This window comes from Mustela nigripes, chromosome 2 (genome assembly GCF_022355385.1).
Source record: "Mustela nigripes isolate SB6536 chromosome 2, MUSNIG.SB6536, whole genome shotgun sequence".
NCBI classification, from domain to species: domain Eukaryota; kingdom Metazoa; phylum Chordata; class Mammalia; order Carnivora; family Mustelidae; genus Mustela; species Mustela nigripes.
The window spans coordinates 95,510,153-95,654,331 of NC_081558.1; the positions used below are offsets into that span (position 1 = coordinate 95,510,153).

Genomic DNA, 144,179 nt, shown 5'->3' on the forward strand with positions numbered 1-144,179 from the left:
AAAAATCATGGTCTGTGTGGTTTACAGGCCTTGCTAGCCTTCCACAGGTAGAATCCACAGTCACCTGGGAGGCGAAGTTGGCGGGGAGCTGAGCAAATCTAGTTCCCGTAGCTGCCTCCATATGTCACATTCCATCATTAGAGATTTATCAGTCTGACCCCAAATAGTTTTTGAGTGCTTGCTAAACATTAGGCACCAACACAGGGGTTCAGCATCGACCCTTCAGGGTCCTTATTGGAAATGTGCTTTTCTCTGGGAGAGGTCCTAGAGCAGAGCGAGAGACGACTGGATTTGAATTCAGATCAGAGGCTAAAACCTAGTCCTGGTCTTTATTAGCTGTGTGACTTTGGGCAAGTTGCTTAACCTCTCTGAGCCTTTATATCCCATTTATGAAACGGAAGTGATCATATGTCACAAGATTATTGTCAGGCTTGAGTAAAAGAAATGGATGAAAATTCTCAGTATGGTTCCTGGAACAGAGTGGAGGTTTCACTTCCCTTCTCAAGGAAGAGCCAGGCAGCATCCTGGGGAGCTTAGAGTTTCGATGGGCAGTTTCGATGGGGACTGAGGATGGGTCCCTGGAGGCATAGGCCTTGAGCTGGGGCTGGTAGCCTGTGGAAAGAAGAGTGGGCCTTTCAGTCAGGCAGAGCCCAGCAAGTACAGGTGCACTGGGAACCCTGAAGGCATGTTGGAGGTGGCCGGTTGAGGCAGCCGGTCTGGTGGAAGCATATGGTTCAGTGAATAACTGGTGGGAATTAGGGATGTGAGGTACAGATTGAGAAGGGCTTTGAATGCCAAGCTTGGCATTTTCTGAAGCAGCCCAGACCACTGTGGCTCTTTGAACTAATGGACACTAATAACATTTATATTCCAAGATGTGTCTAGTTCATGAATAGGTGAAACCTGGCACACTCTCCTCTGTCCTGTGTTCATAGCAGACATTGCTAATCAATCTCAGCCCAGAGGCCAGGAGACAATTTGGGAGCTGATGTAATTGTCTGTGGCTGTGGGGATGGAGGTGTACGATGGGTGGATTTGTTCAGTTTCTTGAGAACATGGGGAGAAAGGGCTCGCTGTGAGTGTGATGGTCTTCATCTCTGCTGCTCCTGGGACGGACTCTGGCTCTGGAACCTTCTCAGCAGTCTCCTGGCTGCACCTCATTCACTGTGCTGAGCAGTCTCTGGTGCCCCCTGTTGGATCCCCAGCTCGGAGTCCGACAACTGCCGCTGCAGCTGGCGCCCAGCCACAGAGCCGGGGCCGCAGCGAGAGGGGCTGGGGCTGGCAGCCTGGCCCAGGCACCCTGGGTCCGAGGTTCAGCAGTAATTGGTGAGTTGTGGTTTCCCTTCTGCGCCCTCTTTGGCAAAGACCCACATATGAAATGTCTGACTGTTTGGGTAGGAGCTTGGCAGGCTTGGCCCCACTTCGGAAGGGGGGTGGAATTTTCCCAATGACAAACCATTTAAGTCTTTCAGGACTTTCTACAGTTACTGAGGTGCCAGAAATAGAAGGCAAGTCTGCTTCACATTGTTGTAATTTCCTTCTTGATTTGCATTTCGAGCCAATTTTGATCTACGGAGATGGCAGCTCCCAGAGCTGAGTCCTGCCTCGGCAGGAACGGGAGAAGTGTGGAGGCCGCTGGAGAGGAGAGGCCACCCTTCAGCCAGCCAGCGCCCCCCCCACCCCCAGCATCTGTGTGGGCCCGCTGCATCCCACCCGGCCCCTTCTGAAGGGGAGGGCAGCTGCCTTCTGCTACCTGGAGAAGCCTGAGCAGCCTGGGGAGTGGGAATGGCTGTTTTCAGTCCTCCCTGAGCATGGCAGCTCTGGCCACACTGCAGCCACTCTCTTCACCTCTGTGGTCACTGTCATGTCTCCTGGAAGACGAGAATGGTCTCCTCCATGGTCTCTCTGCCTCCTCTCTTGGTCTTCTGCCTCCCTGCGCTGCCATATCAGACAGCAGCCATGGTGGTCTATTTAAGAGAGATGCTAGTAATAGCAGAGACTGATTGGATGGTCCTCTAGGTGCTTTGTACACAGCAACCTGGGGGGTGGGGTGGGCGGGTGGCATTATCACTTTCCTCATGCCCATTTCATGGAGAAGGAAACTGAGGCACGGGTGTTTAATAGACTACACAGCAGTGGAAGAGCCAGGACCGAAACCCAGCTTCTCTGGTTCTGGAGTCCATGCACCGTGTCCTCCTGGCTCTGCTGATTCCTCAGCTCTGCTTAAAGCTGATCTCTGGCTTCCTGTTGCACTTAGAATAACAGCTGCCCCTTGCCAGCCCCTGCAGGATCTGACTGGAGGCCCACCTTTGATCTCTCTCAGGCCATTTCGTCTTGCTCCTTCAGCTCAAGTGAGCCTGGAAGAAGGTTCCTAGATAAAATAGAGAATGCCCAGTTAAATCCGGACTTCAGAGAAACCATGAATACTTTTTCAGTAGCTGTATGTCTCATGCAAGGTTTGGGATCTACTTATACTAAAGAAGTATTTATTGCTCTCTGAAATTCAGATTTAGCTTTTGTGGGTGTGTGCGCGCATGTGTGTGTGTATGAGTGTATGTGCACATGCCGTTAAATCTCGCAGCTCTGGCTTATTTTCCATTCCTCCAGTTGCTGAGTGTGTGTCCCCTCCAGGTCCTTTTCTACACTTTCCCTCCTGCCTGTAGGGCTCTTCCCTCACTTTGCCTAGCTGGCTCCTCTGTGTCCTTCACATGTCAGACTGGGTGTCAACCTCCTCTAGGACGCCTTCCCTGACCACCGGTCTAAAGCAGGACTCCCTCATCTTCCACTACAGAGTATCTTCTCTCCCCACGATTTGGAGTTACATGGATAACCTGCATTAAGCCTGCCTTCCCACCTGGGCTGTGAGCTCCCCAAGGAAGGGCTGATGCCCAGTGCCAGTGGCAGCCAGGGCCATGACACTTGCTATGTCAATACATAGCTCTGCTTGTACCCATGCCAGTCCCTCCTCTGGAAGCCCTCTCCTCTCTCCTCACCCCACTCTCTATGTATTCGTACTGTTCTTTTAATTTGGTTGATTCATTGTTACTGGTGCGCCTAGGTGTGTCTGGAGCCAAACTTGATAGGTCCTCAGGAGCTCAGTTCTTGTCCACAGGGAGTTCTTGTGAGTAAAGGGGATACATGGGGACAGTGAGCCTGGTGCATTGTGCTAAGTGCAGAGCTGAAGGCCTGGGTGATGTGTCGTCAGGGGCGTGCCCTCCTGGCAGGCTCCTGTGCCGTCTGCCTTCACCCTCATGCTGGGAAGTGCCAGTCCTCCTGGCCCTGTCTCAGGAGAGCTTTGTATAGACCTCAGGGGGTGGAGGGCATCCTGCTGACTCCCCTGCCCCTGCCTGCTGAAGGGTGGAGTTCCTGCTCTCTCTGCTTCCTCCCTCCAGCTTCTGGTAATAGCCCAAACCACCACAGGTTGATTTATAGGTTAGAATGCTTTGGGCTGCAAGTGACAGAATGTATGACTCAGACTACTTAAGTCAGTAAGAAAATGCTGTGTTTCACACTACGAGGAAGCCCAGAGGCAGGGCACACACACCCAACAGCTCGATGATGGCTGCAGGCACCCGGCTCTCCCTGTCCCTTGGCTCTGTTGTCCTCAGCAAGGTGCCACACTGGGGGCAGTTCCCTGAGATCAAGGTGGCCCTCAGGTCTGCGCGCCACTCTGTGGTCAGCCAGCAGGAGAGTGAGACAGTCAACCAACCATTGCATGTCTGTGCCTAAACTCAGTTTCACAGGGACAGTGGCACACTGGGGTCCACGGACAGGTATCAGGAAAGTTCCTTGTTCTTATTTGCTTAGGGTGAAGGTTTCCAAACTACCTCAGTGAAGGCACCCTTAGTGCCTCAGGAATTTTCATGGCATCCTAGGCCAAAAAAAATATCATAACAGTTCTCTTTATTAAGTACTTAGGTACAAACTAATTAGGGGCAAAATTCATAGTAATTAAAAAATAATGCACATAAATTGAAAAAATCAGCTCTTTATAGCATTCTTAATTAACCATCATTCTTTACTAAAGGGATTCTCTGTCTTTAGGCCCTACACAACTTCTCCAACCTGGTAGACTGGACCCCACCATTCTTCTTTCCTATTTCCGTTGTTTTTTGTGCACTACTTGATTTTTATGATGGCAACTTTGAAACATGACTTTACCAAGATATGGGGTCATTAATGTTAAAATCACGAAGTACCTTGAGCACGTGGTTTTTGTGATTCTGATAGATGTCACTGTGCTTCTCTTGAAAAACCAAAATATCACTTAGTGCTACAGTGAATTCAGGGACGCACCTTGGGGCACCTCACTGTGTGGTTTGGGAACCACGGGCTTAGGATAATTACTGTGCCTCCCTGAAGCCGGCCTGAGAGAGATCAGTATCTGAACAAAATTAAGGTTGTGTTTTGAAAGAGACAGAGAGGGAGTGGGTGCTGGATGGGTAACAGAATCCACTGAGGTGGACATTACGACTGTCACCTGAATGTTGAATTTCAAGCCGTCAAGGAAAGGGAACTACCTTCTGGCAGCTACTTCCTGACACATCCACTGCTGTTTGATCATTCCTGTTACATGGCGTCATTTCACCTGGTTTCGGTGGGTGACTCTGTTCAACACATCAGTAATGGGCTTGGGGATTCTTCATCTCTTTTGTGAGGGGCTGGGGAAGCCTCTGAGCCCTTCCCAGAAAAATGAGAAGGAGTAGACTTATGTTCACATGCTGCTTAACCTTTAACGCACTTTGTCATTTTAGGCACATTTTCTGACCACTCTCAACCTCGATTTCTGGTTGAGATCTATGAAATGCCGATGGGCTATCCCACGTGGTCTCCTCCAGGACAACATCCTGCCCTGGCATCAGGGGCTAGCTGGGGTGCTGAGGACACCTGTTCACTAGAGCCGTGACCCCACCTTCCCGAAAGCTGAAGTGTCCCCTGTGCCAGCCACCCATTCATTCTGCGTGGTTCTGGCTTGGCCCAGTGGCTGGCATCTGGTCACAGGGCCACATATCTGATCATGGCCTCTTCTCTCCAACCTTGGCTCCGAGAGAGATTCTGTCCTGATCTCACTGCCAGGCTCCACCACCTGCAGCCAGGGATTGGGCTCTGGGCTCACCAGCGCCCCGGAGGAAATGTCTGCACGCTGAGTCAGCGAGGCCCGCAGGTATAGTTTCTCTTGGCTGCTACACAGGCTTATCAGAGTGCAGTGTCCTTGTTCCCCAGCGAGTGAGTTCAGACAATCTTTTTCCGGAGATTATGTTCCCAAGCCTCTGTGCAGCCCAGGGCTTTGATAGCCACCTGGTGAAGCGGCCTTCAACTCCCCTCCTGGGGAAGCTTCGTGTCATGTTTCGGAGCTGCCTGCCTGAAGGGCGCTGTGGGGCCAGAGCTGGGGGTCAGATGTCAGATGAGCGAGGGATGGTTACCGCCTGGGCCAGACAGAGACAGGGTAAGGCTGCGGCCAGATGACTGGTACCCCCGTGGGCCAGGAGCATCTGCTTTCTCCTTGCAGTTGTGTCTGCCTTCTAGGCTGTCCTCTGCTTGTGATGGTGTTTATGCTCTACAGCAAGGAAAAGTGACCCATCCATCAGATCTTCTGTGTCAGGCAACCTTTTTCAAATGTTTCAATGTGTAATTACATTTAATCCTCATCATAACTTGATAGAGGTAACTTAATTTCCTTCTTTCCCAATTTGTAGATTACAGCATCTAGGCGAGCCAGTTAGATAACTTCCCAGGAGCATACTATTGGCAAGTGGGAAGTCTGGGATAGGTGCTGACGTGATTGGACACACTGGTCCGGATCCCTGCCTTCTATACTGCCAGCCTCTGTCCTGGGCTGGGGGCCTTTGTATACAGATCCAGTGCCCTGCCTGACCAGTGAAGACCTGAGTTCACCCCACTCACTGACGGCAGAGATTCTGAGACCTGCACTTCTAATCTCCTGAGCCCAGAGCTCTTTCCAAAGATGTTTAAAGTTTGTTTTTGTTTTTTTTTTTTTTAATTTTGTGGGGAAGATGGCCTTTGAGGGGTGGGGGAGACAGGGGAATGTTTGGTGCTTGGAAACCCCAGAACTGATAGTGGTGGCAAGATAACTGGATTCAGAGCAGCGAGGTCTGTGGTTGAGGGCTCCTCTCTCACTCGTCCCGAGCACAGTGTGGTGAATTCTCTGTTTATCAAGTGTAAACTGGTTCTGTCCTCCCAGAGAAGATTGGGTAACAGAGACCAAGAACCCTAAAAATGTTCCTACACTTTACTCAACAGGGCCATTTCTAGGAATCTGTCCCAGGGAAGTCTTTTGAAATACAGACAAAGCTTTTCAGGTCATTACTTTTGCAATACCACAAGACAAACAAACTCAGTGGAATGCTCACATAAATCCTGGTTCAGTCGAGGGAAGGAAGACCATGCAGCCTTAAAAAATGGTGTTTAGGAAGGATGGAAGGAGAGAAATCCTGCTGATTTGAGATTAAGCGAAAGGTGGGGGCAGGGTAAGGTGGGCACAGAATGACAGTGTTAAATACTTTAGCATCTCAGTTATTTGGGAAGAAAAAAAATGAACAAAGGGAAACAAAACTGGAAGGAAAAGCCTATAATATTGATTGCTTCTCTCAGCAATTTACTGTTTGTATGGTTTTCTACAGATTTAGCTCTACTCGTGTAGCTGGAAAAAATAACCGACCAACCAGCCACAACAATAAATAGAAATGAACATTCTGGGGGGTTGGTGCCTTTCTGGATCTGGAGGGCAAGGGCAGCCCCAGCCTTCTCTGCTCCTATAGCGCCCAAGGGAGGGCAGGGCTCAGGGACCATCAGAAGCACCATGCTGAAATGGCCTAGAAGCCTCACTGCCCCAGTGTTGGGGGGAAGGGGTCGTGCTCCAGCTCACCCTCACTGGAGGGAGGAATGTGCGCACCTGGGTGGGTTGGGGTGGCTCCTTCATACAGCCCAGTGAGCCGACTTTGCCTGTTGCTTGGGGAGGGCCCAGGAAGGAACAGGCCCACTGAGGGGAGCCCCAGATGGCTGGCCAAGAGTTGATCTGTAGTTCGGCTTCCTTTCATCCCTTCTGCAAAGCCAAACAAAATCTGTGTTGCCATGGAAAGTGCTGCACATTGAATGGGTGGGAAGAAGCAGAGCCTCTAGGCCAGAAGCGGTCTGAGTTCGGGTCTGGTTGAAGGTCCAGAGAGATGGCTGAGAGTCAGGGGAAACCTCCTGCATGGTCCAGGACACCCAGCAGAGTCCAAAGCTCTGGGCTGGGGTGGGTCCACCAAAACCAAACCACAGCTCCCCCTGCACACCCACCTCCTGTGGAACTGAGGGTCCAAATGCCTTGCCCCCTAGGCAGGCCACTGGCTTGGGGAGTGAGTGGATAGAGCCTACACACAGGAGACTATGGCTCTCAGCAGAATGTATTCCAAAAGATCCCGCTGCCTCATTAATAACCCTGTCACCCATCTTTCAAGTGCTTGTTTTGCCGTGGTGTGCCCTGCCCCGGCTACTCAGATGTGTACCCAGGCGTCAGTTGGATGAAAGCTGGAGCAGCCTAGGGACCTGCCCCAACCCTTGGTCTGCTGCCTTGGGGAATCAGCCATGAAGAGCAGGCCAGGGTGGGGAGGAGGAGGTGGCCTCCAGAAGAGCCACTGGGTGCTGAGGAAGGCCCTAATAGGCCAGTGGAGTGACTCTCCACGTGGCAGCGTTGACAGTGAGGCTCCCCCGGGTGGAAGCCTGAGCTCTCCCTGGCTCTCCCCTGTTCATGTGATTCCTGTGTTCTGCTCATTCCTGAGCCTTTTCTCCCCCCACCAACAGACTCATGGCCAGAGTTGTGTCTCCGGCCCATGCGCTGCGCAGATGTGCACATGGGCCCCACGCTGCCCCCTGCTGGCCCTGGCTGCCTCGGTCTCCACTCTGGAGTCTGACTGACCCCCCACCCCCACCCCACACCCCAGAAGTCGGCTCAGGTTTCCTTTGCTGGATCTTGTCGGGACGTCTCTCTTCGTGGTGGCTAGACTGGCCCGCTCAGCTATGCCTGGCATGTGTGTGGTCACAGGACAGTCACAGAGAAACTTTGTGCTGGTTATTTTGGTTTTGTGTTTTGTTTGTTACTGTTTCTTAATAGTGCTTAGAGGAGACAGATATGTGGTTATGTAAGAAGAGTAGGGACTTCTGGCTGTTGGTGGCAAGGAAATTCACAGTGCAGGGCTTCAGTCCTCCCACCTACTTTGTCATAGTAGCTGCTGTTTGTTGAGTGCTTACTGTGTACTCCGTACACCCTCATCATATTTCCCCTAATTCTCGAAACAATCCCACAAAATAGATGTTTTGGGATCACTCATTCACACCGCAACTCTTGGACTAGTCTTCACTGTCCGCTAGGCATTCTTACCACCCCTGTTGTAAGATGCAGTGACTTAGGCTGAGCCTCTGGTTCAGTGACTCTCCGAAGCACTCAGGGCAAGGAATGAAGGGAGGTGAGGGAGGCCTGGTGGGAGTGGACCCCCCTCCCTCCCAGCTCTAGGGAGGCTTGTGTGTGCATCAGACTGGTGAGTTTGGGGATTGCTGCTGAGAATGGGACCCTCAGGAACATGACTTAGAACCAGCAGGTGTGTGTGTGTGTGTGTGAGAGACAGAGAGAGACAGAGAGAGATGATTTATTGAGAAGGAGTGTGGCTCCGGAAGACGACACAAGCACTGATTGATGAGCTTGGGGTCTGCTGGAGATGAGCCCACTTCATTTAACAGGGTCCCCAGACTTTCATTGAACAGAACGAACACCAAAGGAAGAGATGAGAACACAGGAACAACTGAGACTGAATTTGCAGTCATGACATTTGTTTTATTAGATTTGACTTTCTTAAAAGCTCCCTGTAAGGCTCAGATTACTCCCAGCTCCCACTTCCATTCAAAGGTCTTAGTGGACACTTACCAGGTGCTTGGGTCTCTGCCTGCTGCTTTGGGGAGGGAGGGAGAGATTGAGTGAGCAAGTGTGGAGCCTGCACACAGGGGGTTACAGCCTAGGCGAAGGTGACAAAACCAATGTGTGTTTCCATGCACCACGGGCTGGAGGGGCCATGGGCTGGAGGGGCCATGGAGGAGGTGGCCCCTGAGTTGGGCCTTAAAAGTAGGGTAGGAGTGGGTACCTGGGTGGCTCAGTTGCTTGAGCGACTGCCTTCAGCTCAGGTCATGATCCTGGAGTCCCTGGACTGAATCCCTCATCAGGCTCCCTACTCAACAAGGGATCTGCTTCTCCCTCTGACCTTCCCCCTTCCATGCTTGCTCTCTCTCATTCTCTTTCTCTTTGAAATAAATAAACAAAATCTTAAAAAAAAAAAAAAAGAGTAGGGCAGAAGGTAGATTGTTGAGACAGAGGTAAAGACACATGGGGAGAAACCACACCATGAGAAAGGAGGGGACCATTTTAAGCATGATCGTTGGGGGCCAGTGTCTAGCTTGAACAGAGTGGAGGAGGGTGTGTGTGCTTTTTATCTTTCCAGTAATTAAGATGTAATTGACATACAGCCCTGTGTAAGTTTCAGGTGTATAGTGTGATGACTTGGCTTACATATGTTGTGAAATTATTACAGTAAATTTAATGTTCATTGTGTCATACAGATGCAAAAAAAAAAAAAAGTAGAAGAAAAAAATTTTTTCTTTGTGACGAGAACTCTTAACAACTTTCCAGTATATCGTATAGCATATAGTCATCTGTAGTCATCTTGTGCATTACCACCGAGGGACTTACTTATCTTCCAACTAGGAGTTTCTCCATTTTGCCCTTCCTGCAATGCCCCGCCCAGTGCTCCTGTCTCGTTCCAAGTCTGATCTCCTTTTCTATGATTTTGATTTTTCCTTTTTTGAGATTGCACATGTGAGACTGTATAGTGTTTGTCTTTTTCTGTCTGTCTTATTTCAGTGAGCATAATGCCCTCAGAGTCCCTTCATGTTCTCGTTTATGGCTGAATAATATTCCATTGTATGTATCTACCTCAGCTTCGTCATCCATTTGTCCATGGGCATCTAGTGGTTTCCACAGCTTAGCTGTTGTAAATAATCCTGCTGTCAGCATGGGGATGCAGATATCTCCCTGACAGAGTGATTTCCTTTCCTTTCCTTTCCTTTGGATATATTTCCAGAAGTGGACTTGCTGGATCCTATGGTGGTTCTCTTTGTAAATTTTTGAGAAGCCACTATCCTGTTTCCCGTAGTGGCTGCACCAGTTTGCACTCCATCAGCAGTGCACGAGGGTTCCCTTTTTCCCTCACCGACACTTTTATCTCTTGTCTTTTTTGTGGAAGCCATTCTCACAGGCATGAGGTTTTGATTTACATTTTCCTGATAATTAGTGGTGTTGAGCGCCTTTTCATGTACAAGTTGCCCATTCATATATCCTTTTTTGAGGGGAAATATCTACTTAGTTCTTTCTCCTTTAAAAAATTTGATTATTTGGGTTCTGTGTTCTTTGAAAGCTTTAATCTAAGAAGTTCCCGCTGAGAAGGAAAAGCAGAGTCCTAGGTTTAATCCAAAGAGTAGGAAAAAACCTGTCTTGAATTTCTTGCCTCCTGTTCCCACCTGGAAAATCAGAGCTGAAATCCTTTCTGGTGAACAGCCCCTGCTCTTCCAATTACCTACAAAGTTTAAGAGGCATTATGACAGGGGCGACTGGGTGGCTCAATGGATTAAGCGTCTGCCTTCAGCTCATGTCATGATCTCAGGGTCCTGGGAGCAAGCCCCACATCGGGCTTCCTGCTCAGTGAGGCATTTGCTTCTCTCTCCCCCTCTGCCTGCTGCTCCCCCTGCTTGTGTTCTCTCTCTCAAATAAATTAATAAAATCTTTAAAACAAACAAAAAAGAGGTAGTATGACATAGTGGCTATGAGGTTAGCTTCCAGAGTAGAGACACTTGGGTTCTAGTCCTGGCTGAGCTACTTCTCAGTGCTGTGCCTTAGACATAAGATATTACATTGTTTAGACTCTCTGCATCTTATTTTACTCAGCTGTTTAAAGGAGATGATGAGAATGTCTGTTTCACCCAGTTGTTGTGAGAATCAGATGAGATATCATGCTAGAAGTTTCAGTGTTTCTGTGGCTCAGATTGTGCAGAGTCACATTCGAGGAAGCCCATTCTGAGAGCCAAAAGTAACTTAAAAATGTTTCAGTCCTCATGCATGTCCTGAAGAACCTCATAGGAGAGCCATTCTGCAACTCTCCAGAGCAATTCCCAAAGTCACTCTCCTTTTCCCTCAAATTTCCCGCACCTGCCACAAAAATCCTCACTCACCAAAAGGGCTTTTCTGTTCTTTTTCTAGTGATTAGCTGAATTGCCTCATGACATGGCAAGGGGAGGGAGCTTGTGAGTGCTCATACATAGTTTTGGTTTTTTGCGTCGTTACAGAAATAGTGCTTACAAAGCACTTAGCACAGAGCCTGGCTCTTTAAGACCTCAGTGCATTCTGTTATTAATAGGAAACACTGTGGGGGTGTGTGGGGGGGGGGTTCAGGTGGTTAAGCTTCTGCCTCTGCTCAGATCATGATCCCAGGGTCCGGGGTTAGAGCCCTGTGTGGGGCTCCCTGCTCAGTGGGGAGTCTGTTTCTCCCTCTCCCTCTGCCTGCTGCTCCCCCTGCTTGTGCACTCCTTCTCTCCCTCCTTATCTGCCCAATAAATAAATAAACAAATAAATAAATAAATTCTTTTTTTAAAAAAGGAAACAGTGTGAAAGCACATACTAATGGTTCAAACATTGGAGCTTAAAAATATAACCAACTAATACAAATAGTACTTTTTCTCCTAAAAATATTAAATAACTGAAAACTGTTATGTAAACTTTGAGAAGTTCTTGAAAGTAATTCCCCTAATGCTTTAGTTCCATTGATGTGCTTCCTGAATTGGGATCTGGATCAGTAAGGGAAATTCTCTCCCCCGGCCAGCTCCGGCAGCCTTTCCAGTTCCCTTTGCCACTCCTTGTCCCTAAACCACAGTGGTACCACTGAAACTCCAGGGCGAGTTCAGGGAGCTCTGAAGCTGGAAGGGATTTGGGGGCCTCTTGGCCTCCAGAACAGGAGGGACCACCAGAAAGGAATTCCAGGTGGGAGTGGGCAGGCAAGGAGTCCAAGTGATTTGCCGCTTGTATTTATTGGAGTTGGTTGAGGTCTTAACTGAGAAGAACTGTGTGAGGATGGAGGAGAGATGGACAATACAGAACAAGAGCCATTTGTTGCTTCATTCATTCACCAGCCCTTCTCTGAGTAGCTGCTCGTAACAGATTGCGGCAGACCATCTTTTCCAAAGATAGCGACACATCTATATCTATCCCACCCTACATGTTTTCCTTACAGTGTGACTGTCTCTCCTTCCACTGAGAAGTGGCCACCTGTTTCTTCAGTTTGGAAGAGTGTGTGTGGCTACCTTGATCGACAGAGTACAGCGGAGGTAATGTTGTATGACTTACAATTTTAGGTCATAAAATGATACTGATTCCTCTTGTGTTTGTCTGTCTGACTCTCTGTCTCTTCTTCGATGCACTCAACCACCCAGAGGAAGGCATGTGGAGGGGCCCAGCCAGTGCTTGGTCAGTAGGCAGCATCAACCCCCAGCCATGTCTGGTTCTATATGCCAGCAAAGGCTGGTTCTATATGCTATAGGTGCAATGTCCATGTGCTGGTAAATTAGTGATGTCTGGATCTAGACATCCAATGGCTTGAGACTCCAGCGAAGGCACTAGATGCTATGGGTGCAATGTCCCTGTGTTGGTAAATTAGTGATGTCTGGAAATGTTGGACAGAAGAAACAACTGTTGCTATTTTGAGTCCCTGATTTTTGGGGCAGTTTGTTTTGCGGCAATAGACTGCTAATACATAGGCTGTGTAGGGAGGCTGGGCCCACAGAATGGGAGCGCTGTCAGGGTCTCTGGGGAGATGGCTAAGTTAACAGACAGCAGTCCTCTTGCTTGATAAGGCAGGATAGACACGCTGAGGGTGTTTGTCAAACCCCACTGGGGCTGGGGGTCAGCGCTCAGGAAGGCTTTTAGGAAGAGGTGACACTTCAGCTTCATCTGGAAAGGCAGGTAAGAGTTAGCCAGGGGGAGGATGGGAAATGGGGGAAGAGTGTGGGGAGAAATTCCTGTCAGGGAGTTATCTGGCTTTTCTCAGTTAGTACATGCGTGACTGCTCTCTTGAAGAACTGACCATAGTGTGGGGCCTCGCACCAGGCACAGGGCCTGGCATCTGCCAGGGCACATCAGGGCGGCGGCTCCAAAACCCTGTCCTTAGACAGGCTCTGCACCCTGGCAAGGTGCCAGGCAGTGGTCCTGCTAACAACAGTGGGGACTCCTCCTGGATTCTGAAGGGCTAGCTTCTGAAGGGACTGGAAACCAGCATCACGGGGGAGGGTCAACAACCACAGCCAATGCGGTGGGCTAGCATTGGGAAATTTCGAAATGGTGCCCTGTTCCTAGGTTTGGGGGGGAGTTGTTTATGAATCACAGCAGGATGAATGACTGACTTCCTTCAGATGTTCCCGGCCACTCCTTGTGGTCCAGCCACACTGCATGAACTACCCTTCTCAGAACATCTCTTCTCCCCAATTTTCTTGGGTTTTGTCCCTCCTGCCATTTTCACCTCATCCTCACCTCAGGTGTCCCCTCCTCTGGGAGGACCTCGGAGATGCCCGCAGGCTCCTTAGGACTGCATGGCCCCCTCTGTTGCAGCCCTGAGATGTAATTCTCTAGCCTGCTTACTCATGGGCCTCCCTGACTAGGCTTAGGACAGTGGGGTATTAGAGTAGGTGGGCTTGGTGTGTCTGTTAGTGTTCTGTGGTTTGGGTCCGTGTGTCCTGTCTAGGTATGGGTGCTGGCAAATGTCTCTGAGTGTCCATGTGTGTCTAATCCTGGCCGTGTCTGTATGCATCTTCTGGGACTGCGTGCCTGTGTGTGTTGCGTGCCTGTGTGGGGATGCTCCCTCTGGGCTGAGAGCGGGGGGGTAGAGACAGTCACCAGTCAGGAGCCAGCCAGCTATGTCTTCACGGAGTCTTTTGCCTGCCAGCCTCCCAGGACAGCCAGCCCAGCCCAGCGAGACACTCTGTGCCCTCTCTTCCAAGTTAGGAGGACATGTGACACAGACACAGCCTTGGCCCTGCCCACCCTCCAACCCCCCCTCACCCCCGCTGGGTGGTGTGCGTGTAGACATGGCCAGCATCTCCCTGGTCTCCGTGCTGCTCAGTAAGGAACGGATTATAATTCCTGGGCAGGCTGCATCTGCAACCAACTTGAGGGAAATAATTGTTGAGCGAGTTGAAAGAAAAAAATCGTAGCAAGGAACTTCAATCCAGCCAGCCATCCGTGTCATTAAATTAGGCTAATCTAAATCCTCAGAGCCTAATTTAGCAGCCTCCAAGGCCAACTGAAGCCTTACCCTACATGGCTCTCTGGAGTTCCCACTGCACTGTCCCCAGCAGAGGGGAGCTCCAGGGGATGGGTGGGAAGTGACCTCACGGCCCCAGGACATGCAAAGCCATGATGGACACCAGCTGCTCCTCAGGGACCTGCTGTGCAGGAGGAGGCCTGGGCTGGGGGAGTGGGCGGGGTGCCTGTGCTGGCCCTGCTTCTGCGCCAGTGTCCAGGCGCCCCAGGACTCATCTGCACTTGCCCAGCTCACAGGGGCCACTAGCAACATGAACAGGGAGGGGTTGGCTTGGGGCTGAGGCCAAATTCCTCAAAGTTACCTTAGTGTTGCTTCTCTGAGCGGAGAGCCGGGTCTTGTCAACACCACCCAGTGGCTGAATGGAAGAGAGAATACAAGATGAATCTGTGCTATCCAACACAGCTTTTGTAATGACTGCTGTGAATCATTAATTCCTTCACCCATTCAGACATGTGGGGACTCATTAATTCAACCATTGCTCCCCTCCATTATTCATTTTTTCCTGGACCCTCTCCCCTCCTCATTCTCTCTGGTGTACTCATTCATTCACTGACTTCCTGTCCCCCCGCTTCCTTCTCTCCCTGTCTCCTTCCCTTCTTACTTCGCTCACTCCCTCCTTTTATTCCTACCTTTGAGGAATTGCCTGAGAGATGCTCATCCCAGTGGCTGGCCAGAAATGAAAAGCACTTGAGGTCTCTTGCCTCAAGGATCCACGTCTAGGCCAGGGTCCTGAACTTGCTCCTCTTCCTGGATCCTTTCCCGTGGCTCTCCACTGCCCCCTTACTGGCATTTCGGGGGAGGGGAGTGGTGGGAGCTGATGGTGGGCTGTTGGGTGCACCTTTGCCAGGGGCACTCAGGAGGAAAGGTGCCGAACTGACCCGATAAATGAACCAACAGGGATGTGTGGCCTGGCCCCCCTCACCCTTTGATCAAAAGCCTCTGAACCCCTGATGACATCCCATGGCGTATTCCTCTATTAATCAGAAAAGCCTTGACAGATGTAAGCAATTTGTCTTTGGAGAGGACTGAAAGGGGTGTGTGTGTGTGGGGAGGGAGCCCGCTCCAGCCCCGTAAGCGTGGAGAAGATGCTGAGGGTAAGTCTTGAAATGGGGGCTGAATTCATGCATACTAACAAGGCAGGAGAAGCAAGAGCCAGGCAGATCAGAAAGAGAAGAGTTTTCATTTCAAAGCATATTTCTTCCTTGATTGAATAGGGCCCCCCCCCACTACTACCACCAAACCAGGATGCTGGAATGAGGCTGGGATCCAGGGGTTAATCCCACCCAGACCCCTTCAGGACTCAGATGCTTCCAGTGACAGGGACTGGCAGGTGGGTTTCAGGTGTGGATTTTCTGACAGAGCAGCAGTCAGCGTTTTCCTGGTGTGCCATGGTTGCTCCAGTTCCTGCCTGCCGCTGCCAGCGAAGCACAGCCCCAAATCACCAGCAAACACCCGCCGAAGCCGCTGTGCGGCAGGTCCAGCGCTGGCACTGGAGATGCGGAGAGAAGTAATGTCCACGCTCCAAAACACCCAGCCTAGACCGCCAGACAGACACACGACCCAGGAAACGAGTCTTGAGATGCGGGTGGAGAAAGGAGGGAGTGAGTGTACCTGGTACAGTGTGGACGGAGAGGGGATCACCAACTCGACAAGGCGGCTCCACACTTCCCAGAGGAGGAAACATAAGCTAGGTCTTCAAGGATAAGGAGAGGTTCTCACATAAGGGCTTTCCCTTCTTTGTCAGGTTGGAGAACTTCTCATCCTTCAAGACCCAGCTGGGCCTCCATTTATCTTCTCCTCTTTTCCTAATTCTTGAGTTTGGAAACTATGTCTGACTTATCTCTATGTCCTAGTGCCCATCCCAGGGCCTGGCATAGAGTAGCCACAGATGATCTCTGAAGTGAGTGGAACAGAGTTGCAGGCAGTGGGAACAGCACGTACCAAGGCTCAGAAGGCAGGCAGGAGTCAACATGGGGGTATAAGAGAACTACAGCCTGTGTGTAATTGGTAGGGCTGTGTCCACACAGGGTTCTGTATCAGTAGGAAACTAAACACTGATTTGCATTTCTCAGTTTTTATTCGGATGTCTGGCACCCTACAAAGGCAGCCCAGATATTCGGCTGCAACTGAGGAGTATATACAATCTTATTTTCAAAGTGGTTTAAAAAAAAAAAAAAGAGTGCTCCATGAATCTGTTTAGATGCTTCAAACATAGATTTTAAAACTCGCTTTTGCAAATTTCAGAGACCAGAGCCACAGCCAGTGTTTTGATCATTTGCCTCCTTCCCTTTCCAATAAACACCTAACATACTTTGCCAAGCTTTCTGTGGTCAGGATTTACAGATCTGTGACTCACCCAAGTGAGCCAGGGAACATGAAAAGATGTCGCTGGGGAGAAATATGCGGGAAGGATGGGAGAGGTCAGCGCCTCCACCAAGCAGGACAGACTCCCACAGCTTTTCCTAATAAACAAGTTTCCAGGGCCCTTTGAATTCTTCCGGAGAGGAGAGGAACGTTAGCATTCACATGGAGGGGAGGAACATCATGGACAGTGACCACGTGGGCCTGGAGAGGACGTGTAAGCTTGGGTTGGGCCAGAAACCGAACTGGGAGGTGGGCCAGTACCGGAGTCATGGTAGCTGACAACTGTCATTGAGCACCCACTGTTTGCCCATCCCACAGAGAAGGTGGATCGTCTTGTCTGAGATCTTGTGGCCTGTAAGCAGAGAGCTGGGATCAAAGCTGGGTTTGTTGGTTCCAAAGACCCTGTTGTTCTGTATTCCACTGTGATCTGGGCAGTGTCAGGCCTCTCAATAGGGCTGGGACCTGGACTCTGGGCCTGAACTGCCTCACTGGCAGATTGCTGCTCACTGAAACAAGCCTGAGGACGCTCAGTGATGCTGAGGCTCTCAAGCGAGTTCCAAGGGAGCTTGGGGTAAGAGGATTTTAGTTAGGATTCACCCTAGGCTTAGGGTGTCTTCTGAATGCCCTCCAACCTGCAGGACTGGAACTGGAACTGTGCATGTGTACATTCTGTTCCCTATGCCCACGCTGTTCCCTCCAACAGCCTGACCCCCTCCGAGGCCAGTGCAGCATCGCCCACCCCGCCCCCCCAGCCCCGCACACAGCCCGCTTTGCCTCCTCTGGCCTCCATTTATGTCCTGGTCTCTAAGCACCTGACCGTGGTAATAAAAAGTTGTCTTGCTTACTCAGCGCCTCTGGTTTAACTCCCCAACCCTGCCAAGAGGTAGGTCCCGCTGTCTTTCTTTTTCTGATGAGATAGCGAAAACTCTGGAAGGTTAAGGAACTGGCCAGAGGCCATCCAGCTAGGAAGTTATAATAGCCACCTGAATGTCTCATCTGTGTGACTGGAGAGCCGGCGTCCCCAGTGCCAGTACTCTTCTGTCTGCAGGCTGCCTCACACACAGTCACTGCCCTCCTCTGGGCTGTCCCCGGCTCGGGCCCATCTCATCAACCTGGCTTCCCAGGTGAGGGGACTGGCCTCTTCCTCTCCTAGTGCCATTTAAACCCAGCTTTTCATTGTGTGTGTAAGGTGTCTTAGCATGGTCAGATCTTAGCACATGTTTTCTGGAGGATCATTCTTTGCATGGGTAGCTTGTGGTCATGTGCATCTGTGCACGTGTATGAGACCACGTGTACATGTGATTCTGTGTGTGAGCGTATGTGTGCGTGTGAGTGTGTTGGTGGGCAAAGATGGGAGATAAGAACAGAGAGGAGTGGGAAGGAACTTAGGACAGAACAGGTATCCAGGAGATGAGAGGAGCCTCGTCTTCCCAGGGCTCTCTGCTGCATGCTGCAGGGGACAAGAGCAGATTGAGTCTGGGGAGCCTAGCAGGGATGCAGAGTCTGGAGCCCTGGGATGCACAAGGCCTCTGTGAGGCAGGCACACTCCTTTATGATCTATGGCTTCTGCAGCCTGGCACAAACTTGTTTAGACCCATGGGGGAAACGACAAGCTTCCTACAAAAGATGACCTGCCTTAATGATGACGTATGAAGAAACAGAGTAGCAAATGTCATTGTCATTAGCTGAGCGCGTCTTGTGTGTGAAGTGTGTTATGTGCACGAATGTATGTACCTCATATCCTTGCAAGGGGTACATTATGAATGAAGAAACTGTCCCAGAGAGGTAAGGAGGCTCGACAAGGCCACATAGTGACTGATGAATATGGAAACATGAATCAGGACAAGGATGGGTCTGACTTCTAGTGACTGAAGCTGAGAGCCCTCCTGGGGGGCTGCCAGGTCTAAGCTGGTGGGGGAGCCTGGTGATCAAGGAGGACCCATGTGTTTCCCACCATTGGTGCAGAGCACGTGTCAGCAGTATGGACAGAACTTTGGAGAGCTTTGTTAACTGAGTCTCAAAGGTCAAGTAAGGCTCACCAGGGAGACCCCAGGGCAAGCACATGTTCTCACCAAGCTCATCCTGCCTCTGAGCCACTGAGCTGGCCTTTCCCTGCCTTTTCTCAGTTTGATTCTTAGGTACTTACTGGGGCTGAGTTCCAGGCCCACCTCCTCCAGGAAGCCTGGCTTATCCCCAGGGCTGCCCCACACTGGCCTGTGTGCAGGATGGCTATGAGCCAGTTGGATGCTCCAATATGGTGGAAAGACCACAGCCTGGAGGCCCCGCAGAAGGCTGGCTGGCCGAAATGGAGAGGGAAGGAAGGCAATGAGCCGTTGTCATCTGCTGAACAAACGCAGCGTTGGGGAGCTATCAATGGCCTCTGGTGTGGAAATAAATTCTAGTCAAAGAGCTGCGACCAAGAAAGTCCTTAAAGAGTATGCAGATGTGAATATAACCAGCATACTATTTTTAAAATGCCTCTGAACATACATTCTAAAATGAGTAAGCTGGCTTTTTTCTCTGAAATCCCACCTACCCACTGAGGCAAAACCATGGGGTTTCAGGGGAGGAGCCTAGAAGACGGTGTTCCCTAGGGCAGGGAAGGAGGAAATGCTGAGAGGAATCTTTCAGACCTCAAGGGTTGGGGGGTGGAGTGGAGGAAAACCTCTCATAGTCCTGGAAGGGAGAAGTAAAGAGAAAGAAGGCAGGGGATGTGGTCCTATGTCCTCCAGCTTTCCCCACTAGAAACAAGCCCTCCCCACCAAGAAACCTGAGAAATGTGGTATAAGAAGATGCTTGGAAGCCTGGGGCTATTTCTGATTTCAGGGCTTATTTTATGGTTCTCATGGAGGTAGACAGAACATTTTGGTTCCTGCATCCAACACGGTGCTGCTGCCCAGAGGACAGAGTCAGCAGTGGCTGGACAGGGAACTGTGCAAATAGTGGACAGTCTTCTTTGGTCTTCTAGAGGAATCTGGAGTTATTCACAGGTTCCCACTGGGAGATATAGGAAGAAGGGAGCAGAACATCTGGGTGACTGCCATGGTGAGGGTCAAGGGGTCCGAGACTAGAGACCAGGAGGGGGAGCCTGAGATACAGGACGTGCAAGTGTCACTGAGGATGGGGCTGGGTGCTGAGGTGGGGAGCCCAGTGGGCACAGGCCATGCTGAAGGAAAGACCATGCATTCCCAGCCCAGAGCTCTGTCAGAGGACATCAGGAGTGGGTTGAGAAAACAATTCCAAGGCTCATCTCACTTTCCCGAGACCCCTTTCCCACCACAAAGGGCCACATAAGCTTCCCTACTCTTAGAAGCTGTTTGGTAAAAAAAAAAAAAAAAAAAAAAAAAAAAAGAGGAAAGTGGGAGAAAGAATATTTACCTGAAAAGGACTGGGATTCTTCCATTGTTAAGCTCAGTGGACACTAGCTTGCCTCTGCTATTTTTTTTTTAAGATTTTATTTATTTACTTGACAGACACAGATCACAAGTAGGCAGAGAGGCAGGCAGAGAGAGGAGGAAGCAGGCTCCCCGCCAAGCAGAGAGCCCGATGCGGGGCTCGATCTCAGGACCCCGGGATCATGACCTGAGCCAAAGGCAGAGGCCTTAACCCACTGAGCCACCCAGGCACCCCTGCCTCTGCTATCCTGATAGAGGAGATAATTTATAGAAAATAAAAGGATGTCTCAGTTTGGGGCTTAGTCCAGTGTGTGAAATTTTTTTATCATGAAACAAGATGATTCTCAGGTTTGGCCATAACTTTATGCTGAGGGCACAGTATCTCACAGGTGAGCAATCTTTTCTCTCTCTTAGATAATTTACCATTATCATCTTGAGTATTATTATCATTTATTATTTGAAATACATAGAACCAGAGGCCTTGGAAGACAATTATACCCCATTTCTTCCTCCCTTCAAATGGGAAAGTTCTTGCTGTATTCCCTTCCTCTTCCATCCCAGTTCCTGTGTACCCTCCAGGGTGCATCACTTCTGTGGGGGAGATGAAGAAAGGTGGGTATGTGTTCTCCAGCTCCCCTGCTTCGCTGATATCCCACAGGGAGGGGGCCTGGCCAGCTGGAGTGCATATTGCCAGAAGGAGTGACAGATCTAAACTTTGTAGCCCGAAACTGCATTTACTATCAGCTTTTAGCTGCAAGTAGCAACTCAGCTAAGGGTGATTTAGAAAATACAGATACTTAACAGAAAGACTGAAGAGAGGTGGCTCCAGAGTTAGTTCAGTGGCTTGAAGATGTCATCAAATACCAAGGCTCTTTCCAGCTATTTTCCTATCCTTAGCACATCAGCATTTTGGCCCCCATGCATGTTGCCTCACAGTCACAATATAGCTGCCATAACTCCAGACATCACGTTCTCATATAGGTATACTCAAATTTAGCTCATATGCCTATCTTTTCTGGTCAGAGAACTTCCTAATCAGGGAAGGTAGCTCATGTGCCTACTCCTCAGACTAGACTCTATACCCACCTGCACTAGATTAAGACGTCTGTTATCAGATAATCAAGGGTCTCTTAGCAGAGAGAAAGGTTGGGATATGTTTAGGCCGGAAAGCTAACGGTGTCTGCTGGTGGTTCAAGTAAGGCCAGGCAAGGGGTAGAGCCAGGGCAGGAAACCTCATGAGGCAAAAGCTAAGAGGAGACAAAAAAGAGGATTTAGAGTGGGTCACGGCTGAGCTGCCATGTAGATGATGATGATTTGGTAGGGATGGAACTACAAGTTCTAGAGCCTTACCATGTGTCACACTTGCTCTGTACTGTGCAGTCCATGCTTAATCCTCACAGAAATGCTGTTGTTTTACTCAGAGGGGTACTGGGGTCCCCTGTGTGTGCTAGTGGTTGGGGGGAGATGTCATTACTGCACGCCACCATGGCTGCTGGTGTGGGACGCTGGGAGCATTTCAAAGTGGCTGCTGTGTGTATATATTCCTTCTTCCCTCTCCTAACATGTATTTAGAAATACCTCATGAGTCTCCTCCATTAGGCTCCTCAAAGGTCCTCACATTCTGGGATACACTGGAGAACAAGATTGACAAGGTCCCTGCTCTCACGGAGCTGCATTCCTGTGGGAAGCACGGGAGAGTGTCAATCAATCAGTCCATAAAAAAGATGCTGTGGTAAGGAAATTGTGACAAGTGGGTGCCACCAGGAGTGCCTGGAGAGAGAGCCATGTATATACTGGTAGTTTAGGAAGGGCTTTCTGAGAGAGAGGAGGAGGTGGTTGGGTTGAAACTTCAGTGTGAGATGGTGCAGCCGCCTGACAAGCCTGACAATCTGCGGGAAGGGAATTCTAGTCAAAGGAACAGCAAGGGACCAGGCTTGGGTGTTGTTGGTAGCATTTGAGGAACAAAAGCACATCACCCTGGCTGGAGCCTGGCTGGGCAGGGGTGAGAGTCGAGGGGAGTCTGGATTTTTTTCCCCAGGTAATAGGGGACACAGTAGAGCATCATCAGCGGGGGAATGCCTAATCTGAGCTACGCTTTTGGACATGTACTCCTGCGCACACAGCTCTCCCTTTCCTGTGGGGCACACTGACCCTCCTTCTCCCGTGGGCATTGGTCATGTCTCCCTCAGAGGGCTGCAAGCCCTTGGAGATGAGGACAGAACGGTGGCACCTCCTGCACCTGCATGAAGCCATCAGCAGTGAACTAGTGACAGAGAAGCCAATGTTCCTATCTTCATCTGAGGGGACCTGAAGTCAGCTGTCCTGGGTGGAGAGTGAGTAAGAAGGTCTCTGCTTCTCCGAAGTGTTGCGGTCCCCCCACTTCACCCAGCACAACAGGCTTGGCTGGGAATCTCTTTCCTCCCTGGGAGATGTTTCTTTAGGGTGCTGGGGGTTCTCCTTGATCTGGCCTTCCAACACAAGCTTGGAAGCAGCCCTGGGTCTCATTAAGAGGAGGCTGTCAGATGATCTCAGCGTCCGGCAGATCATTCCCACAATGAGATCTGATAGGTAGCAGACATGTGTGCTGGGCTGACCTGGTGAGCAGCTACCCCTCCGCCCACACCCGCCAACCGGGGGCCTCCCTGGCCCTTGCAAGGTGCTCTCAGAACTTGACTCTGAATACACGAAACATGAGGCCGTCCCCCTTAATCAGAGCTGACTTATGGGAAAATTAAACACAGAAGGACACGCCAGCTCCAGGGAAGGTTCCTTCCCTCCCTTCCTGGAGGCTCAGCCTGACTCTGAGCACCTTCAGGGGGAAAGGCTGACCCTGCTGTCAGCCAGAGAGCTGTGACCCCATGGTGGCAGTTGCATTGAGATGATGTGTTCCTATTGTGGGAACAGGGAGGCTAGTAACAAAAGATGAGTAAAACGCGTAAATCTTTTGTTCGGGATGTTCTGTCTACTCTCTAAGTCCTCGTGGCTGGATATCATTGATCTTTCAGAATTACTGAACTGAAGTCTCATTAAGGTTTTCCAGAAGTGTCAGGTACAAATTATCTAACTCCTTCTGCAGCCATAAGAAGGAATGCAGGTTCTGCATGAGGCAGTTCACAATAGAGAGCCAAGGGGCGAGGGTAGAGGGACCGTCGGTGGGCCAGAACTGGGAAACCTGGAGAAATGTTTCAGGATGCTGAGCTCTGTGGAGGGGAGACACATCTAGGCTGTGACTCAACTTTACTGTCACTGGATGGAAGGACAGGCTAAAAGTCTTCTCCTTTGAGCCACGTTGAACTTGCACACGGGGCAACAGGGTGATCCAGAGCCAGGGGTCTTCTTCATGCACCCTAATTTGTCCAGAGAGCCCTTTGAAGGCTGCTGTGGGCTCCCTCTCCACTTAAAAAGACCCTTTCTCATGAGGATTTAAAGCATATGCTTGCTTGGCCAAGGCTGTCAAAATGCATCACAGAGATGGTCCAAACCAACTGCTGAGCAACCCCCCTGTCCTGATCAAAGCAGAAAAGGCAGACGTCCCGCTGCCCGTGGATGCTGGAGCAGAGCGCAGGGAGAGCCAGCTGGGACTGCCGGCTAACAGCCCTGCTAGTCATGGGTTTGGGAGTGGGGGAGTTGCTGTCCATGTGCTGCTGACCAGTTAGGAAGCCGGACAGCCCCTGCACCCAAGTATCTGAGATGGATCAGTGGCTACTCGTGTCCAAAGCCAGATCAGGGCAGCTAGGGTTAGACCAGGGAATCAGAGCCTGGCAGGGCTGGATGGGGAGGGGCCAGCCCCTACAGGAGCTGGTAGGAAAAAAAAATACAGATGGTGCTTGTTCCCTGGAGGTGGGCGGAGGACCAGAGGAGATGCCCCAAATCTGAAGCTAACTCTACAACAGCCACCTTGCATGAGCACCCGCTGTGTACCTGGCATCATGCCATAGCTTTCACACTAATCCTCATGCAGTCCTCCTACAAGGCCTTGGGGGTGGGCATACTAGTGCCTCCCAGTTTGATAGATAACACAATGAAGGGTACAGAGACTCAGCTCTGTGACCAGCTTCACCCAGCTAGCTTGTGGCATAGTTAGGATTTGAACCCATGGCTGTGTGAACCCAAAGTTGGAGCTCCTAATCCCCAGCTGTATCACTGCCCAGAGATCAGACAGGACATAGCCTCATCACAGAGGAAAGGTGATGGTCAGGAGGCTGAGAGCTTGGGGGTACAAGGGCTTCTCAGTGGGAGGCTGGCACAGAGGAATTCCGTGGGTGGAGAACACCAGCTCAGCAGTTGTACACCAGGAGAAGATAGAAAGAGCAAGATAAGAGAGATTTGGGGGGGACTGGGGGCATGAGTCCCAGCCTAGATCTGCCTGGGGATGGCTGGGGTGCGGGGGTGGGGGTGGGAGGTTGCAGGGCCAGGTAAAAGCAGCCCATATTCTCCATCTCATCACTGTTCCTGACATCCTTGAGTCTGGGACGTGGCCCCATTCTCTGCAAACTTCTGAGAAAAGTGAACTCAGAGGTGAAGTAAGTGTTGCCTGGTTTATGGTCATTACAACAAAGAGGCTAGTTCAAAAGAAAGCTGCAAATCAGCCTGGGAATGAACCTTCTGGGATCCTAATGGCCTTGCCTTGGCAAGACTTTAGGTGAAGAAGAGGTAATGTGTGTAGGAGTGAGACAAGACTGCATGGCTTCCTAGACTCTGCTTTTCTGGTTCCCCGGCTCAGACAGCCCAGCCCGGATGTCTCAGGACATCAGGCCATTCTGGTCCTGTATTTTCTCAAATGGTCTATTGAAACCATTTGCTTATTTGAAAGAACTGAATTGCTTCCTTACTATTGAGTTGTAAGAGTTCTCTACATATTCTTGCTGTGACTACCTCTGTGGTATCGCAGGGCTCCCTTTTGTCTTTCCAGTTCTATAATTCCTGGTTAACAGTGCTTCTGTGAAACAGGCTCTGCCAAAAAGATTCTTTCCCTCTCCTGATGGAGACACCTGTTAATACCTGATGCCTCACGGGTCCAATGTGGAGAATGACTCCATGTCCAGGTCATTGCAAGTACTCAGTGAGGAGGTGCCCGTGAAAAGCGTTGTGGTCAGACACCCGGCACCCAGGGAGGACTCGGGCAGGGGGGGCCCCAGCCAGGGGCCCCCAGTGCAGTGCCTTGTATCTGTTTTAAGCTGAGGGAGAAGCAGAGTGGTTGAGTTTAAGAGGGCCTTAATGAGAAATCAAAAACTTCTACTCCCAAATGCATTGTTAAGAAGCAGAAAGGTGAACTGGGTGTTAGGGGCAACTAATGAATGGTTGAAGACTACATCAAAAATTAATGATGTGCTGTATGTTGGCTAACTGAACATATTAACAATAATAAAAAGAAGCAGAAAGGCAAGGTGTAGCCTGGCAGATACTATATTCAACAATAAGGATACTAACAACTAAAAAAGGGCAAAATATTTGAAGAGCTACTTCACAAAAGAAGACATCTGAATGACCAGCAGGCACATGAAAAAATGCTGAGTGTCATTTGTCATAGAGAAATTAAAATTAAACCACAGTGAGTTATCACTACACCCCCACTGGGTTGGCTAAAGTTAAAAAGACTGACAATACCAAGCGTTGGTGAGGATATGGAGTAAGCAGAGTGCAGCTGCTTGGCTGGTGGGCTGCAAAAACACAGAGGCACTTTAGAAAACAGTTTGTCAGGTCGTTCAAAGGGGAGACAACACCTGCACAATGATCCAGCCATGCCACCCACAGCTGTTTACCTGAAACAAAGGAAGACAGGCATCTCCACAAAGACTTGTGTGCAAATCCTCGTAGAAGCTTTATTCATAAGAGCAAAAGCCTAAAAACAACCTCAATGCCCATCAGCAAGTGAAGGAAGGAATACATTGTGACATTAGTGCAGTGGGATACTAACTCAGCAGTGAAATTAGCAAACACCTGGTGTGCACAGAGCATCGATAAAGGTCAAAATCGTGCAGAGGGAAAGAAATCAGGCACAAAAGAGCACCTACTGTATTTTTCCATGTGTATGAATCTCAGGAAAAGCCAAGTGGAATATATAATGATGGAAAACAGACTGGTGGTTGCTTAGAGCCAGAGGTGGAAAGGTCTCGACCAGGAAGGGGCTCGGAGTCCTTCAGAGAGATGAGAACCTTCTCTATGTTGATTGTGGCAGTGGCTACATGAGTATATACATTTCCAAGACTCATCAAAACATAGACTTAACATGGGTGTATTTTGCTGAGTGGTGTTATGCCTCAATAAAGTTGGCTTCAGGGATATCAGACATGAGGCAGAGAGTCTTGACAAGACCGACCCTCAGATATGAGGCAGGGACCCATCACCAGAGAGAACCCCCACGTGGATCCCCCTTCAGATTATACCCCTTTCACAGCCCCCTGTGCTGTGTATCTGAGTTTGCTCCCCCACCCTCCATCTTGCTCTGTGTCCAGGAGGCTGACTGGAGTGGACTGCATGGAGGGCGCCCCCAGTGGTCTTCCTGTTAGGTCTGCCAGGAGCAGACATCAGCAGGAGCTCCAAGGCCGGAGGACCGGGAGTTGCTGCAGGCCTCCTGTGCCCCTGGACTGAAGGACATAGCTCCCTCATCCGTGTCTGGATGGCTCTCCCTTCTGGGTTCTCATAACTTTCTCATGTTCCTACCCTTTCTAAGCCATCCATTGATCAAACTGACTTTAAGTTCTCCTAATTCGAATGTGCCATCTCTTGCTTGAGGATGGACAATCCAATGGACAGAGCGCATAATCTTTTTGGTAAAACAAAACAGAGGCTCTGAACCTGGCAGGAGAATTTGGGGGTGCAGGTGGAGCCAAGGGGCCCCACATTTCCCATGAATGTGCGAGCTTTCGCTCCCTCACCTATGGGAGCTGGCTGCGGGGACACTGTCCCCTTCCAAAGCCTTGGCCCAGGCCTGGACAGATGTTTTTCCCTTGGTTCCCTACAGGGGTTAAGACTTCTTCAAATTAGTCCATTCCAAGGGACTGTAGCAGGCACAGAGACAGAGGGGAGGATACAAGAGGCCTGCAGCACGCAAGTGGCACAGAGGGTCCCCAGCAACCCCCTGCGTGTGGTGCCTTGCACAGCTGAGTGTGGCCCGGTGGGCGGAGCTGCCGTGCGGACCACCACTCAGCCAGTGCTACTGCACGCTCTTAGCATGGCCGCCGTTCCCACCTAACCGCATCTTCTCATGCCAGCACTGGGTTGGAGACACTACCACTTCCATTTTTACATAAGATCAAATGGAGCTTCAACAAAACCAGATAATCCATTCAGGGTCTTACCAATTATATCTGGTAAGTCTGGCTTCGAACTCAGGGCTCCCTCCTTGGTCTGACTCCTAGGCCACCTTGCTGCTGCCTCTGTGGTGGCTCACAGATGGTAGCAGAGGCTCACAGCCTCTGTGGTGCTTCTCCCACCTGTAAACTCCAAGGACCAAAAGGATCAATATTCTGGCACCCTCCAACATGCCACAGCAAAGCCCAGGGCCCCAGGCCTTGCTGAGCAGAGAGGAGGAGAGGCAGGCCATCTCTCCATCTGCCCCCGCCCCACGCCAGGGCCCTGTCAGAACCCACAGTGGAACAGAGCCCAGGACTCACCTCACTGCACAGGGCCCTTGTCCTTGGCAGTGGGAGCTCCTCCATGTCCCGATGTCACGGAGGAGCGTTGATGGCATGTCTCTGAAATGCCTTGTGAGCCTGCCCCAGCCACTGCACTGGTCCCCGGGCTCTCTTTGTGGTGGAGGCCAAGGCTGACCTCGTCTGGTGGGCCTCCCCACTGAACCCTCAAACACCCAGCTGCACACTCTATGCTTATTTTTGGAGTTATAACACATGTATTTAGAGTTCACTAGATAGATAGATAGATAGATAGATAGATAGATAGATAGATATCACCCTGTACATTCCCCAAGAGCTGAGAAGCCCTATGTGAGCAGTCATCCTTCCTCCCTGGGACTAGGGTGTCTTAAGAGCAGCACTAGGACCCTTGGGAAAGATAATTCCCAGGGAATGTGTTGGGGGCTGTTTTGTGCATTGTGGGATGTTCAGCAGCATCGCTGGCCAGTAGCACACTCCTACCCCCCACATTTGTGACAATCTCATAGTTCTCTAGACATGTCAAATATCTTGGTGGGGGGCAAAATCACCCCAGTGGTGAAGCTCTCCCGTGGAGAAAACCACTGTGAGTTGGTGACAGTTGGGACTTTGATTTTTAGAGTTGTAACACCCATGCGCACATCCCTAAAGCAACATGGTTTTGTTTTGCTCATTCGAAACTTTGTTGGAAATGGAGTCACACGTAGGTGCTCTCAAGTCTGGCTGGGCTGCTTTCTGCCACTTCGCATAGGCGCCTGCCGTGTGTTTTCATCGCCGCGCAGTTTTGTCGTGTGAACATGCCACACTTGGCTCTTCTGTGTTCTAGCTCGGCCAGCCCTGGGCCGCTCCAGTCTGGGGCTGTGCTGGGCAGGGCCTCTGAGTGCGTGTACCTGCCGCTTTCCTGGTGCACACGTGTGTTGCTTCTCCAGAGCACATACCTGGGAGTGGGATTCTTTTGAGGGGTCACAGAGTGGACGTTGTGTTTTGCGTAGTTGTAGTCAATGAGCCTCCCACTGGCAGGGTGTGAACATTCCTATTGTTTCACATCACTGACAACAGTTGTGATGACCATTTTTAAAACATTCATTAACTGATGCACGTGTACATGTTACGTTCTTCTTTGCACCCCATTGGTCTGCACACCATTGGGAGCCTGCCCCTGCATGCTGTCCCAAGTGATCGAAGCCTTCCTCTGACTTAGCTCTCTGTCTGCATTGTCACTGCCTCATTTCAATCCCATTTCTCTAGCCTGGAAGCCCCACAAAAGCAGAGATGTCTTTCCCAACCCCCCCGCCCCCAGCAGACTGTGTGTTGGATGAATGAATGAATAATTCTGTTGCAGGGGGGATCCACATATGTGTTAGCCTCTCCTTCTGACAAGAGGGGAAACTGCAGCCCAGCCCCGTGGGGAGAGGCAGGGGCCAGGAACTCCATGGGGAGGCAAGCAGAGGATTTGGACTCTTAACCCCAGTGGGACCCATGTCCCAGCCCTCCACCACCCCCAGCTGCTACTTGGGCTGAAGGAACAAAAAGACCCTAGAGTCGCCCTTCTTCTTATTGTTCTCTACCCACCCCCATTCCCAAATATACTTTGTCCTGAAAGCCTCTTGGGGTCCCAGCAGGGAGGCAGCAGGCAGATTGGGGAGAACTGCCCTGCTTCCCTGAGGTGGCTGGATTTCTGGGAGGTGTTAGTTGGGGAGGGAGGGCATATGCCCATGGTATGACTGAGGCACTGCTATAGGCCAACCTGTGTTTGTCTGTTTCTCTACTGCATTTGGGGAACAATGACATTGACTGTCATTTCCCATCCAGGAAGGCTCAGGAGAGGCAGATGGATGGACACTAGGGAGACAGAAGCTTTTGAGGCCAGCAGCCTAAAATCCTGAGAGTGTGGGAACAAGGAGAGAGGCAGTCAGGGAGAGCCTTCCTGAAGACAGAATGAAGGATTGATGGCTGGGCCGGGCAGGGCTAGCAGACCTGGTGGAGGGTGTGGCCAGCAGATGGTAGCGGTAACTAGCAGGTGCACTTACTCAGTACCTACTGTATGCCTGGCTCCCTATTAGGTACTTTACTGGCATCGTCCTGTTTTCCTGTCTTAAAGCTAGGGTTGGCATCATGTCCGTTACACAGATGAGGACCCTGAGGCTTGGAGACTAGGAGCAGCTTGTCTGCAGGCTCTGCTTCTGCAACAGTTACACACTCCAGCCAGGGCTGTTGAGTGGACTTAAGACCCTCCCACTATGGCATGTTCCTTGGAGGCAAAGCCACAACAAACATAAGCCACGTGAACCACAGAGGGCAGGACCCAGAGCAGAGAATGACTTCAGCAGCTTCCAAGAACCAAGCAAACATCTCCAGAGTCTGGAGGTAGGTGGGTGGGGGGAGAAGGGCAGATGTGACAGAAGGCAGGGGTGGGGGTTGGTTAGAAGAGCAGAGAAGCCCTTGAGAGATGAGGAGATCTCACTGGATGGGGGGCATTCGGGGGTTCAAAGTGAAAGACCATTTTGGTTGCTAAGGTTACTGTCTACCATCTTTCTAGAGTACCTCCCAGTGTGCATTTTCAAAGTGCGGACAGTTTTGAAGCCCTTTCACCCAGATGACCCCTCATAAAGTCTGAGGGAGTAGAGTTGCCAGATAAAACACAAGATGCCCAGTTAAATTTGAATTTCAGATAAACATCAAATAATGTTTTAGTAGAAGTATGTCCCAAGTATTGCTTAGAATATACTTGTAGGAAAAGATTATTTGTTGATTATCTGAAACTCAAATAAATCTGGACATCTTATATTTTCATTTTGCCAAATTTGGCAACCCTAAGAAGGAGGCCTGGACTGGTGTCCCCATTTTACCTGGAAAGGAACAGAGGCACAGATAAGTTGTGTGGGGGCATGGCAGGCACTGGCACCGTGCACCCTGATCGCAAGCCTGGGCCCTTTTCACTCCACACAGCTGCCACCTCTGAGAGCTAATTGATGCACAGAGTTGCAACCTGACATCTGGGGCATGTGTCAGACCACAACAGAGCCCGTCTTCCCTTTCATCAGGCCCGGCCGGGGGAGCTGCCGGAGCCCTTGGAGGGAGGGAGAGCTGTAACTTCAAAGGCCGTGTCGCTGAGAATTCCAGCTACAGCCTTCCAGGTTTGCTTTTGGCTTCATTTCTTGGACTCACTTGGCTCTGGGGACTGAGGTTTTACTTGTATGTACTGAGAAGATATTGTTCCTTTTTTTCCACTGGGGGGAAAATACCACCTTCACTAAATGGTGCGTGGCCATTTTCCAAATTCTTTTACAGGGATCCATTCATTCTCACATCAACCCCATGAAATGCCTTCATGTACTGTTGTCCCCATATTGCAGATGGAATCGTGGAACCTGAAGCACTCGGGGCTGTCCAGGGAGCACAGAACAGGGCTGGCTCTGGTCTAAAGGTTTCCCCGGGCCGTCACAGTGAGGGGAAAATTATGTGATATGGGGAGTGTCTCCCAGTTCTCAGAACATAAATTTCACCAAGAAATTTATGAACAGACCTGAACAAACCAAGTCATCCCAGATTCTGCCTTCTTCCTCTGCCTTTTCTGTGAAGGAGGCAGTTTCAGGAGGCATGGAAATAAACTAAGATTTGAACTTCTCTTCCAAAGAAGTGGTCCCCACATACATCTTCAGGACAGGTCAACCCCTCCTGATGTCTTGCTCTTCTCCTCTTTCTGTGGGGTTCAGAGTTAACATTCAAAGCCACCAGCATTGATGTGAACTGTGTACACTGATACTTTAGAAAGATTATCAGCCATCTTTCAAAACTGAAAGCAATTTTGGGTGTGACTTTACTCCCTAACAGAAGAGCCCCTGCCCCAGCCCTCTAGTCAGCCCAAGTGTCCCAGTCGACAGTCTCAAGGCTTGTTGATAAGGTTGCTGTTGGGGTGGTTGCCATGCTGCATGGAACAGACCTCCCAGTGGCAGCACCTTCTCTTCTGCAGCAGAGGGGATCAACCCCGCCAGCACACCACATGACCAGTTTGTACCACTTTCCTTCAGAGCAGAGGTGGTCCTGGCCTCCCCACATTTCATTTCTTAAGTGTATCTGCGTGTGTTTGTGTATGTGTTGGGAGATGGTCCTGCCATGGATGCCCTAACCAGCTTCTCTCCTGTAGGCAGCTCAGACGGGCCTCGGCTGGGCTCCCTGCCTTGCTGGGAAGCAGGAGGTGAAGCCTCAGAAACACAATTTGTGGTATTGGTGCAGATGAGAACACATCTGTGTGTGTGTGTGTGTGTGTGTGTGTGTATGCATCCACATGTGCTGTGACCAGGACAGTCCTGTCCTCCTGAGACAGAAAGGACAAGTGAATCTCCACTCTCAAGCCCATTTCAACAGTCAGGACAAGTCAGAGAAAGAGCAGCCTTCCACAGTCAGGGTCAAGAACGGGGTGAACCACCACAATGACAAGGCTGCATGTAGGTGTGTTGATGGAAAGTTATGCCCAGCTGCCTGGCCATCACCTTCAAGGTTCCATCATGCTAAGTAAAGTCATCTTGTGTCCATCAGACCCAGCTTAAGCACCAGCTGAATACCACAAGGAATCTCAGCTGATGCCATACAGAATAGAAGAATCACCCAGCTGAACCCTAACTTACAAAATTGTGAGAAGCAATGAAATAGTTGCTGTTTAAACATCTTAAAAAAAAAACAAACAAAAAAACCAAGCTAAAATGCACACTGATTACAGAAACTTGTCGGCTGGCGTCTCACTTCCAGAGGGATCTCTCCAAGGGCTGCCCCTTGTGGGTGGAAGTTCCCTAACGGCTGGGGTTCTGGGTCTGGATGCAGCAGCCAGGCACTTAAGCACCACCGCTACCCTCCCACTCTCCCTTCCCCGACCCCAATCCCATCTGCCTCTGTCCTCTCCTTCCAGCCGGTGCCCCAGGCTCCACTCACCTCACACTTCCCAGTCCCTGTGCTCCTGTGAACCCACTCCCCCTCCACCCTTAACCCTGTGGGCCTAGCTCAAGGTCTGTCTCTCCCTTCCACCCTCCACTGGGCTCCCTGGCCCTGCCCACACCCGCCATTTTGTAGATGTCCCAAGGCTGTCCAAGTTCATTATCTTTTTGTGATAATCACATCTCACAGCTGCCTAGAACTTTCCAACAGACAAAGCACATTCAACAAGATACACTCGTGTATTCCTCATGGCATATAATCCTACAAAGCAGGGGTCACTCAGCCCTCTTCGCTGATGAGCCTTAGAGAAGTTACCTGTGGATTCTGATTCTAAAGCCCCCTGTTCGTGAAAGCTGGGCTTGCTTTCCAGGTCTGACGTTTCCTGAGTCAGGCTGTCTTCTCTACCCACATTGGAAATTCCACAGCAAAGGCTTGCAAGCAAGGGTGGGGTTCTTAAGCCCTTTTAGAAAAGCAAGTCTCCCCACAGACAGGGTATGCAGAGCTTTATCATCAATTCCAGAATTAGAAAGAGGGGTTTGCATGCCTGGATCTGGGCTGTTGGCTTTTAGGAGGTAAATGGGGTCTTTGCAGCAAGGTCACTATCTCTCTCCCTATTGTCTGCCGTCTGCTCCCCACTACCCCTGCGTCCTGGGAGATCCCCTGCCTCTTTAGCTTTCTGTCCAAGGGTCAGGTGGGGAAGGAACCAAAGGCTGCATGAGAGGGACACGTTGTGCCTTTCCAGAGATGCTGACCACAGAAAGGCTGACGAGGAAGGGGAAAGGCACCCCCTGGGCTGTGTCGCTGGGCTGGACCAGACACGCTGCGCTCTGGGTCCTGAGGCGATCCCACAGCGCCATCTTGTGGCAGTAGGAAGAACACGCGTGCCTTCACGTGGAGCGGCGGTCTGCGCAGGAACCCAGAGCACCTCCTAAGGACCAGAACCTGGGCCAGGAACTCCTGCACATTAAGTGGCTGGATCACCTCGTCAATCTTCCCACTAGCTCTGCCTGGCAGGATAAAGGGATCAGGCTCAGAGAGAGTAGGTAGCCCTAGAAGAACTTGGTTCCTTGCTGGGACAAGTCAGAGGGGCTTCCAGCAATGGTTCCTCACGTCCCTCTTCAGTGCCTTTAGCCCACAACCACCTGTGTCCTCTGCCACTTGCCTCCTGGATGATTATCTGCACTATTCTCCTGTCAGGTCATTTCAGGGACAAATATAAAATCCCTTATAAAAGTAATAAGTGTCACCCACTGGGTACCTGCTCTGTGCCTGAGGCTGCTTAGAACTTTTTGTGTATTCTCACTAAACTCCACAGTAACACTGAAAGGCAGGGGTTATCAACTCCATTTTATAGAAGAGAGACTGAGTCTCAAAGAGGTGGAGTAATGCATACAAATTCACCCAGCTGTACAGAACAGAACTGGGATTCACACCCTAAAGCCCCTAGGTCCCTGGTTTCCTGGGAAGACCTCTTGCTCTTATCATCATTGTCTTAGAGAAGCCTCTGCTGTGGTGGAAGAAAAAAATTTGCAACAAGAAAAAAAAAACAGTAAGTTTTCTACCAAATTCATAACCATTTTCTCTTCATGGCTTAAATGAAAATGGGCATCATTATTGTCACCATCATCAACATCACATATTCCACAAACATATAATGAACCCTGTCACTGTCACTGCAGGAGTCCAGCATGAATCATGGCCCCATCTGCCCTCAAGGTCATCATCACTGCCATTCTCTGGCTCTGATTAGGGTGGCCTCTTCTCATCTCTGCCTGGACATCCGGACTCTTCTAATTCTGCTTATTATATGTACCCATGTGTTTTTTTTACTCATATATTTAATGAGTGTTTATTGAGCTTCTATTATGTGTCAGGTACTGTGATGAATACTAAAAATACAGTGCCAAAAGGCCCTGCCCTCGCAGAGCCTATGGTCTGGAAGACAAACAGGTAATAACCAAGTAAACTAACGAATATTTGATGACAATCTTCATAAGCACTCTGAAAGCAGGTCTGGGATACTACAACAGCATGTCATGGGACCCTGCCTTAGTCTGGGGGCTCCCCTCTCTGCCTCACATCCTGCAGCCCACACTAACTGTGCCCTAGAGGAAATTATGCAGCCACAGGGCCCTCCATCTTGGATACTCAGTGACAATTCTGGTTTCCTGGGATTTCACCTGTTTTTTATTTTTTTTAAGTTGCCTCATACTTTGTATTAATTTGTGAGTCTTCATGAACTATAGTTTTAAATCAGAAGATAAACAACCCTTGACAGTCTAGGTTCAGAAAACTCATGTTCTACAATCTTGAATCACTCCCTAATGGTATCCTATAGGTGTTTGTGTCCTTCAGACTCCATTGAGAAGGACTCCACTTCCACTCAAGATAGAGGAACAGGGACTAGATTTACCTGAAAGAAAGAAACAAACAAAAAATACAAGAATATACAAAAAATATACAAAATAAACAAAAAATATATAATTTGTTTATATAAATAAACAAAAATATATAAAGAATACAAAAATATACAATATATACACAAAATATATAAAATGATGGTTTTCAAAATACTTAACACAAGAAGAGGTGAGTCCTACAATTTTCACATCTTACTGACTTGAAAAGTTCTCCGGGCTATGATGTAGAGAAGGGGAACCCAGCGAGAGCCCACAAAACTCCCTGAGTTCAGGAGATGGACCTGAGAGGCTAGGGAGACCAAAGTGGCCAAAGTTTGCCAAATATAGTACCAAACATGCAGAGAACACATAGAACTTTGAAGATCCACAAGCAGTTCCCTTCAAGTGTTCAGTCGAGTACTGGTATATGAAGTACATGTGTATGAAAATATTACCTGCAGTGGGGGCAGGCAGAGAGAGACATCAGAAAGGAATAGAGAACAGTGGGCAGTGCACTCAAAGGGCTGGAAATAGTAACTGTTCTGACCAGCAAAAAAAAGTCACACATTTGGGGGCATTGGGTAGAATATTTGCAAAGGTCTTGTCTGAGTAATGTGAAATAATTAGCCCCATGTGGAGCACTGTTCTAGACCCACCTAACAAATCATAAAAGAATATTCAAAAATATGAGATGTTTTCAATTCATTTAATTGAATCCCAAGCCAAGGTACAAGAATATGTATGGGAATACCGAAACATTCAGCTCCCAACAAGATGAAGTTCACAAAGTAGGGCAATCAAATTACGGGGCATAAAAAGAAGCATGAAAACATTATTAATAACAAAAATAATCACCTGTATTTCATCTATTCAGAAAGCTAAGACATTGAAGATACCAAAAAAGGCCTAAATCAAACTTTTGGAGATGAAGACAATGTCTGAGATTAAAAGTACACTGGGTTAGTTTAAAAGCAGATTCGACTCAGCAGAAGAAAAAAAAATTAGTGAACTTGAAGTCATAGCAATAGGAATTACAATGAAACACACACATAGAAAAAAAATTTTTTAAAGAATAGAGGATCAGTAAACTAAGCGACAACTTTAAGTGACCTTATATATATCTAATTGGAATCCCTGAAGGAGAATGAGGGTGGTGGTTAGGCAGTGGACAGAAAAACATTTGTTAAAGTAATGAACAAATATTTCCACATTCACTGAAAACTATACACCTTCTGATCCAAGAAGCTCAGCAGATCTAAAGCACAAGACACATGAATAAAGCTACACCAAGGTACATGATAATCAAAGCATTTAGAACCTAAGATAATGAGAAAAATCTTAGCTGCCAGAGGAAAAAAGATACATTATGTTCAGAGGAACAACAACAACAACAACAAAATAGGTACAACAGACTTCTTATCATTAAAACGTGAGCAAGAATACATATCTTTAAAGTACTGAAAGAAAAAATTGACAGTTTAGGATTTTACACCTAGCAAAAAAATATGTTCCAAAAAGTGAAGGTGAAATAAAGATATGTTTTTCAGACAAATAAAAGATGTAAAAATTTGGTATCAGAAGAAATGAAGAATGCCTTTGATGGGCTCCTTAGTAGTCTAGACATGACTAAGGAAATACTTTTTGAGCATAGGAAGACACACATATATTAAAAGTAAATGGATGGAGGAAAAATGCATCATGCTATCACCAATCAAAAGAAAGAGAGTCAGTATATTCTCCAGGAAGACATAACAATCCTTATGTGTATGTACCTATCAAGCATACCAAATATGTGAAGCAAAAACTCTTAGAACTACAGGAAGACTAGATGAATCCACAATTGTAGTTGGAGAATTCAGCAGCCTTCTATCAGAAATGGAGAGATATATCAGGCAAAAAATCAGTAAAGAGACAGTTGAACTCATTAGCACCATCAATCAACTGGATACCATTGACATCTGTCAACTACTTCATCCCACAACATCAGGATTATGTTCTTCTCAAGCTCACATGGAACATTCATCAAGATAGACCACACTCTGGGTCATAAACACACCTTAGCAAATTTAAAAGAGCAGGAATCATACAGTGTCTGCACTCAGATCACAGTGGAATTAAACTAGAAATCAATAACAGGAAGATGGCCAGGTACACACTGAACATTTACTAAGGGAGACTATATTTTGAGCCATAATACTAGTCTCAGTCAATTTTAAAAGCTTCAAGTCATACAAAACATATTCTCTGACTGCGATGGAATTAAATTAGAGATTTATAACAAAAGTATCTGATAAATCCTCAAATATGGAGAAAATAAGTAAGCCATGGGTTAAAAAAGGAGTAACAAAGAAAATGTAAAAGTATTTGATCTGAATGAAAATAAAAACAGAACACAACATATAAAATTTGTGGGATGCTGCTAAAACAATTTCAAGGGAAAATTTATAGCACTAAACACCGATATTGGAGGGAAAAAAGATCCCCAAACAATAACCTCCACTTCCACCTTAAGAAACTAGAAAAGTAAACAGAATAAAGGGAATAAATAATAAAGATCAAACAGAAATTAATAGAAAACACAAAAACAAAGCAAAATATGAAAACAAAAACTGGTCTTTGAGATGATAAATAGAATTGATAAACCTTTATCTAGACTCATCAGAAAGAAAAAAGAATATACAAGTTATTAATATCAGGAATAAGAGAAGTGCTATCTTTATAAAATCTACAGATTTAAAAGACTAATTAGTTAATACTATAAAAAGTGTTATGCCAGTAAATTTGACAACTTAGATGAAATGGACAAATTCCTTCACAGATACAAACTACCAGAACTCATTTAAAAAAATAAAAGTGAAAAGGTAATCGAAAATTGAACTTTAACTGAAAACGTTCCCACAGGGACGCCTGGGTGGCTCAGTCAGTTAAGCATCTGCCTTGGGTTTAGGTCATGATCCCAGAGTCCTGGAATCAGTCCCACATCGGACTTCCTGCTCAGCAGGGAGCCTGCTTCTCCCTCTGCCTGCTCTGCCTGCTGCTCCCTCTGCCTGTCCTCTCTCTCTAACAAATAATTAAATAAAATCTTAAAAAAATAAAAACCTTCCCACAGTGAAAACTCAAGGCTCAGATGGCTTGATGGGTGAATTCTTCCAAACATTTATGGGAGAAGCAATAGGAGTTCTACAAAAACTCTCTCAGAAAATCACACAGGATGAAGATTTCCCTACTGACTTTAGGTAGCCAGCAATACCTGATTGTAAAACCAGACAAAGATTACAAGAAAAAGTAACTACCAGCCCTTCATGAAAATAGAGTAAAAATTCTAAAAATGTTATCAAATAAATCCAACAATATATATTAAAAAGAAAGAAATCCTTATCAAATGTGGTTTATTCCGGGAATGTGGGGTTGGTTTAACATATATGAAAAGCAATCCGTGTAATCCCCCGTATTAATGCACTATTAAAAAAATGCTATCATCATCTCAACAGATTCTAAAAACATGTTTGATGAGAATTAAACATTCATTCCTGAGAGAAACTTTCAGCAAACTAGGAATAAAATGAATTTCTGCAACCTGACAAAGGACAGCTATGAAAAACAGCATTACACTTAATGTGCAAGACTGAATGCCTCTCCTCTAAGATCCAGAATAGACAAGTATGTCTATTCTCACCACTGCTCTCCAACATTGTCCTGGAGGTTCTAACAAGTATAATTAAGCAAAAAAAAAAAAAAAAAAAAAAAAAAAAGTTGGTGGGGAGTGGGGGGAAGTTATCCAGATTGAAGATTGAAGAAGTAAAAGCTATCTTTATTCACAATGTGATTGTTAATGTAAAACATCTGAGGGAATTTACAAAGAAGCTATTAGAACTAAAAAGTGAGTTTAGCAAGTTTTCAGGATACAAGAGCAATACAAAAAAATCAATTGTATCTCTAGACTAGCAATAATCATACATTGAAACTAAAATAACATTTACAATGGCATCAAACATATGAAACAGGGATAAATCAGACCAAACGTATGATCTGCACATTGAAAACTATCAAACATTGTTTAGAGAGACTAAAGAGGGCCTAAATAAATGGACAGATAAGTATCATTAATGAGTCAGAAGACTCAGGATTGTTAAGATCTCAGTTCTTTCCAAATGGATTTATTTGGAGAGAATACATTTGATTTTGTTGGAGATCTGAGATTTGATCTAAGATTTGATATAATTTTAATCAAAACTGCAACAGGAGTATTTTTAAAAGATTCATTTATTTGAGAGAGAGAGAGAGAGAGAGCGCATGCACACACCAGTGCAGGGAGGGGCAGAGGGAGAGAATCCCTGTGAGGGGGGAGCCCAACACCAGGCGGGTGGGGCCTCCACCGGCTGATCCCACAACTCATGAGATCATGACCTGAACCAAAAATCAAGAGTTTGATGATTAACCGATTGAGCCACCGAGGCACCCTTCCAGTAGGATTTTTGTAGAAACTGTAAACTGATTCTAAATTTTTAAAAAATATTTTATTTATTTAACAGAGAGAAACTAGGCAGAGAGGCAGGCAGAGAGAGAGGAGGAAGCAGGCTCCCTGCGGAGCAGAGAGCCCGATGCGGGGCTCGATCCCAGGACCCTGGGGATCATGACCCAAGCCGAAGGCAGAGGCTTTAACCCTCTGAGCCACCCAGACGTCCCCCGATTCTAAAATTTATGTGGAAATGCAAAGGACATAAAATAGCAAAAACAACTTTGGGGGGAAAAAAGGAGAGGAGAACAAAATTGGAGAACTAACATTATCCAATTTCAAGATTTATTATAAATCCACAGTAATAGTAGAATCATATATTGTTCACATGAATATATAAAAATAGGCCACTGGATGGGGCGTCTGGGTGGCTCAGTCAGTTAAGCGTCTGCCTTTGGCTCAGATCATGATCCCAGGGTCATGGGATTGAGTCCCACACTGGGGACTGGGATCAAGCCTGGAACTGGGCTCCCTGTTCCCTGGGAAGCCTGCTTCTCTCTCTCCTTCTGCCCCTCTCACCTACCTGTGTTCTCTCTCTCTCAAATAAATAAATAAAATCTTTAAAATAAATAAATAAAATCCAGTCACCAGGTTCCGGGGTGGCTTCGTGGGTTAAGCCTCTGCTTTCAGCTCAGGTCATGGTCAGGGTCCTGGGATCGAGCCCTGCATCAGGCTCTCTGCTTAGTGGTGAGCCTGCTTCCTCCCCTCCTCTGCCTGCTTCTCTGCCTACTTGTGATCTCTCTCTCTCTCTCTCTCTCTCTCTCTCTCTGTCAAATAAATAAAATCTTTAAAAAAAAAAAACACAGGTCACTGGAATAGAATAGAAACTTCAAAAGTATACCCACACAACACAGATAAAGATGGCTATTTTTTTTTAAAAGCTCCAAAGGCAATTCTGTGCAGAAAGGGTAGTCTTTCCAGGAAATGATTCAGAATAACTGGCATACATATGCAAAAATATACTTCAACCCATTCCTCACACTATATTTTTAAAAAATAACTCAAAATGTACCATACACTTAAATGTGCAATGTAAAACCTTTGAATCTTCTAAAAGAGAACATAGGCAAACGCTTTGTTATTTTGGAATAGGCAAAGCAAGCCCTATGAAAAAAACACGTTGATAAATTGAACTTCATCAAAATTAAAAACTTCTTTGTTAAAGATGTTGTTAGAAGAATACAAAGGCAAGCCAACTTTATGGAATAACAAGAATAACAAGAAAACAACCCAACTTTAAAAATAGGCAAAAGAGTCAACTATCATATGGTTTCACTTACTTGTGGGGCATAAGGAATAACATGTAGGGCACTGGGAGATGGAGAGGAGAAGTGAGTTGGGGGGAAATTGGAGGGGGAGAAGAACCATGAGAGACTGTGGACTCTGAGAAACAAACTGAGGGTTTTGGAGGGGAGGGTGGTTTGGGGTGGGGTGAGTCTGGTGGAGGGTATTGAGGAGGGCACATATTGCATGGAGCACTGGGTGTGGTGCATAAACAATGAATCTTGGAACACTGAAAAAATTAAATAAAGAAAGAAATTTAAAAATGGGCAAAAGATTTGAATAGACACATCACCAGAGAAGATCCATGAATGGCAAGTAAGCACATGAAAAGATGTTCAAAATCATTAGTCATTAAGCTAATGAAATTAAGAACCACAATGAGAAACACGCACATACTGGAATGACAAAAATTAAAAAGACTGATCAGCATCAAGAAGATACTGAGGAGATAAGTCTCATGTGCTGCTAGAGGAGATTTAAAATGGCACCATGACCTTGGAAAACACTCTGGAAGTTTCTTGAAAAGTTCAATGCACCTATCATGGGATTCAGCCATTCCATTCATATTTTCCCAAGAGAAATGGAAACGTAAGTTCAAAAACTTGTATGTAAATGCTAACTGGAGTTTTAATTTTAAGAACCAAGTACTGGAAACAATCCCAAAGTCCCTCATCAGGTGAATGGGTAACAAATTTTGGTACATCCATATAATGGAATATTAGTCAGCAATAAAACGGTACAGGCTATTGATACTCATGACAATATGGGTGAACCTTAAAATAATTACTCTGAGTGGAAGAAGCCAGACAGAAAAAGAATATGTACTTAGGATGCTTTTTTGCCAGACTCTAGGATATGCAAGGTGATGTGTAGGGGAGGAGAGCGGTGGTCTCACAGATTGAGGAGGGAAATCCCAAGGGGTATGAGGAAACTTTGGGGTGACGGGCACGTTTGTAATCTTGATCTGGTGATGGTTACATGGTGTGTACACAGGTTAAAACTTATATTATATGCTTTAAACATGTACCATTTATTGTATACCCATTATACCTGAATAAGCCTGTTTGTTTACTTGTTTATTTATTAAAAAAATCAACTGGGGATGCAGAAGGTGGCCAGCCACCTTTGGATTACTTTGATATCCATAAGACATACCAGCATAGAAAGAAAACTCATTGAGCAAAGCTGCTTACTCGTGTGATGTACCTGATGGGGAAATTGTGATTTACTGATGTAGCAGAAGTCCAGGGGAAGGAGGGGATTCGGTCTGGTCAGTCATGTCTCTGAACTGCTAGTTCAGGCTAGTTCATGTCCATCTGAAATGTTTCCCACCCTGGATGGGTTTTAAAGGAGACAGAAGGGGACGCCTGAATGGCTCAGTGGGTTAAGCCTCTGCCTTCAGCTCAAGTCATAATCAAAGGGTCCTGGGATGGAAACTCCCTTCACCCCGCATTGTGGGGGGGGGGTGTCTCTGCTCGGCAGGGCGCCTGCTTCCCCACCCCCCCACTCTGCCTGCCTCTCTGCCTACTTGTGATCTCTCTCTCTCTGTGTCAAATAAATAAATAAAATCTTAAAAAAATTAAAGGAGACAGAAGGAATCCTGCACAGCCATGGGACGAGATGAGATGAGACCAGAATGATGCTGATCATTATCAGTAAAGGCAATAATGCTCTCTACCACTGGGTGGACACTGACTGTGAGCCAGAGCTCAATTGCTTCATGTCTGTCAACCTTCACTCTCAACCTATGTAGAAGCTGCTATCATGTCACCTTAGAGAGGAGGAACTGAAGGTGGGGAATAGCAAGGGCAGAATATAAACATAGCAAGGGCTCAGACAGCTAATGAGTTGTGGAGCTAGAATTTTAACCCGTATCTTCTCTGATCCCCAAACTCTTACCTTGAAAGTGCCCCCATTCCCAGGCCAATATACACATGTGAACACATGCATGTTCACCTGTACACAGACAAGACCACGTGCGTGCACACACACACACATATGCTCACTTTATATATGTGTGTGTGTACATGCATACGTGGACTTACACGCATGTCCATACATATTTGGAACATATGCACATTCACATGCATACAAAATGGCCACCTATGCATAAACACATGCACACATGTATGTCCCCTGAAGCCACACACATATACACACACACATTTGCATGACACATACATATAGGCACACACGCTTAGAATGTCCTAAATGTTTATATTCTGCTCTTTTGGTTCAAGCTTCCCGTCGGCAGCAACCACTACATCCTACTGCCAGCCTCTACCAGTCCAGGCCCCAGGAATCTTCAGGATGATGCAGTCCTGAGTCTAAAGTGAAATTATGCTCAGGCCCCTCATCTGGGGACTGCATGCAAGTCAGTCAATCAGACGCATCTCATTTTCTCATGAATCAGATGCATCCCATTTTCTCATGAAAGAAATTTCTGACAGGCTTATTAACCTTTGAAAATACCAGCTCTCTGTCCAAAGGATTCCAGAGTCCAGATCGAACTGAAAAATAATCTTGTGACAGACCACCCAGTTCTGAGCTGAAGGGAATTACTTTCAACCCAGGCCAGCATGTCCCTCCGACAAAATGTTCCACATACCAAACCAGACAGCAGCCAGCTCTCAGGGAGCAAGGGAGCCAAGTGTCAGCTATTATAGCTCATATCCACGAAGCCTGTGACATAGGGTGATCGCTCTGGGCCTTCGTCATTGTGGGGGCATCTGGAATAGCAGGAAGGAGCTGGTCTAAGTGCCTTTGACATTTGTGTTCCTGTGCTATAGGACAGAGTGTCTGCCTGTCATCACAGACAGATGTAGCCTTGGTCTCTGACAATCGCTTTCTCTTTTGAGTGTTCAGTTTGGGGTAGAATTATAGTTCGGTGGGTGCTGTCAGAAGCATAGAGAAGTAAAGAGACAGAGTGTCATGTGGAAAATTGGAGATAAACAGATTAAAGTCAGGGTTGGAGGAAGTGACTCATCCATCCCCATTTTCTCATGGTGGAGGACAGTCTTCTTGCCTGCTCTTTTTGGGCCACCTTCTGGGCTCAGAAGACAGTCTGTCATTTTTGGAAACCTCAGTGTTTTTCCTTACCCATGAAGCACATGTGAAACAGCTTTTACACCATAATAGCTGCTAGGGACCCCAAAGTGTAGCTTTGTCTTTGCCTTGAATAAATTGGATGGCCTTGGGCAACACCCATAACTTTTGAGCTTCAGCTTACATGTATAGAAGATGCTCATATTGATGCCTGTATTGTCTACTTCACCAATTTGTCATGAAAACCAGTAGGACTGATGAAAAGAGTGCACTCCAGTGACAGGGACAGTGGCGGTGCTTTGTCACATCTTTCACCATCCTCATCATTGCTCAAGGTGTTTCTGCTCCAATGTAGACTTGCACAGGTTTCCAGGAAAAATGCTTTCTATCTTCCTCTAGAGCTATCTGGGGGACCCTGGAGCTTCCATCCTTCAAGACATTCCTGTGGCTTCCTGTGGCTTGGCTGTTCAGTTTTCCCTTGAACTCTGTGAGATATTCAACATCTTTCCCATCACTTCCATCTCTGTGTTAGACAAGAAAGATTTCTATTGCTCATTACCAGATAATCTTAACTGATGAACATGTAACTCTCTAAAACTTTCCCTCTGAAGATCTTCAGAAAGGCACTGACTTGCTGCCACCCAACTGCCTTGCACCCTACCCACTTAGGAAATACCAGGCATCAAGATAAAGTCCTTTATCTTCAAGGTCTGAAAGATAAGTGCTCTCATCACACCATTTTGCAGGTGAGGAACTGAGACTCTGAAAGATGTGGACATCAGTCCAAGGTTACAGGTAGAGCCAGGAATCTTGGTTGATACATGTCAGTAAAACTTAGTGTAGTCCCAAGTAAAGGTGATAATGAAAAGAACAGGGGAGGAGGATCTCTGGCCAAGAGAAAGTTCAACCTTTCCCCATCTATCTCTTTCTCAAAGCACATAGTATGCCATCTCTGCTTCTGCTCTGTCTTCCTGTCTTTTTCTGTAGACTGGGTTTCTCTGCTCAATCATCAGGGAGTATACTGCTGAGAAAGGGAGCTCCAAACCTAACTCTAAATAGTAATTAATTTCAAGGTTCTGCCTCCAACTATAGTTTTTGTGTTTCTTGGTTTGAATATTAAGAGAAAACCTGTTTGGTGCTTGTACAGTTGGGGTAGGCTGAAAAATAGCCTTCTTTCCCCAAAGATATCTACCTAATTCTTAGAACTTGTGCCTTACCTTACATAGAAACAGTCTTTACAGAAGTGATTAAATTAAGGATTTTTAAATGGGGAGATTATCCTGGATTATCAGGGTACGTTCTAAAGGGAATCATACATATCTTTATCAGGGTGAGGCAAAGGGAGATTAAGCACAGACAGAAGAGGTTATGTGATGATAGAGGCAGAGCTTGGAATGATGCAGCCATAAACCAAGCACTGCTTGCAGTTACCAGAAGCTGGAAGGGACAAGTAACAGATTCTCCCCTAGAGCCTTTGAAGGGAGTACAGCTCTGCTGATACTCTGCTTTTGGCAGTTATACTGATTTCAAATTCCTGGTACCCATGACTGTGAGAGAATAAATTCCTGTTGTTTTAAGCCACAGATTATTATAATTTGTTACAGTGGTTAAGGGGGCTAATACAGCAGCCAATGGATTCATTCTTCCTGCATAGGTGTCCATTCATTGTCCAAACAGTATTATCCAGGGGGATGTTAATATGAAAAACCTAGCCAGTGAAACCTATCCTCTCAGCAGTGCCTATGGGAAAGAAGTAGGTGGTGATCCTTAGAGAAAGGACATGGGCTGGGAGACACTTGCATGCATCTCACTACCACTCCCTGACACCTGCTATCATGTAGAGGTGAGAAGTAGCAGCCATGTCTAAATGCAGCACCAAGACAAGGGCTCTCTCCTTCCCCACCCAAACAGGGAGTGTGTTCAGAGTCAGCTCTTAACGGGCAGCGGTGGAAAGAGGAAAGGTTAGTGAGTCTACCTTCCAATTAATTCAAACGAATGTTAACATCCTCCTTTAGCTAGGCCTTGCGATGAGTTCTTAGCATAGGCACCAAACTATAGGGAAGAGAAAGACCTACACATCCTGGAGAGCTGGTAAGAAAATAACAGGATCATTAAATCTTTCGTTTAGTCATTTATGTCCTGTGCATAGAGATGTACCAGGTTAGGTGACACTACAGTAAAATATGTAGAGTGATCGTCTTCATGGGATAAGAAAAATAAGCAAAATAATCATAAATTGAGAAAAGGGCTATGAAGTAAAGAAGTAAGGTCCTGAGACAGAATGAGGTGTATGAGTGGGTGGGGATGAAGGCGGTTTTGATAATCAGGCTTTGGAATCAGGAGTTACATCTGTAGTGCGGGAGAGTCTGTGGCAAGTTTCAATGGATAAGTCGAATGAATAGGCCGTTGGATTTAAGCCTGGGGCTGGGAGAAAAAGTGTGGGCAGGAAATGGAAATTTGTTAGAGCCATGGAAACGAAGGAAAGGTCCAGGAAAAAGAGCATTTAAGGGAGATGATGTAAGTTTTACCTTTGTCTCTATGCATACAGAGGACACGAGCATCCTCCACGTGTAAAGAAGAGGTTTACAAAAAAAATTGTGACGTTTCGGAGCCCTGCCTCAACAAGACTACATTTCCCAGAATGCTGCGCGAACCTCGCGAGAATCGAAATACCTCAAGGCCGCTTCCGCCGCCGGTGGCTCCCGGAAAATCATGGCGACCGTCAGAGGGTCTGTGTTGTTGTGGAGCCTCCTGACAGGTTCCCGGAGCGCGGACCAGGTCTGTTTCCCGGCCCGAAGTCGGCCCCAGTTCCGCGCCTTGCTCCAGCCACTGCCCGGGCCCTGCGGGGAGGGACTGCCATGCCGTCGGTTTGCCTCTGAGGCGGGTAAGTGACCTGTCTGACGTCCACTGGTACGTTCTCCTGGGAGACCTAGAGCTTGCTTCTGGCTGGCGAGAACCACGAGGACCCCATCCTGCACCACCGTCCCCGGCTCTCACTAGGCCAGTGCGCCCTAGGCCAGCCGGCTCCCTTCTGTACCTTGTACCTGCAGGGTCAGTCATCGCCTGCCCTTGTCATTCCTTAACTCAATGAACCAGCAGCGCCTGAGCTCGGTTCCTTGCAAAGGACAGTGTTACATTTAGGGGATACGGCCAACTGAACTGGCTTGTCTTTGAGGAACTCTCGGCCCAGTGGGGAACTGACAATGCAGTGTGACTCAGGCCGCGATAGGGGAACACACATAAGAGTGGCACTCAAACTAGGTGGGAAGGACGGGAAGGGTTCCTGGAAATTAGGACCAGATCTGAGACCTGGCTAACCATGCTAGAGAGAAGAACATTTAAAGCACGAGAAATATACATACAAATACATCTATACAAATAATAAAATGCAATAATGTCTGAAAAAAAAATAAAGCACGAGAAACATTTAAAACAGAGGAAACAACATAAACAAAAGTTCAGCAATGAGACTGAACACTTGTGGCTTGAAAACACATGTTTGAGACAGGATTGATGGGCTTGGTTATGGCTTTGGCTTTAAGTTTAAAAGGAGAAATCAGTGTTGCTTCCCAGGTTTCTGGCTTGAGCGGTTGAGTGGAGGAGAGAAGTCCTATTTATACCAAGACAGAGATTAATTGTAGGAACAATTTGTTTTTGTTTGTTTGGTTTTTTGGGCGGGGGCGTGGAGGAGGGGAAGTGAGGGAAGAAAAGGCAGGAGTAGATGAGATTGGAAGGGAGGCAGAAGTAAAAGTCTATTTGTACACATTAAATTTGAGTGCTTTTGAAATTTGAGTATAGGTACCCAGTTCGCAGTCATATCTAAAGTGAGAAATATCTGATAAAAGTGGTAACCCAACCTGGGTGCCTGGGATGAGTATAAGAAGTAGAAGACTAGGGCGCCTGGGTGGCTCAGTGGCTAAGCCGCTGCCTTCGGCTCAGGTCATGATCTCAGGGTCCTGGGATCGAGTCCTGCATCGGACTCTCTGCTCAGCAGGGAGCCTGCTTCCTCCTCTCTCTCTCTCTCTGCCTGCCTCTCTACCTACTTGTGATTTCTCTCTGTCAAATAAATAAATAAATAAAGTCTTTAAAAAAAAAAGAAGTAGAAGACTAGTTTTGGCCTTTTGGGGTAGGACAGTGTTTAGTAGGAGACACGGTGAAGTAAGCAGACTACCTTAGTTTCTTTTCTAAATGAAGTTGGAAGTCATTGGTGAGTTTTAAGCATGACTCTTGAGTACATTTAAAATTTTTTTCAGTTTTATTGAGATATAATTAATATACGGTATTGAATAAATTTAAGGTGTGCAGCACAAAGATTTGACTTCATATGTCATGAGATTATTACTACAGTAAATTTAGTTTACATCTCTCCTCTCATGCAGGTACAAAGAAAAGAAAAAAAAAATTATTCCCTGTGATAGAACTCTTAGGATTTACTTTCTTAACAACCTTCATATATGCTATTCATCAGTGTTATATTATCCTGTAGTATATTATATCCCTAATTCTTTTATCTTTTAACTGTAAGTTTGTACCTTTTGACTACCTTCATCCAGTGCCCCTTCCTCTGGTAATCATAAGACCACAAGCCTGATCTCTTTTTCTGTGAGTTCTTGTTTGTTTAAGATTCCACATATAGTTGAGATCATACAGTATTTATCTTTCTCTGCTTGATTTATTTCACTTAACATAATGCCCTCATAGTCCATCCATGTTGTCCCAAATGACACAATTTCCTCCTTTTTTATTCCATTACACACACATACACACACCCCACAACTATATTATCCACTAATGGACACTTTGTTGTCTCCATGTCTTGGCTGTTATAAATAATGCTGCTGAGTTCCTTTTCCTCTACATCCCTGACAACACTTGTTTCTTATCTTTTTGAGTCTTGCCATTCTAATAGGTGTAAGGTGCTGTTTCTTGTCGTTTTGAGTCTTGCCATTCTGACAGGTGTAAGGTGTTATCTCCGTGTGGTTTTGATTTGCATTTCCCTGATGATTAGTGATATTGAGCACCTTATGTGTCTGTTTGCCATCTGTATGTCATCTTTGGAAGAATGTATGTTTAGATCTTTGACCCATTTTTAATCAGACTGGTTTTTTGGCATTGATTTCTATTAAGTTCTTTATGTATTCTTTAGATATTATTTGATACATCTGATACATCATACGATGTATCTTATCTGATACATCATATGCAAGTATCTTCTCCCATTTAGTAGGTTGCCTTTTTGTTTGTTGATGGTTTTCTTTGCTGTGCAAAAGCTTTTTATTTTTATGTAGTTCCAATGGTTTATGTTTGCTTTTGTTTTCCTTTCTTGAGGAGATACATCTAGACAAATATTACCATGACTGATGTCTGAGAAATTACTGCCTTTTTTTTTCCCCTAGGAGTTTTATGGCTTCAGATCTCACATTTAGGTCTTCAATCCATTTTGAGTTTATTTTTGTGTATTGTGTAAGAGAGTGGTCCACTTTCATTCTCTTGCCTGTAGGTGTCCAGTTTTCCCAGCACTATTTATTAAAGAGACTGTTTTTTGGGGCACCTGGGTGGCTTAGTGGGTTGAGCCTCTCTGTCTTCGTGGTCCTGGGGTCCTGGGATCGAACCCCGTGTTGGGCTCTCTGCTGGGCAGGGAGCCTGCTTCCTCCTCTCTCTCTCTGCCTGCCTCTCTCTCTCCCTTGTGATCTCTGTTAAATAAATAAATTTAAAAAAAAAAAGACTGTTTTTTTTCTTTGTGGTATATTCTTGCCTTCTTTGTCTTAGATTAATTGATCGTGTGAATGTGGCTTCATCAGGGATACTGGCCTGTGGTTGTTTTTTTTCTTTCCTTCTTTCTTTCTCTCTCTCTGTCTCTCTTTCTGGTTTTGGTATCAGTAATGCTGGCCTTACAGAATGTATTTGGAAGCTCCTTCCTTTTCTATTTTTTTGGAATAGTTTGAGGAGAACAGGTGTTAGCTCTTCTTTACATGTTTGGTGGAATTTATCTGTGAATCCATCTAGTCTTTTGTTTGTTGGGAAGTTTTTTTTTTTGTTTTTGTTTGGGGAGGGCAAGAAAAATGGCGCCACCAGCACTTTTATTTCCCGAGGAGTTTCCTGCAGATTCCGGTTCTCTGGCAAATGTCCTCAGATTAGTTATTAATCTCTTTAACATATGCCCAGGCACTTTTCCAACTGTTGCTTCTGTGCTGTGTCTGGGGTGAGTTATTTAGCATGCTGGGTCTTTATGGACAGTATCTCAGGTTTTTCACCTCTGGCTCTCCCAGAGTCTAAAATCAGTTCTATCCATTTTCAGAGCCAGACCTTATGGGAACTCCTTTTCCCAGTGTGGGTCCCAGGGCTGGAGGAATCTAGTCTCGGGGTCTGATTTTCTTGCTCCTTTCTGCTTGTGATGTCCTTCTTGTTTATGGTTAGTTGAGTCAGGGGTTTGGTTCCTGAATATGTTTCCACCCAGCCAACTCTTTTTGATATGGCCTCCATTCTATGGCTAGCTGCAGAAGATCTGTTCAGCTACTACATTTCATTTTCAGAGTTAGTGGCCGTATTTGTAATTGTTGCCTCAGTGTGCCCTGGGATGAGGTGAACTCAGAATCCTCCCACCCCACCATCCTCCCTTCATTCCTCTTCTTTGATTTCTTTCATAAGTGTGTTTTCGTTTTCAGTATAGGGATCTTTCACCTCTTCGACTAAATTTATTCCTAAGCATTTTATTGTTTTTGATGCTGTTTTCAGTGGGATTTCTTTCTTTCTTTTTCATATAATTTGTTAGTATAGAAATGCTACCAGTTTTTATTTTATTTATTTATTTTAAAAAAGATTTTTTTATTTATTTGACAGACAGAGATCACAAGTACGCAGAGAAGCAGGCAGAGAGAAAGGAGGAAGCATGCTCCCTGCCGAGCAGAGAGTCCAATGCGGGGCTTGATTCCAGGACCCTGGGATCATGACCTGAGCCGAAGGCAGAGGCTTTAACCCACTGAGCCACCCAGGTTCCCCGAAATGCTACCAGTTTTTAAAAGTTAATTTTGTATCCTGCAGCTTTACTAAATTTGCTCATTAGATCTAATAGTTTTTTGATGGATTTTTAAGGATTTTTTACATACAAAATCCGTGGTCTGCAACTAATAAGAAACAAGTTTACTTATTCCTTTCCAATTCTGGTACCTTCTTTTTCTTGCCTAATCGATTGGCTAGGACTTGCAGCATTATGTTGAATACAAGACAACCTTGTCTTATTCCTGAACTTAGAGGGAAGTCTTTTAGTCTTTTATGGTAGTGTGGGTATGGCATATATTATGTTGAGGTATATTCCTTCCATAACTCATTTCTTAATAACTTTTATCATAATGTTGAACTTTGTTAAATGCTTTCTGCATCTGTTGAAATGATTATATGATTTTTTTCTGTCAGTCTGTTAATTGTGATGTATCACATTGATTTGTGTATGTCAAACTATCCTTGCATCCTAGGGATAAATTCCACTTGATCGTGGTGAATGATCCTTTGATGTGCTGCTGAATTTACTTGCAAGTATTTTATTGAAATTTTTACATCTATGATTATCAGGTATATTGGCCTGTAGTTTCCTGGCAGTGTCCTTTTCTAGCTTTGGTAAGGGACTAGATTGGGTGCATTCAGAATGGTATGGTTGTAGAGTCTGGCTTTGGTATTAGGCAATGCTGGTCTAGTAAAATGAGTTTGGGAGTGTTCTCTCCTGTTTCTTGGAGGAGTTTAAGAAGGATTGTTTGGTAAAATTCACCTGTGAAGCCATCTGCTTCTGGGCTTTTCTTTGTTGGGAGATTTATTATTGCAGATTGACTCTCCTTAGTAGTAATTGGTGTGTTCCGATTTTCTGTTTCTTCCTCAGTCTTGGTAGGTTGCATGTTTTTAAGAATTTTCCCATTTCTTATAGGCTGTCCAGCTTGTTGCCACATAATTATTCACATTAGCCTCCTAGAATCCTTTGTATTTCTGTAGTGTGAGTTGCAATGACTTTTTTTCATTTATAATTTTGTTCATTTATGTCTTCTCTTTTCCTTGCTTAGTCTATTTAGCCAAAGGTTTGTCAATTTTATTATCTTTTCAAAGAACCATCTCTTAGTTTTGTTAATCTTTTCTGTGGTTTTGACTACATTTTTAAGAGATTCACTCTGGTTCTATGGAGAATGGTGTCAGAATAGACACCATTATAGTGGTGTCAGAATAGAGCCAGGGAGACTGGTAAGGAGGTTAAGGCAATAGATGAGGATGGCCTTGATCAGGGTAGTGGCAGTGGGAAATGGAGAATTAAAGAGAGATTTATGAGGTATAATAGACATATGCAGTGTTTTAGTGTCCTTTCTTTGTAAAATGGGGAATTATTGTATTTCTGGGGTGGTTGTAAGGATTAAGTGTGCTAAATATGTAAGGTACTTGGCTCAGTAAGTACTGGCATATAGTAAATATCTAACAAATATTAGTTGTTATTGTTGCTGTTATTGTTATAACTGCTGTTGGCTAGATGTGGAAGGTAAAGGAGAAGTCAAGAATGACTAAGAAGTTTCTGGTCCCCATGGCTTGTTGGATGCTACTAAGATAGGAAAAGCAGGTTTGAGACAGGAGAAAGTTAATGTGTTCTGGTTTGGCAATACTGAAGTGCATGTGAGATGTACATGGGATAGGTGGATAGAAGATGTTGACTGAAGATTCAGATTTTAGAGTCTCCAGCATATAAAAATAATTAAAGTCACAGGTTGGTAGGATATCATCTCAGAATGTAAGAAGGGAGAAAAGAAGGCTATAGTTCAGAATTTTTAGGGCCACTAGCATTTATAGGACTAGTAGAAGAAGAGGCGGCAGGGAAGGAATGGTACTTTTTTTTCTCCTCCCTTTCCTAATGGTAGTGGAAATAGAGGAAGTTAGGCAAAGGGATGGGCAAACTGTGTTAGGCAGAGGTGATATCTGGGTATCTTCACCTGTCCAAGGCTCTTCCATGACCCCACATGGCCTTTTTAGTCTCACATTATGATCCAAGCCTGTGTTTCCTAGTTGCAGCCCTGTAGCCTGGAATTTTCTTCCTTTTTCCCTCTGTCCTCTTCAGGCCCCATGGGAAGCCTTCCAGACCCTGCTGTTTTGGCCTTCTCTGCTCCAAGAGTAGTGTAGCTCTTGCACTGGGGAGGACCAGGAAAGATTAGAGTTGATCTAGTATCTAGAAACAAACTTTGGTTTGTTTATTTTTAAGATTTTATTTATTTATTTGACAGAGAGATAGAGATCACAAGTAGGCAGAAAGGCAAGCAGAGAGAGAGGAGGAAGCAGGCTCCCTGCTGAGCAGAGAGCCCAATGCGGGGCTCCATTCCAGGACACTGAGACCATGACCTGAGCTGAAGGCAGAGGCTTCTGCCTTCCCCTGCCACCCAGGTGCCCCTAGAAACAAACTTCGGTTTAAATGTTGACTGTCACTTAACAGCTAGTTGGTCTTTAGGCAGACTCCAGTATCCTCATTTATAAAATTGAGATATCAATATCTATTTTGTGGATTGTTATAAACATTCCTAAAAATGTATGTAATGTCTGGCATCTAAGAGACAACTCTGTAAATTATTATTATTATTATTAATACTATTATATTAGCTATTTATTTTAAAGGTCTATTTATTTGTGAGAGAGAGTACACAAGCATGTGTGCATGTGTGAGTAGGGTGAGGGGCAGAGGGAGATCAATAATCCTCAACAGACTCCCTGCCAAGATCAGAGCCCTGTGGCGGGGCTTGAGCCCATGACCCAGAGGGTCATTACCTGAGCTGAAATAAAGAGTCAGATGCTTGACCGACTGAACCACCCAGGCACCCTTATTTATTTTTAAGATTTTGTTTTTAAGTAATCTCTGTACCCAGCATGGGGCTCAAACTTACAACCTCGAGATCAAGAGTCACATGCTCTACTGACTGAGCCAGCCAGGCACTCCACATTAATTACTTAAAAAAAAAAATTATTTTAGAGAGGGAGAGAGCATGAGCAGGAGGGAAAGAGGGAGAGAGAGTCTCAAGCTGACTCTGTGTGGAGCGATTCAGGGCTTGATCTCACGACCCTGAGTTTGCCTCCTGAGCCAAAACCAAGAGTTGGACAGTTAACTGAGCCACTCAGGTGCCTCTTAATTACCTTTTTATTTTTATTTATTTATTTGAGAGAGAGAACGAGCAGGGAGAGGGACAGAGAGGGAGAAGCAGGCTCCCTACTGAGCGTGGAGCTGGGTGTGGGGCTCGATCCTAGCACCCTGAGATCATGACCTGAGCTGAAGGCAGACACTTAACCAACTGAGTCACCCAAACACTACTTAATTACTTTTTTAGAATTTAATTTTATTTTTTTAGTGTTCCAAGATTCATGGTTTATGCCCACACCCAGTGTGGTGCAGTATGTGCCCTCCTTAATACCCATGACCAGGCACACCCATCCGTCCACTCCCCCACCTCTCCAAAACTCTCAGTTTGTTTCTTAGAGTCCACAGTCTCTCATCGTTCATCTCCCCTTCTGATTTCCCCCAATTCACTTTTCCTTTGCTTTTCCTAATGTCCTCCATTGTTATTCCTTATGCTTCACAAGTGAGTGAAACCATATGATAATTGACTTTCTCTGCTTGACTTATTTTACTCAGCATAATCTCCTCCAGTCCTGTCCATGCTGATACAAAAGTTGGGTAGTCATTCTTTTTGATGGCTGCATAATATTCCATTGCATATATGGACTGTATCTTCTTTATCCATTCATCTATTGCAGGGTATCTTGATTCTTTACATAGTTTGGCGATTGTGGCCATTGCTGCTACAAACATTGGGGTACAGATGGCCCTTCTTTTCACTGCATCTATATCTTTGGGGTAAATACCCAGTAGTGTGATTGCAGGGTCATAGGGCAGCTCTGTTTTTAATTTCCTAAGGAATCTCTACACTGTTTTCCAAAGTGGCTGCACCAACTTGGATATCCACCAACAGTGTAAGAGGGTTCCCCTTTCTCCACATCCTCGCCAACATTTGTTGTTTACTGTCTTGTTAATTTTGGCCATTCTAACTGGTGTAAGGTGGTATCTCAATGTGGTTTTGATTTGAATCTCCCTGATGGCTAGTGATGATGAACGTTTTTTTCATGTGTCTATTAGCCATTTGTATGTCTTCATTGGAGAAGTGTCTGTTCATGTCTTCTACCCATTTTTTGACATGATTATCTGTTTTGTGTGTGTTGAGGAGTTCTTTATAGATACTGGATATCAGCCTTTTGTCTGTACTGTCATTTGTGAATATCTTCTCCCATTCCGTGAGTTGCCTCTTTGTTTTGTTGACTGTTTCCTTTGCTGTGCAGAAGCTTGTTATCTTGATGAAGTCCCTAAATTTTGCTTTTGTTTCCTTTGCCTTTGGAGACATGTCTTGAAAGAAGTTGCTGAGGCTCATGTTGAAGAGGTTACTGCCTATGTTCTCCTCTAGGATAAAATCCTCTAGGATTTTGATAGATTCCTGTCTCACATTGAAGTCTTTTATCCATTTTGAGTGTATCTTTGTGTATGGTGTAAGAGAATGGTCGAGGTTCATTCTTCCATACATAGCTGTCCAATTTTCCCAGCACCATTTATTGAAGAGACTGTCTTTTTCCCCACTGGGTATTTTTCCTGCTTTATCAAAGATTATTTGACCATAGAGTTAATGGTCCATATCTGGCCCCTCTTCTCTGTTCCATTCGTCTATGTGTCTGTTTTTGTGCCAGTACCATGTTGTTTTGGTGATCACAGCTTTGTAGTAAAGCTTGAAATCAAGCAACATGATGTCCCTAGCTTTGTTTTTCTTTTTCAACATTTCCTTAGCAATTTGGGGTCTCTTCTGATTCCATACAAACTTTAGGATTGTTTGCTCCAGCTCTTTGAAAAATGCCAGTGGAATTTTGATCAGAATGGCATTGAAAGTATAGATTGCCCTAGGCAGTATAGACATTTTAACAAAGTTTATTCTTCCAATCCATGAGCATGGAATGGTCTTCCATCTTTTTCTGTCTTCTTCAGTTTCCTGCATGAGTGTTCAGTAGTTCCTTGAGTACAGATCCTTTATCTCTTTGCTTAGGTTTGTTCCAGGGTATCTTATGGTTCTTGTTGCTATAGTAAATGGAATCGATTCTCTAATTGCCCTTTCTGTTGTTTCATTCTTAGTGTATAAGAAAGCAACTGATTTTTGTGCATTGATTTTGTATCCTGCCACATTACTGAATTGCTGTATGAGTGGAGTCTTTTGGGTTTTCCACATAAACTACTATCATGTCATCTGTGAAGAGAGAGTTTGACTTCTTCTTTGCCAATCTGAATACCTTTTATTTCTTTTTGTTGTCTGATTGCTATTGCTAGAACTTCTAGTACTATGTTGAACAACTGTGGCAAGAGTGGGCATCCTTGTCATGTTCCTGATCTCAAAGGGAAGGCTGTAAGCTTTTCCTCATTGAGAATGATATTCGCTGTGGGTTTTTCATAGATACATTTTATGAAGTTGAAGAATGTTCCCTCTATCCCTGTACTTTGAAGAGTTTCAATCTTGAAAGGATGCTGTATTTTGACAAATGCTTTCTGCATCAATTGAGAGGACCATATGGTTCTTCTCTCTCCTCTTACTAATGTGTTCTGTCACAATGATTGATTTGCAAATGTTGAACTTCCCTTGCATCCCAGGGTTAAGTTTATCTGATATGAGAATCGCTACCTCAGCTTTCTTTTGAGCCCATTGGCATGAAAGATGGTTCTCCATCCCCCTTCACTTTCAGTCTGGATGTATCTTTAGGTTCAAAATGTGTCTCTTGTAGATAGTGTATGGACAGGTCCTGTTGTTTTATCCAGTCTGCAACTCTGTGCCATTTTATGGGAGCATTTAAGCTGTTCATGTTGAGAGTGGTTATTGAATGATAAGTTTTTCTTGACATCATGTTTCCTGTGAAGTCCTTGTTTCCATAATTGTCTCTGTAAATTTCTGTTCTGTGTCACTCTTGGGTTCTTTCTTCTTTTATAGACCCCCCCCCCCCCGCTTAATATTTCTTATAGTGTCAGCTTGGTGGTCACATAATCTTTTAAACCTTGCCAGTCTTGGAAGCTCTTTATCTCTCCATCCATTCTGAATGTCATCCTTGCTGGATAAAGTATTCTTGCTGCATGTTCTTCTCATTTAGTGCCCTGAACATGTCTTGTCAGCCCTTTCTGGCTTGCCAGGTTTCTTTGGACAGGTCTGATGTTATTCTGATGGTCCTCCCTCTGTACGCAAGGAATCTCTTCCCCCTAGCTGTCCTTAAGACATCTTCTCTGAATTTATGAGTCGTGAATTTCACATTTATGTGCCTGGAGGTCTTTCTACCCTTGTTGATCCCTTGTTGATCTTGGGGGTTGTTCTTTCTGCCTCTAGAACACGAACACTTGTTCTATTCCCCAGATTAGGGAAATTTTCATCCAGGATTTGTTCAACTATATCTTCTAGTCTTCTCTCTCTTCACCCCCTCAGGAATCCCAATAATTCTGACATTGGAATGTTTCATGGCATCATTTATTTCCCTAATTCTGTTTTCATGGCTTCTGAGCTGTTTGTTCCAGGCCCCTTCCTGATCCTCCTTTTCTGTCAGTTTGTCTTCTAGATCACTAACTTGATCTTCTGCCTCATTTACTGTAGCTGTTGGAGTATTTAGATTAGATTGGATCTTATTGATAGCATTTTTAAGTTCTGCCCAGATCAGCTCTCACTTCCGCCCATAGAGATTTTATGTTGCCACTAATGGTCATCTCCCACCTGGCTATTGCCTGGATGATTGTTACCCTGAATTCTATTTCTGACATATTGTTTATGTCCATATCCACTAGTTCTGTGGCAGAGGTCACAGTCTCTGAATTTTTCCTCTGTTGGGTGTTCCTCCTCCTAGTCATTTTGGTGAGGGGTGGACAAGAGGATGTATAACTGAATATATCAACCATGATCCAGGCAAGGTGCATCTCTTCACTGATGATTCCCACCCCCCCCCAATCCAGAAGTGTATAGTCTTATATCTCAGGCTGATTTCATGGGTGTTCATAGTGTTCTGGTAGATATTTAGCTCAATTCAGGAGACTGGTTGAAACGGAGTCTCCTACTTCTCCACCATTTTGCCCCCCCGCCATTACTTTTTTATGTTTCTTTCTCTACTAGATTTTGAGTGCCCTTTTGGCAATAGTCTTATCATTGTAAATGCTCAGTAAATTTTATCAAGGAATGAATGAATGGATTTCATAGGTACTAACATTATACATTTTGAGGTAGATACTTTGTTAATTTCTATTGTTAATTCTTCTGTTTAGAGATCTTGTTGGCTTGTCATTTTTACCATCTTATTTACTGAAACCTATTTTAGCAGAATCTGGTAGCTCACAGAACAAGAAACCTACGTTCATGGATGAGGAGGTCCAAAACATACTCATCAAGATGACAGGCTTGGATTTGCAGAAGGTTTTTAAGCCATCTATACAAGAACTGAAGCCACCAACCTATAAGCTGATGACTCAGGCACAGTTGGAGGAGGTACGTGAATACAGAAATACTGATAGAATACCTTTCTTTAAAGGGTTAAACAAGATTTCCAAAGGTCCCTCCAGATACCAGTAGCTGCTTTTCCGTTGGCACTCATGGTGGAGAGTTCCAGGCACAGACTAAGAAATGGGAACAGGCAGGCAGAGTGAAACAGGGAGCATGACCAGAATTAGACGGACTGGGGCTAATGGGTCAGGCCTACATGTCCAAGCAGAACCTCCTCTGCTCCCAAACCTGCCTGAGTATCCATTCTTTGTCCTGCCTGGTTCAGGTTTCTTCCTTGAAAAAAGCTGCTTTGAGGATGATGCTTTGGTGGGATTATGGATCCTGCTGAACCATAGACTACTGTAGGCATCAGTCCTCCTGGAGTCATGGGTATGAGCGCTTTGTGGAAAATGCTCTGATGTATGAATAGGTAAAGCGTTATTGCTCCTTTTTCTAATTCAAAGTAAATTACAGTCATAGCAAAACATTCAGATATCCAGTAGTATATCACATGAGGAGTAAAAATATCATTTTTACTTCTCAGAGGTAATCACTGCTAACAGTATGGCTTGGAGCAGTATGGTCAGTGGTTAAGAGCATGGGCTCTGAAGTTGAGTGGCCAGGGTTCAAATCCCAGTGCTACAACTTCTTAGCAATTTACTTCACATGTTTGTGCTCCTATTTTCTCTTCCATGGAATGAAATAACAGGGTCACCTAGCTCGTAAGGTAGTTTGTGGATATTAAATGAGCCAAATACATTCCGAGTATTTGAACGATATATGGTGCATAGTACACACACAATAGATGAAATCCTTTATTGTATTTCAAGCAGCTTTTGTGGCCTGGCTGTCTCAAAGCATTCCTTTGCCATGGTGAGAATGATTGAACCTGTAGGTGGTACTCTCAGCCACACCACAGAGTTGGCAAAGGCCAGGGCCCAGGAGCCTTTTCACTCACTGATTTGGGGCTAGAGCTTTTTCTCTTTGTAGTTCTTGGCATTTTTTATCAGTATCTGCTTTTGTCAGATGATCCTTCTGGCTTGCAACCTTGCAGCTTTCCTTAAGAAATATCTTATTTCATTAGGCTACAAGAAAGGCAATTGAGGCAGCTAAAGTACGATTAAAAATGCCACCAGTTCTGGAAGAACGAGCACCAATAAATGATGTGTTAGCTGAAGATAAGATTTTGGAAGGAACAGAAACAGCCAAATACGTATTTACTGATATATCATATAGCATACCACATCGGGTGAGTATATGTCTAATTGCAAAATGATCTTTATTTGAAATATGTGGAGATGGGTCTGAGGGACAAGGGTCAACATTATTGTGACCCACCTGTCTCTGAATCTTTCAAACCGGAATTCCTGTGGCCTGGTGAGACCCTCTGGAAAATCCAGCCCAGCATAAGGAAGAAGAGAAATGCAGATCAGTCCATCATCATGTTACCATTTCCCTACAGATTATGGACACATTTTATTCCGGATCAAGAAAGAGACAGGTGTGCCGAGACAGTGGTAGTTTATAGACAAACCCACCCCCAAACCACAAACAAATCTTCAAGGCAGTGAGAGAAGGGGATTCTTTCTGCCGGTTAGACTAACTCCCTTAGCTGAAACATTTTGAGAAAATGGTTTCTTTCTTGTAAATTCTTGAGGATGCCAAAAAACCCAAACTTTCCATAGGATTTTCACTTTTCAGAATTTGCAGAAAGAATGACAGGTTTCCGGAGGTACTTTTCAGACACCACTTGCTTCTTCTGTTGTGGTTTTTATCCTCTAGCTCCTCTTCCCTTGATGGCCAATTCCAAAAGAACACTCTGGTACTTGTAAAATATATCAGTTTTGTGTTTGAATCTTTTCAATTAAGAGTGAAACAAGTGACTTACAATTCAGCCCACAGAATGCAGTAAAATACTATGTAACACTACAGTTGGGAGAAAGACCACCCCCCATTAATCTTTTTATCATCTATGATTATGGTCAGAAGACATGATTTGAGCCATGTCCGTATCTGTACATCAACCACCTCTACACCTGACATGATAAACAGGGATCACAGAGTTTCATTTTAATTAAAATTTTTTGCTCTGGGGTGCTTTACTATATGTTTGGAATGCTTTGAAGGGTGTTTATGGGAGCATTTTATAACCTGAAAGGGAGAAAGGAACTTAGAATTCAAATTGCCAATCCTTTTGAGGAATAACTGTGGTATTTAGACATCTGTTATTTTCTATTTGCAGTACTTGATGAAAGTTTTAATTATATTGTCCTCAGAACCCATTCAGTGACTCTTACACCTCTGAAAAGTAGAAAATTAGTACCATCTGGTTAATTTATACAGTAATCAAATGTGTATTAATTACCTGCTATGTGCAAAATTCTATGTAAGTCACTGGGTATCTCAAAGAATTATAATCAACAGTTCCTGCCCTTTTTCAATTCTCTGGCAGTATCTGAGCAGTATCAAGAATCTAGCTTATGAGGGGCGCCTGGGTGGCTCAGTGGTTAAAGCCTCTGCCTTCGGCTCAGGTCATGATCCTGGGGTCCTGGGATCGAGTCTCACATCAGGCTCTCTGCTCAGCAGGGAGCCTGCCTCCTCCTTCTCTCTCTCTCTGCCTGCCTTTGCCTATTTGTGATCTGTCTGTCAAATAAATAAAAATCTTAAAAAAAAAAAAAAAAGAATCTAGCTTATGATAAATTGCCAGTTGAATGGAAGATACAGTAGGTGGAATTCAGAGGAAAAGGATCTCACCAACCTAGGATTTGGTAGTTGGAAGAGTGAGGAGACCAGAGGCAGGTGGACAGTCTCTTTGACACATTTGTCTCATCCCAGTTTGGGGAATTATAGAGATGTGGAATTAAGACTCCATATTCCTGTGTTTGTTTCTTTTACCCCAGGGACTTTAGAAGTAGATCACAAAGTAGTAAAGTCTGTTTCTGTAAGACTTTGTGATGCGGAAGTGAAGCAGTTTGAAAGGTCTCATAGCATTTCTTTGCTCTGAAATGGATTTAGACGAATCTCTGACCAGCTTTTTTCAGTTGAACCATTTTATGTATTAAACCCACTTTAGGACCGTAGTTGCCACTAGCAAATACTTTCATTTTAGATTTGATTGTCAGAGGCACAGCAGTGATTAGTGAAGGAAGTATCAAATCTTGCAAAGTGCTTGAAGTTTAAAATTATTATTGAAATCATATACAATTGCATTTTGCATCTCCCAGTTGCATTTTGTATTTTGATTGCAAATTATTCTTACAGTGGTGCTTAGTGGAACACGGGAACTAGAAATAAGGCTTCACACACCCACCCTTGATTTTGTTTTCTATTTCAGGAGCGTTTTATTGTTGTCAGAGAACCAAGTGGGAGGCTACGCAAAGCCTCTTGGGAAGAACGGGACAGGATGATACAAGTTTATTTCCCAAAAGAAGGCCGTAGAGTTTTAACACCAGTAATTTTCAAGGAAGAAAATCTTAAGGTAAGGCAACTTTGGTTTCCTGGAGTCAGTGGTGATGGTTTCTTTGTGGAGTTAGGTTGGCTCTGGTGCTGCAGGGCTTCTGCTTTGATAAACACAGATACCGGTTTCTGATGATGACTCGTCTACTGTTCTCTATATCTTGCAATTGGCTTAGTTGGGGTTTGAATCTAGGTGTGACAGTTCTGAAGCCTGTGTTATTTCTGTGTTATTTCACTTATTGGGCACAGAAGTGGATGAGCACATCTGTCACGACAGCAGGACAGGTGTTGAACTTTGATGTTTTTCTCATCTAATTCCATCTGTGCTGTGTGGTTTTAGACCATGTTCAGCCAGGACCGGCATGTTGATGTCCTCAATCTCTGCATTGCCCAGTTTGAGCCAGATTCCACTGAATATATTAAGGTGAGTATATTTTATAGTTTCTAAGTATGAACTTAAATATGGTTATGAGTAAGATTTTTATAAGGGGAAGAGAAGAGAAATACCTGAACATCTATTCAGCACCTGATGTTCATCAGATGTTTTATCCTCACAGCAGCCCTTGAGTTAAGGATGGGAGAATTTAAGATTGGAGCATTCTATATAGCTTGCTGTAAGTTGCAGCTAGTAAGTGGTAGCGTTAGGGACCCAAACTTGATTACAGAGCTGCTTCTCTTTTATCATATAGGAACAGAGTCATTTACTAAAATTTGCCAAGATGTAATGTATGTGTCTTACAATTTAGTTTAGTAAGCAATAATGTAGTGCTTTCTTCATACAGTATTGCAGATAGTATATTGACGACATAAACTATGGTACGGTATGCTGTGTCAAAGCTTGCAGTCCAGAAGTGATTGTGGGAAAGGGTGCCAGATAAGTATGCAGATAATTATCACCTTAGGTTTAAGATGTTAGGTGCTAAGAGAAGATTACAGAGTCCTTTCAGGAAAGGTTTCATAGGGATCTTGGACAGGGTTCTAGAAGGGCAGGGAACATCGTGAAGTTGGATGAGAAGAGGTGTTCCAGGCAGCGAGAGGGAACAGTGTGAACAACAAGCAGGAAACAGTGTGCTTGCAAATGGTCAGTCATCTGACTATTGCTTATATATGCAGTGTATTATGTATGGGAGGTGTTCAAGGTTAAACTGGAAAAGTAAATAGAGGTGTGTCATGGGTGACCTCAGATGCTAGGCTCAAGAATCTGGACTTCATTCAGCAGGACTTTGAAAGTCTTTTGAACACAGGAATGCCCTTATTGTAGTCCTTAGTTGGCATGATCAGTCTGGAAGAGCGGAAGGAGCATTAGTTAATAAAGTGGAAAGGGGTAGTTGATTGAATTGGGGAAAAATGGATAAGTGAAAAAATATGCTTGACTTTTTATTTTTTAATCTTCTAGTGACCAAGATAATGGTGGTCCATTATTTTCTAGTGGTCTACATATATATAAAATAGGTGCTTCATAAATAGTGGTTGGCTGCTGAAAAGTACTTGCAATATGGCTACACTTCTACAGTGCAGGGTTGATCTAAACCATACCTACTGGTTATTCAGAGTAGAGGCAGATGTAAATAGGCCTGGTTTACTGGTCCTTTCTTGGGCAACACTCATGCAAGTAAATGTGTATCAAGTAATGCTCACTTTTACTTTTAATGTTTCTGAAAAAAACTGCATTTTATGTGAATAGATTCATCATCAGACCTATGAAGACATAGATAAACATGGAAAGTATGACCTTTTACGTTCAACAAGACACTTCGGCGGAATGGCTTGGTATCTTGTAAATAAGAAAAAGATTGATGGTTTACTGATTGATCAGATTCAAAGAGATTTGTAAGTACGAGCTTAGTAAGTAAAAGAAATTATTACAGTAAATAAATACAGTAAATCTGTATTTGAGCTATTTTTTCCTCAGTGTATTGTCCAGTAAAACACTTTTCACTTACCTCCTTTATTTATGGGTTGGTTCTTCCATCACAACCCACTTTTCTGTCTTTGCTTTCGTGTTATTTAAATACGGCTAGATTCTCTGAAAGAGTAAGTGGCTGTGGATCTGTATTACACACCTTGGATACTGACTTATCCTGGGCCTTACCAGTGTTCCTGGGTATCAGTGAACTTTCCAGACACTCAAAGGGGATTAAATGGGAAATGTAAAGACATAATCTCCAGCAGGTGCTTGTTTTGTGGTGCAACTGGGGCTTTTCAGTAAAAGTAATCCTTTAATTTATGAAAATATTATTGCTTTTGATATCCCTTGCTTTTGCAAGATTTTTAAGGCACTAAAAAAATTGTATTTTTTCCCAGAGTTACACGAAACAAGGAATGTCTACTATATTTTAACATGTAGGTATTTTAACTGGTGAGCTCCCAGGTTTCTAGCTGAAACAACAACTTGTGATGAAACTAAAAAAATTGTTCTGAGTATCTATCAGTTGGATTAGAACTACCAAAATGACAAGAAAAAGAAACCAGTGTGGCTCTAAGAAAGTCAACTTTCTACAAAAAGTCATTGACTGACTCAAGAGTGTGAACTGCAAGAGGGTTTAGTGATTCCTGCCACCTTCAGACTTTAAGGCGCTGTGACTCAGCATATCCTCCGTATCATCTGATCTAAGCTATTCACATAAAGTTCCTAAGGCTTTTGGAAATAGAAAGTTCCACAGATACTATCTAAGAAATACATTCCATATTTGGAAAAAGAGCACCAATTCTCACAGAAGCAGCATTCCTAATGATAGATGTCTTCAGGCCAGCTCACTTCACCAGCAAGTGTAGTGTAACTCAATTCAGAGGTAAGTAGGGGGCTGGTTGATGGTCATGGGGATACTCAAAAAATGGGACCTGTTTTCAGATGATTTAGCAATGACATCTCCTGTGAATGAATTTTCTTATAAAAATTTTTTAGATGGACTCATTCTGAAATGATTTTATTATAAACACATCTAACATTTTCTAAAAACAATTAGAGTAAGGAATGTATAACTGAACATTAAAGTTCTTTATCAAATTGTACTAATTTATATTATAGTAATACTCATTACCACATGCAAGTTTTACATCCAAAGCAGTTTACTTGTATACTGGGAGGGAGTTTTGAGTACTTAATCTTCCTGCTCTGCATTAAGTAAAACCATTCTTGCGGGATTTCTGAACGGGACAGCGTGCTGCAAATCCCAGACTAGACAATAGAGGGTGCATGTCCTCAATGAATGGAACCCAAGGTAGAACTGAGATTCTACTTGTTTATTTCAGACTTAAGTCTCACTGTTGGTTTTCGTAATTGAGATTCTTTTAAAATCTTTTTGAACATGTAAATTTATTTGCTCTTATTTTCAAATATGGGCTGGGTGTGGAACTAACTTGTTCAATAAGATGCAGGCATTATACTATACCATGAATGTAATGAAGCCCTAACCAAAAATCTAAATGTAGAAGCCCAGTTAAGCTCTTTACAAGACCACATGCTTCTGAGCTCCAAAGGGGATTTTATTATTTGAGGAATTTTTGTTGCCATGTTTATTGGACTTTGTTAGATTATATAACAAGCACATACATTTGTAATGAACATGTCTCAATATTTTTCCCTGAAAAATTTTACTGTAAGAATAGCCCTGGTTTCTCATTCTCTCAGAAGATGGCCTTGAGAGTGAATGGGCCTTGGGATAAGCCTAGAGCATTTCTCTGAATTCACTATCGCTTGAGAAGTTCTTTACTTGCACAGGCCAGGTTTAATAGGAAAACAGGAAAATTAGTGAGATAGCTGGGGAGACACTGAATTATGGTGTCTTTATCCCTCTACCCCCACAGCTGGAAAGCAGTAACTCACAACCTCAAAAGCACAGGCATTTTAGAAAGGGTATTTACCCCCTCAGCTTTGGGTGGCAAATGGTAGGCAGGTGTTGGATATGTGAGAAGATAGTGATTGACTGGTTTGGGGAAGGCCAAGGTTGTTTTTATGCTGATAAAAGTTGTTTAGACGTTTCTAAAAAGTTAAGTACACACCAGAACTGAATTCTAGATTGTTAAAGTAGAACCTGACATTCCTTCTGACTGAGGAGCATAATTTCAGATTTACTCTGCTAGAATGCTCATTTTTAACTAATGGGTTCTTATGAATAGACTCGTGGCCTGGGAGTCTTTCCTTGGACTCCTAGGAGGCCTCTTGTGGAGGCATTTATTCACTAATTCAGAGTCTTAATGAAAATCTGTTAGCAGAAGATGTCACTGCTAATGATCTTGAAGGCAAGTGGCTTTGAGCATCCCCTGACCACCAGCCTCCAGTTTTTATGGGATGAAGGTAATATTCCTGCCCTCTGAGTTGGATTACATTATTATCTGCCTGTGAAGTGAGCTGGCCTACCAGCCATCTAACATTAAGAACTGCTATTTCTATGAGAAGTGATTTTCTGTTTCCAAAAAGAATTCTCTGTTTCCAGTCACATTTAGAATATATTCATTTTCATAAACTCGGTATTGCCTGTACTGACTGCTGCCCTGCCTACTGCAGAATGGATATGAAGATTAGCTGATTTTCTAAAAATGTCTTTGAAAATACAAAACTAAAGGCTTAAAAAATGTCTGGCCCAAGGAAAGTTTAAAGTGTAATTTAGTTTTAAGTTGGGACACATTTTTATAAATGCAGAAAACCCATTGATGGCAGTAAATCCTTTCCCACTAGAATTGATGATGCCACCAACTTGATCCAGCTGTATCACCTCCTCCATCCAGATGGCCAGTCAGCTCAGGAGGCCAAGGAGCAGGCTGCTGAGGGAGTACATTTAATTAAGGTAAAGGGACTTTTCCCACACTGTCTGTTGTATTGTGATAAAACTGAGTTGGAAGAATTCTGAAATGGGGCATATCTAATGGTAACTAAACAGATTCACATATACACGAGATGCGTGATTTTGAAATAGTTACTAGAGTGCCCCCCCCCATTTCTTCATCTGAAAACAGTAACAGATGGGATGGGGTTCGGGGGGAGGTACAGCCGGAGTCCAAGTAGTTCAGATAGTAGGGCAGCAGCCCCCTTGTTCTTTGAGGTGATCAAGTCACCAGCAAGATAGGGTGGAGGATGAGGCAGACACATATTCCCAGTGCACCTTCCTGTCCTAGAATGTGGTCACTTTCCTGTCCAGAAGGGGAGAAGGTGGTGCTTACATATTACTCAGCCTTAGTTGCATTATCATTTTGGAAGTGCATGCCTCTCAAAACCATAGACATATACAGATTTCTCTGTAATGGTATATTTTCATCTCTTCTAAGGTGCAGAATAGGCATGGTTTTATTGGTCTGGCTTCTCTCCCAATCTTATTTTAGGCATACTACAAAGCAGTTCTAAGGATAAAAATGACCAGCGATTACCCCCTAGGAGGAGTGGAGAGAAACCATGGTACCAATTTTGGTTTTCTATGATAGGCCAGATAAAGCAAACTGCTTTTGGGGAAAATATTTTTTAGCTTAAAAGCTAATGATATTACTTTTTGATCTAGCAGGAGGTGCAATGTCAGGTTTTATTTTTCTGGAAATAAGCTAGGAGAGCTGGCAGCCATATTAGGATTCTTCTGATGTTTAGAATAACTGTGGCTTGAACTGTGTCGGATACTATTTTTTGGTCCATGTAGTATGCTTATTGTTTTATAATCAGAAAAAAAAATTGTGAACCTTGGAACTTTTTAAACTGGACTTGCTAATGCAGAAATGGAAAACTTTATAAATAGTATATGTCTATTGCTTAAAAGAGTTTCTTTTTTTTTTAAACAGACCTTTGCAAAAACAGAAGCACAGAAGGGAGCATATATAGAATTAACACTACAAGCTTACCAAGAAACATTCATTAGCCATTCTGCAGCTTCCTGAAAACATTGTTTAAATAAACTTCATTTTACTAAATTATAACTTGCTTTCTCTGTTAATGTTGAGCTGAATGTTTGTCAAAATTGAAAGTATGATGGGAGTTCCCTATATAAAATTGTTTTTTTTTAATAGTGCCTCTAACAGAAATACAAAGAAAACCTTGTTACTCCACTCATTTTCCTAGGCTTAAAGGAGATAACTGAGTAATATATTTGAGTGCCTGGTTATGAATTTCTCTAATCAGACAGGTACACTGTTGAAGACCAAAAAAGTACTTGTATCTTTCTGTATTACCAAACAGGTAGTTTAAACAGAGCCCAGCTTAACAAGGTTAGAAGAGCTGGGTTTCAGATTCTGATTCAAGAAGCAAGTACACAAAATTGGGGTGAGGCATAAAAACCCAAGTATGTAGACTTGAGCATGGGGGAACATCAAAAAAAAAGGGTTAGGAGAATGTGAGCTGATCTCTAGATGAGGTACAGTTTGGCTTAGCCTTCTAAAACTAGAAGTTTATTTTCCTAATTTAGAAAGGAAGCTTTCAAGTATTTTCATTAATTCAAAAGATTTTATGAGATATGGTCTAACGACCGTATGAAAAAAATCAAAGCCCACATTTGTTTTACTTAACAAGGAAACAGTGATTTAGATGCTGCACATAAACCACTCCTAAGATGAGAAGAGCACTGTGCTCCCAGTGAGCCACACTCAGCCTTTTCATATAAAAATCTAAGGAATTTCTCAGAGTCCAAAGCATGGCGGTCAAGGTGGCAATCAATACCTGTCCATAATAATGATCTATGAGTTGGGTTCTCAAGAAACATTACACTCAATCATCCAAAATGTCTTCATCTAGGTTGATGTCTGTTGTGTCAATATCTTCTAATTCCAAATTATCCAGGTCTACTTCCAGTTCAAGTAAATTCTGCAAAGAAAAGAGTCATACAGCACTTGGTTATCTCTGATAACCTTTTGAAGTTACCTCTGATTCATGATCCAAAGAGAACCAAAGCAATAGTCAAAAGGGGCATTTTCTCATTGCAAAGCCCCTGCTCTGAAAGTGATTACATCACTTAAAATGCAGAGGCCTGCCCATCCTGCAACCATTCATGGGGAGAGAAGGAGGAGTGAGCATGGGGTTCCCCTGGAATATCTGGGTATGACGTCTGTACCTTTTCTTCTTTGTTGGCTGTGTGAGAGGCCACAATAACTGGAGTAGGAGAAGGTGGTTTCCCATCAAGTTCCTGAAAGCCCAAGTGGAGACACAGACAAAGATGAAGGAATTTGTTCAAATACTTTTCCCCCAAGGGAAGCTGTTAGGATTAGGAAGTGGGAGAAGGTACTTAAAATGAACAAATCTTAACCAGATTATCTCATTCAATATTCTACTGACCTGGTGAGCTGCAGATCTTGAGGGCTGAAAGCCTTTTGCCTCTTCCATAACATTTCTTTCTTCATTTGGCTATCAGAATAAAGCAATGATGAAATATTCTGAAGTCAGTTCATCTCTAAACTTGACCCAAATCCCAGATATTAGCTCTCAGTCCAACAATAATGTATGTAAAGTGTGATGCACTTCTATACTTTAGTCACAATAAATGAGGTCTGGCTGCCTGGAGACTCACCGTGACAAGTGGATATTGCTTGGCTGGCCACAGATCAGCATGTGTTTCTTTCACCCATTCTTCCACAACAAAGGCTTCTTTTAATCCAGGAAAAAGGTTTTCATACTCTGTTGGATCGGCAAGGGATTCTGCAGCTTTCTGATTGACTTTTGAGAGATTTTCTCTCCAGAGTTTCACCACCCTATTGTAGAGATTATGGAACCAGAGAGAGACTGAGTAAGTGTGCTCTAGTTTTTACCTGAAACATTTGTTCCTAAAACTAAAAGTCTGTACCTTGAAACCTGACTGGGTAAGTAAGTCCGGGCCAGGAAGGCAGCTTCTGGCAGTCGGCCAGTTCTAATCAAGAGTTCCAGGCAAGCATCAAGCCTAAAGATTCAAAAGGAGAGGCACTATTACCAAGAATAGACAAAGAAATGCAGATTAAGCAATGCAAGGTGAGTAAGCTTTCCCCAGCTTCCACACATACACCTCGTTTCTGTCACTGAGCCATTTACTTGTCATCACCAGGGTGTTTACGTCCTCAATGTACTCCATAAGCATGAAGGACAGAGCAGGTTTGTGACCATTTTCAATCTCCTGATAGCTTCTTCTTAGGAGTTGTTTAAAGTAAGTTAACTGGGCATTTTAAGACCAGCTAAGGCAGCTTAGACAAGCACATTTTAAAGGCTTTCAGGAGCAGAAACAGTTTTACAGGTGGGGTCAACAAGGGCAATTCTCCAATGTGAGCTGTGCTGGACAATCCAGTGCTGCCCAGCCAGAAAATGTCCTGGTGTCTGTTTTCTTAATTTGTTTCTTTTTTTAATTTTTTTTTCTAAGTTTGATAAAGTATATAATGTGCTTTAGAATTCACAGGGTTTTGGCGAAAAAAAACACAGGGTTTTGGGTTTTAGAAAGGTAATATAGTACATATACTATATATTACCTAACATCCTCAGTATCAATTCTAGTAAATGTGCTGCTGAAGTGAGCACACCTCCTCAGCATCAAATAAAAGTCATAAACGTTAATATTCTGCAATAACACATGCATACTGGATGTGCTAAAAAATGAGTGGCATAAAAGCAACTAATAATAGTACTTCAGAGTTCAGGTTTTGCCATCAGATAAGTTTTAAGGAACTATTTTCAGGACACTTTTTGGCTTTTAAATTATGGGCCTATTCCTACAAGTATACAAATTTATAAATACATCTATTATGATACACATTGGGGTGCACCAAGTTTTTATAATAAAGTGTGAGGTTTAGAAAAGTCACTAGAGCAAGGATTAAACACTTTTGTGTTTGATTTCTTAATATGGTCAACTAATGCTGAGATGATTTGATTTGCACTAACCGCTAGACTTTCAGAAGTATATGACCTTTTTACACTTTACAATTAGATGCAATTCTAGAAGCACCTGACATCATCCTCAACTCCCTTTATTCTTGCCATGCACAGGTCAGAACTATCCAATTAGGGCAAAGCTACTGCCATCTGGGTACTATGGAAGCAGGGGAATAGCTTCCTGCCATGGTGAAATAAAATGGCTCAGCCCGGGAGAGGCAAGGCTTTGAGAAAGTAGTTTAACATTTCTCTCAGTCCACACCCTCCCTAAACAGCTCATTTTGCTCAATTTAGATCAAATATGTGAAAAGCATCCCTTATTGAAGGCGAATGCCACCAAGGTAGCACTGTCCTCTGACTGCCCCCACTAGCCAGAAGCAAGGCCAGAACTCTCTCCATTCTCTTTCCAGGTTCATTCTTCCTCTCTAAAGCACCCTCAAAGTCAGTGCAGAAATTAGTGTTTTAAATTACCATCTCTCTTAGATCTTGGGTAAAATACTTACTTGCCCTGTAAAAAGTAGCTCATGAATGCCACGTTATTCTTGCCATCTCTCTCTGCACCCTCTGCTAGTTTGTTCACCATACTAGCATTTCCAGAGGCAGTGGCCAAGAGCAGCAGACCCCCGTAATCCTGTGCGTGGTGCAGGCACTCCTGGGCAAGGCCAAACTGACATTTACTGATGGCAAGTTCGGCAAGTTGTTTCCACTTTTGTTCTGACTGTAAGAAAGAGTTTACAAGTTAAAACATCTACGGAAATAAACATTTGAATTTTCAACATCAACACTCTTTTGTAACCTGAGTATTACTATGCTGACAATGGGAGATATTTCATACATATACTGAGCTGTGCCTATTAAGTTAGTTCTATCAATCAAAATAAGAATGGAATGACAAAATGTGTAATGAGAAAATGGAAGTTATTCGTGTATACAAAATTAATTCAAACACAAATCAATTTTAATGATGCATGAATAATCATCAACCCATTATATTTTTATTTTGTAATTACACGGTAAAACTAAAAGTAATACTATCTAATTGGAGTTTTAAGGTAATTAGATTGCGGTTATTTTAATGAGTGATTTAATACCCTTTTTTGAAAGAGCAGAAGATTGTTTTTATATCCTTAAATATTCAACAATATCATCTGTCACTTGTAGCTTCTCAAAAATCAAATGCTACAAATTTGGATGATCTTAACATAGCTGAAATTTATTTAGCACATCTGAAATGAATTTACCAATAAATGCTAGCCTTAAACCAGAGCTGGTGAGCCCTCAATAGATAACAGTTTATTAAAATGTCACTGAATTATGTCAAAATATTAAAATCTTTATTTAAAACCAACAACTCTCTCAGAAGTTTGGGATACTGGCAAATTACTGCTTTGTCTATACTCTTTAAAAGAGTTCTCAGACTACTGTATCTTGTATCTTATTTCTTATCTTACAAAATAGATCTCATATAAACTATTGAAAACACTTTTTCTTAAATAAGATACTAAGAATATATCTCCAATAGAAACATTTAATTTATGTAAAGACTAACAAAATGCATTTTTAGATGATCAAAGAATGGCAATAATCTCACCAAAGAGAGTTACTAATTTGCATTTCCGAGAATTTCAATGAAAACTTACACTAAACACGAAGAAGTACCTCCTAATCTTTACATTAGTTATGAAAAATCCTGGCTTATTACATACCTCTGCTTCTACTGCTAACTGGTATGCAATGTTCAGTTCTCCGAGCTGAAGAGCAAGTTCAAAGCGATGCTCTGGATCTGTGGATACTGTGAGAGCTTGCTGCTTGAAGCCCTAAACAGAGAACAGATGTAAGTGTGTGTGCACTCTGTATGCATATATATCTGGTATGCGTACACAGCAAATCATCCATTTATTTATCTCTCTCAAACTAAGACTACCCTGCTGACACATAGCCTCACTGCCTAAACAAAAGTAATAGGTAACAAAATACTCTAATGAGAAGACAGAAAAATTAAGGAGTCACTCACTAAATTAATTGGTAAGAACCAACCAACAGACAAAATTCAGTCCCACAGTGCTGTTTTCTAAGCAGCAGGAGGTAACTGATGCTGAACAAACTGATGTAAAACTAGTAAAATTAAAAAAGAAAAAAAAATGAAACTAGCAAAATCAATAATGCAAAAGCAAACCAATGTCAAAAAGAAAAGGATTTTGGAAAGTTGAGTGAACAAGAGCCATTTCAAAAAAAGAAAGGCACAGTGGTATAGACCTAGCTGTTCCTAATCTACTCAATAAACTGGGCTTAGAGATTATCTAGTCCAGTCCCTCAAAAAAAAGCAAGTCAAATGTGAAAGCTTTCTTCCAACTTTCCCTGATCTGTAGGTCATTCAGCAGACATTTTGCTTGCAGGTCCTGACATGGATAGGATACTATTACCTAGACTTCACTGTTGGTCTTATGTCCAGTTTATTCATTAGCAAGCACTCCAGGGGACAGAAAATCTAAAACGGTCTTCCACATTCCATAGAGTCATCAAAACTGGCTTTTATTTAGAGATGTAGAAATCAACACCAAGAGAATCAACCAAAAGAATAAAAATGATTACCTCTAGGAAGCAGGTGTGAGAAAGGAAAAGAAGTGCGGTTGTTTTTCTTAAGTTCTGCAGAACTTTACACTTTGTGCACATACAAATTTGATTTAAAAACATTCCATTCAGAAAGGGGCGTATCAGTGGTGGTAAGTTTTATGCAATGTATATTTTACCATAGTAAAAAGAAAAGAAAAAAGAAAAAAAGGGTTGCTAGCATAGAGAGGGAAAATATATGATGGAAATTAAAATATTGATAAAATGGAAAAGAAGTCTCCAGAACGGGCGCCTGGGTGGCTCAATGGGTTAAAGCCCTGCCTTTGGCTCAGGTCATGATCCCAGACTCCTGGGATCGAGCCCCACAAGGGGCTCTCTGCTTGGCAGGGAGCCTGCTTCCTCCTCTCTGCCTACTTGTGATCTCTATCTGTCAAAAAAATAAATAAAATCTTTTTTTTAAAAAAAAAAGAAGTCTCCAGAAAGAGAAGACTGATAATCACTTTTAAACATTTTTCTTTCTTTCTTTCTTTCTTTCTTTCTTTCTTTCTTTTTTTTTTTTTTTTTTTTTTTTTGCTTTAAACATTTAAAGAAGGCACTAAGAGTTACGGCACTGAGTGGCTCAGTCAGTTGAGCATCTGGCTCAGATCATGGTCTCAGGGATGTGAGATTAAGCTCTGCATCAGGCTCTGCCTTAGTGCAGAGTTTGCTAAGGATTCTCTCTCTCCTTCTCCCTCTCCCTCCCTATGTGTGTGCATTCTCTCTGTCTCCTCTCTCTCTCAATAAGTAAATAATAAAATAAAAAAAATAAAAATAAAAAAAAAAGAAGTTACTGGGGCATTAAGAAAGGACAAAGAAGAGGCTAGTAAGTAACTTAAGTTTACAGGAGAAATTCCACTGCCATTAAGTGGCAATAAAGAAACAGTTTTCAAATCTATACTAACATTCTTTTCAATAGGTTTAGGAGGAAAAAAAAAAACAAAACACCCAAAAAGAAAACAAACCAAAAAACTCTTACCTGCTTTTCTAGAAAGTGTGCAACTCTGGTCCTCTGTTCTTTTGGAATGGTAGGCAGAACCTTATCAGCCATGCTAAAGTCCCTTCTCATAACAGCTGTCTGGTATTCCAGCACTGAAACCAGCAGAGAATAGCTAACAATGTTCAGTTCTTTATCTCCCAGATAAAGCCTGTTGTCTTTAGGAATATAGCCCAGGAGATACATTGTCCTATAACAGAAACAGAAATTAATTTAGGAGTAGGCCCACATCAGTAGGTAAACACACACACTCTCTCTCTCTCTGACACACACATAAAAAACCTGCCTCTTGCTCAAAATCTCACTTTGATTGAAACAGTTCTGATCAACAACAGCCAACGTACTAAAACTATACAATGAAAAATCAAGGCTATTGCTGCTACAAGCCAGCAACAGATTTTGTTTAAAAAGCATAATTCTAAGTTTAGGATGCTTGAGACAAAAGCAAAACAATACTCAGTTACCTATCCAAGTGGGCAATGGTGACTATTTCTCCTCCAACATAATAATTTAATCTGTTCACAGAACTTGTGTAAATGAAGCAATCGCCTACCCACAGCCCTGTTTTCACAATTTCCTGAATCTCACCAAGAACCTGCAAAGAAAAAATAGTCTATTATGAACTTACAAGTATTAGAAATCCTGTCAATAACAAAAACTGAGTATGACTGGGGGTGATAAGGTAGAATAAGGAATACAACGTAAGAGCCTACTTTAAGAAAGAAAATATTTCCTTGGAATTTCTATCTTCTTTCTCCATGTAAAAAACAGATTTCCTGGCTGAGTATATTTGTAATGTAGATTCTCACTGCTGCATCAGAGCTGTGATCCAGAAAGTGGTGATCTAAACTCACACACATGAAACTGGAGAAGTATTTCATAAAATCTTCCAGGACCATCTCCACAACAGATGATTTAACTTAACCATTTGAGAGCTCATTTAAATCACTCTGGGTAAACTGTCTTAAGACCAAAGCACCTTCTAATTTCCTTACTAAAAGATACCAAAGGAATCTAAAAACTTCCTAAAATCAAAGTACAAATTTCTTTTAAACATACATACTTTCAAACTCTGATCTTTCAGATAAGACTTTAATTTTTGCATTTCACTGTAATTAGTTAAATGTTACTTTCTCCAAACCTAACTTAATAAAATATTAAAATCAGTGAAGTTCTATTATATGAATATAAATCAGTAAAAACAAAGCTAAAATTGTGTTGGTCAATTACCTCAAAGGCATCTTCAATGCCATCTTCAGTAACTCCCTCATGTGTTTCCTGTGCAGCCAAGACTTTTTCCGACAGATACTTCAGGATAAAAAATGACTCCTCAGTGGCAATACAAACAAGCTCTCCAGAGTCAGACCAGAAAATCTACAACATGGCAAACAAAACAGTTTGGGATTTCTAAGCGGTATGACAAACTGCGTACACTTTGTTTCTAACAAGACTTGTCTTCTTATATTAGGGTAGTAAGTATGCATTTAACAATTTTATGTAGTACATACAGTGTATATATAGATATACATTTACACATATATGTACGTATATATTTGTATTTATTTGGAGGGTGGACAGGGCAGTGCCTCACTCTTTAGCCTAGAAATGGAAAGACTCAAGGAAAACAGGAAGGAAAGCTGTCAGTAGACACTGAACGTGCTATAATTTAGCAGCAGTAGCCTAGTCCCTATTGCTCTAGAAAAGTGTTTTTCAGCCTTTTTTTTTTTTCATTATCATCCCCACCCACACACCCAGTAACCTTTTTAGACATTTTTTTCCTCACCTCACCTATAAAGTTTTAATACCATGGATATTATATATATGCTTATACATACATAGCACATACACATATATACATACATATAAATATGCTTTATAGATAAAGAGTGAATTTTCTTTACACTCAGTAACCAATTTTTGCCCTGTGAGGCCCTAGTCCCCACTCAGACTGCATGCTGTAAAAGACACAACCAGGACGCTAGGGAGGTAGATTTGTCTCCAAAGAATTTTGTGACAATGAAAAGTGGTCAAAGAAGCAGGCAGTTCCAAAGGTAGAAAGCTCTGTCACTAGAGGCATTTATCTGAAGTTTCAACAGCCATCATCAGGTAAAGCCCGAAAAGGCTTTCTGAATGGTATGGGGCTCCTAAGCCTTTCCAAGTCAAGAGCTCCCTGACTTCCTGTCTTGAAAGTATACTTTTTATATTCTGTTAAATGCCATTTAAAATATGAATAACAGGGGCGCCTGGGTGGCTCAGTTGGTTGAGTAACTGCCTTCGGCTCAGGTCATGATCCTGGACTTCCAGGATCAAGCCCCGCATCGGACTCCCAGCTCCTTAGGCAGTCTGCTTCTTCCTCTGACCTCCTCTCTCATGCTCTCTCTCACTCATTCTCTCTCAAATAAATAAATAAAATCTTTAAAAAAATAAAATATGAATATATTTGTATAACATTTGTATAACCTTTGGTGCTTTTCAAAATACCCAATGTCTACTGCCTCATTCATATACAATTCTGATTTTCTAAGCAATCTTAAAGTAAATGGTACTGTGTCCAACACAAATGGAACCAGGACAGCTAGGTACAAAGACACTTATTTGCCTCAGGGACCGACAGTTCCTCGCAAAGGTGCACACTCCAGAAGTAACAATGGAGGGGAAAACTCACGTGTTTGGGCTGAATTTCAATTCTGCGTATGAGTTCGGTATTGTCCCAGTCATAGAAAGCTAAACCATTTACGGATCTGACTCCCAGTAAGAAGCCTCCATAGATACCTAAAAGGAAAAAGGATTTTGGTTTAGATGTTTCTGAGCCATTGAAAAGCTTCTAATATTGTGTCATAAATAAATAGCACTCACTTTCTGCTCCAAAATCTGGTTTAAATGATTTTTTTTCCTTAAAGTTCTTAAATATCTTTACAACACTGTTGCTCTCTCTTATTGCGTATCTGGCGGGAAGGAAGGAAAACATGGCATATTATATACCAAACCATACTTCCATAAAATGTTAGAAATATTTTCAAATATATCTGAGTAATGAATTATGGGTTTTACACTATTACACACATTATTAGGGTTTACAACTATTTCAGAAACTGAAAAAGACCCACCATCCCTCAAAAAGTGAGTGATTAAACCAACTATGATATATTCATACAATGGAATATTACTCTGCAGAACAGGGGATCAGTTACTGATTTATGCAACAATATGGATGAATCTCAAAAATATTATGCTAAGCAAAAAAAGCCAGACACAAGAGTGGATACTGTAGGACTCCCTTTATATTAAACTCTAAGGACAAATCTAATCCACATGGTGACAAAAAGCAAATCAGTGTTTGGGGCCAGGGAAAAGACTGTTAAGGGAAAACAAAGGGATTTTCCAGGGATGACAGAAATGTTCTATGTCTTTATTGTGCTGGTGGTTACAGACTGTATCTATCTGCCAAATTTCACTGAAACATACATTTAAAGTAGTGCATTTAATTTTGTATAAATTACAACTCAATAAAGATGACTTAAAGATAAAAACTTTAACAAGCGGCTCAGCCATTTCTGGCAACTATTTAGAACATTGTGTATATTCAGGCCTCTTGAAAAAAGGGACTGTGGCTGTTGCTGGATAATCAAGAGTATTTAAGGAAGTGATCTGATGAGTGTTCCTATCAAGACAGGAAAGATGCTGAAAGGGCCTTAGCTAGATAAAGATTAAGAGGAAAAAAAAAAGTAAATTATCAAAACAGAGAGGTATGTTAAGAGTGGTGAGGCAATCCATGAACTGTAATTTTTTTTTAAGATGATATCAAAGTACATTTTAGTATTTGGAACAGTGCATGTATGAATGTATTTAGGAAATCTATGAAAAGATCAAAACAAATTCTTACCTCAGTATATCTTACTGTTAAAAAACTTAAAAACATGCACCTTATATGCAAAACTGAGGCTCAGGTTTCTCACTGTTGAGGGCAGGGGCAATACAATATATGGAGAAAACAAAACTAAGAAAACGGAAGATGTAATTCAGTTGTATGGTCAGAAAAAACCAAAGCCCTAATATTTATTATATGCACCAAAAAGGAATCAAAAGGAACCACTCGGTAACGAGTATCTAGTACAAATAATGATAATTAATTAGCACCTAGTATGATAATTCAGAGTTAAATGATTTTTCCTGTTTTTAATAAGAATATTTTGTGAATACTCAAAATTTAGACAGAATTTAATAATGGGAGTTGGATAACATCACAGAAAATGAGTTTTAAAAAAGATTCAATGAAGTTCTCATCAAGATGACATCAGACTACACTCTCTCGCAACTAGCTCAGGACCTAGCAACACCTCCGGACTCCAGGGCAAAGGGAGAGCCTCCTTTGTCTTGAGCCCATCTATAAGCACCAGGCCCTGTCAAGGGTTCCATCAAGGAAATGGGTGCTGGGCCCCTAATTTAATGGATTATTAGATGAGCCTGAGTGAGCTTGCTGAATAATGAATACAGAAAGGGCAAAGGCAGCACTGGTGAGAACTGTTCTTGAACACAAAGAAGCACAGCCAACACTGAGCCTTTGGAACATGTTTCATACAGCTGCACACAGATCACCTATCTGCATGCAGTCAGGGCTAGCTGGAGAGCACAAACCAAAACTTACTCTGAAGAATCATGGGCCCATGCAAACTCCTGGGCAGACCCAAAGCTTTTGTTTCTCAATGCCATTGCTGTGTAGATGATATATTCACCATCACCACACACCACAACAAACCTGGAAATTATGGAAGCCAGGGAGAGAAGTAGGATCAATAACATGTGGAAGTTATGAAACAATGCTCATCTTCATAATAAAATACTTCTAATAACAAATGCCACTTTAGTTGACTGTTATAACTGAAACTAGTATCTTTTAAAGTTATACATTTCTTCAAATACAGATCTAGACATAAATATTCTACACAACAATTCCAAAAACATAAAGATAGGGTTTTGCTGAAAATCTTATTGCAGTGGCCCTCTCTTATAAACAAAGGATACGTGGGACAGGAAGATAAGAATGGCTGGAGATGCACAAGGGCCAAGATTCTAATAATTCAACTGATTTTCAAGGGTGGGGAGGGGCAGTGAGAGATTCTTAAGCAGACTCTATAACCACCCTGGAGCCCAGTGTGGGGCTCCGTCTCACAACACTAAGATCATGACCTAAGCCAAAATCAAGAGTCGAACACTTAACTGACTGAGCCACCCAGGCGCCCCTCAACTGATATTTATTGAGAATCAAAATGCCTAGCATTTTGCTCACTGCATTTATACTGTAAGAAGGTATATTTATTATATTTATACAAATATATATAAATATATTATAATATATGTTATACATACAAATACATTATATTTATATACATAAATATAAATATATTACATTTATACCATAAGAAGACATAAGAAGGTGCTACTCTGGGGTGCCTGGGTGGCTCAGTTGGTTAAGCATCTGCCTTCGGCTCAGGTCATAATCCCAAGGTTCTGGGATGCTGCACTGGGCTCCTTACTCAGCAGGGAACCTGCTTCTTCCTCTCCCTTTGCCTAACTCTCCCCATGCTTGTGCTCTCTCCCTCTCTCTGTGTCTATTAAATAAATAATTAAAACCTTTAAAAAAAATTGTACTGGTTGCTGTTGGACTACCAATGTAAGATGCAAAAAAAAAAAAAAAAAAAAAGTTTTATGATATTAAGGGAAAAAATATACAATGCATTCTTAATCTTCCTAAGGAAATTATATTACAAGTAACTATGGATAACATTTACTAAACAATTCATATACTTGGTTTACAAAGCTTGTCTTTTTCGATACTCAGAACAGAATTGTAAGATGCCCAGATCTACTGTAAAGTAACTTTTAAAGATGCACAGGTTTAAACTCATGCTTGAAACTCAAGATGTTTGGTGCTTTCTAAATCTTAAGAAACAAAAATGAGGGCGCCTGGGTGGCTCAGTGGGTTAAGCCGCTGCCTTCGGCTCAGGTCATGATCTCAGGGTCCTGGGATCGAGTCCCGCATCGGGCTCTCTGCTCAGCAGGGAGCCTGCTTCCCTCTCCCTCTCTGCCTGCCTCTCCATCTACTTGTGATTTCTCTCTGTCAAATAAATAAATAAAATCTTTAAAAAAAAAAAAAAAAAAGAAAAAAAAGAAACAAAAATGATGGTTCAAATTATAGATAAGAAGCAGAATTATTATCAATCCCCTAATGTTTTCAAAAGACAAATACTTAAGAGTCACCTCTTCTTAAGTTAATTAGCAAGTATTTAGAGCACCTACTGTCTCAGTATAAGACATGATACCTGCCCTCAAAGCAGCACAAGAATACAAACCCAGCACATTTAAAATGAATAAATAGAAAAACTATTTAACTGTTCAAAGTTGTACAGTGGGACAAAGCCAGAAAGGCAAATATGCTTTCACCTTGCATGCCAACTCAACTGACTGGTATGTCGGCAGCTCTATTGAGGATTCCAGGGCAAAAGCTCATGAGGAATGCCCACCACAGTGTAGGGTGGTATATGCTGTGGATACGCAAGCTCTGCTCTAACATACTCAGAAGCCTAGGACAGATTCTGGTGATGGCTTACCGCCCATTAGGATTATGTTGAATAGTCTGGGGATATATTTCACAACTGCCCATATCCTTGACGGCTAGTGGCAGTCTTTCTCCATCTTTAATTTCAGCATCTCCCATTGCTTTTAGGTTGGCCTGCTGTACTTCTGAATGCTTGGCCCAAATTATCTTTCCATTGGCATCCATGGACATGGCAGGTTCCTCCCGACCAAGCTGGAAGAATGACAAATGGCTTTTAGCAATAAAAGAAACCATATAAAACCACAAAATAAACATTTTCTATTTTCATTTAACAGAGGGTTCCTTTCTTCCACTTTAATCCAGTGCTTAATCTCTTGTGCTTAATGAAAGAAGAGCCAGTTTAATAAAACTGGTAACTTAGAAGATGACTGTACTAAAACATAAGGAAAACTGCTTCCACTGTGTTCATTTTGCTCAGAAAGAGTATAATAAGAGATTACCTTAACAATAATGCTCCCTTCATCATAGCCCAAAGCGACATTGTTGGACCCTCTCAGACTGGCCACACACCACACCCTCTCCATTCCATAATTCAACGTGCTCTCAAGGCGATACGTGCTTGAATGCCAAATACGCACAGTTCCTAAAGAGAACAATGTGAATATTTCCTTCTAATGAATATCTAACGATGAACTGTGTCAGGTGAACCGACCAAAGGGAAGTCTTTTTTTAATTAGTTTCCTGGCAGCTTAATTTTTTGATCTATAGTCTATATAGGTAATTTTATGAAGCAACATAAATTAACAGAAAATTGTAAGAAACCAAGAACTGTGATTTTCCATGTAAAATAATGAATTTTCTCAACACGGTAACTACTATGAACCTGCAGGTGCTTTACACACATGATCTTTTCTTTTCACTATAATCCTATGAGGTGGATATGTCTGTTCCCATTTCATAATCTGCCCAAACCACATATGCATGAAGTGGCAGCACCTGAATATGACCCCAGGTTTTTGGACTCCAAACCACTGACTGGTTTTTTCACAGTTTTTCTCTAGGACTTCTGGGTTCTCTTATTTAAGTACTAGTCAAAACGCATTAGAATGATGATGAAGGGGGCGCCTGGATGGCTCAGTGGGTTAAAGTCTCTGCCTTCGGCTCAAGTCATGATCCCAGGGTTCTGGGATCGAGCCCCACATCAGGCTCTCTGCTCAGCGCGGAGCCTGCTTCCTCCTCTCTCTGCCTGCCTCTCTGTCTACTTGTGATCTCTGTCTGTCCAATAAATAAATAAATAAAATCTTAAAAAAAAAACAGGGGGGGGGCGCCTGGGTGGCTCAGTGGGTTAAGCCGCTGCCTTCGGCTCAGGTCATGATCTCAGGGTCCTGGGACCGAGTCCGGCATCAGGCTCTCTGCTCAGTGGGGAGCCTGCTTCCTTCTCTCTCTCTCTGCCTGCCTCTCTGCCTGCTTGTGATCTCTCTCTGTCAAATAAATAAATAAAATCTTAAAAAAAAAAAAAAAAAAGAATGATGATGAAGAAGAAGATAACAATGGCCCTTTGCTCTGTTACAGCACAAATATTCTATCTAATAAAAAGAGCAAAATTCTCAGAAACCTCCAATTACAATGCAAGGCACTATCTGACTTAAATAACTACTTAGTAATTACAAGTACAAGAATAAACATACATTTTGAACTTACCATCTTCTGACCCTGTGATGATGATTGGCAACTCAGGATGAAAACTGGCACAAGACACATTTTGGGCATGTCCCTCCAGTGTCTGTACACATGTCTTATTCTGTAATCAAGACACAGAAAATATTTTTAGTGAAAAACAAGTAACTCATCCTTAATTTTTCCAGTTTGCAGATACATAAAAATGAGAGCTGTTATTTTAATCTAAATAATTTCTGATACAGAAATTCTGAAACACAATTATCTTACCTGCATAATTTCTCTAATTCCTTGACAACACAGGAAAATAGAATTTTAACTATCATATTTAAAGAAAAAACCACAAACACCTCAAAAGATCTGGTTTTCATATGAATATTTTCTCTCCCAAAGATCTAAAATAGTATCTTTAATAATTTTATCCTGTACTTAAACACAAATCTGAATAAGGTTCTAAGTAACAGTGATTTTCTAGGCCTCATTTTATTAACTGTTCATGGAAATTTTGATGTGAGAAACAAAACAGAAATTCAATCTGTCTCTGAGAGATAAAAAGCATAGTAACAAGAAGTGATAACTAGGTTTACAAAGTCTATGTGGCAAAACGTCTGTAACATGGCGTCATGGTATTATTCATTTATCTGCTAGTTTTCAAATATAGACAGAAGTCTACCAGTGAGGATACTAGAGGGTGTAGTAACTTCATTTTAGTTGAAATATTTAAATTTCTAATTTCTACTATTAAGTAAAAAATAAACATAATGGTGTTTTATTTTAAAATCTCAATAGGCATTTCTTTCATTGTTATGGAGAACTCTAGGACTACTGTTTAGAGGCAAATACTGAAGACTTAAGTTATTATGCTCTGAACAGAGTTCAATAACCCAAGTCTTAACTGTCTTGTAACAAACAGTGAAATCCATGTCTAACATATGATAAAGTAAGATTATGAAGAAATTGTACCTGATAGTCCCATATTTTAACAAGACGGTCATCTGCACCTGAAATGAGGTATGGTTTGTCGCCACCACTGTAGTAATCGATGCAATTCACACCTTTCTCATGTCCCTCCAGAGTGAAGTTTGGTGAGGAAGAACCCAACTGCCACACCTTTAAAGAGCAACAGCATCTGCCAGTCAATAGGGGCCTTGCTTTTCAGAAGGCAGCTCCATCACACTTCTGACATATTATATAAAGTGCCAAAGCCCAGGACAGGAAAACTAAAGAATGTACATTTCTTTCAACCATTTATTTCTGTTCTTTCTCACTTTACTTGACTTTCTAGGGGGCAGAATAACTACAGTATTCTCCAAAAATGCCAATTTCCAGGCTTTATCTCTAGAGATTTCTCTTTATCCCTATAGTTCCCCAGGAATCTAGATTTTTAACAGACATCCCAGTGATCCACAGGTTATAGTCTAAAGAACAGTAAGAAATGCTTTCATGAGAATTTTAATATAAAGATAATGAAAGTGAATTTAGTAAGGTATATTAAAAAGAGAAAATGACCACATAACAAAACATTTAAAACATTTAAAGTATGGAAAAGTAGTCAAACATTACCATAGCACTAGTATTATTTATCTTTACAAATAATTATTGAGTGCCTCCTACAAAGGAGGCTCTGTGGGAAGTATAAAGATGCATAAACAATGTTTACCACTGACTGTATGCAACAAACTTTACTTGAGCCAAAGATAAAACAATTTATGTTCTCAAGATACACCTTTTAGTGAAGAAAGTTCGAAACTAATTTCTAAGTTTTCAACCTATGTCAAAAGCAAGGACAATCCAGCAAAAGGGAAAAAAAAAAGTAAGGTCAAAACCCTAAGATATTTAGACAGATATCATTTAATACTCAATTATCAGACAAATAACATAACATTTTACGTAAGTTAAAGGAATGTTATATAGATGTAAGCATACACACGTAAGTGAAAGTGCAATATAGCATTTTAAACGTATGCATATAGAGACATTTTAAATAGTGTAATGGAAAAGGGAGTATGACTACCACTCATGCAACAAGTATTAAGCATTTAGTAAAAGCAAAGCACTGTGTTGCTTGCTACCGAGTATCTGTTTGAGGGAGTGGGGGTGACACCCAGTTCCTGCCCAAAGATCAACACTTTGGGGGATAAAGATTTCTGGAGACATATTAGTTATCGCTCAAAATGAAGGGCATAATAAAGACAAAAAGGAATGAAAGGAATGGGATGAGCATGATTGGCTCTGTCTAGAGGTGAAATGGATGTCTGAAGAGAGCTTCTCAGAGTAAGTAATTGTGCTGAGCCTTGAAAGATGAGTAGTTTTCCAGAGGAGAAAAAAAGTAAAAAAGGGAGAATAAAGAGCATTGCAAGCAGAGGTAACAGTTGAATGAGGGTCTATGTACATTCGTGGCATTTCTGGAGAATGGTGGATAGACCAGGATTATAGGAGATATAATATTAGCTGTGGCTAGTCTTGGAAACCCTCATATTCAACAGTAAGGTAGTGGAACTTTACTCTTACACTGGGAATAGAAAGGTGAAATCCATGTTTTAGAAAGATACCTGGCAGTAGTACAGAGAAATGCAGTAAGGAAAAGAGAATGGAGGCAGAGGAAATTTTAATGTAAAACAGATTAATAATCAGCAGATGTCAACAATGAATACACTAAAAGGAAACAGGAAATAGAGGAAATACACAAAAAGGAGAGGAAATAGAAGAGGCCATACTAGCATCTTTCTTATTCTGGGTTTGCAGTAGTTTAAAAGTCTTAGAATATATTGCTTTGACACAGAAAAACACTCCTCCTGTTAAGAGCATCAAGTTACCACAAGTCCTATTTTGATTTCAATATGAGCTTTTAAGAGAAACTTCTAAGCAGGAATAAATTTCATGGGCAGCCAGTAGTAAAATATCTCAAACAACTACATTTCACCAACATAATGGATACAAAGAGCAGGCACCCTACCTTGATGGTCCTGTCCAAAGACGCACTGGCAAACTGATTGTTATCTTTAGGATTGATCACAATCTGCATAACATAATGGGTGTGTCCTTCAAACACTTGTGAGCAGGACCATTTTTTATCCCAGTCCCAGAGCTTAATAAGCATGTCATCTAGGCCAAAAGAAAGTCTCAAGTTAGTTGCCATTTATATTTCTTTCATTTAGAACTAAGATGCAGTCTTTGTGCCTTTTAAGGCAGCAAATCTAAGAGAAATCATACATTCCCAGGCTTAAAGAAATAGAATCAGAATTGAACAGATTTTTCAAAATCCTTATTTATCCTAAGAATAAACTTAACTCCCTACAGAAGAGGTGAGATAAGATAGAGAAATTACTACTAGTAAATACAAAAATTTCATGAAAAATTTTAAGAAAGACTCAAGTGGGCTTTACAGAATGACAGAAGAGTAACACAAGTTTGATTAGAATCTAAGTATGACTGAATAATGATGGCAGTGACTAGGGAACAAGCATTTCTCTTATAAGAATGATGAAAGAAAAAAGCTTTGAATTACTTCTCAATTTTAACTTAAAAATGTTTCAAAGAGCTATTACCAAATCAGTACAACTTGTTTTAATTACCCTCCAAAAGTTCACTGTTCTAGATATAATGCCACAGAGCAAACTAGCCTGAATATAAAGAAAAAAGTGATGAGGGTATGTAGCAATCTGGCAAAAACTCACCCACCAGCATGTAAATTAGCTTTCTGTTCAGCAGATGTTTAATCATCTAGACCTTCAGGACTTCCCTGACAGAAACTGGAACAATTGCTACACAAATCCTAAGTAGAGTTGATATTTCATTAAATACAAAAGCAAGCAGCACTGATAGCACGGTAATGGACTTAAATAGTTTAAAGGCTGCTCAGAATTAGAACTCCACATGTAACAGCAGTAAAAGAATTGCAAGTCTCACTGAATGAAAATGAATTACTGAAAGAGATGCACATGACCAAAAGGAGTCATCTCTTACCACTGCTAGTCAGAATGAAAGGCTGTGTTGGATGAACAGCAATACAGCGAATGTAGTCTGAGTGTGCTTCAAACATATGAACTCTCTCCAGAGTATTATAATTGAACACTCTTATCTGCATGTCATCCTAGAAATGGAAATTTAGAAATTATTATTGTTATAAAGTAAACTGTGCAAAATGGTGTAGGAGCGCATGGGTGGCTCAGTCAGTTAGGTGTCCTGACTTTTGATAGTAAGTAAGTAAACTCGGGTAGTAAGTAAACTCAGGGTCCCGGGATGGAGTCCCACATCAGCCTCTGCACTCAGCTGGGAATCTGCCTCTCCGTCTGTACCCCCTCCCTTGCTTTCTCTAAAAAATGAATAAATAAATCTTGAAAAAAAAGTTATAGGCTCAAGTTATAAAGTCTATGCTTCAAAACATTAGACTAATTAATAATCAAGAACCAAAATCATTTGCATAATCACTGACCAATTAAGAAACTGAAGGAATTAGAAATTCATATAATTACTTACCGCTCCTGTCACAACCCAATTCTTTCTTGCAACAAACTTTGCAGCCCGAACAGGAAGATCACACACTTCAAATGTTTTCACCAATGTCTTTAAAATTCAATAAGAATATATACTTTGAGTTATGAGAAAATAACTGAAAAAACTACTGTGTCACATTTAAAATATCCAATTATTTAGATCATTCCTAATTTAAAAATATTCTCAGGCTAAAACACAAAAGCTCAACAATCAAATGAAGAAAAAAGACCAATCTTCTTTTCTTTAACAGTTTCAAAATTAAAATGCTTATAAAGGATAAAAGAAAGCAAATCTCCACAAGATGGAATTCCAGATCCTCTGTGCTCCAGCCTGCCCTTCCTTATCTTCTTAGCCTTACCTTTGGCTACTCCCACTCTTACCTTTGCTCCTCCTGTGCCCTCTGCCTGAAAACCCACAAACAGAACCTTATACTCCCCATTCATAACATAGCACTTTCATTATGTGTCTAATGTTAATTTTTCTACTAAGCTCCCCAATGGCAAGAATCTTGTTTACCACTGTATTCCCAGAGCCTAGAACAGTGGCTGGCAAACAACCAGTGTGCAGTAACTATTTGTTGAATGAATTGGCTCTTAGTTTTTTCTTTTTAAAATTAAACCTATCAACTCACAAAATAAACTCATAAACAAGATCCAATTCTTTTGAACACTTTAGCAATGTTTCCGTATAAATGCTATTGACCTCTTTTTAGTGAAGCATGAAAACACAGTGATTTAGATGTCTCTTCAAGCTGCTCAAAATGGAATAATACATATAGCATAAAAGCAGAAAACTGAAAGAGCCTCTTAGAAAGAACAGGGATAAATGCATGTCTTTGTCTTCCCACTATGGTGCCTTATTTTTTAAGATTCTGAGATTCAAACTATCATTTTGCAATCTCTCTTTTTTGTACCAGAGAGTAATGAAAAACAGCACAATCTTACGGATTAACCATGTACACTAAATAAAAAGAAACAAAACTAGTACACCTGAAACTAATGTTATATTATATGTCAACTATACTTTAGAAAAAAAAGTTGTAAGAAAAAAGAAACAATAGAGACTGGTTCATAAGAACTGTTGAGCCTACTTTGGCCTTCTGAAGCCAGACTTCACAGATTCTTCACACAAACACAATAAATGGGGGCATCAGCTCTAACCTGTACAGCTATCAGCTGACTACCATACAGAGAGCAGAAACAACATACAATCTTTAAGATGTCAGAAAAATGCACAAAAGCTCATAAGGAGCCAACAAATCCAGGGATCTGCTGAGCAGTACAAATAAAGCAGCTGCAGAACAGTCACGGTTAAGGTCCACAGTTAAGTGGCCACGGTTAAGTGCTGTGGCTGATACAAATGACACGAGAGATGGTCTCTGCATTATAGAAGCTAAACAATCTAAAGAGGAAGAAATGCTACTCAATATAACTTAATGTAAGTTAGGGAAATAATGACTAACACTTGTATGGGACTTTACACAATATTATTATCTAGTTTGATTTAATCCTTTTGACAATCCTGTGATATAGGGAAGGCAACAATATCATCTTCATTTTAGGTAAGTAACTGAGTCTTAACATGTTTAAGAGGTTTGCCCACATCATTTATTTAAGCAGGATGGCTTCAAACTGTAACATACTGATTTTTAACCACTGCACTCACCACCTCAAAGACTTATTTGAAATTCAAGTACATTTGAATTCACTTCCAAAAACGTTTTGCCTCTTTAAAGAATTTTGCTCTTAATATACATGAGTGGCAATTAACTTCTGTTGGTGATAGAGGGAAAAAAAGAGGTAGAACCAAAAATAGACCAACCATTAAACAAAGACTTACTCAGTATCTACTGTAAGTCTCACTGTCAAATAGGCACTTGTAGTAACTGTGGAAAGTAAGACTAGTATAATCCCTATCCATCCCAGGACTCCATTCTTGAAGGAAAGAAGGAAATCAGAAGTTACCAACAAGATGAATTTTGAAAGTGGAAGCAGGTGGCCCTGCCAGAGGGCACAGAAGGGCACAAAAGAAAAAAAGAGGCAAACTGGATGAACCAGAGAGAGTTACGTTACAGTAAAACCGAGAGAAAGTTAAGGGAAGTACAGCTGGGATTTAGAACATAACACAGTGAAATAACAGATCTGAGAAATGGCTAAATGAGTTGCCAGAAGGGATCCCTAGGAAGAATTAGGATGTGTGGTGGGGTTTGGGGGAGGCACCAACATGTCTGTTAAGCATAAAATCACAAAGATATTAAGTCTGTGAAAACAGAAGTGGATCAAAAAAAGCAGTTAGCATGCATACTATTTGCATTAAGACAAATGGATTCACAAAATGAAGAACTGAAATTGTAGAGGTTAGAAATCCTGATATAGTCAAATAGTGATAAATGGAATACTGATTATTCCTTAGCTCAAAAAACAATTATTGAGTACTTACTATGTGTCAGACAATGTTATCAGCACTGGCATAAAGCAGGGAACAAAGTGTTAATGTTTATAAGATGTTACTGATGGGGTCCTGCTTTAGTGTGCAGTAATTCTGTGCCATTATAGGGACATAAGACTGTAAAGGTGTTTTTAGAGTTATTACTGACCTTAGTTCCTAAGCCTATTTTTCCATTTTAAATTACTCAATGTGAATTTTGTCTGGCTATTAAGAACTTAACTTTACATGTTGAAAATAATGATTGTGTAAGTAGACACATAACTATATGAGCTAGTGCCCACTATATGTTCTGTATTTTGAAGGGAAACGATTAAGAACCATCAACAAAGATTGGAAAATAAGAGATAAACCAATTTGAAGGATAAATGATTTACTCAGATGATAAAGAGCAAAACAAGCATTTAAGGCAGATAATCTGTATAACGCATATTCTCATATGTGTAATCAAAAGCTGACTACAAATAATTTCTCTAACACTCTATAATTTGAATAGTTGATTGAAAGTTACCTGCATATCATTACATCAATTATTTGGGAAAAAATAAAATTAAAAATCCCATTCTTAAGATCATTAAAATATTGACTGAACAGAAAATTAAGTACTATTCAATCTTTATCTATAGCAAATGACCTTATATTGGTGGCATTTTCCTTTATTTCAAAAAGATAATACTAACTTTTATCAGAATATAACATTTAAGTGTTGTATATAACAAGACTGAAACGGTTTCTTCCATAAGCTATAACCCCGTAACTGTTAGTTTCTCTTTCCTGAAAATACTTTGTACTAATTTATTTGAGAAAGCAATCTGCACACCTATTGGACTCTCTGTCTTCTCTTGCATTATAAACATAGTCTAACATACTGTTTCTAAAAAGTCCTTAAAAATTCTTACCTGTGTTTCATGATTCCAAACGCACACACTGCCATTGTAAAGACTTGCCAACATCCATGGCTCTGTAGGATGCAAATCCACGCTCTTAACTCGATCAGATCGAGCAGTTAGCTTTCTCTTTATATCAAGTCGCAGAGGCTAAGAAGAAACAACATAAAAAGCCCTCAAAACATTAAATTGCTATGCCAAATAAATCATGTTTGAGATCTTAACTAAAAACAGTGCATTAACAGGCCTTCAAAAAAATTCAGTTTTTACTTTGCTGAACTGTAGATTCAGTTTCAAGTCTACAGCACCCACCTCTTCACTCATACTAACATACGAGTATTTAAATTTTTTTAATTTATAGTAGTGGTTGTCAAACTTTTTGGGCTCAGGACCCCTTTCCACTCCAAAAAATTTCCTAAAAAGCTTTTGCTTACATAGGTTGTATCTATTGATATTTACCATATTGAAACATTAAAACCAAAACAAGTTAAAAATATTTATGTATTAATTTTCTTTTTAAAAAGATTTTATTTATTTATTTACTATTATTTAATTTATTGTTTAATTATTTCATTATTTAAATTATTTCATTATTTAAATTATTTATTTAAACTATTTAAATAAATGGTAGGCAAAGAGGAAGGCAGAGAGAGAGGGAGAGGCAGGCTCTCTGCTGAGCAGAGAACCTGATGTGGAGTTCGATTCCAGGACCCTGGGATGATGACCTGAGCTGAAGGCAGAGGCTTCAACACACTGAGCCACCCAGGTGCTCCTATTAATTCATTTTCAAATAAAAATAAACTCATTACATGTTGACTTAACATATTTTAATGAAAATAACTATATTTTCAAAAGAAATTTAGTGAGAAGAACGGCAATTTTATTTTTCACATTCTTGCAAAACTCTTTAACATTCTGTCTTAATAGGAGACAGCTGGTTTCTCATATCTGCTTTGGCCTTCAATATATTATGCTTCAATATGATATGCTGTTTTGGCTGACATATATGAAAAAAAAAACTTGGCCTCGAAAGACACGTAGTTGGAGAAAGAGAACTTTTTTTTTTTTTTAAAGATTTTTAAAAATTTATTTGTGAGAGAGAGAGAAAATGCACAAAGAGTGGGAGCAGCAGGCAGAAGGAGAAGCAGGCTCTCCAGTGAGCAAGGAGCCTGATGAGGGACTCATCCCAGAACCCTGGGATCATGATCTGAGCTGAAAGCAGAAGCTTAACTGACTGAGTCATCCAGGTGACCGAAGATAAATATTTTAATAACTTTTAAACATTTTTATAAAGATTTTATTTATTTATTTATTTATTTATTAAAAGAGAGAGAATGAATGAGCGTGGAGGGGCAGAGGGAGAAGTAGGCAGGGAGCTGAGAAGGGAGCAGATTAGGGGCTTTGATCCCAGGACTCATCTGCTGAGCAGGGAGCAGATTAGGGGCTTTGATCCCAGGCTTCTGGTATCATGACCTAAGCTGAAGGCAGATGCTTAACCGACTGAGCCATCCAGGCACTCTAATTAACTTTTTTTAAATAGTTGTGAATAGAATATTCTTCACTTTTCAAAACTTGAAAAGTGGTAGTTCCTTAAAGGTTAGTTGCAACATGAAATCTGAAAGCACATAAATGAACCTTTTATGAACTTTTTATAGTTTGTTACATGAAATCTCTTGGCCTATTATGTATTTTGAATGGATCTCTAACACATGCATCTTTTGTAACATCATGCATTGGTTATTTGGAAAATTCTGAATCAATGAATTATGCAAATCTTCCAAATTTTGACACATTTCATTATATAATAACAAAAAGTCACATTCATTAATATCACCATCTACCACAATGGATAAATCTTCAAGTATTAGAAATCTAAACAGTTTAATGATAGAATTTTTCTAAAATTCTAATTTTCACTTCAAAGCACCAATTTTATCACTGGGAACAAATAATGTCAAGGACCAGCAAATGTCTTTCAGTTTTTAGAAAATGTCTGCCAAATAATCAAGTCTGAACAAACATAGTATGTCAGTCACTGCTTCAAGCAAGCTTGTAACTTAACAGTATGCAACAGAAGTATCTTGTGCATACTTCTCATGTCATTACAAAGAATATTTAAAAGATGTAGGCTCAAGTATCGAGATGTAATAAAACTAGCGTTTTTTCCTGCTTCGTCAATGACATTCTTAAGTGAAACTGGATTTAAAAAAATTGTGTGGTAATAAGGAATGTACTGTTAGTTCAATTTGATGACATTATACCAGCAGTTCAGTTTTATCTTCCATTTGTTTTACAGCAATAGTGCAAATTATCAACATAGGGAACCTCCTAGAAGACTATGGGGGACTCCTAGGAGACTACAGATAACACTTGGAGAATGCCTGGTTTACAGAGAATCTAGTAATTAAATGTAAAATATCTACTAAATCACAAGGTTGTGCCCATGTCATTAGTGTCCTATCAGAAAATATTCTGAACAAGTGTTATTCATGAAGTCTTAGTAATCCTAAAACTATATATCAATCAAAACAGTATAGCATTGGCATAAAAACACAACGATCAATGGAACAGAATAGAGAGTCCAGAAATAAACCCATGCATATATGGTCAATTACCCCACAAAAAAGGAGCCCAGAATATACAATGGGCAAAGGATGGTCTCTTCAATAAATGGTGTTGGGCAAACCTGACAACAATATGCAAATGAATGAAACAGAGGAGTGCCTGGGTGGCTCAGTTGGTTAAGTGTCTTGACTCTTGATATCAGTTCAGGTCATCATCTCAGGGTTGTGAGATTAAGCTCCCTCCCTGTCAGTCTCTACACTGGGTGTGAAGCCTGCTTAAGATTCTCTCTCTCCCTCTGACCCTCTCTGTGCTCTCTTAAAAAAAAAAAAAAGAGAGAGAGAAGAGAGAGAATGAAATTGGACCATTATCTTATACCAAAAATGAATTCAAAATGGATTAAAGACTTAAATGTAAAACCTGAAACCATAAAACTCCTAGAGGAAAACAGGCAGTAAGCTCCTTGACATTGGTGATGATCTTTTTGGATCTGACACCAAAGCAAAGGCAATAAAAGCAAAAATCACCAAGTGGGTCTACATCAAGTAAAAAGTTTCTGCAGAGCAAACTTATTAATAAAATGCAAAGGCAACATAGTGAATGGGAGAAAATAACTGGAAAACATACACCTGGATAAGTAATTAATATTCAAAATATACAAAGAACCCATCAACCTAATAGCAAAATAATTAACCAAGTAAAAAATATGAAGAGGTCCTGAAGAGACATTTTTCCAAAGAAAGATTACAGATGAGCAACAGGTACACAAAAAATGTTCAATGTCACTAAACATCACAAATCAAAACCACAATAAGATATCACCTTACACCTGTTAAAACGGCTATTATCAAAAAGATAAGAAATAACAAATATCAGTGTGGATATGGAGAAAAGGAAACCCTTATGCACTATTGTTTGGAATGTAAATTGGTGCAGTCACTGCAGAAAACAGTGTGGAGGGTCCCCTCAAAATTAAAAATAGAGAACTGGCTATAGGACCTAGCAATTCCACTTCTGGGTATTTACCTGAAGAAAAATCAAAGCATCAAGTTGAAAAGACATGTGCACCGGGGCGCCTGGGTGGCTCAGAGGGTTAAACCTCTGCCTTTGGCTCAGGTCATGACCTCAAGGTCCTGGGATTGAGCCCCAAATCAGGCTCTCTGCTCAGCAAGGAGCCTGCTTCCTTCTCTCTCTGCCTGCCTCTCTACCTACTTGTGACCTATCTGTCAAGTAAAAACAAACAAACAAACAAACAAAAAAACCAGACACATGCACCCCCATGTTCACTGCTGCATTAGTTACAATAGCCAAGACATGAAAACAACCTAAGTGTCCACTATAGATGAATGGATAAAGAAAATGTATGCAATATATACATATCATACATAATATTTCACTGCATATATGTATTATTATATTTATATGTGTGTGTAATAATACTTATTTTTTGCATATGTATTATTATATACACATTGGAAGTAGTTGAATAAAAGCCTTGTGAGGTGTTTGCTTTGTCTCAGGAAATGATCTACACTGAAATTATCTAGTGATCTTCACTTTGTGTTGAAAAGTAACCTTACATTTCTAGTCCATTCATGATCATTGTGGAAGATCACAAAAATAAAGATTCACACACACGAATATTATTCAGACATAAAAAAGAATGAAACCTTGCTATTTGTGACAACATGGATGGACCCTGAGGGTATTATACTAAGTAAAGTAAGTTGAAAAAAGACAAATACTGTATGATCTCACTTATATGTATTATCTTAAAACAAAAAAATAAAATAGCTCAAGCTCATATATGCACAGAACAGACTGGTGGTTGCCAGAAGCAGGAGGTGGGTGTAGGCAAAATGGATGAAGAGGGTAAAAGAGTACAAACTTCCAGTAATAAAATAATTAAGTCATGGGAATATAAGGTATAGTTAAAAATACTGTGTTGCACAATGCTTTGAAACTGGAGCTCAATCACAAGGAAAAGTTCGGAAGGAACTCAAACACCTGGAAGCTAAAGACCACCTTACTTAAGAATGCTTGAATCAACCAGGAGATCAAAGAAGAACTTAAACAATTCATGGAAACCAATGAGAATGAAGACACTTTGGTCCAAAACCTATGGGATACAGCAAAGGCGGTCCTAAGGGGGAAATACATAGCCATCCAAGCCTCCCTCAAAAAAATTGAAAAATCCAGAATACACCAGCTGTCTCTATATCTTAAAGAACTGGAGAATCAACAACAAATCAAACCAACTCCACACATAAGAAGGGAAATAATCAAGATTAGAGCAGAGATCAATGAGGTAGAAACCAGAGATACAGTAGAATGTATCAATGAAACTAGAAGCTGGTTTTTTGAAAGAATCAATGAGATCGATAAACCATTGGCCACACTAACCCAAAAGAAAATAGAGAAAGCCCAAATTAATAAAATCATGAAAGAAAAGGGAGAGATCACAACTAACACCAAGGAAGTATAAACAATCATCAGAAGTTATTATCAACAGTTATATGCCATTAAGCTAAGCAACCTAGATGAAATGGATGCATTTCTGGAAAACTATACTCCCAAAATTGAACCAGGAAGAAACTGACAACCTGAATAGACCGTTATCTAGTAACGAGATTGAAGCAGTGATCAAAAACCTCCCAAAAAACAAGAGCCCAGGACCTAATGGATTCCCTGGGGAATTCTACCAAACTTTCAAAGAAGAAATAACACCTGTTCTCCTGAAGCTGTTTCAAAAAAAATTGAAGCAGAAGAAAAACTTCCAGACTCTTTTTATGAAGCCAGCATTATCCTGATCTTCAAACCAGGCAAAGATCTTACCAAAAAGGAGAATTCCAGACCAATATCACTGATGAATATGGATGCTAAGATTCTCAACAAAATCCTAGCAACGGGATCCAATAGCACATTAAAAAGATTATCCACCATGACCAGGTGGGATTCGAATATCCCTGGGCTACAAGGATGGTTCAACATTTGCAAATCAATCAATGTGATAGAACAAATTAATAAGAGAAGAGAGAAGAACCACATGGTCCTCTCAATTGATGCAGAAAAAGCATTTGGGTGACGCCTGGGTGGCTCAGTGGGTTAAGCCTCTGGCTTTGGCTCAGGTCATGATCTCGGGGTCCTGGGATCAAGTCCCACATCGGGCTCTCTGCTCAGTAGAGAGCCTGCTTCCCCCTCCCAGTCTCTCTCTGTCTGCCTCTCTGCCTGCTTATGATCTCTCTAGGTCAAATAAATAAAATCATTAAAAAAAAAAAAAAAAAGAAAGAAAAAGAAAAAGCATTTGACAAAATCCAGCAGCTGTTCCTGATTAAAACGCTTCAAAGTATAGGGATAGAAGGAACATTCCTGAACATCAAATCTATCTATGAAAGACCCACAGCAAATATCATCCTCAATGGGAAAAAGTTTGCAGCCTTCCCGTTGAGATCAGGAACACGACAAGGATGCCCACTCTCACTACTCTTGTTTAACATAGTATTAGAAGTCCTAGCAACAGCAATCAGACAACAAAGAGAAATAAAAGGTATCCAAATTGGCAATGAAGAAGTCAAACTCTCTTTGCAGATGACATGATTCTTTATATGGAAAACCCAAAAGACTCCACCCCCAAACTACTAGAACTCATACAGCAATTCAGCAACGTGGCAGGATACAAAGTCAATGTACAAAAATCAGTGGCTTTCTTATACACTAACAATGAAAGTACAGAATGGGAAATTAGAGAATCGATTCCATTTACTATAGCACCAAGAACCATAAGATTCCTGGGAATGAACCTAACCAAAAAGGTAAAGGAATTGTACTCGAGGAACTACAGAACACTCATGAAAGAAACTGAAGAAGACATAAAAAGATGGAAGACCATTCCATGCTCTTAGATCGAAAGAACAAACATTGTTAAAATGTCTATAGTGCCTAGAGCAATCTATACTTTTAATGCCATTCCGATCAAAATTCCACCGGTATTCTTCAAAGAGCTGGAGCAAATAATCCTAAAATTTGTATGGAATCAGAAGAGACCCCAAATCGCTAAGGAAATGTTGAAAAATAAAAATAAAACTGGGGGCATCATGTTACCTAATTTCAAGCTTTACTACAAAGCTGTGATCACCAAGACAGCATGGTACTGGCATAAAAACAGACACCTAGACCAGTGGAACAGAGTAGAGAGCCCAGATATGGACCCTCAACTCTATGGTCAAATAATCTTCGACAAAACAGGAAAAAATATACAGTGGAGAAAAGACAGTCTCTTCAATAAACAGTGCTGGGAAAACTGGACAGCTATATGTAGAAGAATGAAATTCGACCATTCTCTTACATCATAGACAAAGATAAACTCGAAATGGATAAAAGACCTCAACGTGAGACAGGAATCCATCGGAATCCTAGAGAAGAACATAGGCAGTAACCTCTTCGGTATCAGCCACAGCAACTTCTTTCAAGATATGTCTCCAAAGGCAAAGGAAACAAAAGCGAAAATGAACTTTTGGGACTTCATCAAGATCAAAAGTTTCTGCGCAGCAAAGGAAACAGTCAACAAGACAAAGAGGCAACCCACGGAATGGGAGAAGATATTCACAAATGACAGTACAGACAAAAGGTTGATATCCAGGATCTATAAAGAACTTCTCAAACTCAACACACATAAAATAGACAATCATATTAAAAAAGGGGAAGAAGATATGAACGGACACTTCTCCCATGAAGACATACAAATGGCTATCAGACACATGAAAAAATGTTCATCCTCACTAGCCATCAGGGAGATTCAAATTAAAACCACATTGAGATACCACCTTACACCAGTTAAAATGGCCAAAATTAGCAAGACAGGAAACAACAAGTGTTGGAGAGGATGTAGAGAAAGGGGAACCCTCTTACACTGGTGGTGGGAATGCAAGTTGGTGCAGCCACTTTGGAAAACAGTGTGGAAATTCCTCAAGAAATTAAAAATAGAGCTTCCCTATGATCCTGCAATTGCACTCCTGGGTATTTACCCCAAAGATACAGATGTCGTGAAAAGAAGGGCCATCTGCACCCCAATGTTTATAGCAGCAATGGCCATGGTCGCCAAACTCTGGAAAGAACCAAGATGCCCTTGAACGGACGAATGGAGAAGGAAGATGTTGTCCATATACACTATGGAGTATTATGCCTTCATCAGAAAAGATGAATACCCAACTTTTGTAGCAACATGGACAGGACTGGAAGAGATTATCCTGAGTGAAATAAGTCAAGCAGAGAGAGTCAATTATCATATGGTTTCACTTATTTGTGGAGCATAACAAATAGCATGGAGGACAAGGGGAGATGGAGAGGAGAAGGGAGTTGAGGGAAATTGGAAGGGGAGGTGAACCATGAGAGACTATGGACTCTGAAAAACAATCTGAGGGTTTTGAAGGGGCGGGGGGTGGGAGGTTGGGGGAACCAGGTGGTGGGTATTAAGGAAGGCACGTATTGCATGGAGCACTGGGTATGGTGCAAAAACAATGAATACCGTTAAGCTGAAAAGAAATTTAAAAAAGAAATACTGTGTTGCATACTTGAAAGTTGCTAAGAGTAGATCTTAAAAGTTATCACAAGAAAAAAATTACTGTAACCACATATGGTGATAGATATTAACTAGACTTACTCTTGTGATCATTTCACAATATATACAAAGAGTAAATCATTATGTTGTACACATGAAGTTACTATAACATTATGTCAGTTATACCTCAATAAAAAAAATTGATTTCTTTGGAGAAAAGTATTTTGGCAATAATATTAATAAATGGTAGATGAATGTGATGTGTGATCAATACAGGTTATACCCATGTCCATGAGGGCCTTTGGAGACAAAGAGGAATGTTTATAGCATTTTAATGGATTTTAGTCATAGGAACCTAATGTAATTTAAATGGGAACCTAACTAGTGAGTTACTTAGTAATCGAATAAAAGAACCTAATTCTAACTTAATTAGAACCATTTTAAACAAAAATTAAAATACTTTCCAGTCAGAAAATGCTACTAGTTTAAAACCGCTTTTTTTCCAATCTGGATTCAACTAAACAGACAAGAAAATGATGTGAATAAGTATTTTCTCAATTCTCCCAAGGATACCATTCTAAGAGAAAAGTTAATTCATTATAAACAATGACGCCAAGTTCAGTAATCTTAATTTTCTCTTGGACACAGATGAGGGAAGACTGATTTAAAATATGTTTCCCCTTCAAAAGGTTTTAAACACACCTAAAAGTTTACTTGGCAAGTTACCACTGAATCTTTTTGTGATCTTCCACGATGGTCATGAGTGGAATAGAAATTTAGGGTTACTTTTCAACACAAAATGAAGATCACTAGATAATTTCAGCATAGATCATTTCCTGAGACAAAGCAAACACCTCACAAGGCTTTTACTCATCTACTACTTCCATCCTTATTATTACCCTAGATTTATTTGAAAACATCGGAATTCTCTGGCTCTTCTCTACAATCATCAAAAAAATGTTTCCCCTGCCATGCCTTCCTCTTCGTCTCAAACATTCTACTTTCAAACCACCATCCTCACAGTTCTTGGTCATTCAGGGAAGCAGGACCTTTTACTTCATCCTTTTCTTAATTTTGCCTCATTTATTAGCATGACAAATATCAACTCCTTTTACTGGTCTCTTTACAGTGAACAAACATGAAGTGTCTTCTGTGTGCCAGGAACAATGGGGGCTTTCATGTAAGCCAGCGCATCTCATACTTTCCTATAGCAAATGAGGAAATCCATCACTTATAAATTGTGTATATTTTACCATACGGATGTTTAATGATTACTGAGTAAAAGTGATGCTCTGAAAAGGTGGGCTGAGGGACTAAGCAACCCTAGTGCACCTCGAAATACCCTCCAATTCACAAATCCCAGTTAAAAAAGCAGAGCCAAGATCTTTTGCTGTAATTTCACCCGACATTTAAGTGACTACTTTGAATAAGACATTCTATTAGATATTCTCAAAATACAAAGATATTTATACTGTACCCTTAATTCTAAATGTCTCCCTCCATTTTCCAAAAGCTGGATGCATTTAAGACTCAGCTTAAATTACTGCCACCAATATAATCTTTTGGATTACCCTTGCCAGAACTATCCTTTCTTAAGGGATTTTAAGAAGCCAATTTAAGAAGCTAATTTAGCTTTAAGAAGCTAAATATACAAGTCTCTTTTTGCTTTATAGAGTAGATGCTCTTCAGGGGTCTTTACCTCCACAGCATCTTATATATTTGGATATGGGGGTTTAAGGACAGATGGTATAATCGAGGTCTAGAGAACTATGCTGAATTCAAATTTCGGTTCTACCACTCATTTCAAATATGCAATACTGAACAAGTTCACTTAACTTCTCTGAGGTCTGACATACGTAAAAGAGGATTAATACTTTTATCTACAACTGAGAGTTATGAGAATTAAATTCAGTGTTAAGCAGTTAGAATAGTGCCTGGCCTATCATAACCATTCCATAAACATTACTTATAACTCATTCTCCCAGCTGCTCTAAGAATTAGGAGGCAAATGTTTAGCAAAGTGGATGGGCACATAGTAAACGCTCTATGGAAAACAAATGAATAAATAAATCCACATTTTGTATCTCATACAAAAAATTTTAAATGTATTAAAGAATGAAGGATATTTCACTATAAAATGTCTATTCCTGAAAGCACAGCACACTCCAGACCAGATCACTGGTTAACAGGAGGCAGAATAATTAAGAGACCTGAGATCTTGCTAAAGGGCTCTTAACCTGGGGACCCACGGAAGTTCAGGTAAGAATGGGGGGAACGTGGTGTCCGAGTGAACCCACTGAAGTTTTTGCAACACTGTGTGCTTCTCAATCCATTTTTCTAGGAGGAGCCATAACTCTCACCAGTTTCCCTAAGGATTCAGTCTCTGTTGTAATTCCAACTCTGTTTCAATTAGCCTTACACAAACTTAAGTTTTAAACTACGAGATACAGAATTTAGACTAATCTCCAACGTCTCCAAGCCCTAGTTAAAAGAAGAGTGGGCAGGAAAACGTTTAAAAATAAAATACTAACTTTCTTATATTTTTTCAGAAAAGATATTCTTACACTATTGTAGTTTTTCCTTCTTATTACAACACTCTTGAGCCAAAGTACTTTAGGGTATTTTGGGGGGTGAGACGGACAATATAAAAGTGCTGTCTGTCACGACTGCCATTCTTACCAGCCACTGTATTTGCAAATGCAGAAAACCACGTCAGTTTTAGAAGCAACGTCCTAACCCTTCCTTGCCCCCTAGAAACTTAAAGTGGGATCCCAAAGCATTCTAAATTCTTTTGACATATACACTTTACCTAATTTCAGAAGGAGTTCTTATTTGCTTAAGACTGTAGTTTGTGGTTAGCACCCACTACTATAGCATACTATAGCATGTTTAAGACCAGCTACCGCCGTTTTAAGGGCCCAATGAGTAGGTTTGGCAAAGCCCCGGCACTGCCTCTCCACACCACCTCCGATTTCTGGGCCTCACCGCCGCCTCCCTCACAGAACTCAACCCAGACCAGGACCCCACAAGGCCTGAGGCGGCGGCCGCAACGAGAGCCCAGGCCGCTGCTTACCGCAGCCCCCAGGCCAGAAGCCCAAGAACTGGCCTCAGACAAGAGGCCCCGCTCCTTCCTGCAGGGTCTGGACCTACCATCGCTCTGTTGGTCCGAGTCCGTGAGCCCTCACTTGCCACAAGCGACGCAGTCCCTGAGAGACTCACCGACCCGCTGACCAGCCGACTGACTGACGTGGAACTTCCGGGAGGCAATTCTCGCGATAGTGGAGGCCAGGCTCTTAGCACCTGCGCAAACGCGCCGCGGGGGCTGACGTTTTCCAACGTCCTCGCCAGTTTCCTAGGCAACGCGGCCCTCTAGTTGTCCGGAGCGGACTTGGAGCAGCTAGAGAGGGCGGGGTGTGGTCTTGACCGTCGGGAGAAATCATCTGAGGTTCCTGAAAGAAGACGAGAACTAGATAACAAAAACAGGGGGAAAAAAAGAAAAAGAAAAAAGAAATATATATATATATGAATTGGAAAAACGAGATGCTTAGTCCCTTTGGATGCTAACGGCAGGGGGAGCTCCCCCTCGATGCAGCTGTGCCTTGAGAAGGGCTCTTGGAGTCCTTCGGACTCTGAGGGGAGGGATGGGGGAGAGAAGGTGAAGCAAGGCTGTAAGGCCTCGAGGCTGGAGTACGAGACCCAGCGAGTTCTCTGCAAGCCCCGCCGAGCGCCGAGTGAGGCTGGGAAGCAATAGCCGGACTCGGGCGGAGCTTCAGATTCGTGAGGTTGGGAGGATGCCCGAGGAGATGGGGACTACTCCAACATGCATGATCGCCCTTTATTGAGCATACACTGTGTTATTCATTTATTTAACAAATACTTACCGATCTTCGGCTGTGTGCCAGGAGTACTTTCCTCTCAAATCCTCATATCGAATCTGAGGTAGCTCCAGGAAGTGCCTTGGCGGAGGCCGGCAGTAAGTGCTGGAGCCCGGGTTTCATCCCGGATTCCTACCCCTCTTAGTCCCATGCTTTTTGTACTACGTCAGAGTACCTTTTCGATAAGGAGCTGAGCCACAGGGATCGAAAAAACTGCAACATATGAACGAGTACCTCTGGCCTGAGAGAAGCCTTGGCTTTTTAAGACCTCTGTATTTTCAGAAAGGCTAAAATTGGGTCTCTGTAGAAACCCAAATGGTACACTGTAAAATTGGGTCTCTGTGTAGAAACATATTCAGAGGGAGCCATGGACTCTGCGTCAGGTAATTTGGCTTTTAGTGACAGCTTTGCTGCTAATGTGATCTCTTTATGGGCCTCAAAGTTCCTCATATTAAAAAAAAAAAAAAAAAAAAAAGGTTGAGGTGCCTGGGTGGCTCAGTTAAGCGTCTGCTTGGGCTCAGGTTAGGATTCCAGATTCCTGGGATCCAGCCCTGTCCCAGGCTCTCTTCTCAGCGGGAAGCCTGCTTTTCCTTCTCCCTCCCGCTCTGCTCTCTTTCGGTCAAATTTTTAAAAAATTAGGTTGAATAATTTCTAAAGATCTTTCCATTTCTACTATTCTGTTTTTGTGATATTTAATAGTAGAAGAGCGGGTCTGGAACTGGATTTAAATGCCAGCAGTTTTATCTTATGAAATGTAAGTTGAGACTACTAATTGAATGTTTACTCTGAAGTGATTGAGGATCAGAAGAATTAGTTGAAAGTTTTACAAATGCAAGCTATATCTAATTTACTTGAATAGTGGAGCTGCCAATATTTCTGTTTCTCGGATCCGCTTGCATTTGAGAAAGTATCTTCAGACTTGGCACACTACCAAGTAATACAAAATAAAATGATATCATCTCTATTCTCAAGGCACTCAGTTGGGAATACTTTATGTACCATGGGGCACCCAAGGATTTGTTTAGCTAGTATTGATGAGAGCTGAGCCCCCAATTGTCACACTCACTTTGACTATATCTTTTCTCATTTTGTCCCACTGCAGTTAACCAACATTAAGTCCTGCAGTTGTATCCTATAAATTCATTTTTTTTCAACCATTACATATTGAATGTGTATTATACCTAAAGCACTGTACGAGGTGCTGCCTGAAAAATAGACCTATAAAAATTTAGTCCTGGATTTGGCTGAGAGAAATTCCATTTTAAAGAAATAAGATTCTCACATATGAACAAATACATAAAATAACATTAAATATATGTGTATATTCCTATATTTTCAACTGTGGGTTTAAATCTTTTGTTTACTCTGATTTAGAAGAGATTGGAAGGTTAGGAAAATAGCTCTGGGGAAAAACAAATATGGATAAGCTTAGCAAATTAGTAAGGGGTTTCCCAAGAGGTTGATTGCAATTGATCAACAGATCTTAAAGTCTTACCTGGTCAGTTTCTAGGATGTCTGTTTCAACCCTGCCTTTTTTCTGCTGCTGGGGAATTCCAAATGGAAGTTCAGCCAGCAATGCCTCTATCAGTACTCTGTATACACACCGTGCTCTCCCCATTCCATTACCACCCCTTCATAAAAACTTGAAGTGAAAATAATTCCTTGAAGAAAAGTCCAGTTGGTATTTTGAAAAAATAAAACTCTCTCTTCCTTACTCTTCCTCTTCTTCCCTCTACCTCTGTGCACACACATCTATGTGTGTGTGTGAGATCACATAGCAAAGTGGTGAGTAGGCACACGAATAATAACCTGGATTCACTCTTCAAAAGGAGGTCAGTTGTGTACAAATAATGAAATAATATGCCAAATATGAGTACCCCGAGAAGTACCAGTATTCTGGAAATAAAATATCTAACCTGGGGTATCCGTTTCATAAAGGAGGCATAATTGGAGCAGGACTTTGAGGTAAAGAGTATGAGATATGTTTGAGAACCACAAAAAGTCCAGTTTGCTTGATATTTATTTAGAAGGGCATTGAGGGAGAAGACTGGAGAGGAAGGATGGAGCTAAAACCTGAAGATTCTTAAATAGGGAGGAATTGGGCTTTGATTCAATAAACAATCCGGAATCATTTGGCCAGAAAAGAAACCTGTTCATATCTGCACTCTGTAAGATTTACCTTTTGTTCATGCATATGAAGGAAGGGATTGAGACAGTGAAATACTACACATGTTTAAGAGAAGTGTGAAAATGACAGTAACTATGAATAAATTTTATTGAGTGCCCACAGTGTACCTAGCATTGGAATCTGCACTTTGCTTACTATGATTCATATAGTAATACTAAAAGACATTATTTTCTCCCAACTTCTAGATGAGAGCCTGAGGTCCAATTGGTTAAGTAATATCCTCCATTCCACACTGTTCAAGAATGAGTGACAGACTTGAAATATGAATCCAAGTGTATCTCCAAAATGAGTGCTCTTTTTACTGGACTGGTATTTCTTCCCTTTTCACCAAGAAGCTAGAATCAATGAGATACACAAATGATTTGCATTTGTTATGAGTTAGTGTTGGGAGGCATCCTAATACTAATGTTTTGAGTCTAATGAACCTGGAGAACACATTTAATTAGAGAAGTGGAGCCCGTAAGTGACACAAAGAAGAAACAGAATAAGACATACAGGAAAACGGTATGCCACAAAAAGAGGAGAGGGAGAACATAATAGGTTGACCAGCAGTCTAGATGACTTTAGAAAACTTAAGGAGGTTTGGTATTTGGGGGGAAAAAAACAACTACCAATAAATTAAATGATTATGAGGACACTAGTAGTCTTCAAAAAAGTATTTTCAGTTAAGTAATGCCAAGGGAAGCAGGTTTGCAAGAGGTTAAGATATGCTTGGATGGTAAGGAAGTGGAAGTAGTGAATATAATTTATTTTACCAAAAGAGTAGTGTGAAAAGGGGCACCTGGGTGGCTCAGTTGGTTAAGCGATTGTCTTCACCTCAGGTCATGATCCTGGAGTCCTGGGATTGGGTCCTGCATCAGGCTCCCTGCTTGGCAGGGAGTCTGCTCCTCCCACTGACCCCTCTCCTCTCATGCACTCTCTCTCTCATTCTCTCTCTCTCTCTCTCAAATTTCTTTAAAAATCTTTAAAAAAAAAAGAGTAGTGTGAAAGGGCAAATGTTGATGTCTCGCTGATAGTGAATTGATTGTTTCTGTATTTAGGGTGTAGTTGACATTCCTTCATAGTAACACTCCAAATAGATGTATGCAAGTAAACAGATCTTTGCAGCGTGAGTAGGAACTATCCAAACAAATGTCAAGAGGGTATATACAGAGCATTTTAAGTGGAGGGAAGAGAGAGTTTAATTTTTCCAGAGAACTAAAAGTAGTTTAGCATGTCTGAGCCAGATAGTAAGAAGGGGAAGAATTGAGAAATGGGACTAGAAAGATAGATGAAGCTCAGATCTTGAAGGCCCATGATTGCCAGTTTAAGGAGCCTAGACTTTATCGAGAAGGCTCTAGGGAACCATTGGAGAATGTTAAGTAGGGTAATCTTCATGCTCCATTACTGATTCATCATTGCATGTCAGTTACTTTCCCTATTAAAGGAAATGTTAAGGTTATCAGCTGGATTTCTGCATGAAGTGAATAAGAAGAGTTTTGACCACATAATGACATACCAACCATCGGCAGACTAAATTGAGTTGAAGAACCACTGAGCTGTATTCTAGGAATGAAGCTTGTGGATGCCCAACACTAGAGGCAAAAGCTTTGATTGCAAAAGCATCAATTAACTACAATGTGCTGTGCATTTCATATGATTACCTTCTAAGAATTTATAAGTTGTTAAAACAAATTCACTCCATGTGATGTGGGCTTGGGGATAAAGGAATGTTCACTTTTGTCTACCTGAAAGCATAAAAATCTAAATTTTTAGTCCTGTTTTTGCTGTGGATATAAATGTTACCTTTTAAAAGAATGCATTAACTTCATGTTTAATAAAAACTTTTAGAGGAGACAGAGTTTAAAATGAACTTGGAATGAAATGAAGAAGGGGACTGCATAGATTGGAATTGCTAGACATTGTAAGTATAGTAGTAGAATTTTGGGAGTTTGTTGTTTAGTGACCTCCATAGTGTTCCACATGTCAGAACATTCTCTACTCCACTCTTCACACAGAACACTAAGACCACCAATGTTAAGTCTTGACCAACTCTGGAGACTCTGGAGACCTCTGTCTCAAGGTTGTCTTGTGGGGAGACCTTTCCTGGTCTTGGTTACATTACCTGCAAATAGTGTTGGACAAAATGAACTCCAAAATTCCTTCCCACCCCAAGGTTCTTTCAATTTTTTAGTGTGATTCTGTTTTCTTTTCAAATAAGGAGGGCAAAAGGATGTAGGATGTATTAGAGACCTGTGTTTTTACTTTATGCATCAGTGCAATAATCCCACATATTTCACTTTCAGATTCAGAATAGGCTTCCCTTTAAATCCCACATATCACTTTTTCTCTGGAAGCCATATTTGATCAGCAAATTTTGGATGAGGGTTCATTATCCTTTGAATAATACTGTACAAACCTGAGGGTCATAGGGCTTAGGGCAAGGAGCCTGATGGATGTGATGGGACTTGGAGCAGAGACCCAATTGTGCATGGTATGCTGAGGTCCTTGGCGAACATTTTTGGAAAACCAATACTTAAACTTTCTTTCCAGAGAAAAGATTTTTACAAAGTTTTACATAAGCAAGTTGATAGGTTTAGAGCAATTATGTTTCCTTAAGAATTATGTCCTTGTAAATGACAGTGCTGCATATAAATAAACGAATAATAATGACAAATAGCCTGGATATCTGGCATGTAGCAGTTACCTTTAAATTAATTGAAAAAAAAATTTAATGTAAAAGTGAAATATCTGGAGTGACAAGGCACTGCACGGTATAATTTCCATCAAATTGCCTTATTCCACTTTCTTCTAAAGAATTTGTCAGCTCAAGTTGATCTAAGGGCATTACTGAATTTGAATTCAAATGTAGTTCAAGCCCAAGGTTTAAAAAATGAAGTCCTTGGGCTCTGAGCTCCTGATATGCTTTTGTACCTGAAGATGATAATCCAAATCATATTGAGCTGCACTACTACAGGACTTTTCATCTGATGTCAAAACAACTTCGCATTGATAGTGCTTGATCCATCACTAAAATCAAATTAAAGGTACTAGTGCTAGGAAGAAGAAATTGTTTCTTTTGCTAAATATGGCTCTACTTCGGCATATTGTACATTGACAAAGAATGCAGATATAACTTTATCTTTAAAAAGTTTATATATAAAGCAGATGTTAGCTAACTGGATCATATATAAATTTTATTTACACACACATATATTACAGGTGCTTTTATTTGTATTTCCTAACTTCTCTCATAAACTTACTGTGTGAAAATTTTTTATGCAAATATATAGCAAAGGAGCTTGTCATTAAAGGGAAGCCTATTCTGAATCTGACTATAAAACAAATAAATACCCCTTATTTTCTGCATAAGCCTGGATTTTCATTTTATAAAGCCCATTTGAGGTGCAACAAAATGATATAATCATATCAGGAATGAACAGTTTGCCAAAAGAGAATATGCAATCCCCGAGCATTCCAGGGGATGTATGAAACAGGTTTTGCAAAAAGAAGTTCTCCATGGGGTGCTTGGGTGGCTCAGTTGGTTAAGCATCTGCCTTTGACTCGGGTCATGTCCCCTGCTCAGCAGGGAGCCTGCTTCTCCCTCTCCTTTTTCCCCCTTGCTTGTGTTTCCTCTCTCACTATTTCTCTCTGTCATAAATAAATAAAATCTTTAAAAAAAAGTTCTCCTGTGGATTTTTTTAAGGTGTATTCCTGATAAAACTAGACAAGGAAGCAGCTGTGCTGGAAGATTTAAACGTGCAGAGGCAGAGTCGGTGCTGGGTGGCTCAGTTAAGCATTTGACTTCAGTTTGGGTCATAATCTCGGGGTTCTGTGATTGAACCCTACATCGGGCTTCCCACTCAGAGGGGAGTCTGCTTGTCCCTCCGTTCTTCCCCCTGCTTGTGCTCTCTCTCAAAACCTTTTTTTTTTTTTTTCAAATGAAATCTTTAAAAACAAACATGCAAGAGGGAAAGGTTGAGACAGGGATCAAGAAGGAGGAAGGATGAGAGATGCTTAAGGTAGCCCAGTGTTTTTATTCAGCTGCCACGTATTAGTACTGCCAACACCTATATTGAAATACCAGCACAAGATGACAGCTACTTTGAATGTCTCCACCACCCTAGCTGATCAGGTCCCTCCCCTGGGCTTCTTCAGATTCTAGCCACTAAAGGGGTAACAAGTAACACAAGGGGCCCCAGGACCCTGGTCTTGTGCAACAGCCGGCATCTGGTCTGATGCCGGGAATCTCTTCTGTTTGATGAGTGCGGTGCTTTTGAGTACTGTCAAATATTTTGAGCATCCGTCCTGCATATAAGGTAAGGTTAAGGAACTGGTCCTCAATGCATCAATAAATGAGGAATCACTGAAAGGAGAAAGCAGGTGTTTTCCACCAACAAGTATCATATTCATGGTTGGGCAGATTATAAGGCAGGTTTGGTTCATCTTTGACAGCCAATTTCAACTTCTCAGGTACCCTTATCACTCTTTCCCACCAACTCTGTGTTCCACTACAGATCTTGTTCTGTAACTTTCTCAAATACTCTTCTGATGAACATCTCTCCTAGTCCACCATTTTAAAGAGTTTATTTGACAGAGAGAACAAGTAGGCAGAGAGCAGGCATAGAGAGAGGAAGGGAAGCAGGCTCCCCATTGAGCAGAGCGTCTGATTCGGGGCTCAATCCCAGGACTCTGGGATCATGACCCAAACCAAAGGCAGAGGCTTTAACCCACTGAGCCATCCAAGTGCCCCCTAGTCCATCATTTTTTAAAGTGCAATCAATCAACACTGGTTTTTCATGCCTCTCTCAGAGTGTCCAGAATTTTCAAGGGGGCCATAGACTAAGAAAAGGGATCAAATTCATTTTTGAATGGCGGTTGTGTGTAGAATTCCAGGTTAGCACTAATTTTCTTTGAGCATGTCAAAGCTTTATCAGTGTACCCTTTTCCCATGTGCTGTTAAAGGTCTGTTATCAGTTGCTCCTTTGAAGATAACTTTTTTCTCTGGTTGCTTTCTTAGATTTTCTTTATGTCTTAGTTTTCTGCAGTTTCATTATGAGCTGTCTAGGCATGGGTTTCACTCTCTTCTGCTTAGAATCCAGTGAATCTCTTAATTCTGTGAATAGATGTCTCTCATCAGTGCTGAGAAATTCTCAGTCTCTCTGCTAGTTTCTCTTTCCTGGCATGGCAACGGTAGAACTTTGTACCGTATCCTCCACATCTCCTACTCAATTTTTTGTATCTTTTTTTCATTCTCTCTGTATTGCATTCTGTATAAGGTCTTCTGCCCCACCTTTCAGTTCATTATTTCTCCCTTATATTGTCAGTGTGTCGCAAATACGATAACTGAGTTTTTATTTCAACTACTGTCTTCTTCTTCTTTTTTTTTTTTAGTTTGGTTCTTTTTCAGATATGGGGTATAACTTTTTATAGTCTCCTTTAATTGTTTCTAAATTGTCATTTATTTCCACAAACACATAGGCATAGTTGTGTTTTAAACCTGAGTCCAATAGCTGAATTTGGTATGGGTTTATTTCTTCTCTCTTGTTTTGCTGATTCTTATTCCCTTGATGCTTGCTTATTTTTGATTGAAGAATTAACTGGCCACTTTCCTTAAATTATTTATGGGTGTACTCCAAAACCTAGTTTGGGTGTGCCCTCCTCTACCCCCAGATCCTTTATTTTGGTTTTTCCAGGCAACTGTGAGCAATAACAGTTGAGATCTCTTCACACCAAATTTATGGCTTACAAGTTTCTGACTCACCCAGGTTAAGTGTACACACAGTACAAGCCCACAAGAGGGTGATCTGTGGCCACAACTTCTCAGAGACTTTTTTCCCTTTCTTTTTAATTCTCTTGCCTTACTAATTGCCAACGCACGCTTTCTGGCAGCCCCCTGAGATTGAGGGGTAGGGGAGGCAGACTGAGGTCTGGCTTATCCTTAATCTGCATGTGTATTAATGTGGAGAAGTTGTCTGTAATACTCATCAGTTTCTATGGGTCCCAGGTCTTACTTGGCATCCACCCAGCCCCTAGGGCCCACAGCAGAGTTGACAGACACCATTATTGGTTTGGATCATCCAGGAGTCTTCTTACCATTTGGTAGCATCCACATATTGACCTGAAAATTTTTTATTGTGTTTTCAGGTCTTTGGTTATTATAAAATAGTAGTGTTTATTTAAATCCATTTGAACAACATTTTTTGTTTGTGTTTTTAGCAAGAGTGTTGATCTGAATAACCTAGCTCACTGTTGCCTGAAAGCTGTATAACAGTAACATCAAAGCTACATTTTTATTTTTATATTTTTTTTAAGAGAGAGAACATGTGTGTGAGTGGGGGTTGGAGGCAGAGGGAGAGGAGAGAGAGAGAGAATCCTAAGCAGGCTCCCTGGTCAGTGTGGAACCCAATGTGTTAGGATCTCCACGACCCTGAGATCAGGACCTGAGCGGAAATCAAGAGTCAGTTGCTCAACAAACCAAGCCACCTAAGTGCCCCGCAAAGCCCTTCCCAGTGTCCCTGAAAATTGACCTCATCTATGGGTGATGTGGCAGGGTAACATTTTGACACATCTGGCAAGACTTTTCCCCATATTTCTTCATACGCTATTTTTTTTTTAAAGATTTTATTTATTAATTTGACAGAGAGAGATCACAGTAGACAGAGAGGCAGGCAGAGAGAGAGAGGGAAGCAGGCTCCCTGCTGAGCAGAGAGCCCGATGCGGGACTCAATCCCAGGACCCTGAGATCATGACCTGAGCCGAAGGCAGTGGCTTAACCCACTGAGCCACCCAGGCGCCCCATATGCTATTTTCTTTCAGCATATCTCATCTTTGACTCTCCCACAGCCTCTGCTGAATCATCTGTTTCAAATTCTCCCTCCATTTCCTCTGCCATTGCCGTCCCCCTCACCTGGATCAAAATATGAGGGAAAGGTTAACAGACGTTACCAGTATTCCCAGATTAGAGCAGGATCTTCCCTCAAGGACAAAAAAATGTACATACAGATACACGTTTTCATATAATTTCAACACTTTATAGAATCCATGTTAAAAACCCAAGCTCCACATATATGATGTAGACATCACAATTAAATTCAACAAACATTCCTGAAGACCTCTTACATACCAGAAATCATGAAGAGTTTTAGGGCTAGATAGAAAAGACACCATTCTTATCCTAGAGGTGCTTGAGCCTCTTATGATAATAAACTAAAAACATTGTCCTCACAAACATATCCAGGGTGATTACTCTTCAAAGGGATTTTATAAAATTATTTTGCCTGCTAAAAAAAAAGCAGGAAGATTGGATGCACTCCAAATTCCATTTGCAGAAAAAGGAGTGGAAGCCTAGCTACAGGTTTTAGTGGCCTGTAGCCACATGGTCAAACAAGTGAAGAATTAATTACACAATATAATGATCACTCTGCAGGTGTCAGCAGCACTTACACAGAGCCCCTGTACCCTGGACATGGAAGGCCATGTTGCCATAAGAAGTTGGGACCAATGGCAGTGTAAGAAAGCATCCATGGGACACCAAAGGGAAATGCAAACTGTGCATTGCTATGAGGCACATTGTCTGCCTAAGATGGAATGTAAATTTTGCTTTTGGCATTAAGAAAGTAGGCATTACAAGTGTAGCCACATCTTCCAACAGTCAAGATTATTGTGAATAGGGCTCTTAATGTCTTATTGCAGCACTAGAACATTTTCCACAGATTGGATATGTTCCCCTTCTCTCATCCCCTAATGATCTCATTTGCAATTCACTGAAAAGCTAGGGTGTACAGTACCACCCTGAATGAGATTCACCAGTGAGCTAAGTTGGGGTAAGTTCCTTAGCCTGTGACTACATAGTGGAATTGCATCATACACTTTAATTTATGCAAATTCACCTATTTGAGCTCAGAAATAAAGATGGCTTAAATAATATTAGCAGCACCTCTCTTTCTCTTGGAATGAACACAAACTAGAAGTGAATCTGCTAGTCCTTCAAAACACCTCAGTTCCTCTGTATCTCCCACAATGACAACTGTTGCCTCAGTGAATGAGCGTGTAGGTAATTTTCCTATCCTACCTCAATAAATGTGATCCATCTGTTACCTAGAACTAACCCAGGAAGCAGTGATCAAGGGGGGGAAAGTGTTGTGTTTTTAGGTGTTGCTACGGATACAGTGAAGATCCCTGCTGTCCAATAAACTTCACTACCTATATTGAGCTCCATGAAAAAGGTGAAAACCAAAGACAAAAGGAACATCCAAGATAAAAGAAGGAGGCATACCATTAGCCTTAGGAGATTAAAAGACTTTCTTGAAGGAGGAGACACTTAAGAATATGCCAGATTATCTCACAGTTGACCATCGGTCACAGAGTTTGGTGCTTTTCATCCAATAACTCTGAGAGCATCTCCACTTTATAGATGAAAAATCTGTTGCACACAAAGGTTAAATAACTTGCTTAAGGTCACCCAATATGTGGTAGAACTGGGCCTCAAACCAGGTGGGTACTGTAAGGTAATACTTCTACCTATTATAAGGACAATGTTAAGTTAACTAGGTTATTAGAACTTAATAATAAATGAGCACTCAGTAAATATTAATTATCTTCCCATCTGCTTATATTGTATCCCTCTATAGCTCCTAGCTTGGAAGCAAATGTTTAATAAAAGGGCCATGAAAAAGTGTGGTAGAGGATGGGTTGAGCTGTGTAGGGAAGCAAAAATGGTACTATCACTGGGACTTGTCAGTGGACTCAAAACAAATCCCATGTAAAGATTTCTAAGGATATAATAAAATCAATATACACAAATCTGTTGCATTTCTATACACTTATAACAAATTATCAAAAGAGAAATTAAGAAAATAATCTCATTTACAATTGCATCACCAAGAATAAAGTTTCTAGGGATAAATTTAATCAAGAAAGTGGAAGACCTGCACACTGAAAACTATAAGACATTGGTGAAAGAAATTGAAGAAACACAAATAAACAGAAAGATATTCTGTGTTCATGGTTTGGAATAATTGATATTGATAAAATGTCCATGCTACCTGAAATAAACTACAGGTTCAATGCAATCCCTACCAAAATTCCAGTGGCATTTTTCACAGAAATAGAACAAATAATCCTAAAATTTTCATGGAACTACAAAAGACCCATATTAAGAAAGAAGAACAAAGCTGAGGCATCATATTTCTTAATTTCAAGCTATATTACAAAGCTATAGTAATCAAAATAGTATGGTATTGGCATAAAAACAGACCCATACATCAATGGAACAAAATAGAAAGCCCAGAAATAAACCCACACATTAATTTATGAAAAAGGAGCCAGAAACATACAATGGAGAAAAGACATCTTAATAAATGCTGTTGAACAAAGTTGACAGCCACGTGCAAAAGAAAGAAACTGGACTACTGTCTTGTACCACACACAAAATGTAATTCAAAATGAATTTAAGATTTGAATGTAAGACCTGAAACCATGAAACTTCTGGAAGAAAACATAGGCTGTAACATTTTTTAGATTGGTCTTGGTAATAATTTTTTGGATTTGATCCCCAAAACAAAGGTAACAAAAACAAAAAACCAAACCAAACCAAAACAAAACAAAAAAACAAATGGGACTATATCACACTAAAAAGCTTCACAACAAAGGAAAAAAGGAAACCGTCAAAATACTGAAGAGTTAACCTACTAAATGGGAGAAAATATTTGCAAATCATATATCTGATAAGAGGTTAATATCCAAAATATAGAAACAAGCCATGAAACTTAATAGCAAAATAAAAACAAAAAGCAAACAAAAAACCAATCCAATTAAAAATGGGCAGAGGATCTGAATAACAATTTTTCCAAAGATGACATGCAGATGACCACAGGTACATGAAAAGAGGCTCAGCATCACTAATTATCACAAAACTGTCATGAGATGCCACCTCACACCTATTAGAACGGCTATTATTAAACTATCATCAAGTGTTGGCAAGGAGGTGGAGAAAAAGAAATCCTTGTGCACTATTGGTGGGAATATAGTTTGGTGCAGCCATTATAGAAAACAGTATAAAGCTTCCTCAAAAAATTAAAAATATATCTACCATATGATCCAGCAATTCCACTGGTGAGTATTTACCAAAGAAAATGGAAATACTAACTCAAAAAGATGATGCATCCCCATGTTCATGGCAGCATTATTTATAACAGCCAAGATATGGAAACAACTCAAGTGTCCAATAGTAAATGAATTGATAAAGAGACGGTGGTGGTGGTGGTGGTGGTGGTGGTGGTGTGTGTGTAATGGAATATTATTCAGCCATAGAAAAGAAAATCTTGCCATTTACAATAATATGGATGCATGGATGGAACTTGAGAGCATTATGCTAAGTGAAATTAGTCTAAGAAAGACAAATACCATGTGATCTCACTTACAGGTTGAATCTTTAAAACAAATAAACAAACAAACAAACAAGTTCAACCTCATAGATACAAAAAAAAGATTGGTGGTTTCCAGAGGCAGGGAATAGGGTAGAGGGTAGAATTAATGAAGAGGATCAAAAGGCACCAACTTAACAACTATAAAATAAGTAAGTCCTGGGAATGTAATATGCATCATCATGGCTATAGTTAATAATACTGCCTTGTATATTTGAAAGTTGCTAAGAAAGTAGATCTTAAAAGTTCTTATCACAAGAAAAAGAACTCTGTAACTATGCATGGAAATGGATGTTAACTAGACTTATTGTGTGATCATTTCACATTATATACAAATATCAAATCATTGTGTTGTACACCTGAACTAATGTTGTGTGATGATTATACCTCAATAAAAAGGAGTAAAAGCTTGGAAAAAAAAAAGATTTCCTGCTGGTCTTCTATTACTGAAGAGTTGAATATAAGATCTTCACTGGGACATCCAAACCTACTATATATAAATGTTTGTTGATTGATTTCCAAAAAATACTTATACATGCATGTGGTATTATATTATATACTATATATTAAAATATGTGTATATATAAATATCTATTTTTAAATTTGGCTATCACATGGGAGGAGTTACTTTTATTTTTTTTCTAACTCATGTACAGTGGGTATTATTGTTTTGGTTGTCTGTATACCCTTCCTATTTGAGGGAATTCCCCATCCTCTGGCAGCTTGAGTTCAAGCATGGCCATGTGACCTCAGTACAACTCACAATGTGCTCCTGTCTATGCTGAATCTTGAAAGGCTGGTCAGCTGGTGATAATTCATGGTTAAGTCCAGCAACATAGAGGGCATGCACCTGTGCAGCAGAGTCTACCAACAAGATGCAGAAGCCTGATACTCATGGCTCCTGCAGAGGCCATAGTACTGTGTTGAACAAACAGATTCTGTGGTACGTTAGGCCTTCTTCCCCAGTCCCTGTGCTTCATCAATGCTAGAACTGATGTCTGTTATTTTGAACCAAGAACCCTGCTTAGTGTGGTGTCTAATAGCCACCCACAAACATAATAATAATAATTATGAATAGGACAATAAACATGAATAAATATGAATAGAACAAAAACATGGAGGAAAAGATGGTATGATGGGCTCAATGGTAATTTTGAAACCTGAAGGAAAAACCCAAATATCACACTGATTTTAACAATAGCTAAAGCAAGTTTGGGAAGCAAGTAACCACTCCAAATTGGCCTTGGGTTAGGTCATCATTTATGGAAATAACACTTCTTTCTCTCTAGATGTATGGGCGGCAAGAAAACAACCAGAGTCAATCATAAAACCAGGCCTGACCCTTGGCTCTGGGTGGTTCAGTTGGTTTCTTGTTTCATTTCTTATTTTATCCAAAGCCAGGTCAGACTGTCCGGGTGGAATGTTCATAAAAACCAAAACCTTAGTGTGAACATTTTCTTTAAGGTCAGTGTAATTTACAATCTGTCCAGAGAAGCTTTTAGAGATGTAGAATGTGATGTGGAATGTGACTGTAATCCACAATGCACTCTCATTACCCTTCCCTCCTATTAGAAATTGATTCTGGCACAGCTCCTTCAGGTGGAAAGTGACTCTGTCAGCAACTGCTGTTTCGTTTTTCACACATTTGTGTTCCCCTACCAGAGTATTAAAACCTCCTTAATGTTCCTTTAGGAAAGGTTAAAAACAGTTATCACCAACATTTGGAGTTTCATATCTCCCTGTTATTTCTACTGTGCTTTGCTCCTTGAGCAATTAGCAATCATGTGGAGTGGAAGATCTTTTCCTCAAATTACCTGAGCTTGACTACTCTGTATGCCAAGTGACCCTGAAGGAAAACATGCCCAAACAAGTCAGCCAGCTCTGGCTGTGGTTGGCAGCATTTATTTCCCTTTTCCCTACCCTTATGGATCTCCCTTGTACTTTAGGAAAAGATAACAATGTCACCAAATTATTGACACCTTGCAACTTGACTCTGGGCAGATCGAGAGAACAAACTGGACTTCTTCCCTAGATAAGTTGAAGTTGACAGAGAGGATGATCAGCTCATCTCTGTATGTGGTCATTAACATTCTGATAACTTTCAGGATATTGAGTAGTGTGATAATTAATTTTATTTGTCAATTTGATGAGATCACAGAATCCCAGCTATTTGGCTAAACGTTTTATCTGGGCTGTCTCCTGACAAGGGTGTTTCCGTATAAGATTAGCATTTGAATCACACTCAGTAAAATAGATTTCCCTTCCTATCATGGGCAGGCATCATCCAGTTTGATGAGGGTCTGAATAGAACAAAAACGTGGAGGAAAAGAAAATTTGCTCTCTGCCTGACTGCTTGAGCAGAGACATTTGTCTTCTCCTCCCTCAGGCTGAGACTTACACCATGGTTTTAGGCCTTTGGACACAGATTAAATTATACCACTGGCTTTCTTAGGTCTCTGGCTTGCAGATGGCAGAACATGGGACTTTTCAGCCTCCATAATCAAATAAGCCAATTCATTCATACACACACACACACACACACACACACACACACACACACACACATATCTCTCCTGTTGGTTCTGTCTCTCGAAAGAACCTCAGTGGATACAGATAGTATCTCCTAATAGTACCCATGGTGCTTACTTCCTGATGCCATGCTTTTCAAGCTGTTTAAATTCATGTATACCCCCTTTGTTTAAATATGAAACATTCTTTCACCCCCTATATTGAACATTCCATCTTTCAGAAGTAGATGTTAAGTTTAATTTTCTTTAAACTTACTCATTTTTAAAGTTTCCAAATATGGAAACATATTGAACATGACTTTTAAAAATGAAGTAGATTCCTTAGAGCTTTGTGTCAGCCTCTATGGCGAGAAAGTACCTGGTTAACAGTCACAGATTATGACAAACATAATGGGTGGGCCCAACAACCATCTCAACCTTCTTAACGCCCTCCACTCTGAACACCAAGAAACTTTTCCAGCTTTTCCTGCAGGAAGAATGGCCCTGTGACATGCTATCACAGCAGCGACATGTAAGTAGATGTCTGCTGCTTTGCCTTCCCAATAAAGGGACAGACATAGCAACCTCAGTCTTTTTAATATAAAATGATAATAGCATCTAGTTCAGGGATTGCTACAAGAGTTATAAACATATTATAAGTGAAGATAAATTTTAAAAAATATTAACCCATTTTTGTACTTCATATTTCCTTTAACACTCATGCTACAATTTCCCCACCCCCTAATACCTTTATTCATGATCAACTCTTTTATAGTTACTACCCTAGGGATGAGATGTACTGGTGAAAACAGATATACAATGAGTCCCATCTAGACACTGAGTTGGTAGGGGTGAGAAAAGGAAGGACTCAGGATATAGACTAGAGAATTCAACAATTTCAGATGTTTTAAAATGTGTAAACATTAGTACTTGACTTCTACTTCCAGAAAATTGAAGTAAATGTACTTTTCTTTATTCCTCTCCCTAAGTATAACAGACCAGCTAGGGACCTCAGGACTCAAATAATGACACAATGGCAAGTTCCTTGGGTTGTCTTTTTATACTATATATCCCAGATTTGGAGCTGAAGAGACAGCAACCAGGAAACACTAATGGCCACAAACAAATAATCAATCAATACACCAGGAAGAGGCAGCACAGAAAGGCAGAAAACTTTTAGATGATAACCTCTTCAGTCCAGCCAAACACCATAGAAAAAAACTGCTCCTCCACCCCAACTCATGTTAATAAACACTAAGTAGTGAGCCTAGACATCCACCTTCATCAAGCTGCAATGAGATGTCCCAACTCTCTTGCTGCAGTTGTGTCAGAGGTCAGTAGAGAGCTGGAATATTTATTCTCACTGGATGATAAAGAGGCCCACCCCTCCACAGTGTCAGCAAAGACCATATGGAAGCATAGTCTTCCACTTTGATATGTCAGTAAGGGGGTACCCCTCCTTCCCACTAGCAGAGGAGGCCTAGTAGAAAGGCAGCCATAAAGAAAGCCACCCTCTCCTCTACCATCATGATATTATTGGAGGCCATGTGGGGTACACCAATGAGACACTCTTACCCTTCCCAGCTAGAGAGGTATCAGTAGAGGCCTAGTGGCAAACTAGAACTCCTATCTCCACCTAACAGTAGCAAGGAATTTCTCCCACCCTGCTCTCAGATATCAGTGGAAGCTAAGTGGGGAGTCTGGGCTTCCACCTATATCTGGCAATAATGATTCCCTTCTTTTTTCTGACCCTCAACCACAAGTACTATCAGAGGAAGTCAGCTAAAACAGAAGGCTCAAAAAAGATCAGGAGCAAATGTAATACCAAAATGCCCAGATTTTAAATGAAAATTGCTCATCAATTTTCTGTCCGGGTGGAATGAACCAGAACATTTCAGAGTGAATGGAAAAAGACAATAGATGTCAATATCAAGATGCTTGAAATGTTAGAATTATGTGACAAAGCATTTAAAGCAGCCATGATAGAAATGTTTCGTGAACAATTATGAATATGCTTGAAACAAATGAAAAATAAAAAGAAAGTCTCAGCAAAGAGACAAAAGAAGAACATTTATATCATTATAATTCTGGAAGGAGAGAGAAAACAGAATGAGGCTGATAAGGTATTTAAAGTAATGATGGCTGGAAACATCCCAAATTTACCAAAAGCCATAAACCATGAACAAATTTGAGATACTAAGAGAACTCCCAACATGATAGACCCAAAGAAATCCATACCAAGAGTACATCATAGTCAAACTTTGGAAAATTAAAGACAAAGAAAAAAATCTTGAGTGCAGTAAGAGAGAAATGACATTTTTGGGGAAAGACAATTTGAATGACAGATTTCTTATCAGATAACATGGAGGCAATGAATGCAGGACATTTTTCATATGCTGAAAGAAAGAACTAACAACACAGAATCCTATGTCCAGCAAAAATAACCTTCAGGGGACGCCTGGGTGGCTCAGTGGGTTAAGCCTCTGCCTTTGGCTCAGGTCTGATCTCAGGGTCCTGGGATTGAGCCCCACATCAGGCTCTCTGCTCAGCGGGGAGCCTGATTCCCCCCTCCCCCTGCCTGCTTCTCTGCCTACTTGTGATCTCTCTGTCAAATAAAATCTTAAAAAAAAAAAATAACCTTCAGGATTGAAGAGAAGAATCAAGACATTCTCCAGTGAAGGAAAATTAAGAAAATTTGTCATCAGCAGACCTACTCTAAAAGAATGGCTAAAGGAATTTCTCACAACAGAAAGGAAATCATAAAAGTAGGAAAGGTGAAACATCAGGAAAAGAAAAAAAGAGACACACTGATCGTTGAAACAGAATGGAGAGTCATGCTTATTTGTTCAATTAATCTATGATAAGAAGGTTGGAATATACAATGGAAAAAATGTCTCTTTGATATATGGTGCTGGGAAAACTGGACAGCTACATGCAGAAGAATGAAAGTGGACCATTTTCTTATATCATACAGAAAAATAGGCTCAAAATGAATTAGAGACCTAGATGTGAAAACATAAAAGTCCTAGAAGAAAGCACAGGCAGTAATCTCTTTGAAATCAACCATACCAACATTTTTCTAGATTTGTTTCCTTACACAAGGAAAAGAAAACTGAAAATAAACTATTGGGATTACACTAAAATTAAAACAACAACAACAACAAACTTGCACATCAAAGAAAACCATCAATAAGACGAAAAAGCAAACTACTCAGTGGGAGAAGATATTTGCAAATGATATATCTGATAAAAGGCTAATATCCAAAATGTATAAAGAACTTACATAACTCAACACCAAAGAAACAAATAATCTAATTAAAAATTGGTAGAGGACCTGAATAGACATTTTTTCAAAGACATACAGATGGTCAACAGACACATGAAAAGATGCTCAACATCACAGATCATCAGGAAAATACAAATCAAAACCACCATGAGATATCACCTCACACCTGTCAGAATATCTATTATCATAAAGACAAGAAATAACAAATGTTGGTGAGGATCTGGAAGAAAAGGAACACTTGTGTACTGTTGGTAGAAATGTAGATTGATGCAATCGCTATGGAAACCAGTATGAAGGTTCCTCAAAAAATTAAAAATAGAAATACCACATATCCAGTAATTCACTAGTCGATATTTACCCAAACAAAATGAAAAGATATATTCACCCTTATGTTTATTGCAGTATTATTTATAATAGCCAATATATGGAAGTAACCCAAATGTCCACTAACAGATGACTGAATAAAAAAGATGTGACATATATGCAATAAAATATTACTAAGCCATAAAAAGAATGTAATCTTGCAATTTGTGATGACATGGATGGATCTAAAGAGGATTGTGCTAAGTGAAAGAAGTCAGACAGAGAAAGACAAACACCACATCATTTCACTTATATGCAGAACCTAAAAAACAAGACAAATAAACAAACAAAAACCAAACAGATTCTTAAATACAGAGAATAAACTGGTAGTTTTCAGAGGGAAGGGAAGTGAGGCACAGGCAAAATGGGTGAAGGGTAGTGGGAGGAACAAGCTTACAGCACGAAATGTTCAAGTCATTAGAATGAAAGGTACAGTATAGGGAATATAGTCAATTGTACTGTAATAGTGTTGTATGGTGACAGATGGTAGCCACACTTGTGAACATATCTTAATGTACAGAGTTGTGGAATCACCGTTTTTTACACCTAAAACTAATATAACATCATGTGTCTGCTATACTTCAATAATAAAAAAAAATCTTTCCACAAAGATAAGTCCTGAGCCAAGCACTTTAACTGTAAATTTAACCAAATATCTAGTGAGTAAATAATATCAAAATTTCACTGATGTTTTGAAAAAAAAAATAGAAAAGGAAATATTTGCCACATCATTCAATTTGGCCAGCTACTACCTTAATATCAAGACCAGAGTAAACTATCACAATTAAAGAAGATTATGAATCAAAATAACTAATGAATATAGAGACAAAACCCCTCAAAATATACTAGCAAACTGAATTGAACAACATATAAAAATGATTAGACTATGACCAATTAGGATTATTTCATAAAGACAATGTTTGCTTAACATCTAAAATCAATCAATGCAATACACAACAGAATAAAGAACAAAATATGTCATTTCTATAGACCCAGAAAAGCATTTGTCAAACCCAAAACCCATTTGTGATAAAAACCTAAACAAGTTTTTAGTAAACAAAAATCTCTGAGACCTACAAGAGTGCACCTATGAAAAACCCATAACTAACTTCACACTTAATGGTGAAGACTGGATGGTTAGGAACAAGATAAGTATATTTAATTTGCACTCTATTCAACATTATACAGGGGGTATTAGCCAGTGAAATTCTCAAGAAAAGAAATAAAATTGTACAGTTTGGAAATGAAAAAATACAAAAATCATTATGGCTAAATCAAGATGGAATTCCTTTTTTTTTTTTTTTTTAAATAAGTTCTATGTCCAGTGTGGGGCTTGAACTCACAACTCTGGGATCAAGAGTTGCAAGCTCTACTGACTGAACCAGCCAGGCACCCCCAAAATGGAATTCTTTAAAAAGTTCAAGTAACCCACATGAAGGCAGGAAAAAAGAAATAGTAAAGAGAAAAGCAGAGCAAACAGAAAACAAAAAATAAAATTGCGAACTTAAATTTTGACAGAGCAATAATCACATCAAATATAAATGATCTAAATACACTAATTAAAAGACAAGGATTGGCATAGTGGATTAAAAACTGACCCAACTATATGTTATCTACAAGAAATTCATTTCAAATATGATATAGGCAGATTGAAAGTAAAAGGATAGAATAAGATATATCATACACACATTAATCAAAAGAAAGAGGTAGTTGAATTATTTCAAATAAAATAGACTTCAGAACAAAGAAAACTTCCAGAGGCAGAGGGACATTATATAATGATAAGATCAATCCACCAAAAAGACAGGGAAGTCCTAAATTAATTGCAACAAACAATAGAGCCACAAAATATGGAAAGCAAAAAGTGATACAACTGAAAGGAGAATAAGACAAATCCACAATTATAGTTGGAGACTTCAACACTCCTTTCTCAACAATTGATGAAGCAACTAAACAGAATGTCATCAAGGACATAGAAAAGTTCTTGACTCAACACCACCATCAACAAACAGGATTCAATTAACATATACAGACCATACCATGAAACAATTCCAGAATACACATTCTTTCCAAATGTCCACAGAATATGTACCAAGATAGACCATATCTTGGGCCATAGAATAAAAAATATTAAAAGAATTTGAAATAATACATTCTGTTCTCTGACAACTGAATTGAACTAGATGTCAGTAACTGAAAGAGAACAGGGAAATCGCCAAACACTTGAAAACTAAATAATACACATCTAAATAATCAATGAGTCGTAAAAGAAGTTTCAAGGGAAAAGAAATGCACTGAATGGCATGAAAATAAAAATAAAAATAAAATGTATCAAAAATTTAGAAGGATTGCTGACAGGGAAATTTACAGCTCCAAATGTCTACATTAGGAAAGGGGAAAGGTCTAAAATCAATAATATAAGCTTTCATCTCAAGAACCTAGAAAATGAAAGTGAAATAAATCCAAAACAAGCAGAAGGGGAAAAACAAAGCAAAACAAAGCAAACCTGTTCTGTAAGAACAGAAATCAGTGAATTTGAAACAGAACAATAATAGAGAAAAATTAACAAAATAAAGAGCTAATTCTTAGAAAAGATCAATAAGATAGACAAATCTCTAGTAACCTGACAGAAAAGAGAGGGGATACAAATTACCAATATTGGAAATGAGCAGGGGCTATTAAAGACTTTTCAGAAATCAGAAGGAATACTACAAACAACTCTGCATAAATATGACCATAGAGATGAAATGGATCAATTTCTAAAAGAAGCACAAATTATCACAACTCACAACTAATATGAAATAGATAATTTGGAAAGCTTTATGACTATAAAGGAAATTGAGCTCATAATTTTGAAACTCCCAAAGAGGAAATCTCCAGGCCCAAATGGTTTCACTGGAAAATTCTACTGAATGTTTAAAGAGGAATTAATATTAATTCTACATAATCTCTTCTAGGATAAAGAAGAGAAGACTACTTCACTTTATAAAGCTAGTATTACCCTAATACAAAACTAGGCAAAAACAATACCAAAAGACTCCACCCTACAGACTAATGTCTCTCATGAATTTAGAGACTCAAAAATCCTCATTATAATGATATATTATGGCACATATAATTCAGCCATACCTAAGATAATTACATGGTGAATTTGCTGTATAGCTATAGTAATAAAGACTATGTGGAATTGGGGGACACCTGGGTGGTTCAATCATTAAGCATCTGCCTTCAGCTCAGGTCATGATCCTAGGGTCATGGGATCAAGCCCCGAATCAGGGTCCCTGCTCCACAGGAAGCCTGCTTCTCCCTCTCCCACTCCCTCTGCTTGTGTTCCCTCTCTCACTGGGTCTTGCTTTGTCAAATAAAAAAATAAAATCTTAAAAAAAAAAAGACTATGTGGTATTGGAAGAGGGATATCCACATAGATCAGTGGGACAGAATAGAGAACCCAGAAATAGATGCACATAAATATGTCTGATTTTAACAAGAGTGCAAAAATAATTCAATGGAAGAAATGCAGCACTTTCAACAAATGATACTGGAGCAGTTGGGTATTTATGGGAGAAAAGAAGAAAACCTCACTCTAAGTCTCATTCTTTCTATAGAAATAAAGTCAAAATGTATCATGGACTTAAAAGTAAAACATAAAGTTGTAGAGCTTTCAGAGAAAAAAATTGGAGAAAACCTTCATATCTAGAGGTAGGCAAAGAGTTCTTAGACTTGAACAAACAGCAAATTCCATTAAAAAAATTGACAAATTGGATTTCAAAACTGAAAACTTTTGGGCACCTGGGTGGCTCTGTTGGTTAAGTGACTGCCTTCGGCTCAGTTCATTATCCTAGAGTCCCCGGATCAAGTCCCGCATGGGGCTCCCTGCTCTGCAGGGAGTCTGCTTCTCCCTCTGACCCTCCCTCCTCTCATGCTCTCTCTCTCTCTTTCTCTCTCTCTCTCAAATAAATAAATATATAAAATCTTTTAAAAAAAAAACAAAACTGAAAGCTTTTGCTCTGTGAAAGACCCTGTGAAGAGTATAAAAAAAACAAACTACAAACTGGGAGAAATATTCATATATCACATATCTGACAAAGGACTACTATCTAGGATACACAAAGAATGTGCAAAAGTCAACAGTGAAAAAAACAACTCAATTATTAAATGGGAAACAACATGAAGATTTCACCAAAGAGAATATAGAGAAGGCAAATAAACATGTAAGAAGATGTTCATCATTAACCATTAGGGAAATGTAACTTAAAACCCCTTGAGTTCACTAGGCCCTAATCAGAATGGCCAAAATGTTAATGAGAATGTAGAGCAAATAGACCATTCATGCACTGCTGGTGAGAATGTAAAGTAGGAAGACCACTCAGGAAAATGATTTGGTAGTTTCTTAAAAAAACAAGACATGCATTTGCTATACAATTTAGTCATTGTACTAGGTTTCTATCCTAGAGAATGAAACTTACATTCACACAAAAACCTGTACACAAACATTTATAGCAGCTGTATTTGTAATAGCCTAAACTGGAAACAATGCAGCTGTCCTCAAACAGGTGAATGACTAAACAATCTGTGGCACATACACACCGTGGGTTACCAGTCAACAGTGAGAAAGGATGAACGATTGAAACATGTGACAACCTAAATGAATGTCCTGGGAATGAGGCTGAGTGAAAAATGCCAATTCCAAAAGGTTACATAGTGTATGACTTGATGGGTGAAATGACAAGATTATAAAAATGGAGAACAGACTAGTAGTCTAGTAGTTGCCAGGGGTTAAGAATGCCAAGGATGAGAGGGAAATAGGTGTGGCTAAAAGGGGAGCATTAGGAATGCTGTGTATGGTGAAGTCTTGTATATTGACAGTATCAATGCTAATATCCTAGTTGTGATATTACACTACAGTTTTACAAGATGTTACCATTAAGAAAGCTATTGAAGTATACATGACATCTCTGTATTCTTTCTTACAACTGCATGTGAATTTATAATAATCTCATAATTAAAATTTTAATTAAGGGGCGCCTGGGTGGCTCAGTGGGTTAAGCCGCTGCCTTCGGCTCAGGTCATGATCTCAGGGTCCTGGGATCGAGTCCCGCATCGGGCTCTCTGCTCAGCAGGAAGTCTGCTTCCCTCTCTCTCTGCCTGACTCTCCATCTACTTGTGATTTCTCTCTGTCAAATAAATAAATAAAATCTTTAAAAAAAAATTTTTAATTAAAAATATCAATCCTTTGCTCAAATAATGTATTTTATTATTTATAAGACAACTGAGATTGTGAATTACTGCCCTAGAAGTTTAAATAAGTATTTTTTATTGAACTTTAAATTTTGAACTACTTTTAGACTTGCAGAAAAATTGCAAAATGGCACAGATTTTCCATGTATCCTTCACATATATGCTCCCAATTGTTAACATCATACATAAACATAATATTAGAACTAGGAAATTTATGCTGATATAATATCATTAGCCAAATTCAAGACTCCAAACTTCACTAGTTTTTCCATTAATGTTCCTTTTTTTGTTATTCCAGTGTCCCATTCAGGATCCTAATTGCATTTAGTTATCATTTCTCCATGTTCTGTGACTAGTCCCAATTGTTACTCAGTCTTTCCTTGTCTTTCACAACCTTGATATTACCAGAGATCAGTTGTTTTGCTGAATGTTTCTCAAATCCAACCTGTCTGGTGTCTTCCTGTAACTGGACTGAGTTCTTATGCTATGAAGCCATCTGAAAGCTTCTAGCTTCTAAAATTAGGAAGGATTCCTAGGGAAAGGGCGGAGTTGGGAGAAAATTCACAGCTACTTCTGAGTCCTATAGAAAAAGATCCTTCCTCTTCTGAACTTTCAGATGTGTCACCGGGAGAAAGACCACAGAAGTCTCAAATAGATTTGTACAACTCAAGAGTGAAAGGAACCCATGTCTTTTTCCTGGACAGACAGGTTGTGGGGCCTCTCAGTCAACATGGACAGGCAATATCAAAAGTATCACATACATCCCCTTCATGCTGTCACCGCATCTGGATGCAATCAAGAGGCTGAACAGACCCTCCAAACTGGTTATTCACTTAGCAGAATAGGAGCTCAGACTAGAATCTATTTTAGACTATAGAAAAATGAAGTTTACATTTCTTTAGCCCTTGAGATGGGGCTTGGGATTTATACCCATTAGTAAGAACTGAAAAAATGACAGTGAATATTGTGAAAAACGGTATAAACGCAAAGAAGTGTGTGGATGAGTATGAGTGTGTTTGTTCTAAGCACAAAGAGCAGTATGTTCAAAGGCATGCTGAAATGGAAGTTGGCATGTGTGTTTTGGGAACTGCAGACCATTCATGGCAAAGTAACCAATTGGCTCTACTTGTCGGGGGCAGGGGCTCCTATCCATATTGTGTTATATTCCTTCTAGTACACAGTGATGTGTGTGATGCGCCAAGTTATGATGCCATAAAAACATCTTTTTGTGAAATGTATGAAATGCCATAACCACCCTCTGGGTAATGGTGCTGTGTGCCTTTGGTTCTCCAAACCACTCTAGAGGGTGTGCTGTCTTTGACCATGAAGGGGAGCCCTTGGCATGTTTACACATGTAGATAGGAAGACTTGCCTCTTCTTCTAGGTAATAAGCAGATGAAGTGAGAGCTCAGCCATTCTGCCACCAATAAAACTCCCCCAAACTTGGCTGTCCTTTCGGAACTGAATCTGTTCACATTTCCAGACTTAAGGAATGATAGCATTTTAGACCAATGAGGTTCTTAGAGGGCCCAGCACCCTGAATTTACCAATGAAGAGACTGCGTGCAGAAAGGGAAGTGTAGCTTGCGTTAAGAATGCCCAGCCAGCCAGTGACTGAGTCTTTGGGCTCCAGGTTCCCAGCCCAGGGTTTGCAGCTACTTTACCATGTTTCATCCCTGGCCTCCTCCCAGAAAAGCACTACCTGCCCTTCCAGCCCACCTAAATCCTATCTAGCTTCCAAAACCCACCTCATATATCTCATAAACTGACCTCCACTTGTGGCAATTCTTGTATTATCTTAATGTTATCTTGTGTTATCTTAATGTTATCTTCTAAGGTTGTTCCGTCAGCTTTGATTTTTTTATTTTTTGCTGTTAATTAACTTTTAAGCCTTTCTGCATTACCTTATCCAACGAAATTGTTTCGTTCTTGAGCAGAGGCTTGTGTGTGTGCCTGTGTGTGTTCCAGTAACAAGCAGTACCAGCACCATACTGCGCGTCAGGCGGATATGTAATAAGCGTTGGTTGATTTGATGCTGCTGGCACAAGCTTACTGTTGTGTACTATGTGACACAGAGGAGTGTAATATGAAGGTTAATAATATGGGTTCAAGGGTCAGTAGCCCAGCTTTGGTTGTGTATGAACTTGGGCAAGTTGCTTCAGGGTTGTTTTTTTTTTTTTGAGGGGGTGCTTTTTAAGTTTTCATTTAAATTTCAGTTAGTTACCATACAGTGTCATATCAGTGTCAGGTGTACAATACAGTGATTCATCACTTCCATACCACACCCAGTGCTCATCACATGTGCCCTTCTTAATCCTCATCATCCCCACCCCCATCCCCTCTGTTTTGTTCTCTAAGTTGCTTCGGTTTTGAGCCTCAATTTTCTTTTCTGTAATATGGAATGATGATAATTCTCCTGGGACCAAGAGGATTAAATCAATCAATTTCTCTCTGGCATGTAACATATATACCCGTGGCCACAACCATAAACCTTCGGTTGTTGGCAGCTATTACTACTACCAACGTCATGTCATGGGTTGGAAATCACTGAAGGGCTATTAACTTCATGGAGCTCTAGGGCCTTAAAGTAATCCTTCCGCAGTCATTTCAATATCTCATAGAAGGGTTACAATATCCAGGCAGGGGCATGTCCCCATAACTGTCACCCATTCTCATCCTTACCCTACTCTGATCCCCATAAAAAGAGTGGTGTGTATTTTATACTGTGCACACACAACACACATATGCAGGGCACCCCTTCCAAAACACCCTGGTAGCCAAAGTCTCTCCTTGTCTAAATGTTTTCAGCCACTAGGCGGTGCCTCAATTCTTCTCAGGGCAGCAATTTTGCTTGTTCCCACTGGGGAATCCGCTCTAAAAGTCTAAGTGAATCTTTCTTTCTCCACCTACTGCAGAGTGCGCAAATCATTTCCTCAGCTGATTCAGATGTATTATGATGTGCTGGGAAACCTGAGCATTCTCTCACCCTGTGGAGATTAATTACCTTGAAATATTCATTGGATTAAATGTATTTAAACATGCACTGTTTAAAGCTCAGTGCTGCAAAATGCCATACTCAAGATACATATTATGGGCATTAAATAATTAACTTGAGTGTGTGAGAGAAAGGGAGACAGGGAGAGAGGGAGAGAGAGGGGGAAGAAAGAGTGGAAGGATGGGGGAGACCTTGTTTTGTGCTAAGCGGGGGGTGAGACTAATAGTAGCTAAGTCTAAAGCTTTCCACAAATCAGCTCAATACCGGTTTCACTATTACTAGAATGATGTGACCTTGGGCAAAATACTAAGCATCCCCAAGTCTCAGCTTCCTCATCTTTAAAAGGGAATGATAGTACCTCAGAAGTAGAAATTTTATGGGCTAAGACATGTAAAGAAGTGGGTATCCTGTCTAACTCACAGTAGGCACTCATACAAAACAAGATTCTGTCCTGTTTTTGTTTCTTTGGACCCAGAGATGGCCTTGATCCCGGCCCTCTCCTTCTTTCCCCATGCCAAGGTGCTCTCACTTAGCTCTGGGAGAAGCCCAAGAGTGGGGCTATTGTGTGCACAGACTCAGGATCTGGCTGCCCTGGTCCATGGCCCAGCTCTAGTGCATACCAGCTGTGCAAACTTAGGCAAGTCTCTTACACACTCTTGCCTCCTTGGGGTGTCTGGGTGGCTCAGGTCATGATATCAGGGTCGTGAGTTCAAGCTCTGGGTCTGGCTCCATGCTGAGTGCCTGGAGCCTGTTTGAAATTCTCTCTCCCTTTCCCTCTGCCCTCCCGTTTGCGCTCTTTCTCTCTGTAAATAAATAAATCCTTAAAAAAAAAAACCCTTTCAGTGCCTCAGTTTCTTTATCTGTAAAAGGGGATAATAAAAGTACCTTACCTGATAGAGTTGCTGTAAGGGGCAAATGAGTCACCACCTAGGGAGCGATGAGAGCTGTACCCACTGGTACAGTCTGTACTCTGCAGGTGTTGGTTATTATGATCGTTTCAGGCTCAATTCAGACCTTGCCTGAGTTTAATTCTGAGCCAGGCTTCACACCCAGTGTAGGGACTCCACTTCCTCCTAGTGCCCTATCCTGCTTGGCTTGGTACCATGCTGAGAACTTGGACCTTCTAGAAGCCCCTATGTGGACCTGACCTTCACCAAGTGTTACCTGCTCCATGCTCTAAACCTAGCCTCCCCTCTGTTACTCATTCAATTCTACCCCTCCTAGTCCCTGATGTGTAGCTGCTATAGGAAATGGAGCAACCCAACTAATTCATAGTAAGAGCCTAATGACTGAATACAAGTTCCAAGGGGACAGAAGTCCTGTCTGTTTTATTCACTACTTATCCCTAGTAGCTAGTAGTTTCCTGAACATAGGAAGTGCTCTATAAATATCTGTTGCATTACTCTTTGGAACTGTGGGAACATAAAACCTTCATTGAAAGTAATGCATCTTGAATGGTAGGACTTGAGATGTCTTGACAGCTGAAGAGGAAAATGTTGAAGGCAGGGACTCCCACATGTGTCCTTGAGACAGCAGTGGCTAGGGGACCTTCTACTTCATTTACATATACAGCTGATTTTTTTTCTTTTAATTTTTATTTTGAAATTAATCTTGACTTACAAAAAAATTGCAAAAAAAAAAAAAAAAAGCACCCCTCTCTTAGCTTATTCTGAATGTTAATGTTAACCTATTCCACAGCGCAGTGACAGAAACCATGAAGTTGGCATCGGTACTCTTCATGTTACTCTCTGTGCTATGAATTAACATTAACTAAACCCCAGGCCTAATCTGAGTTTTACTGGTCCTTCCACTGACGTGGCTCTCACATTGCACTTACTTGCTACTCTCTGTGGTCTTCTCCAAGCTGTGATGGTTCCTCAGTCTTTCCCTGTCTTTGGTGACTTGCGGCTTTGCAAAAATACTAGTCCGTTATATTGTAGACTATCTGTCAGCTGGGGGTTTGCTGGATGTTTTTCACTACTAGATTGAGGTTATGGATTTTTGGCAGGAATACCAAAGAGGGATGTGGCCTTCTCAGCATGTATATTAGGGGATACATTATGTCAATATGTCTTATTACTGGTGATAATTAACCTTGATCACTTCGTTAAGGTGGTGTCTGCTGAGTTTTTCCACCATAAAATTGCCATTTCTCTTTTAAAAATGTCTTGAGGGAGATACTTTGAAACTATGCAAATACTCTCTTTCTCCTCAAACTTTCCCACACTAATTTGAGCATCCGTTGGTAGATTTGCCCATAATAATTATCATTGCATTGTTTGCCTCGTGGTGGTTTTTTTTTTTTTTTAATCTTTCTCATTTCTTTTGCATTTACTTATTGGAATACTTCTGTAAGGAAGAACTGTCCCTTCTTCCCCATTTATTCATTTATGCAATTAAAATGTATATCAGTTGGAATCATGGATATTTATTTTATGGATAATAATCCAATATTTCTTTATCATTTTGTCCCAGTTTTGGCCAATGAGGGTTGCCTTCAGTTTGCCTGTGTGTCTTGTCATGTCCCCATCCTTTTCTGAACCTTTCAGTGAGGTCATATCTAGTAACTGTAGAGACCACCTGGGCATATCTGCCATTGCACTCTGGGGGATAATGTTCAAGGAGCAAAGCATTATCAGGGGTAGATGCCTGTCCTGCTCTCTGCCAAGGTACCAGACTGTCTGTCCACACTTCTCAGTCTTTGTTTACCATGAAATTCCCATAACTGCACATTCCCTTCCCCCTCTGATTCCTGGGGGTCAGCCAGTCACTGGGAGGCTGGGGTAGGATCAGGAGGCCAGGCTGTCTCTACACTCTGCCAGGTGTCATAGAGGGGTGGCCTTCTCTGTCATCTCTTTGCCACTAACACCCAGGCAGGCAGTCAGGATTAGTTTGGGAAAGCAGATCTTTAGGTTATTATTATTGCTGTAGTTTTATACCTGTAAGAAGTAAAGCATCTCCCTTTTCAGCTTGCGTGGTCACCCAGTGCTTTTAAAAAAGTGTAGGTACAACTTATTTCTCCTTCCTGCAGTAATGAATGTAAATGAGGCTTGTTAAAAGGTGCTGGGACACTTAAGTAGGAAACAGTTTCCTCTACAGAGAGAGGAATAAATGAAAGGATATCATTAGGAAACATCGAGACATATCCAGAATGTAGAAGTTCTACCAGAAAATTGGCCTGGACTCACTAAAGTGGTGGAGGTTTTATAGATGGAAAGAAGGTAAAGAGATTTAACAACCAAATACAATGCATTGATCTCTGATGGGGTCCTACTTTTCATGAAAGTCATTTGAAGATGCTTGAAATTTGAATTTGGACTGGGTATTAGACTCCAGGGAATTATTAATTTTCTTAGGTGTGATAATGGCATTATCATTCTGTAGGAGAACATTCTTGCTTTTAGGATATACATGCTGAAGTATTCTGGGAGAAGTGTCTTGATATCTGTAACTTTCAAATAATTCTGAAAATAAGTTTGTAGAGTAAAGCAAATGTGGCAAAACGTTAACAGTTGTCAAATGCAGGTGTATAATAGAACAGTGTTTCTCTTTCAGTGTTCTCTATGCTTGAAATTTTTCAAAATAAAGTCTGAATAAAAGCTATTAATAATCTTGTTTTATTTATTTATTAAGGAAACAACCCTTCCCTTTTTATTCCCATTAAAATGACAAAAGTCAGTTCCATCCTGCTGAAATGATCACATGACCAGGTATTCAGAAACTCCCATTAACACAGTCAAGTATCCAGCCTGGATCTGTGGAGAGATGGTTGGGATGGGGAGTAGAGCTCTGGTTACTGCATATCCCATCTTAAATCCCAGCCACTCTGTTGTTTGATTACTGACATGGCTAAGGAACATAACATTTCTGAGCCTCAGTTTCCACAACTGTAAAATGAGAATAGTAACATGTTATTCATTTTGAGAACCAAGGGTTCCATTTGTACATGCCATATAATATGGATATGGGTGTCACCACCGATGATGGAGAGTATAGACCCACCACAAACAGTTGTTGATGTGTTAGGTACTAAGGGCCATCTTGTGATGGACTGTTGGCCATCCAGTCCTCCTGGAGTGTGCAGGGATTATAGAGATGATAGCTCAGGCCCTGGGAGCTAGAAGTTGGCTGATGGAAGCAAGACTGAGGGGACAGATGGGAATGGGATCTGTCTTTAGGGTTCTCAAGATCCTTTTAGTAAATGAGATTATATCCACAATCACCATACCTTCAAAACTTTTGGGCTAGGAGCATTAGCTTATTAAATGTGAACATTTAAAAATAGCTGACAAGGGACACCTAGGTGGCTCAGTTGGTTAAGCAGCTGCCTTCGGCTCAGGTCATGATCCCGGCGTCCTGGGATCGAGTCCCACATCGGGCTCCTTGCTTGGCAGGGAGCCTGCTTCTCCCTCTGCCTCTGCCTGCCATTCTGTCTGCCTGTGCTCACTCTCTCCCCCCCTCTCTCTCTGATAAATAAATAAAATCTTAAAAAAAAAAATCGCTGACAATACTTTAAAATTCTGGTTCTACATAGCTGCTGCTGCTTCTTTTTTTAAATACAGAAACCTCAATAATAGGAGAGTTGACAATTGAATATCTTTATGTAAAAACATGATCCTTGTCTGTTATGTGACATTACATGAGAAAGATTAACATGGAATAATAGACATAAATTTAAGAGCCAACTAAAAAACTTCAAGAAGAAAATATAGAATAAAACCTTAGTGATCTTGGGTTAGGCAAAAATTTCTTATATAGGACACAAAAAAGCATGAGTCATAAAAGAAAAAGTATTAAATTGGACTGCATCAAAAGACAGTGTCTTCAAAAGCTACCATTAAGAAAGTGAAACAGCATGCCCCTGACTGTTAGAAAATGTTCGTAAAACATGTACCTAACAAAGGACTCTCTCTAGAATACATGGCAGATTTCTTATAACTCAATAATGAGAAGATAAACAACCCAACTAACAAATGGGCAAAAGAGGGGCATCTTGGTGGCTTTTCAGTTGTTGGTTTCCGCTCAGGTCATGATCTCAGGATCATGGGATGAAGCCCCATGTCAGGCTCTGGGCTCAGCAGGGAGTCTGCTTGAGATTCTCTCCCTCTGCGCCCCCCCCCACTCTCTCTCTCTCTGAAATAAATAAATGAATCTTTAAAAAAATGACTCAAATGGACACTTCAGTAAGGAACATGTGCAGATGGCAAATAAGCACATGAAAATATGCTCAGCATCATTAGTCAAAAAACACAGAAAGATGCCACCACACACTTACTAGGTAACTCAAATTAAAGAGACAGTACCTAGAGTTGGTTGGTGAGGATATGGAGCAACTAAAACTTTCATACACTGCTGGTGTAAATGCGAAATGGAAAGATTACTTAAACAAACTGTTTGACAATTTCTTATAAAATTGAATATACATTTAATAGAATTCCTAGAAATTTTACCCCTAAGTATTACCCAAGAGATGAAAGCATATGTTCCCACAGAGGCTTGTATGTGAATGCTCATTGAGCTTTATTCATAATAGCCTCAAACTAGCAGCAATTCAAATGTCTATCAGCTGGTGAGTGGAAGAACTATGGTACGTCCACATAATGCAATGCTATGCAGCAATTAAAAAAGGGAATGAACATGCAGAACATGGATGAATCCCAAAAACATGTTGAGAGAAAGAAGGCAGACACATAATTATGTAATTTCACTTATGTGGCCTTCTGGCAATTTTAAACAGAGGTGTTCTGGGAAAAATAATCTAGTGGGGATATAGAGATGACTTGACTTGCAGAGATTCCCCAGGGTGGTGGATATGCTAGGAGGTGGGTGCTGCAACCTTGAGCTGACTTTGGGGGACCATGGACTGGGGGATTAGAGAAAAAGCAACATCAAGGGTATTATACAGAGACATGGTTTCTCATCTTGGCTCTGCTAAGGATGAACTGTGTGCCACAGAGCAAGTCATTTAACCTCTCTGGGCCTCAGTTTTCTCACCCATAAAACAGGGATTAAAGTTCTGCACCCAAGGAAAGTTGGAGGTTAATTAGTTATAGGTAAGATATCTTACACCCAGAATAGAAGTATGGCTTTTTGAAGATTAATTTCCTCCCCTGTTGGTTTCTTTCCCTTTGCCCCTCATTGATATGTGTCTTGCCCCTTCTCTCTGCTTCTTTTTTTTTTTTTTAAAGATTTTATTTATTTATTCGACAGAGAGAGATCACAAGTAGGCAGAGAGGAAGGCAGAGAGAAAGGAGGAAGCAGGCTCCCCGCTGAGCAGAGAGCACGATGCGGGACTCGATCCCAGGACTCTGAGATCATGACCTGAGCCGAAGGCAGCGGCTTAACCCACTGAGCCACCCAGGCGCCCTCTCTGCTTCTTTTCTGTAAGAAATATAAGTGCAAAATGTGTCTAAACTGGGTAAAAATGTATATTCTGGTGAGCTTTGCCCCAGTGCCAGGCCTCAGTTGGGTCTTTCTCCAGCCACCTTGTCCACTGACATCCTATGTGACCTGGGCAAGTCACCTTTGTTCTCTGGGCATCTTCTTCAAAATGAAGAGCTTGGCCCAGACTATTGCTCTGGGCTCCAATTTTAACTCCTTCACTGTAGGAGTCTAGTTCAGGACTGAAGAAATGGCAGAACTCAAGAAGCATTTGCTTATGAAAGTCTAAGGAAACAGCTGGATCCTCAGGTCCAGATGAGAGTGGAGAGGGGGGCTTTAGGAAGAGTAAGTCTAGTGTCTAGAGGAGAAGGATGGTAAATTCAGACTGGTTCCTATTTCCCTTCCTGCACAGCTCCCTACCCATGAAACCGTTGCGAGGTGTGTGGAGGCACTGTCCTTTCTTGAAGGAATCATTTCTCCGGATAGGGGTCCTGAGAGTTCTGAATCAGAGGTGCTGCCCCGCTCTCTTCCCCGACACAGCAGACTCATCAGTAGCTTCCAGCAAATGGTTCCTGCAATGAAAAATGAGGTGCCAGCCCTTGCTCCTGTGGCAATGAGGGGTGAGGCAAGGTCGGAGTACTTGGGGGTGTCACGGCTTGTGCAGGCTCAGCACAAGCCCCCCCACTGCTCGACAGCGCCTACTGCATTGAGAGGAAGTGGCAGGTTGCAGCTGGGCTTGTGATCTTGGCCTCCGAGAGGATCCTCCAAGTAGGGTGCTGAGCAGCCTCGGAGAAAAGAGCCAAACAAGAGCCATTAACTTCCCTGGTCTGAGGGGTGATTGATCCCACCCAGACAAGCCCCTTTTCTTCAAGCCATTCTTTTTTTTTTTTTTTTTTTTGAGATTTTATTTATTTATTTGACAGACAGAGATCACAAGTAGGCAGAGAGGCAGGCAGAGAGAGAGAGGGTTCCCTGCCGAGCAGAGAGCCCGATGTGGGGCTCAATCCCAGGACCCTGAGATCATGACCCTAGCCAAAGGCAGAGGCTCAATCCTCTGAGCCACCCAGGCACAGATTGGCCTGCAGTGTCAGCCCTGAGCTGTTTGTAAGGTAGGCCAATATTTTGTCTCCAATGGACATGGGCTTTGTTAAAAAAAAAAACATGCAGTTACACAGGCCTGGTTTCAAACCCCAGTTCTTCTCCTTCAGACAAATGACTTAGCTTCTGTCCATATTACTTTCTCATCTGAATAATGAGATTAACAAATCCACCTGGAGGAGTTCTAGGGAGAAGGGATAAAAATGAATGCAAAACATGCAGTGCTGTGTGTTGTACATGGTAGACATTTCATAAATGGGAATTATTCTTACAGTTGTTTTAGGACCTTGTGCACCGGAAAGGATTGCATATCCCAGACTCTTTTGGATGCAACAAGGTTTATTTTACTAGACCAGTAGCTCTCAGAGTGTGGCACCCTGATCAGCAGTATCTGAGAACTGGTTAGAAATACAAATTCCCAGACCTCACCTCAGATTTTCTGAATCAAGAACTCCAGAGTAAGGCCCAGTGAGCTGTTTTAATAAGCCCTCTAGGTGATTCTGATGCTACTCAAGTTTGAGAACCGTTGCAGTTTTTTTTTTTTTTCAAATTTGAGCATAAAGAATCTAAAATGGTGTCATACAGTATATCAATTGGTTTCACTTTATGCCCCAAATTTGAAATAATACAAATCCCCTCAAATAAATATACCATCACAATTTGCATCATTTCAAAGCTGGCAAGTAAATTAATTTTGAACAGCATTTGCACTGTATACACTTGGTAGCGCCATCTTGGTTTGTATCAGTTGGGATGCTCTCAGCAGCAGATAACAGAAAATCCTAACTAAAATGGGTTTAAGAAATAAGAACATGTATTAGCTCACATGAAAGAATTCCACAGATGGCCGCATCTGGAAACAGCTCATCAGGCACTTGGCTGCCCTGCGATTCCGTTCTGCATGCTTGTATGTGTTGGTTTACTTTCAGAATGGGGGTATTGCGAATGCAACAGTCCTAGATGTCACACTCAGACTTGTCAACACTGCAAGGATGAAGCTTATTTTTGTGATCTTTCCTTAGGAACAAGGAAACCTTTCTTACAAGATCCTGGAAATCTTCCCCTCATCTCATTGGCTGTTCCTAAACTATATGCCCACTTCTAAACCCATGCCCACAAGATGGGAAGAACACAATTGGCTTATACCAATCTTTGGGTGATGTTATGGGTTTAATTGTGCCCCCCCCAACAAATTTACCTGTCGAAGTCCTAATTTCCAACTTCAGAATGTGACTTTATTTGGAAATAGGGTTACCACGGATGTAATTGGTTAAGATGAGGTCATACTGGAGTGGGGCAGGCCACTTGTCCAGTATGACTGCTGTCTTTATAAAAAGGGACACAGACCTACACACAGGGCAAATGTCATGTGAAGCTGAAGGTAGAGTTTGGGGTGATGCTGCAGAAGCCAAGAGAGCCAAAAAATCACCAGCAAACCACCAGAATCTGGGAGACAGGCAGGGAACAGATTCTTCTCCACAGTGGTTGGAAGGACTAACCCTGCAGACATGTTGATGTGGGAACTCCTACCCTCCAGGACTGTGAAACAATAAGTTTCTTTCATCTAAGCCTCCTGCTTTGTGGTGCTTTGTCATGGCAGCCCTAGCAAAGCAACAGAGTGGTAGGACAGATGTTGGGGAGTCAATTGCCACAATCACTACACCTGCTCTCGGGTAATCAGTGTTATGCTAATATCTTTACCTCAAATACACCTAAAATGTGAGACAAGCAGTATCACGAGAAAGTGCCCAGCTGTGGGATCCAAAGATCTGGGTTTAAACTGTATCCTCAGCTAGCTATGCGACTTTGGGCAAACAACTTGGGCTCTCTGAACCACTAAAATTTAAAGTCCACCACTGAGCTATAATATGGGGTTCAATTGTTGGGATGGAAATATTCAGACATTCCCCTTTCCCAGCCCACCAAAGAGAATTATACCCCCCTTTTCTACCTGGTTCCATTTTGTCCCTACCTCTATCCTTTTTCACCTTACCTCCTCTCCAGGGAACTTTGAGATTGTTTCTATAGAACTAATTGGGTAGAGAAGGACAAAAGAAGACAGTAGAGGGGAGAGAAGGAAGAAATGGAGAACTTGGCCCCTAGGGGAGGAGGCTAGTCTGCAGAATAAAACATTGAGAGAGAAAAGAGAGGAGGTGAGAAAAAGAAAAGTTGAGAAGGTTGAAGGTAAAGAGACATAGCTTTGAGGGCCTTTTGGCTACTGAGGGGCTTCAGAACAAGTAGAGGGTAAGAGAATTAGGAAACAAAGGAAAGAGATTTCCAAGGAGATTTGCTAGTGATATAGATTAGATCCACCTTTGTGTGTTTTTAAAAGCTTTTAGTAAAGAATGTGTAATTCCTGAGCTCTAGAGAGAGAATAAAGTTGGATCACAAACTCAACCTCCTGGAATACTTAACAACAAAATCCAAAATTAAAATGAGCTTTCCCCTGCCAAAACAAAAACACAAACATAAACAAAAGTGAGCAAGCAAACGAACACCCCTAGCCACAGCCAATCAAGGAAAAGGGTACAGCTTCTGCTGTCCAAAATGTGGTGGTCAGGGAAAGAGAAAGAGAAGTCTCACTTGATTTGCCATGACTTATAAACTTTTCCCATAAGCCACTCAGAAGTGAGTGAAAAAAATTCTGAGAAATCACACAACTATGCCCCAAACTAGAGCCAGAAGGACTAAGGTAGGGCTGCCAGCTTAAATACAGGATACCTAGTAAAATCTGAATTTCAGATAAAAAATGAGTAGTTCTTCAGTATACACCAAATGCAATATGGAGGACATACCCAAATTAAAAATGATTTGTTGTTTATCTGAAATTCAAATGTAACTAGGAGTCCTGCTATCATTACTATTATTATTTTGATAAAATCTGGCAACACTAGACTGAGGTAATGAGCAGATATTCTGTAGAAACCCCCCCGCAAAAAACCCTAAATCAATAAGAACAACAACAGCAAAACCCCTCTAGCAGAAGTCTCTAACGATTCTAGAAAGATCTCATTGGCAATTGGACTCACCATTTCATGGGCTCCTCTCTGAGTGGAGGTACCACTATCATATCTCAGGTAGCTGCCTTGCTTTAATAAAATCCCACCGGAGAAATAAAGTTGAAATCCCCCGGGGTTCCACATGATTCCTATGTGAATTCTCCTTCCTATTGCACCCTCAGGTATAAAATGTGGAGAGATCTGCATCTCCCTAGCCACTGGAACTTGGAGAAGACATACAGGCTTCGGGTATGGCAAGATAGAGTTCATAAAGAAAGCCTTTTCATCTTGCCATTTGCGATGACGTGGTTGGAACTAGAGGGTATTATGCTGAGTGAAATAAGTCAATCAGAGAAAGACAATTATCATATGATCTCCCTGATACGAGGAAGTTGAGAGGCAATGTGGAGGGTTGGGGGATAGGAAAGGAATAAATGAAAGCAAGGTGGGATTAGGAGGGAGACAAACCATAAGAGACTCTTAATCTCACAAAACAAACTGAGGGTTGCTGGGAGGGAGGAGGGTATGGAGAGGGTGGTTGGGTTATGGACACTGGGGAAGGTATGTCCTATGGTGAGTGCTGTGAAGTGTGTAAACCTGGAGATTCACAGACCCCTGGGGATAATAATACATTATATGCTAATAAAAAATTTTTAAAAAGCCTTTTCAGAGTTATCTCCATTATAATGAGCCAAAAACCAAAAACAAAAAAGAATGTATCACAAGTATGAAAGCAAGCAATACAAAGAAGACAAAGAGATGAAGAATCCTACCTAGAAGAAAACCCAAGAAATAAAAGAAAATTCCCTCTGGCCATTTGGAGGCAGCTGTTTCTGTCCAGCTGGCTGTTTACCAGGTTTTTATAGCAATGGAATAAAAAGAAAAGAAGGAAAAGGCTTAGATCTTTGATTAACTCTCTGCTTTGGGGAATTGATGCTTAAGGCAAAAATCAAAGAACTGCCCCAAACAAACAAAGCAACATATATAATAGAGATGTTTGTTCTACTGCTGTTTATAAAACAAAAATGATTTATATAGTCAGAAATTGGTTAAGTAAGTGGTAGAAATTCATACCGTGGAATTTGCATGGAGTGTTGAGAATTGAAAATAAGATCTTTGTTTTCTATCTCTAAGTAAAAATAATTAGGTTATGCAGCAACACATAAAGGAAAACCTCTTTGACAATCAGCAAACCTATGATCATGTGCTGATGTTTTTAAAAGTGCCCACAAGGGTGTTTTCCCAAGATGTTATCAATGGCTTCCATGTCTTGTGATGGGATTTCTAATTTTTCCCCCTTCTCTGCACTTTGCCTTATTGAGTTCTTTTTTCTTTCACATAATACATGTACTGATTTTATTTATTTTTTAAAAAACCTTGTACACCCTTTTGCTTTTCTTGAGCTCAGGGGACTTTCAAGTTACCTGATGTACTCTGGGATGAAGTAGACCAGATAGAATGTGACTAGGTCACATTTGCTTTGTAACAAGTGGCCAACACCTTGCCTGGCCTCAAGACAGTTCTGCAGCCCCATACCCTTGGGGAGTCTTAGCAACAGCTGCCTAACCTGAAGTTCCCAATGACCAGCTAGGTTAGGCATCTGTTCGAGCATGGGACTTGTGGCAGATGAATTGTTTTGGAAAGCAGAATGGGGCCATGGAACTTATTGACTAGGCAATCTTGGGCAATGATTTCTCCCCTCTAGCCTCAGTTTCCCTGTATAAAATGGGGTTAATGAAAACTACTTTACAGGATCATCATGGGCATCAGATAAAATAATACATGTGAAAGATACTCACTGAACTTCAGTCTCCCTTTTCTTTCTTTCTTTTTCTTTTTGTTTTTTTAAAGATTTTTTGTTTGTTTGTTTGTTTAACCAGGGAGCCTGATGTGGGACTTGATCATGGAATTCCAAGATTATGGCCTGAGCTGAAGGCACTCGCTTAACCAACTGAGCCAACCAGGCACCTCGTCTCCATTTTCAAAGACTTTCCACTAAGCTGTTAAAATTAAATGTTCCATTTTATTGATGGTTGGAACTTGGGTTGAGGGCAAATTTATTTGGAAATGTTTATGTAAGGATAAATGCCCTCCCTGCCCTCTAGTCTACACCCACAATCTAGCCTTTAACACACTTTAGGATTTCACTACTGGTGAGAGTCTTACAACTCGATTATTTGTTTCCAGAACTTGACTGCCCTGTGTATTCTCTTATTTGATATGTGGGGAACAAGAGAATTCTACTGTAATTTCCATGAATAAAACGTGATTAAACAGTTGTCAGGAAATCAGAACAAAAGGGAATGCTTTGCACTCAAAAGACTTGCAATCAGTAACGAAAGGTCAGAATGGCTTCTGAGATGGACATAGGGTTTCCATTGCCTCCTGCAGGGTGAAAGACCCTTGGTCCTCAGCTTTTCAATTCCGGCTTTGGGCTCAATTAAACAGCAGAGTCAACCTGCTGCCCTGGGTTGACACACAAGTTGAGTGCATTTGGTTACTTCTACTTTATTCAGAACAGCAATTTAGATTTTAAAAATAATTAAGATGAGTTAACCAGTCTTACAGGTTGTCTTCAGAGGCACAGTCTGTCCTAGGGTATAGTGAAAACTTTCTTTCTGAAGTCTGCTTCGCACAGGAAGCCAGCAAAATGGGATTGCTCCCTGGATCGGGGTTTTGGAAAGAATTCTTAAAACAGAAAGTATTTTGTGGCAACTCGCATATCAAAGCAGTGATATCAAATAGCTGAGTTCCAGTTCAGACACCAACCATGTGGCCATGGACTTCAGGATTAATCAGAGTATATGACACATCTGCATGTCTTCCAGGCAATTTCTCCTTCAGATGACAACATCTGTATTTTTCACTGAGGTTAAAGTTTAGGAACAATGGATATACAAATGAACCTAGTTATGTGCTTATGCCAGGGGGTTCAAAATTTAAAAATGCAGGAGGATCCACATCATAACTTTCCCAAGTCAGAGTCCCCCACCAAGTAAATCTCACCTGTTGGGTGGACATTCATTTGCATGGGACTTGACAAAATCTTGACCCTCACAAACACCGTCGATGTGGGGGAAGGCGACTGAGAGAGCTTCCAGGGTCTGTGTCTTGGGTTGAATATAGTTAGGAGGTGATGATGCTAATGAATCAACAACCAGTAAACATTCAAACATTGAGACCAAGCTCTTCATTATTTTGGTCATTGGTAGCCATGGGATTAGTAATTAGTCTTATATTGTGAATGAGAGAGAGAGAGAAGAGAGAGGGTGTGTGTACGTGTGCATGCAGGTATGCTCACAAGTTAAGTGGAATAAGAGAACAGAAATAAAAGATTCTAAACAATTAACTGCCCAATTAGCTGTCTTCACAATTATGGGAATGTGACATTTAGTGAAAAACACAATGATCATTTTAAACTAAATTGCCCGTTTTGAAAGTGTTCTCCTGGCTCAGTCGCCATGCCAACTGGTTCTTACAGTGGTGCCATTGCTTTGGAGAGGCAGGCACAATGGTCTCCCTCACACCAAGCCCAGTCTGCTGTCTTAATCAACAACACTGAAACTAGGGAGGGGAAACATTGTGGTTGGGAACAGGCAGCTTAGTGAGACTCCCTTTCCCGTGATTTCTCAGGCTTGAGGGTGGCCTGCCTGAACTTTGCATCTGAGGAAATATTGTTGGGGGGGGGGGCAGTAATGCAGGGCAGGGCTGGGAAGACTGGCTGATTAGGGACGTTGTGCAAACAGTTAAAGGTCTCTTTCCAAAGCAAAGTGGTGTGTGAGCAAAAATGAAAGACAAGTGAATATGAACAAAATTCTCAGGTTCCAAAGACTCAACAACACAACTAATGGAGGTCTGGTTGGATTCTTTCCAACATTTCCTACTGGCTACCAGTAGGGAAGGGGACAGAGAATCAGAATGTTCTTCTTTCTTCCCCTTGTTTTCATAATATTTGGTCTCATGGACTGACTTGTGTGCCCACCTAGGGACCATCCCTAGGGACACAAGGAACTTGTTTCTTTTCTTTCTTTTCTTTTCTTTTTTCCCCATTATTCCCTCCTGGCATCATGACCCCTACTGTGCACATACACTCTGCCCATCCATAAAGAGAGCACAGACCTGAATACAATGGGGTCCAGAGTTCCCACATGTATCATTTTCATTGCCCTGAGCTCAGAAAGAAGGGCCCTAGGGGAACCAGGATTTGAAGGGCACTGAGACCTCCTCCTTGATAAGCCTCTTCTGCCTTGGGTGGCAGCTCAGATCCTAGAGCCTTGGGACAGCTTTACACTCAGTGAACATTT

General features: G+C 41.6%; 2 protein-coding genes and 1 long non-coding RNA gene across 4 annotated transcripts; 2 read left to right on the forward strand and 1 right to left on the reverse strand.

The window, feature by feature from the left end:
• Positions 1-30,068: 30,068 nt before the first annotated feature.
• On the forward strand, positions 30,069-31,435 carry LOC132010000 (uncharacterized). The gene is made up of 3 exons (XR_009402118.1): positions 30,069-30,147; positions 30,730-30,917; positions 31,072-31,435. It is a non-coding gene; the product is annotated as an uncharacterized LOC132010000 (long non-coding RNA).
• A 15,197-nt stretch (positions 31,436-46,632) lies between these two features.
• Positions 46,633-67,850, forward strand: MRPS22 (mitochondrial ribosomal protein S22). Of its 2 annotated transcripts, none has more exons than XM_059391030.1 (8): positions 46,633-46,840; positions 58,336-58,502; positions 59,581-59,745; positions 61,831-61,974; positions 62,293-62,376; positions 63,637-63,782; positions 66,631-66,739; positions 67,716-67,850. In XM_059391030.1, the coding sequence occupies exons 1-8, from the start codon at positions 46,669-46,671 to the stop codon at positions 67,809-67,811; spliced, it is 1,083 nt and encodes a 360-aa protein (XP_059247013.1). In that variant the 5' UTR covers positions 46,633-46,668; the 3' UTR covers positions 67,812-67,850. The 2 variants fall into 2 exon arrangements, with proteins under 2 accessions (XP_059247013.1, XP_059247014.1); XM_059391031.1 differs by having other exon boundaries at positions 58,339-58,502.
• Positions 67,851-68,080: 230 nt separating this feature from the next.
• On the reverse strand, positions 68,081-101,803 carry COPB2 (COPI coat complex subunit beta 2). Its single transcript, XM_059391029.1, has 22 exons — positions 101,691-101,803; positions 90,434-90,571; positions 87,072-87,158; positions 86,559-86,685; positions 85,549-85,697; positions 83,556-83,702; positions 82,617-82,716; positions 81,416-81,558; positions 80,968-81,167; positions 79,005-79,115; positions 77,216-77,304; positions 77,025-77,131; positions 75,590-75,733; positions 74,824-74,954; positions 74,342-74,549; positions 72,462-72,572; positions 71,259-71,473; positions 69,704-69,796; positions 69,431-69,611; positions 69,199-69,267; positions 68,978-69,049; positions 68,081-68,730 (listed from the first exon to the last, which is right to left on the reverse strand). The coding sequence occupies exons 1-22, from the start codon at positions 101,691-101,693 to the stop codon at positions 68,635-68,637; spliced, it is 2,721 nt and encodes a 906-aa protein (XP_059247012.1). The 5' UTR covers positions 101,694-101,803; the 3' UTR covers positions 68,081-68,634.
• Between the last annotated feature and the right edge of the window lie 42,376 nt (positions 101,804-144,179).

Excerpts from the sequence above, each read along its gene's own strand:
- COPB2 (XM_059391029.1), bottom strand. Across the intron at positions 79,116-80,967 it reads CAACATAATCCTAATGGGCG|GTTTGTTGTGGTGTGTGGTG; the intron begins GTAAGCCATCAC and ends CATAATTTCCAG. Across the intron at positions 72,573-74,341 it reads CACACTTTCTAGAAAAGCAG|GGCTTCAAGCAGCAAGCTCT; the intron begins GTAAGAGTTTTT and ends TTCTCTGTTTAG.
- MRPS22 (XM_059391030.1), top strand. The coding sequence starts at position 46,669 with ATGGCGACCGTCAGAGGGTCTGTGTTGTTGTGGAGCCTCCTGACAGGT. Across the intron at positions 58,503-59,580 it reads CTCAGGCACAGTTGGAGGAG|GCTACAAGAAAGGCAATTGA; the intron begins GTACGTGAATAC and ends TTATTTCATTAG. Across the intron at positions 63,783-66,630 it reads GATCAGATTCAAAGAGATTT|AATTGATGATGCCACCAACT; the intron begins GTAAGTACGAGC and ends CTTTCCCACTAG.